This window comes from Agelaius phoeniceus, chromosome Z (genome assembly GCF_051311805.1).
Source record: "Agelaius phoeniceus isolate bAgePho1 chromosome Z, bAgePho1.hap1, whole genome shotgun sequence".
Classification (NCBI taxonomy): domain Eukaryota; kingdom Metazoa; phylum Chordata; class Aves; order Passeriformes; family Icteridae; genus Agelaius; species Agelaius phoeniceus.
This window is the reverse complement of record NC_135303.1, coordinates 63,159,106-63,303,284: the sequence shown is the minus strand read 5'-3', so window position 1 is coordinate 63,303,284 and position 144,179 is coordinate 63,159,106. Positions and strand designations below refer to the sequence as shown.

Here is a 144,179-nt window from a genome sequence, read left to right as displayed (position 1 = left end):
ACCTCAGTACCAGGTAAGATAATGGAGGAATTTGTATTAAGTGCCATCACACAGCACTTACAGGGTGGCCAGAATATCAGACCCAGCCAGCAGGGCTTTAGGAGGGGTAGGTCGTGTTTGACCAACCTGGTCCCTTTTTATGACCAAGTGGCCCACCTGGTGGATGCAGGAAAGGCTGTGGATATTGTCTGTTTGGACTTCAGCAAGGCCTTTGACACTGTCTCCCACAGTACACTCCTGTACAAGCTGGCAGCCCACGGCTTGGACAGGAGAACTCTGTGCTGGGTTAGGAACTGGCTGGATGGCCGGGCCCAGAGGGTGGAGGTGAACGGTGCCACATCCAGCTGGGGCCAGTCAGCAGTGGTGTCCCTCAGGGGTCTGTGCTGGGGCCAGCTCTGTTCAATACCTTTATTGATGACATGGATGAGGGGATTGAGTCTTTCATTAGTAAGTTTGTAGATAACCCCAAGTTGGGGACATGTGTTGATCTGTGGGAAGGTAGGAGAGCTCTGCAAAGAGTGGAAGGGATAGGCAGAGTCTAACAGGATGAAGTTTAATAAATCCAAGTGCTGAGTCCTGCATTTTGGCCACAATAACCCCCTGCAGTGTTACAGGCTGGGGACGGTGTGGCTGGAAAGGGACCTGGGGGTACTGGTGACAACTGAGTGGACATGAGCCAGCAGTGTGCCCTGGTGGCCAAGAAGGCCAAAGGCATCCTGGCCTGTGTCAGGAACAGTGTGGCCAGCAGGAGCAGGGAGGTCATTCTCCCCTGTACTCAGCTCTGGTGAGGCCACACCTCGAGTGCTGTGTCCAGTTCTGGGCCCTCAGTTTGGGAAGGACCTTGAGACGCTGGAATGCATCCAGAGGAGGCAACAAGGCTGGTGAGGGGCTTGGAACACAAGCCCTGTGAGGAACAACTGAGGGAGCTGAGGGTGTTTAGCCTGGAGAAAAGGAGACTCAGAGGTGCCCTTATCACTCTCTGCAACTCCTTGAAGGGTGGCTGTAGTCAGGTGGGGTTGGTCTCTTTTCTCCAGGCAAAAAAATGTCAGAACGAGAGACACAGTCTCAAGATGCATCAGAGGAAACATAGGTTGGATATTAGGAAGATGTTTTTCATAGAAAATGTGATAAAATATTGGAATGGCCTGCCTGGGAGGTGGTGGAGTCACCATCCCTGGATGTGTTTACAAAAAGACTGGATGTGGCACTCGGTACCAGGGTTTAGGGGAGGTGTTAGGGCACAGTTTGGACATGATGATCTTGAAGGTCTCTTCCAACCTAGTGATTCTGTGGTTCTGAGAATGGCATTGGCCCTGCTATTGACTGTCATGGAACGGAAACAGTCACTGAGACGGAGAGAGAAAGCCACCATTTGTTAAACCCCACCTACCCAAAATTGATCTTACCCTCTCCAATCCAGTCTGGCTGTCTGCCATGGAAGCTGGTGGAATGTTGGAAGACCAAAGGGCTTTTTCTGTGACAGAAATCTCTCTCTCTCCATCATTGGCAGGAGCAGCAAGTCTAGAGGGTGGTGCAGGTCTTCTACAGCTTGATGACCCTGCCTGAGCTTGTTTTCTTTTTCTGAAAATCCTGTCAGAATAATTTCTGCCTGAAAATTTCTACCAATCCTATCCTGTTCAGACAGCTCCTGTCAGCAGGAGTGGCCTCCCATTGAGGTTGAAGGAACCTTGGAGGCATTTGATGGACTGAGCAGAGCCCCCATTCCCGGTCCTCTTGCTCCGCTCAGAAGGAGTTAGAGAATTCAGGAGTAAAACCTGGCAAGAAAGGAGATGTAGGGGGAAAGGAGTTTTAAGATTTAGTTTTTATTTCTCATTATCCTGCTCTGATTTGATTGGTAATTAATTCAACTAATTTCCCCCAATCAAGCCTGTTTTGCCTGTGAGAGTAAGTGGAAGTGATGTCTCCGTGATGTCCTTATCTTGACCCATAAACCTTTTGTAGTACTTTCTCTCCCCTGCTCATCTGCTAGAGTGACTTTGATGGTCACGTGGCATCTAGTCAGGGTCAACCCACCACACATCTGTTTTCCTGTCCCAGGAGAGCATGACACACAAAATTATCAGTGACAATCTTCCCAATCCTCAGCACGATGTAGCTACATGTTCCCCCACATCCCATTTTTCCCCCCTAACTTTCTCCTCCATTTTCCAGGAGCACACTAACTTGCTATGTTTGAAGAATATGTACTGATGTGATATTGGCAGGTTCCAAATACACATTTTGATGTGAAAATTCCTTTGCAATTTAGAAATACACAAACCAACTTTAAATGGAGTTTATTGTAGTATTACTGATGGTTTTGTGACTACTGACAGGGTAAAGCTCTTTTTGGGTAAACCTAGTTCTGCTATGTAAAACTATACTCCAGACAAAGCATAACTTTTCTCAGACAGAAATTGTAACGTTCCATTCCCTTTTGCAGTAACTCTGGTGGCTGATCAATTCCTGCCTCAAAGGGAAAAATTCCTCCAAAGCAATGTTATAGTAACACAGTGCTGATGAAAGAGCAAAAGAATATATCTCCATTGCTAACAAAACACTTTCTTTACTCATGTCAGGATGTTCTAATGTCTGGAAGAACAGAAAATGAAAAAAATTCTCATGCATGGGCTAATGGCAGAAGCATCTGAGAAGGGAACCCTTATTTCAGACCCTGCACTGAATTCAAGATTCTTCTTAATGTTCTGCTGGTGCTGCCAGTAATGGGTGCTTGCATGTCCACCAGTCACACAGACATCATAGCCAAAAGTTTAAAAAGTTTTTTTCATCTTTACTGAAAACCATCCTCATCTGATAGGATCCCACACCATCAATAGCGAAACAGCTACATTTAGAAATTGCACAGCATCCTTGAAGACTAAATATACGGTCTAACCACTGACAGAGAAATAAGGTTACTCCTCTTAAAGCAACAGAAGGAGAAAGAATTCCTGTCTTTTGTCATGACTTGGATGTGAATGAAAGCTGGGAAGAGAAGAGGTTACTGGAGCATATTTTACCACAGTCTGTTGCTGCTGTATTGCTGGTAACAGTCCTGCTCTAGTCACAGAAGAAGGGAGGCTTCTGTCAAGCTGATTTGGGTATGTGCAGTGTACAGGTGTTTATCTTGCCTTGTACTCAGTGGGGAGTGAATGATTCACTTTGACTCAATGTTTTTTCAGTCATTGAAGAGAGGTGCTGTGTATTTCCCTTCTTTACCAAACACGAATGTTAAGAGTTGTTGTAGAACAGTTTGTACCTTGCTTGGAGATTGTGAGATATTAAAGTAGAGAGAGGATGTAACCTAGTACTTCACAATGTAGATATACAGTGTAGAAATGCTGTCACTACACTGGCTGCCAGCCCAAAGCAATAAGATGGAAATTTGAAAAATTAAGATCAAAGTCCTAAAGTTCCTATTTCATTATACCAAAAAGCTGAAGGTACTTCATAACCCCCCATTCTGCAGTTCATCACACAGAAAACAGGACACAGAGAGTCTGCCTCCAGTTGTAACATGATAATCCACCCATTTATCCTGAGTATAACTCCTAGATCCAGCTGACAGTGGCAGAAAATAGATAGAATTTTATATTACATTATGTTTTTACTATTCAGGGAGAATTTAATCATGTCTTTGGGCCTATCAAAATTTTCTACTCCCTTCTGCAGCCTGTGCTGCATACCAGCCTCAATTCTTCTCAAACACACCTCTTCATTCAAAGGTTATGCCACATGGCTGTGGAAGATCATTATTTTCAAACTTCATTTCTATTATATTTTAAAAGCAGTCCCTGATGCTCTCAGAAAGGGAGATAAAGGTTATAAAGAATAAATATTTGAAAAAAATGAAAAGATTTTACTTCACCACACAGAGTAAACAGCCTGGAAAATACATTGTATTTTTACTAAATACCAGATTTCACTCAGGGGAAATCTATGGGAAAAACAAAGGAAAAGATTCTCTTCTGCCATTCTGTTTCTCCCAGTAAATCAACATCAGCATTTATAAAGAGAGAAGAGACCACATGCTAATAATTCCACCTTCATTTGACATGAAAATTAACCCCATTCATAGGAAGATTCTTACCCATTTTCATACAGATTGCCAGTGCTCACAAGTGTAAACTAAGCCCTAAACCAAACTTTCCCTGGAGAAATGTCTTTAATCTGAAAGAGCAGCAGCCACTGTGGGTTCAGTCTGTTTTACCACAGCATTATTACATTGTCCCCTTGCAGAGCACATGATTGCCTTGTGTGTACAGCATTAACCCACTCCAAATTGCGGAGCTGCTTTTGTACTCTTCAGCTGGGCAGGATGGGCAGATGCTCTCATGGGGTTGTTATGATGTGGTGTTTACGGTGTCAGTGCTCTGAGCAAAAAGGCTCAGCAGATGTTGTGCTGCTCTTCCACACGTGTCAAGAGGTTTGCTGGAAAGGACAACTGTAGTCTACAGCCTACTCTGTAGACCTCTTGCTAACTACCTCAAAACCCCTGATTTATTTTAAAGAGTGGTTTATGAAGCCACAATGTCCTTGAAGGGATTATGTCTAAATTTCCATAAAATGTGTAACACCATACATTATGACATCGAACAAAATATTCAACCTTAGTCTAGTTGTCTATTTGTGGAACAGCTGCTACAATGAAGTGTGAAATACAGAGCTAACTATAGCTCTATATTTAACCATTACACGTTGGCAGTAAAACTGTAGTTATCCTGTTTAAAAAACTTGAATTACATATGTGTTAACTTAAATCACCAAAATCAAGTCTTCCCTGACAGCAACACTGCATCAGCAACAGATACTGGTCACTTGAATAGTTTTTTTTCAATTTGCAAGGCCAGCAATATGTTTTTATTAACATGGCAGTGTTACAGGAATTAAATTATAGAACAAATTATTGAATCCATGACATGCAATACTCTGTTCAACAGGAGTGAAATTGTTTATAATACAAAAGCCAAGCCTTCCACAAGCAGGGGTTATTAACTATGCCTTGTTTATTTGTATCATTTTCATATGAAATTACAGATGTGTTTTAGTGCTGCTGTGTTGAAACACTCAAAAGTGATACTAAATACCCTGATTATATCCCACTCAATACCACAGAATTTGCATGCCTCTGAAAAGGAAGAAAATAAGGGGCTACTGTTGTCAATTACAAAAATCAGCGTGCAGATACTCGGAGGAAACCTGATTCACACTGTGGTGGCAATATTTGAGGTTGCCACCATGTTTCCCCATGCAAAGCAGTACTGCGCTTCGCACAATAGTGCAACTGAAGCTCCAGACTGAACGGCCTTGCCCTTTGTGCAGCCCCCTCACTTCCAGATGGAGCACATGGTCTTTTCCTTCATAGCTCTGCACCCACACAGCAGAGGATTGTCAGGGAAGGCCAGAAGAAATGAGCCGCCCCCATGGCGCTTTCACCCTTGCAGTATGATTTTTGTATTGATTTCAATTGTTTATTTCATGGGCAAAGCTTCTGACTGCAGCCCTCAGGAAGCTTTGATGCTGTTAATTTAGCTTAGTTTATCTACCAATTCTCCTTTTTCTTTGATTTGACAGTCTGTAACCTGGCATTTAAATGTTCATTTTTCTGTCAGTGTATTTTAGTTGCATGTTTGTAAATAAATATTCTCGCTACAGTAACTGAACAGAATTGTTTTCCATTATTGAGGCCTTCACGCAGAGCAGGGCCTCTAGCAAAACAGGGTTCTAATTTCCATAGATTTGGAGTTACAGAGTTTTTATAAATCAGTGAGGGAAATACCACAACAACAACCCCCAATGCAATGACACACGTTACACTGGCTAGTGAGGAACTTCTATACTTGTTAACAGTAAAATATCATTTCTGGAAAAACAACCTGCTAACCTTGGAAAAGGGATGGCTTGAAGACTAGTTATTTGCTCTGCCTAAAAATGTTTAAAAAACTGATTATTTTTTTATTCCTGGCAAGAGATGGAATCTCCTGCCAGGAATAAAAAATCTCTAAGAATGTTGCATCTGAGATAAAGTCAGCAGATCTGAGATTCAAATCCAAACATATTTCTCCTTTTCTCTCCCACACCAGGCTTTTTTTTGTTTTGTTTTTTTTTCCTTAGCCCACGTAAAATTATTGGGTTTTAATACTAGGAGAATTCAGAATTATTTTTAATGAAACAGGGAGTTGTGCCCATTAAACCAGCTTGTAATCAAAAATTTACAAGTTAAAGGTCATTAGCAGGAAAAGGAATTATATATAATAGAACCATAAAAATACAACTCCTTGTTGCTGTAGTGACAAGACAAACAAAAACGAGGCATGGAGAAACACTTCCCGACTAAGATTTTTTCTGTCCAAAGTACACAGGAGATTATTTGGCAGCTGTCTTATCACTGGGGTGCTCTAAGTGGGATGGGAGCCTGAGCAGCCTCTACTCACTGTGGTCACACAACAAACAAATTTCTGCAGCCAGCAGCCTCAGATTCTTACAGCCACAATCAACAGCTGCAGGTAGCTGAGGGATGGAATCTGTGCACAGTAGAGAATTAGTTTGCATTTTGGCATGTACGAACAAGGAAAAAGGAAGCCAAGATGGAGTCCTGCACCAGATTGCCTTGCAATCAAAATGGTTCATCTGCTCTAAATATCTCTGGGAAATGAGATCTCCCTGTTGTCTCTATTTGTTTGATTATTTTTTAAATCCTTTTTAAACAATGTAATTATCAGAGATGACATTTTGCCTAGTTTGAAACAAATGCACCTTATGACAAAGACAGTGTGCAAGTCAAATTTTCATTGTATGCTTATCTACATGACTAATTGCCAGAGACTACAGTCAGTAAGCTGACCTTCATAACTCTATAAAAATGCTATTCATGTGATCTGTTATCATTTTTCCAGTAAATCATACTAAAATTAAATGTTGTAATTTTACTGCATGCAAACTATTCTAAAATCAGTTTATTTTTATTTATTTATATTTGATTTTTTACTTTCAGAAGAATTGTCATGGTATGCTTGCCTTAGTCTGGGACAGATGTAAAAATCTTTTAAGAATAACTTAAAATCTTTTAGGAATAACTAGGCTTCAGTTACATCTGATATTATTTTAAAGAAACTTTGATCTAAACAGAAAAAAACATGTAAATCACCATGGCTCAAAAATCAAAACTGAAAGAAACTAAAAAATTTATGATAGTAAGAATATGTCTAACAAGTAGGATTTGTTTGTTAAACCTTTTTCTCTGATTTAACAAACATAAAAAGTTTAAGACTCATGCATGCTAGCAAGGTTCTTCCATTTAGCAAAAAACCCTAATTAAGATATTTCAGATATTCACAAATCTTCATATTTCTACATATGCTATTCATTTTTCCAAAGTACAAGGGACTCCTTCTTTTATCAGAGCCTGAGAAGAAAAATGCACAGTATGGTGCACAATTAATGGGAAAAAATGCACATAAAATACACATAAAATGTAAAGGTATTGAGGAAGCAGGTGTATATGTAAACTTTTCCAAAAATTGCATTGTAAAAACCTTAAAGGTGCTCATTCTTCTTTTCTTTCATCTCAATAATATTGCTGTTCTAATGTTTTGTTGTCAATTGCTATTTAAAAAAAAAACCAAGGCAACAGATCTTCTCAGTAATGCAGGCATTGAATTGTCTGTTTCTAAGCAGTAATGTGAAAGAGGACTACTAAGAGATGGCATTTTGAAAATTTAAATCCTCATAAATTTAAATGTAATTTTTAGCATGTTCTATATTATAGAGACATTTAGTGTCCTGTAATCCTTTCTAAATATTTTTAGAATTCAGGCCAGGCAAACTTAAAAGCATACTTTATCTATCAGACATCTTAAAAAAATTATGGAGAGATAGAAATGAGCTATAAAAACAAATAGGAAAAATTCAAGCATTCTACTCCCTCAGCTCATGGCAGATTATGGTGCCAAACAGACTGAACAAAATCAGTGAGGTGAGAAGTCTAAAGCATTCATACAGCTGCAGAAAAAACCCCAAATGAAAACAAATGAAAAAATGGAGAGGGTCAATGCCATTGACCTGGTGGTAGAACATGTAGCATGGAGAAAAAATATCCACCTGCACCCTGTCAGTGCGTGCAGCTGGTCAGGGGCTGGCAGAATGCATATCAACAGCCAGCAGGTAAACAGCAGCCTCTCTGCTTGACATTTTGAGGAGACCTTGCCCCCTTACTTGCTTTCCTTTTCCTTCACTTGTGGGCAGATGCAGTGCTTTTCAACTTCTTCAACCTTTTGACACATGCATGTGTCTTCTTCTCCAGAGCATCACTTCCCACACTTCCCACATGATCAAAACACATTAAAAGAGGTCTTTTGTCCCATGAAGCCCAAAGTCTGTTCATTGTATTTATATTATCTCCTCAATACTGCTCTATTGAAAAGAGCAGTATTGAGGATATAATATAAATAAAAATAATTGTCCTAAAGTCCTGTCTATGCAACAGACCACTTTTGAAGTTGCTCATTGGAGCAGGGAAGTCAGAGATGGGATGCCAAGTAGCACTACAAAAGCATGTATTCTGTGACCTAAGTCAGAGTATATACAAACACAGAAAGCCAAATGAGCAAAGCCTGTCATAAAAGCACAGTATTAAGCACTTGGCTTTCCACAGAAGTTTTCCTTGTCAATGTTTACAAGTGAAGTTTTCCACCTGGTTAACAGCAAATCATTTTTCCAATATGTATCAGCTTGATGCAGTAAATTGGAAAAAGTTGTTGGACTCTAAAGAGAAACACAATATAAAAAGAAAAACAAAACAAACAAACTCATGTCAGAAATTCAAATCAAATATTTATCTCTATCTTATTCATTCACCAAACCCACGTACCACTGTTCCTATATCATTATTATTTTTCCAGTCCAACCTATATGTCTGCTTTCCTATATATCAACAGTGATTTTTCCTGAGTGCAACTTATTCAAAAAAAGCTTCCTTCTTTTCACCAAGCCATATTTATACTAACAAGAGCTGGTAAATCTTTCTGCAGAGCCTCTCACCAATTTTCATAGGGTTTTTTAACTTTCTTATAAAATTATCAAGTCAGAATTAGTCAAAAGTTTCATAGCTATCAAATAAATTTACAAGGGACTGCTATTGCAATATTTTATACAGGAAAAGCTCTTGAATTTGATTAATCCCAGCAGAAATCTAGATTCCTCTGCATCAATTTCAATGGAATAACTTTCAGATATGATCCCAAATCACAAACATGTTTTATTGTATTTCAATTACACACCAGACTCCATTGTCTGATGCAGATGATCCATCTACAGATATCTAGACATAAATATGTATGTATATTTATATAAAATAGATCTCTCCTTAAGTATAGTTTCAGATGATTATCCAAAAGATTTTTTTAATATAATGATGCTTAAGTAGACTAAGATCCAAATACTTTCATGAATTTATACTCCATGTGAATAAGAAGGAGAGAAAGATTAAGTGGAGCAAAATAGCTCAGACCAGCAAAATCCAGACAAAATTAAAACACAGTTAAGAAATTGTGACTGTTTTCAGAAATACCTGTAGTGAAAAAAAGAAAAAAAAAAGAAAAAAAAAATAAAGATTTCTACTCAAAACTTCCATCTGCCCTAGTATTAAGGCAGTCTTGACAGTCCTACTTGACTTTTTCACACATAAACATTCCCAACATCTGCTTTTAGGATAAAAATCTATGGCCTGTTTCCCTTTTTCTTTCTTCAAATTAAGAACTTTGATTTTCTCATGTTTATGCTATCAGATATTGAAACAAAAAGGTCTGGCAAGCTGTGTTAGAGATATATTGTGTACGTCTTCCAGTGCATTTTTCTACTGAAGTCCCTTGCTGCCACTAGCATCTCCTGGCAAGCATCAAAAGTCAGCACGTGCTCCATCTCTGTGTTCTGGGCAGAGCATTGAGAGTGGGGGAGTCTGTTCTTCCCCTCTCCACATGGATATTAAACCCCCTCCACAGACTTTACTGTGAGACACCCTGTACTTCTGAAAGGGGCAATCAAAATGACAGATTTCTCCCTCACGCAGCACATTCAGTGAGTTTTTGAAAGGTGTATACATGAATCATGCAGAGAGGAGATAAAACTACCCAAGCAGAGGACATGGAGAGTTGCACCTTGGCAGGTGAAGGTGTTAGGAGATGTCCTGATTTAGGAAAGCAAGCATAACCTCTTCAACCCGTTTTGGAAGAAGACTAAGACAGACCATGACTATGCAGACTTCCACAATGACAAGGCACTTACAGGATTATTTCAGATCATCTCTGAGATCACAGTATCTGATCCACAAAGACTTTTTGCAAGGCTTATCTCAATCTTCTCTGTGATTAGAAATGTCTTTACTGTAACAGCACCTAACTTTGTCACTTGCAAGGACAAGGGGGTCATGTCACAAAGAGCAGAAGAGGAACACAAGAGGCACCAAGATGAACACATATTCTCATACGTATAGTGCTGAAAAGTAGAAGTGGTACACATCTTTAAGTTTGACATGGAAACTAAAATTGGCATGAAATTCAACAGCAGTGTATCCAAAAAACAAAAGTATGAAAGGCATGGCATCAAATGTACCAGATGTCTTTGAGTGTTGTCCCTGTCTTAAGCATAAGTGTTCAGCCATTCGATCACAGGTAGCAAGAAACAGATTTTTCACCTCATGCAGATACTTCTATGTTGACAATCAATCTTTTTCCCCACTGAAATTATTTCTTCCTCTCTAAGAAATAATTTTGCAAAACATAACAAAGAATAAAAATCTTAACTTGGAAGTTTGTTCATATTTCACTTCCACATCTAAAGAAGATTATCTTGTGAATAATGAGCTGAAGGAAAAGCATATTTGTTTACCTGCTTCCCTTTTTTTCCCTTATATATTCACTGCGGTACATCATGTCATGACTTGATTTTTTTTAATATTCTTTTGCACCCACAAAACAAAGGTTTTTTTTGTTCTCCAAAGCAAATTACCAGAACCTTCAATGGTAGTCTAAATTAAAGAAAAACCTGTTAATACATATAAGCACAGAATCATCAGTGTTGAAAGAGACCTTTAAGATCATCAAGTCCAACTATGAATGCAACACCACCATAATCACCCCTAAACCAAGTGTACAGAGGACTCTAACCACCAAATACCCCCAAGTGCCACGTACAGAGGACTCTAACTCTTGACTCAACCATATCCTGGGTAACTTATTTAAATGCCTAACCACTCTTTCAGGGGAAAAAAAAATCTAATATCTAACCTTAACTTTCCTTGGCACAACTTCCCGATATTTCCTTTCACCGCTTCACTTGAGACATGACTCAAGTGAAGAGCCCAACCCCCTCCTTGCTACAACCTTCTTTCAGGCAGTTGTAGAGATCAATAAGGTCCTGCCTGAGCTTCCTTTTCTCCAGGCTAAACACCTCCGTCTCCCTCAGCTACTCCTCAAGAACTTGTGCTCCAGAGCCTTCACCAGCTCCACTGTGCTTCTCTGGACACACTCCAGCACCTCCAAGTCTCTCTTCTAGTGAGGAGCCCAAAACTGAATGCACAGTTCGAGGCGCAGCCGCACCAGTGCTGGATATAGGGTATAGTCAGTGCTGGGGACAATCCCTGCCCTGCTCCTGCTGGCCACACTATGGTGATCCAGGCCAGGATGCCACTGGCCTTCTTGGCCCCCTGGGCACAGCTGGCTCATCTCCAGCTGGCTGTTAATCAGTACCCTCCAGTCTCTTTCCGCCCAGCAGTTCTCAAGTCACTCTGACCCAAGCCTGCAGCTCTGCCTGGGGCTGTTGCAATGCACATGCAGGACCCAGCAGGGATTAATTAATTGAAGCTAGTGTGGGAGACTGAAATGTTATGGTCTACGGCTATTTTCATGAAGGACTTTTGTTCACTATAGAAAAATTGTGTAAAAAAAGCTGCACAGAAGACCATTGCACCCTGAATAGGCCTCTTGACTGAGGCCCTGAACTGCAAGGTGATAGAGATAAGAAAAGTGACACTATTATTCAAAGCATCTGGGAAGTGATGGATAAGACAGGAAGAGCACCCACGGCAGGGCTCAGACCTGCAGCTTAGGGTGGCAGCTATAGTCCCATGTTTATTATTGCCAGGCTTGCACACTCCCCTAACCCAGGGGCATGGAGAAACGTGTTGGATTCATGGCCACAAAAGGCCTCTGGTCAGCCCTCCCTCCCTCCCTCTTCCTCCCTCTCTCCCTCTTCCTCCCTCTCTCTTCCTCCCTCTTTCCTTTTTTCCTTCTTCTTTCTTTCTCTGTGTCTCTTTTTCTCTTTCCTTTTTTCTTTCTTTTCTCCTTCTTTCTCTTTCCCTCTTTTACTATTATATAAAATATATTGTTTTATTTTTGGTGTCAACATCTAACCTCATTTGGTTTTAATAATATTTTTGGGAATATTTCAGGGTCCTTTCTGCTTTATTCACAGAGAATTGGTTCTCTTTGCTCTTCTGTGATTAGAGTGGATTGCAATGGGCCATTGCATAAAACTCTAGTAATAAAAGGAGTTTACAAATCTTGTTTTTACTAATGGCCAAGTCTAGAGCACAGTAGAAGTTCTGGCAAATACACTCTCTAAGTGGTGTGGTCTATCACCCACATGACTACTTTATTCCTCTGTGTGGATGTTACTAATTAGTAGCTGCCTAAAATCAGTCTTAATAAAGTAGTGTCCAAGCATCAAGACATTTAGCAGCCACTGCACATTTGCAGCCATAGGATGATTCCAACACTTATGCTGCTCAAGAGTATATTTAAGACACCATTGCCCCTAGAGATGGCAATTTTCTGTTGTTATTTTAAATGCACATCATGATCTCACGTCTTGGCTCAGAGATTTCTGCATTCTTCCATAAGCTCCCACACAAAGACTCCTGTGCTTCAGAGCAGATGCCAAAGGGACTGTGTCATTGTCTCGGGAGTCTGGTCTATAGAAAGGCAGATCCCTGCAGAGACTGAGATCCTGGTGCTAAGTGTGGAAGCTGTCCCCCCACTCTTCTGAGGGACTCTGGGGAGTGTCTTCCCAGAAGCCACTGACTGGCTGACTTCTCTGACAAGAGCAAGTCAAGTAGGTTCCTTGTCAAGGGCTTCTTTCACGCATGCCTGTTTGTAGCCAGCAATCCCATGTACCAGGAAATAGAGCAAATCTTCCAAATTACTAGCAATCTAAACAAGCTGGGTCTCCAGTCATCTAAAATTTAACAAAGGAGAAATTATTCATCTGCTTCAGATGAACACATCGCATCTATACCAGGTGGAAGGATGTTGGCTGAACAGAATTAAAAAAAAAAGACCAAATACTGCCAGGCTATGGATTAGAAAGTCTTTTGCCATAGCCAAAAGAGAGGAGAGGATTCAGTATAATATTACCTCACTTATAATGGAGGTGTCACTTGCATTTAGTGGCATGCTTTGAGCCTCTTCCAGTAAATGGTCTAAGGAAAATCACCATTTATCTTCAGGATAGCAGAGGAATGGTCATAACAAGTTTTGAGAAATACCAGATAGCAAAAGGGACTCATACAATTTCTTGCTCCTTCCTACCTCACAGTTTATATTAAGTGGCAAATATGGTATCCCAAAGAGTTTTTACCTACATTTCCAGTTTCACCAGACTGAGTCTAGATCTGATTTTTCAAGATTTATTCCTGTGAATAGCATCAGTGTTTCCAGCAGGATCATTAACACAGATGAGTATTACTCACACATATAAAATGTGCTGTATTAGGTTCTTACATGATGATATCATGGAAACTCCAGTCTGGATTTGCCCAGATAAACACACCAAGGAAAGAATAGCTAGACAGCTGGCACAAAGATAAGAAACAAAACATAAAATCCAAAATCATCACTCCATATTAGGAAGTGCAGGTAAGATGTTCCGTACCAGGTTTTTCATAACCTACCTTCTCCATCTTGCAAATATTCAGCATCTTTCTTAAACTGACTACATGCTGAATTCATGCTGAACAGTTAGAACACAAAAGCAAGCTGCTCATTGCAGACCAAATGCACTATGGTGCAGTTTTCACAAGTTCAAATAAAAAATGAGCATCATGGTCACCTCTGGTTAACTTTATGGCACATCTTGTCTCTCCCCTCACATCACAGAAAACTTTATTTTGTACTCCATTTGTGGGAACAGTGAGAACTTGGGGACTTTTTCCCCACAGAATGAAGTTGTCCAAAATTATTTTCTTTTTATTTTTAAATGCATTTTATAGAACCTAAGTTATTAAGCATGAAAATATAGTATGAACACAGTTATGTAGCATTCTATCAGGAATCTTCAAATTTTTGGAGGGTATTATTATCAGATAAAGGGCATACACAAAGTTCTTGTTATTTCTTACCATCTCCTACTTCCTTGTCAATTTTCCTTCTTGCCAAAAACAGCATCTGCCAACATCTCCTACACCCTGGAGGTGCTTGCACGGATTCTCCAGAAGGCAATCATTTTGCTGTCACTGCAGGCTAGTGATAAATCATGGAGCATCATGTAGTGTCACAGAAATGTCATCACTACACCCAATACAGGAGAAGAATATTTGTTTGGAATAGAATATAAAATGATCAGCTGTGCCATGATCTGTATCATGCTGCAGTCTGGTAATTCTTACACAATTCTATTAATTAATTGTGAGCTGATGAATGACAAATGATGAGTTCTAATGACTTAGAAACTGAGGAGAAAAATGGCTTAAAGTACATCTGATGAAATACAATTCCAGTTCAAGGCAAGGAGGTTCAATATTTTCCCAGTTTCCATGGAGTTTTCCCAGTTCCCAGAAGGATTCCCACAGCTGGAAAGGGAAACATTTGTAGCATTTGACTGATATCACTAAAATTTAAAGTGCAGAAGCATGTGCACTGTTTTCTGCAACCTGTTTTTCAGGCCTGCTGTAAGATCAGGAAGACAACACTGCCCTGTGTCATAGTTGGGCATTTTCCCAGGGAAAAAGGAAGGTCAAAAAACATACCTCTAAGTTCATGCCTAGCAAAGGGAATATAAATACATCCTTCAAGCACAAGATGAGCAGCAAGCCAAACAGCAAGGAAGGGCAAAGAAGCCGTATGCTCCATATCAGCATTGGGAAAAAAACAAACACACTTTCCTTAGAAGATCACTTCTCATCTGAATCCTAAATTCCAGAATCACATTTACTCAAATCATCTGTGTGAAATTAGACAGAGAATTACAAATAAGCTCTCATCAGCTGTTTTTCACATCATTTAATGGCCAAGCACTGATAATATACATCAACCAGATGTAGTGAAGGCAGGAGAGAAAGCAGTTTGAACTAAATTCCTCTTTTGGCTTGAGCTTTGAGTCTGGCTCCCAAATGCTGTGGGCAACACAGGCAGAGTGCAAATTGTGCTCAAAACACAGCATGTTAAGAGATGTTCCAAGCACCTGTGCCATATTTTTCCACAGCGCAAAGCCTCACAGAAATGTTGCATATTCTGGAAAGAGTCACTGCTGTATTTGACCTAATAGAAGAAATATCACCCTCAATCCATTGTCTTGAGTGTCATCTTATTGGCACAAACCAAACCATGGTTTAGGATAATGTGGTAAATCACAGATCTAGAGTGCCCACCCAAATATTTTCACTGCAATATCTTTTTGTTTTTTGGGGTGGAACGGATGATGAGTGGAGGGGAGGGGCTGCAGGGTTGGGGGAAGACTTACCTCAATATGCAGATATCTTACAACACCTCTTGGCCAATAGGGTACACAAGAGAAATGTCCAGCATAGAGGAAGGGTGAAAGAGGCACAGCTCAAATACATGCTCTCTGTAATTTGCAGTAACGTCTTTGTACTATGGATTTACAATAAATCTTTGTTGCTTCAAATTTACTAGTATATTTACAACTCCAGATTTTAACATTCCTCATAAGATCACAGATACATTTAAAAAAATAGTAATGTCCCTGGGACATGCTGAAGCAGATGGACTAGTCAATGCAGCTACAGTAATTTATATAGAGGAAAATTTATTTGTTTATGCCTATACTATAATACCACCTACCAGCTTTTTTGTCACTAATTTTGTATTTTGATTCAAACTTGGTCAACAGCCACTTCTATATTTTAGCAAACTTTTTAAAAATAGGTAGTTGAATGCACAGGATTCAGCTGAAAATCTTCCAAGTAAATAAAAAAATCAAGTGAACAGGAATACATTATGCGTTACAACTTCATCTAAAAAAACCAATCAATGGAGTTCTGTCTGTAACCTCATCATGAAAGGTAATTTATGTAGAAAAGCAAATCAATGGCACCTGAATTTTCTGTAAGTTTAACTGATGCTCTCAATGGGGACCATTGACATTGGTTTATTGGGAGAGATAACATGTTTGCCTCAATCAGTTGTAAGTGAAGATAGGGAAGAATAAGTAGTCTGCCTAGAATACCCTAAAAGAACTTTCAGAAGGCAATAACATGTTCAATTAAACAGAAGCTACACTGAAATTAGTATTGCATAACACTGACACAAACAGGTGTGCATAACCTTCCATGGGTAATTTTTTACATATAATGTATGTGGTGGCCTTAAGCTGAAGTACAACAGTCACCACTAACATGCTTGATTCTTTAAAAAGTTCTTATTTTATGTGAAATATTACTTTTCTTCTTTGTTGTCTTTGGCACCAGTACCTGCAGGAAGTAAATTCCATTCCTAGAACAATACTATCTTGTATTACATGTGCACATTCACATGCAAGTATGACCATGCTACGCAGCATGGTCAAATCATTTGGGAGTAAAATACGGAAAAAGGACTTTCATCGAGTTCTAATACCTATGAACTGGAAGATCCTAGCACTAACTTTATTTTGCCATTCACTTGAAGGAGTTTTCTTGCTCTCACCTGTGGTAGGTGACTGAGCCAAAAAAAGGAAGATGCAATTTCTTAATAGGTACAAGTTACCAGAAAATTTAAAGGCAAATGAGAAGCCTTTATTCTTGGGAAAAAAAACCCCAATCCTCAAGGAAAAAAAAAAAAATCCATGTCATGTCTCCCAGATGTCATCTGTTTCTTTAAGAATCAAACACAATGTAAATATTTAATTCAGAGTGAGGCAAAGTTAAAGGTATATATGGACATAGAAATTTTATGAAACATATATATATATATATGTTTATATATATATACATATGTGTATATATATATACATAGAAATTTTATGAAACAGGCCCAAACCAACATATTATGTACTTCTCATTACCCAAAAATATCTGGTGAAGATGAGCTTCAGTGTGATATTGCTAACTAGGGAGAATTTACTATTGATTCCCAAAATTATTTGCATTGATGGCAGGAAAGGAAGTACTTCATGCAGTAAAGTTTTGAAACAGATTGTGTAGAGAGCTCAATAATACAAATATAGAATGAAAACCATGTTGATTTCTTGAAAAATGTATGCAACCTCCACTAGAATGAATGAACACCATGGCAATTAACCTATGACAGCCACATGAACAAGCATTGCACAAAGCAGGCTGCTGGACAGTGCCATCAGCCTTGAAGAAAGGCAGTGTCACTGAAATGGTCATCCAGTAGAAATTCACTCTCGAGAATTAAAGCTTTAACAGTCAGTACCTTCCTGTTTCCTGAGAAAGAAAGGCTGTGTCTGTGTGGGAAAATGGAGTGGGGAGGGCAATGTCTGAGCAGTCCTGTCAGCAGAGGGTGAGTTACAGGGGTTGTGTGCAAGCCTGCCACTGAAGGCAGTGCACCCGAGTGACCGAACTGCGCCCAGTGACACCGGGCCGAGCAACAACGCGCACCCCAGAGCAGTGGCATACAGCTTCTCAGAACAGCCACGCCAGCCCAGTTAAAACTGAAATATCTGGAGCTGAGCATTTAAATGAACAGACCAAATTATGGGTCCAAATTAAAAGCCATCTCACTGAGCTGCTCTTTAACTCCCAGAATGCAAACCCAGGACCAAGACTTTGTTTTCTTCTTCCTCGACCTGTAAGAATGAAGAAGAGGTTAGACACAGCATTATGAATAGGCCACGCTGAATTCCAAGAAGCTATATCAGAATTAACCTATGACTTCCTACTCATTAAATCCAAGCATGAAACTTTTCTTAGTATAGCAGTTCAAACTCTCAAACCTGTGAATGTAGCATTTTTGTCTCAGATTACATAAAAGCACCATTAGACAACTGTTACAAATTAAGTGATGGAAAAAAACCCTAAAAGTTTTTATTTTTAGCTGTAAATCACCAGGTTTCAAAAACATAATGAAGGACTGCTAAAGTCACACCAGCTGTTTTAAATACATGAAGCTGGGGAGGGCTTAGTTAATAATTGATGAAGTACTAAGAAGAAGACAAATCTGAAGAACTAAACAACCAAAGAGCAAAAAACATTACAAGAATGGTGGGGGGGGGGGGGGGGTGGGCAGAAAGGGAGGCATCTATTTTCATAGGGCAGTTTCCAAGTAAAAAGGGCTGTTATTTTAATTTGACTGATTACAGAAATCTGCCTATTAACATAGTCAGAGATAATGATTCCTAATATATTTTTGCTAACCCAGTATGCCTGCTGGGCATTCTATGCTGTCATTTCCATCACAGAGGCATGTACAACCAGCTTGCTTCAAGCAATGTGTTTTCAGCAATCACTCAGTTCAGACATTCAGTGCATTCACATCCAGAAAATTTTGCAAATAAATAACAATCACTAAAAAAAGAGAACACACTCACAAACCCCCCCTTTATTCAATTTTAAATTCACCATCTTCTGGGTGAGTCCAGTTGGGGTCCCTTAGTCATATGGAAAAACACTGCACAGTGTGACAAGACAAGCACAAATAAAAAATGTGAAACAGATGTTTGTCAGATCACATATACACAAGAGAATTCAGATATTCTTGCCATCCTGATAAGGCACTTAGAGATTTTTTGCTGATGAGGAAACCCCAGCGAACTGGGGAAGAAGAGCCATTGCCTGGAGCTCTCCAGACCAGCTCCTTCCTGCTGCTCTGCCCTCTGCCACCAGCTCCAACTACATCCTTACACTGGTGGCTTGGTGGTATCAAATAGTCCTTAGATTATGATCTTGCTTTCTTTCTTTAGAGTTTGCAATTTTCATGTAGGTGTTTTCTCTCTTAGAAAATCCTCTTTGATCTTTATACACCTCATGGTGCTGTTCCAATCACCCTCCATCTGTTTGTTAAATTCTCATTTTTATTTCTCTGCAAAGTTTTTTTCTGCTCACTTTTACTCCCTGTTGGTGCTCGCACTTCTCTGAGATAGGATTGTGCAGCTGGGTGGGATCCAAGCTGAATCTTTATCTGCTAGGGCATCCAACCTAAACAGCATGGTTACTCTGAGACAGAGTTTCCTATTTGGAGAAGGCACTTCCCCATAGAATGCAGATCACTTTTCTAATGAGTGTCAGTAGAATCATATCTGGATACTGCTTACAGAAATCTTATCCACAATTCTCTTCACTATCTCAGGGGAAGTCAGAGAATTGGGAGAAACAGAAGAATCCCTCATTAAGAGAGTAAGATTGACAGAAACCAGGCTGAATTGCAAAATATTCTTACTGTGATAGGAGGATCTTCCAGTGCTTGAACTCAGGTTTTAGGAACAGCAAAATGAACACCCCAGATAAAAGTGCAAAAGTTTTTGCATAGTACATATAATGGTATTATTTATCTCATCTGGCAATGAAGACTGTCTTCAAAATTCAAATGAACTGTTTTAGAGAATTCAAATCTGTAGGGATAATACACAGTCAAAATTATGAGAGGTAGGAATGGCTATAATTTCTTCCTACTGACTCATTTTACCCTCTCAGCTTCCTGATTCCCGACATTTTTAATGCCTACACTACTCCTTTTCATGCATTTTGGGTCCTTTTCTATAACAAAATTAAAAAAAAAAAAACTTAAATAAGCCAAGGGAAGAAAAAAAAAATCAAACACCTGCTACAGTATCCATCACTTGTTACAGTCAAGATTTAAGAGGAATTAACACCAAAAGGCATGTTCATTTAAATGTAAATGTGTAAAGAGAGTTCAGTGAGGTTAAAAGCTGCCATGAATTGCAGACAAATTTCCAGAATCACAGGATTTTATTTAGACATCTTATCACTCTTGAACTTACTGGAAAATCAGACTGTAAAATTTCTTAAATAATTGTATACTGAGAAGGCAGCCTGGGTATAAACAACAACCTAAAATCAGTGTTACATAGACAATGTGCCCACCACTCAGTATGAGATGCCCACCACTCCCTGGCAGGAGTTGCTGCTTTTTGGCTAGTGGTGTGTATGCTGCTTTACTATGAACTAAGAAGATTTGCATAGACACAGGTGCAAATCCTGTGCACCAGAACGATTAGACCAAGTGCACATGCCTCTGAAATCAGAGGCATGATGGCTTTTTCTGCCAGAACTTCTGCTCTGAAATGCAGGTAGAAGCAGATAAATGCATTCACATAATTCAGGATAATTTCTGGCTTTAGGAATGAGTAGGAAGTATCAATAGTTTCCTTCTCACAGGAGTTTTTCTTTTTAAGTGGAAGGCACAACAAAACATTCTCGGACAAAGCAAGCCCTGAAAATTAACTGCATTTGGTTGAACTTACTCTTCCACTATAATGGAGATGTCTCAGATAAAGTATCTGAGACTGAACAGTTGTGTTTAATTAGCTTAGTTTTACCTGTATATTTTTATGACTGATTTGTCACAGGCAAGTGTATTTTTCCGTGATTCAGAGGAAAGCAACTTCTTTAGCTCAAAGGACTAAAAACTTCAGTTGAAATAAGGAGAACAGACTCAGGACAAAATGTTGTACACCATTTTATGACAGTAAGAGACAGAAAATATTTTTTGACCTCCTTTTCAAAAGCATAGTGCAGTAGCTAAGCATTAAATAACAGCTCAATAGGTTTTCATCAATGCAGAAAGATAATTATCTGGGAAAACATATAACCTCCAACAAACAAGGTCAAGATATTTTTACCCATGGTCTGTAAGCTTCCCTCTTGCATGAAGTAACTTCTTGGATAGAAAAAAAGGCTGAACACAAATGACTTATTATTTTAGCACCAATTAATTTTCCTTCATGTTGAGCCTATTAGGGAAATTCATTATGGAGTCCCACTGGTTATTCTACTTCTCTGCTCCAGGCCTATCCATGAATCCATACTGACCAACCAAACTGCATTTTTCTTTATTTCAGAAGTAAATCTAGAAGTGTTACTTTTTGTTCTTTACTAGAAACAAAATTTTATGGGCCTCTTCCAGCTTGTTTCATTGACTTGTCTTTTCTCTTTTTCCTGGAATGTGTAACTATTGCCCTTGTAGTAAAAGAGATCCCAGTGCACAGTTAATCTACACCAGTTAACAGCCAAAATTCTGATATGAATAAAGGGCTGAACCTCATGTCCTTGCAGTAAGAGCCAAGAGTTTCAATTATTAACCCATCACACTTACTGCATTAAATAGATCATTAATGTTCTCAGCAACCATAACTGAGTCAACATCACCCAGCAATTGTAAATGTGCCTTATGTGAGGACTGCTGCTTACCTGGCTCTATGTATGACATCTTCAGGGCTGGTATGGGAACAATTCTGGCACAACCTCCTATTTCTCTGCGGTGCCTCATTTAAAGAAGTTTTATTTTCCTCTTGCTGAGATTCTGCCATTTCTGACACTAAGCAATAGACCTCCCCAGTGAAATACTGCCTTCCCAAAAACCAGAGCGCTGAGATCGGTTTCCGTGTGGTCAGAGTTTATTCTGCTGAGTCCGGGACTTCCCATTTAAGCGTGTGCAACACGAGGTGCTGCAAATTGTGGAACCGAAGGACTGAGAACAAGGAGTATTTTTCAGTCTTTCATAAGGCACTTGCCAGGTTTGGGGGCAACTCTGCAGGTTATATAGGAAAACCCAGTTTAACCCAGTTAGCTATGAGCCAACATGAAGAAAAATTTCACTGACATATCTGGGATGATATCCTGGCAGTTGTTTCCTACAACCTCCCTCCAAACCACTGATTCTGACAAACTGGAGGTGGATCTTGCCTGACAGTTTGACCATACTAATGGAGTGACATATGATACATTTCCAGATAAATGGAGTTCTCCTCACCACTCCAATTAGTGTGTTTATATGAAGCATAATGCCACAGGATTCAAGCTTGAGAACAGCTACGATGGAATTTTCAGCCTATAAATGTGATCCATTTTCTATGCCATGTCCATCAAAACCAAATCCCATCTCAGTTTGTCAACAGCTAACCCAAAGTCTTTGACAATCTCAGAAATGACCATCAATTTTAAAACCATGCTTCAGGTTTCCTTGAACATTTTAACATTTCTCTTGTGTTAATAGTTTCAAGACCAAATACAAGTTTCCTGGTCAACTCTGTATCAGATTCAGTATCTTGCTACAAAAATCTACACTTTCCCACTTGAACACCTTTATTGAATAACATTGGTGCTGGCATTACTGCCTTTCCACTCCTAGTTATTATTAATTCTCTATTAATTTACTATTAAGAAGGGAAAGCTGCTTCCACTGAATATCTTACAATAGCTTAAATAATTTAAATCCATTAAAAAATTTATAGCTTTATAATTATCACTTATAAATTAAGGTATGCAATTAGTGAGCAATATAAGTAGTCTCACCCTCTACAGGTGCCAGCCCAAAGAAATTTCCAGTCCTTTGCATAGAGCAGAACATCATATGGTTTGTCATTAAGGCAGTTGTGAGCTGGTAACTCCCCTGCTAGGTGTTCCAGTGGTGCTGCAGGTAAACAGCTGGATGTCAGCCTTTTTCCCCACTGTGCTGGGAAGTAATGTCTTCCTGGATGACCTTTCCTACCCTGAGGAAAAGGTTCAAGATTTTGGACACTGGAAAGACATTTAACCGAATGAAGGCTGAGGTGATGTGTAAAACCTAAGAAAGCAATTCAGTTAACTAGTGTGGGTGGCAAATTAATCTGAGAACTGTTGGTACAGTCTACTTGTGGATATTTGACTTTTCCTTCATTCTGTAAAGAGGCATTTGGTAGTCCCAGTGGATGTTCAGACAATAAAATGCTTGGAATGCTGTGTACCAGAGCTCTTCTAAGTTAAGGAAGTGCTACTTCGAAAAAAATCCTTGCCTAGAAGACTATATATACATACACACACACACACACACACACATATCTGTATATATATATATATCTCCCAGATATCTCTCAGGGGAACAGTGGTATTGTGATCGTTTCTACAGCTAAACATTTTTCACCTTCTCTGTTCTCTTTGACTGAACTGATTTGATAATTTGTATTCTCTAGTAGTTACTGCCATGTGGAAAAGATCTGCTTCTACTGACATTTTTCTGCACATCAACCACGAGAAATGGCAAGTGCTACCTTGTCCATGACAAGCGTTTTGATTTTGCTCCAGTATTTGAGAGGACAAGAGGAATAGGGTCTGAGGACTAAGACCATCCAAGTTACTTGGACATCCATTTGGGTTACTTGGACATAACCAAGTTCAGCTTTCTTTTAGGCTTACAGTGAACTGGTCATTTCCAGAATTCCAAGCAGTTTGTATGGAGCTCTTCCAAGTCCAAAGCACCTGCACTGAAGTCCTTTTTTGAATGAGCTGTCCTGAGCTGTCATGTGACAACCTAAAGACAATGCATACTGCTTCTCATCTTTCCAGGTGCGCCAGATCCAGGACACAGATTCCAGCAAAGTGCTGGAATTTGACCTGCCTTTGCTCTGATGCACCATGCAATGTGGAGCACTATAGAGGGGGATCCCTGCTGATGAAAAAAGTGCACCAGCTTTTTGGGCCAGGCCTGTCCTGTTTCTCCAGTCCAGCTGTAATTCCCTCTGAACAGAAACAAGTGTCTCACACATCTTCCCTGGCACACAGAGGCTATTACCTTGTCCTTTTCATTCCCTAAAGCAAAAAGTATGTATATTACAGATTCTAGGGTTTAAACTGTAATTTTTGACATTTCACAGAGCATTAAAATGCCACATTTCTAAGCAGTAAGCAATAATTACATATTAAGGCAAGATAGAGAATAGATTTAATAATGTGCAAACATGTACCCATGGCAATGAATAGGAATTTTTACCTTTAATAGGTCAAATTGTGCAGCTGAAATCTCATCACAACTGCATTTTGGCTGAAAAAATATACATTTGGATGAAAAATGGGCATTTGCTCTGGCCCCTTGAGGGCCAGGGAGCTCTGATGACACCACTGGACTGATCATGCCTTAAAGCATTTGGACTGCTCAACAATTATTTTTCCATAACAGTAGTTTCTGGGTATATTTACAGAACAACTGCTGGAAAGTTTTATTGAACAGATGCTAAGGGGTGAGTTACTTTCAGTTGATTTGGCTATGAGGAAAATTTATACTTTGCAAATTTAATTCAGATCTGCCCTGCTTGACTAGTTCACTATCACAAAGACAGCTGTTTACTATAGTTGTCTTAATTCCGGTTGCATGTTTTGTCTGCTCAAGCAGTAGATCTTTGGAAAAGCAAAGAAGGAAACAATGATTACATGGATAGAGAGGGAAAACGTTCCAGCTGAAATTCAGATTTATTTTCCCACATCACCTAACTCAGGAGCTTATCAATAAAGCATACAAAACATGTAACTACTTCTCTCTTGAGCTGTGCTTAGCTTCAGACATTACCCATCTTTTTGACTCTATGTGGCTTACTTTCAGGTCACCACATCTCTCCTCTGAACACAACATAGTCCAAAGGCAGTTTTCTGGGGTCGCTACACTTTGAAAAAGACAAGTAGTTCTGTTTTATTTTGGTGGTATACCTGGTTAATCTTAACTGTCTTCAGGGATTAAAATACAGCAGTCTCAATCTCTGGTGTGTCTGTAAGACATGCAGAAGATGGTCTGCTGTTTAATGAAAACCAAATGGAGATGGTTTAGCAGATGTCATAGAGCATGATTTTCCCAAGCTACTTGTTATCAGCAGAAACACCTAGGCAGGAATGTTCTCACCCTTTCTTGAGCTGGGCCTTTTACTCAGATGTAATGAAAGCACTAGACCAGGGTCTACAGAGCACTAGAAAGGTAAAGCCTGCCTGCACCTCTCCTGAGACAGGATAGCATAGTGATATGTGGCTCCTAAAGTTTTCAGTCAGATACCTTTGCTAATGCTTGCTTTTCTGATTGTCAGCAACCACACACAGCACTGCTTATGTCTTGCACACACCATCTCTCTTGCCATCCCACACGTTCACTCTGCTTTTTTGGGAACCACATGTGTTGACACAAATTCTGTCTTTTCCAGCTTCCAAATCCCCCTGCCAAGCACATTTTTTTAAAATTAAATAATTCTTGGTGGTGTATACAAGCAAACAATTACCCACACAAATTTGGTGCAAGCAAGTGTAAGACCACAGCAACAGAGCAGAGGAAGTTTGGTTTAATCATTAAAATGTGTCAAGTGCAGGTTCAGCAATTGTTTTTGTTCAACAAACCATGCTATTTTATTGTGTGGTTAGCTTTTCTGGGCTATGGATTGAGCCTAAATCAAGTTTTAATAAAACATCCAGCTTCTGTGACAAAATGGAGGACCATCTCATTATCACAACTCTCCTCCCTGCTCTGACCTTTTCTCACAGATGAAGGCTGAATGACCTACCATTTTGAGACTTCAGTGCATTGCAGACACAGATAACACTGTATTAAGGACCAAATACAGTTATCAAGGAGGTTTTGTGTCTTCCCAAATACAGCAGCAAATAGGTTGAGGAAATTAGGTTTGGCCTTCCAGCTCTTGAGGTTGTTTTGTATTCTGTCACTTCAGATGCTTCTGCCTGTACCATTCTCACCTGGTCCTACTACTTCACCCAGCAGCTGGCCATTGCAATCCACTTGATTAACTTTTAGCTACAGCAGTGTTCCTGGGATTTTGATTATGACTTAATTCCCATGCAAAAAGTAAAACAAGGAAAAATTTACCCATGGTTATTTGAGAAGCAGTCCTGCATCTAAATGAAGTCATACCCAATGCTGATGAAAGAGCACTTGAAACCAAAGGGTAACCAAATGCCTCAGGCCATTTCATCATCTGAGCTACACAGGAGTAAATATGAAAGACCTCTGATGTAGATTAATAGGCATCACAGGTATGTAAATGATATCTCAATTTGGCATGCTGTAACTTACTTGCTCTTAGATCTTAAAATACCCTAAAGTGTAACTTTATAACACAAGAAAACTGTTCTTAATTCCCTACAAATACTCCATGTAATTTTAAAATTAAGTTAATTGGAAAAGAAACCTTTTATAAAGAAAATAAATACTTTAAACTATATATTAAAGATCAGAGATTACTTGGGAAAAAAAATCTTGCTTCAGGTTTCACTACAGATTAGAAATACTATCAGAAAAAAACCCCAAAAAACTAAAACATCAGTTTCTGTTCTCATTTATCCTACTCTGCACTAATGCCAGCCTACAGCTCCCAGGCATCATAGTCTGGTTTACAAAGCATGTGTGCCTTCACTTACTACTTCCTAGTGGTAACTCCAGTTCCTTCAAAAAGAATTGCAAACAAGGCTCCAAAAATAACTGGCTAGAATTGTATGTTGGCAATTCAACTAATTTTTACCGCCTCTAATATGCTGAATGCAGGTTGTCTTATGCTCAAGTGTTTCATCCCTTTGTCTTTACTAGGGAAATCTTCCCCACTCTGGCCACACACAAGCTTATGGGCACAGCCTTGACAGCCCTCTAAACTCACATGAAAAAGATTCTCAGTGTTTTGACAGCAGGTTTCCAAAACAAGGACTCTCCCCCTTAAAAGTGTTATTGAACTACACAACTCATAATCTGCAAGGCACTGTCCCCACAACCCACATGGGAAAAAAAACCCAAACTGCAATAAGCAGGATGCTGCAGATAGGTTTCTGAGATTGTACTTTACCATACCTAGAAGTTGCTTATACACACATGCACAGATGGATTCACACTGAGATTTTACACATCTCTTGGCCTTCTCACTGTCTGGCTGTAAGTTAATGGGTGTGAGAACAATGCCAGTATGTTCCACTTTAAGAACAGCCTTTTATGTAACCCAGATTAAAATTTAACTGGCCTGTTTCACTATTCAGTATGTGCAGCCTTTTCAATGGGATCTGATAAAGATCAGTTTTGCTGGAACTTGTTTTCATAGCACTTAAAAAAACAGCTTCCCTGCCACTGGCACTTGGAGCAAAACAAGCTGCATTTGAGAATGAAGTAACAAGCTTAGTATGGTTTTACATGTGCAATAACTATAAGGCCAAAAAGGGGTTGGAAGGATTTTTAGTACAGTGTCAGTTGCCAGTCTTGCTTTAGTTGCACTGTCACACTAGTTCACCTCCTAGTCCTGTAGGCTTTACTGGCCTGGCAACTGCAAATAGCTGTCAACTACTAAAGAATGCCCGAAGCAGCCTGAAAGTGTGACTGAAAACCTTACTCAGCTCCATCCTCACGTAATGGACTCTTATCACTAAGGAAGTTCAGCTCTCCAAGCTGAAGTTGAGGAACTGGCGTGGGAGGAAACAGGAGAGCTGCAAAATCTTCATTTAAATTGTGGAGAAACAGATGATCAACCTTCAGTTCCGTTAAATTTCTTATCTTGTTTAAACATGTGCCTCTCACATACTGTCAAGAAAAGGTGAATTTATAGAAACTGGTAGGTAATGATATTCTGGGTGTGCTGCAAGTGCAAGCAAGCCTCAAAGACAGCCCATGCATCTCCTGATAACAGGCTGTCATTTCTGCAAGAAACAGTTCACTGGCTGAATGAGTTCACATATGCATCAGCCCAGTCCACTGGGAACTCATGTGAGCCCCTATCGATGACAGCCAAGACTGAGGTGTTTGAAGTCCCCATACCTAAGATGAAGCATACCTATAGCAAACAAGCCCCAATACAGTTGCACAGTTTGATATCAGTCTGTTTAATGTACTTCAGAAACAAGCCACAAGCGCTAGATGCCCTGAGCTGATTATGAATCTCTCCTTCAAGACAAGCATTTAGGCCACATTACTCTAGGAGTTCAAGACCATCAAACTTCAGATTTTAGATCCTTGTGAAAAACTCTTAAGACATTATCAAGGGAGGATTTGGCATTCGGTATAAAACCCCTGTTAATAAATAACAGAAGAATTTGCGATTACTTTGAAGTTACTTTGAAACTGAATTGAGGAATGCAGTTTTCAGAGGAGACACAAAGTTCTTACCTCGAACAGCACCTACAGCACCATGCATACCTGTGGATATTCCTCAAGACTGCCACAAAAAACTTTATGAATGTGCAAAACAAAATTACCTGCGTGCATTAAGTACATGGTTTACAAAGAGGACTGCAAAACCTATGAAAATGCACTGTAGATGCAGGCAGAAACCCATGTATTTCTCCAAAAACCTTTATGCCTTTCCTAACCCAAGTTCATATGGAACTTCTTGAAAGGCTATCAGTAAGGAAGTCGAAGCAGTACCTTTATAGCTTTCATAGCAGAGATTAGAAAGATCAGTCCCTGCATTCTCATAGAGGTCATCAGTAAAGATTTCTTCAAGATCCTAAACTATACTTGAAAACCTAAAATGATGAATAATTTTGCAAGGGACAAACTTAGAGACAGTGACAGACTTTTTATTCTCTCTACAAATAAACTGAGGATTTTTTTGAGGCATGTTTTTGGAAAGCATATTATCCCTATGGATATTTTTAGAGGTGTTTTTATTTTAAAGCATTCATTTTGTGATGCCCAGTGTTAAAAATTTTGGATTTAATGCATATTTTGTTGAAGCTTGTGGTTTTCAATAAAGTTCAAAAGCATTAAAACCAGGGTCAGAATAGGGCAACTGTTCAAGCTACTACTATGTGGTTTTCTGCTTGGAAATATATCAGTGTAGACATTTTAAATACATCAGAAGGTAAAATAACATTCTCCTGACTGAATAATTTCCATTAGGCTGCTGATATGAGCTGAACACCAACAACAGGCTCCAGTGGTTTTTTGTTTTGGAGTGCTTGTGTTCGTTTAAATCTCTGCAACCCATGCAGTTTGAGATTTACCTTGATTCTCTAGTGCTATCTAGTGGCTATTACTGAAAATTATTAATGTGTATAAATGTAGCAAAATACAAGTCAGCTTTTATCAACCAATCTAGGTCCTCCTTACAGGGCTAGTCTGACTTCAAAGTACACTTATGGGGCTGTGCAGTAGAGCCAAATAGCCTCTCCCACAAAGCTTCAGCACCTGGAGCTCCCAGGCTAGGTGCACAAGCTGAAACCAGCCACTGACTGCATGAACACCTTGCTTATTGGTTTTGTAATACAAGAGGAACACTCATGGAGCCATCTCCATGCCTATTTGTCCTTAAATAAGTGAGCACTTCCCCTCTCCTGCTACCCCTTAATTTAACTTACCCCTCTCCTGTTAAGTCACTTTTGAATTGGATGTTTGTACTATGGCAGTTGCAGCCCTCTTTCAAAACAGAGAGACTACACAGGCTGCCAGATGTCAGTAAATACCTTTGTCTCCTCGCTGCTGGCTGCCCAGCATTTATGTTTGGTTCACCTCCTCCTTGACATTTAGAATGAAACCAACACAATTCAGGTTGCCACTTCTGGCTCGATCAGAGATTTGTTAGCTTGGCCAACAGATTCAAGGTTTACACTCAAGTGAGAGTCCATAATATATGTACATTGAGTTCAAGCTATCAGTAAAGTAAAACTTGAGTATAATTCCTGTATATAAAAGGAACAATCCTATGAATGTCAGGTCTTCAACATGGGCCTAAACAGAGGGCTTCTATGAGTGAGGAACTGTAAGTGTATTCGTACTTCATGAGGTGATTTTTGCCCCAGAAACACAGCATCCATATCCCAGACCCAAACATTTCTCAGCTTCAAATAGGACTTGATTGTCCTGAAAGCAGAACCTGGAATGTGTTCCATTGTTAAACTTACCAGACTAACAGAAAGATGTACATTCACATTAGAGAAAGGTTCACTGGGAATCACAAAGAAAAAACAGATAATGCCTCTGCTGCAGTTTCTTTCTGACATTAAAATAGATATTTATTCTCTTTCTAAAAATCCTTTGAGAATGTATATATATTAAATAGGATTAGAGTACCAATTTAAATTTCTTCTGTAGGAAAAAACCCCTAACATATCTGGCAGGAAGTATCTGCAGGCCAATAGTACTTACACAGTACTATTCCCAGATATACACATGCACACACGTGCACGAGCACACACAGAGCCTTTGACATCCTCCCCTCACACATAATTTCCTCCCCCCCTCACCCCAGCCCAATGCACACACTTCAATCAAAAGAAATGGGAGCAGGAGAAGTGCAGACAAGAATGGTTTGGCTGCTGGCATAATAGCATGCTTTGAAGAGACTCTGACTTAGAGTGGAAAGTAGAGAACATCTTGCAGCAAACAAACTGTTAATGAGCTATTTCTACTAAATGTTAATATTCCATAAATCTGCACTTAAAGCAAAGGTCCAATTGTATTCTTTTTCTTCCTGCTCTAGCAACTACAATAGAAAAAAAGCTTTTTTTCAGAGGGAGACTGTATACATAGAATTCTGATGGTCAGCTTCAATTTGAAACAAACAAAAGCCCAATTGTTCCTAGGAAGATAAGGCACAGATTAAAGAGAGCATGCTCAGTCACAGTTGGAAAATCAGCTCAGACCAGGAGGTTCCTACCTTGTCTTAAGCAATTCTCCTTCCTGCCCAGATTTGTCCTTATTGCAAAGGTTCTGTTAATTTTGCAAAAAGGCAATCACTGCTGTCATTCAGTGTTGTGAAAGAGGCTGTAAAAGTCTCACACATGAGAGTGTGTCCATAAACATTTTTGTGAAATAATCAACAAACATACTTAGAACAACCTCTAGGTCTACATTAACAATAAATTCAAGTGCAGTACTTTTCCTTTTGTATTTGCTTAAAAAGGGTACGAAGTAAATATATTATGAGGTAAATATGAATACTAGCATTTTTATGCTTCTTCTGGTGTTGGTGACAGTAACAAAGGTTAATGCTTTTCCCATATGACAATCTTTTACTATCACCTATCTTCAGTGGTCTGTCACAAACAGGAATTCCAGTGAACATCTGCTGTCTTAACAGTTATGACTGTATTGAGGGCTATCTATCTATCTATCTATCTATCTATCTATCTATCTATCTATCTATCTATCTATCTATCTATATCTCTTTCTCTCTCTCATTTGCAATACTGGTCTTTCTGCTTCCAACAGACATATTCACATTTAACAACAAGTAATGAATACATTTTTTTTTAGTCAAAACAAACCGCATATGTTTTTGACAGTTTTTGATAAATATTCCCCTAAAAAGAGAGTACAGCTTATTACCTATTAACTACCCAAGGTGCTGCTCCCAATGCTTTTGTAAAATTCCCAACAATGTGAAACCTTGAACTGTTGGACACAGTGGCTTTGGCATCCCTGTGATGACAAGGCATTTCGAAGTTACAGCCTGAAAAGACCTTTCATGTGCCTCAGTTTAAGTGCTTGTGTGAGGTGCCCAAACAAGAAACTTCTTTACCTCTAACTGGTGTACAGTAGTGGCAATCCGATAATGCATCATTTAAATGTATCCCATGCCCTCAGTTCTCTGAGTCCCGGCATCATTCTGTGGCTGTGGACAGTGAGGAGCATGAACAAAACGCTATGACAACACACCAAGCTGACACTCTGTTGTTGAACAGTGCTGCACAGAACTCAAAAAGTCAACCAACATCCCACAGAAATACTCGAGAAGAGCACTCACTCTCTTTTAGGTATAACATCTACCTTGGTCAGTCAAAGCATAGTTTTAATTAAACTGAATTCACTTAATGAAGTGCAATCGTAACTAATAAAATACCAAATGCTGAAATACCAGAAAATACTAACAACTGTTAACAAATTCAAAGCCTCCCCTCTTAAATAAAAAGCTTTCTCTTGTCTGCCTATGGACAAACCGGACATCTAATTGCAAGCACTTAAAAACCCACGTAGTACTGGCAATCACAAAAACAACTTACCTGTTTTTATATGTGATTCCAACATTCGTTTGATGTAATAAAAAAAATATTTATTAGGTAATTTATGCATTTAAGCCACCTATATGAAGATCAAAAACAATGGACCGAACAGAAAGTAGTCTGAAGTGAAATAGTAAGTGAAAACCTGCTTGGCTCACTTTCACAAACCAACTTGCTGCTGTAACTAAAGAAAAATATCTTCGGCTGCAAACTAATAATTTAGTTTGGAAAACTCTGTTGTTTTCAGCTCAGGCATATGCAGCTTTTAGAATTAATATCTTACCAGAATTTAATCTCCTTTCTACTGAGACATGAGAAGAAGTATCTACGTTTTTTCCACCCATTTCAAACAATCATTTTCACACAGAGTAGAAAGCTTAGGAAGATTTTATGTCAGGAGAATAAGAACACAGGAACCTCAATCTACTTGGGCATAATTTTCTACTAGGTGTATTCTTCTCAAGTGTTTGAATTGGATCTTCTTACCTGCCATGGTTGCCACTTCCATGAATACAGATGGCCAAACTTCCCAAGTAAATGCATTACCCTGCAACACCAGCTATGGACTAAAACACATTATATTAAAGATCTACATGTCTGTTGAGAAGCATGCATGATGACCAGTTACAAAAAATCCACACTGCAGGTATTGAATATCTTCCGTATTCAAAACAGGAAAATACTGTTTACTATTAAAAATGTTTACCATTTTAATAAAATTTGTAAAGAATGTGAAAACTTTATTCTAAGTAGCTTCAGTTGGAGCTTAAAAGAGAAGTGCCCTCTTCACAGGAATATTTTAGATGCTTCAAACTATTTGTTTTTAAAAAGCAAGAAAAAGTGTGTGTAGAAATCTAACAAATGCCCCTTTCCAGTGTCACTCCCATTCTGAGGTAAGGCTTTCTTTGCAAATCACTATTAAATGACCTAAGTACTTCCACATTACTTGCAAGTCTCTGTCACCAAAACAAAACATCCTGACGCTTAACAACAAGGATGACACTCTCTTCTTCTTCTAGGTCTATAGAATATACAGTGTCTTTTTTTTTCCTTATAAAAAAGACTGAATAGACTGAAGGAAAGGGGATCAGCAATAGCTATTAAATTCCAACCCTTCTCTCAGCTGAGAATTAACAATACTACTGCTACCATAAAGCTAACCCAGAAATAAAATCTAACAGAAGAATGAACAGAAAAGCAGCCATGCCAACAATACATGGTCACTGTCAAGAAATGAAATATGTGCATTCCTATGAATCAGCTGTCCTTTGTTCAGACTCATGCTTTCAAAAAGTGACAGTCCCTTTCATTAATACCACTCTAAAATTAAAGAGCTTTTCATTAATACCACTCTGATTACCCCTCAGCAATACATAGTTGAGAATTTAAAAAAAGGGCTGGGTATCTGCCCAGACAATGGGATGGGGCCTTTAAGGTGCCAGACCCTTCCAAACCTGTAACATGGTGACATGGAAAAAACGTAACCAAAACCATAAAACTTGGCAGAACTGGCCCACAGTATCTAGCACCTTAGAGGACTAACTCCTGTGACTGGAAAGTTGCATTGAATATGAAATGATAAAGAAAACCAAACATCCTAAGCTTGAAAAGTCTATTACTACATGGTCCGATGCATGGCAGCCACTAAGCAGTTGTCATGCAACAATTTCCTGGCAAGGGGCCTGGGGGAGAGCCCGTTCTCTGAGCCCCAAGCTCCATGGCCCACTATTTTTGTCCCTCATGGCACATCCCATGCCTGAAGGAATGGTTTTTTTAACAATGATTAACGGTCTGTTACAAAAAAGCAAGACAGCTTCACAGTTTCATGAATTTGCTGAGAGTTTGCAAGTGAAGATAACTTCTTTAAAAAAAAATCAATTTTTAGAAGATGCTTTAAGGTTTACATCAAGAGTAATGCCTTTTTTCAACTATTAAATTGATTTGAATTAATCTTTTGCAACAGAATGAATAATAAAAACATGCTATTGTAAAGCAACTAGTAAAAAAGCCAGAACTTCACTTCATCATGACAGTTTGAAATTTATTAATTTAAATCCCCCATTGTGACACAAGAGCAGTAACAAAATAGCTGTACACTACTTCTGTTACAAATATAGATACTATTTAAAGTGACTTTACATACTCTAATGTAGGCATTTCTCACTCTATGCAAGGAATAAGTACAAAAGCAATTCAATAACAGCAGCATCCAGCAATGGCACCATCTAGTTTATTGCATCTTAGCCTACCACAATATAACTTCTAGAATAGTTAAAAAGACAAAGAGCAGGGTTTTTTTGTTAATTCACTTACACATAGCTATCAATTTGTTAACACTATTTGACAGACACTCCTAATACTGCTTTTGTGACCCACTAAAATGAATGCTAGTCTTTTGTATTATCCCCTAATAATGGCCTGACCATTGCCTGCATTTTCAGTTCATATTTCTCGTAAGTGATAGTTGAAATAATGGCCTTCTTGCTAAAATTCCATTTTTGTTAATTAACACAAAGCATCCTCCAGCTAAATAGCATACTAGTTTGACTGGTATCTTCCTCTCTCAAAAGACTCAGCTAAATTTTTCTGCAGGAAAATAAATCATGGGAGAAGCATGCTTTATCTGCCAGCTTCCTAAGAGCATGGCAGGCAAGGGCAGGCAGGTTACAATCAGCTAAGTGTTTCATTGAGTGCAGTTTTTAGATAAAGTTTAAGTAATGAGAAAGTGATGCATTTATTGACCATGCTGCTGATCAAAGAAAGCTCCACAGTTGCACTATACTTACTAGATGCTTTTATCTGTGCCTCTAAAATTAATATCCCCAAAATAATAGTTGTAGCTGTCAAAGCTCCTCTTCTGCTTATTACTGATGCAAACCCTCACTACTGTCTTACAACTCACCTCCACTGTGAGGCATTTTCAGGTCTTTACCCAACCTCAACCCATCACTCCTGGCTGTATGCCTCCTCAGTTCAAGGAGGACTCTACCTTTGCTGCTAGTGATAATGGCAGCAACACCATTAATGTCAACTCCTTCCACACTGGCAATATCTAGACATCTGCTGGCAGCTAAGCAGAGCTGCTCTGAGAGGTTTGTTCAAGGCTCTGAAGCAAACAGCTTGCAGAAATGTCTGCACTGACCCTGTACGTGGTGTAGCATGTTGGAAGAGGACAACCTTTGCTTACAGACAAAAAACTTCATATTAGAAAATTTGTTTTCACCCATAAGGACTATAAAATATTCCTACTTTAAAAATATAGTTCTTCTAATACTGCAGTTGCTGGGCATTCTCAATCACCAGGAAGTTTCCACTAGTAATGGATTTTTCAGCCCTGAGCACAAGTCCCACAAAACCCACAAACAAAACAAAGAAACAAAAAACAAAACCATCACCACCACCACCACCACACCTCCCTGACACCAAAATAATGAAACCCTCAAACCTAAGCCAAGTGAAACACAGTGTTCTTTTTTTTTTTTTTCAGATACACCACGACTTAGAAAAATTTAAACACACAAAAAGGCAAGCAAAAAAATCCACCCAGGTCACCAAACTAGTTTCTCCTATTGAGCATTGTGAAATAATATGGTCATTGGACAGTCTGGGTTGAAAGGAATCTCAAAAATTGTCTAGTTCCAAAGAACCATCTAGTCTATTAACCATCTGTCTCCAGATTACATACATTTCCCCTTATCTCCCAAATCTCTGATTTAGTAATATTTTCTTTCTTCAATAACCTTGTTCCTGTTTTCTGGCTACTGCTACACCTGCAACCTCCATGCTGACTTGGTGAATTTATCATTTTTCCAACATTATTCAAATATACAGCCTCTGCTTTTCAACTTTCTTGTGTGGTTATTAATGGCAACATTTTTTTCGTGGTGAATTACTAATAGGAAAAATATCCATGTGTTTCCATTGTGAACATAATTTCATTCCAGTGGTTTGACAGGAAGAGAAGTACTTCTAATGTATACAAAAATATGGTTAAATGTTATTTTTCTTCAGTGTTGTAACACAGTCCTGTGAAGCTGAAAGAGTAAGAAGACTACTCAAACATTTCCATTCTCTTTACTATGTGGAAAGTAAACAATATTGTCTTATTGACCCTAGCCTGTCAGGCAGCCAGTTCATGACAACACAGTCAAAGTGACTGTTCCTTTTGTCCTTTTCAGAATAGCAACTGCTTCCTCATGGGTCACCCCTTCTAAACTCTGCCCATTCACAGCAATGATTTGATCCCCCCTCTTGAGGCGTCCATCTTCTGCTGCTGCACCCTGGAATGATAAAACAAGTAACTGCAGACTCACACATTTCTTTTTCTCCCTGACACACAGTCCTGAAAACAGTCCTCCAATATTTTTCATTTTCAGGGATACAGACAGAACCAATTGCTGAGAAGACTGACAATTTTGCAATACTCCCTTCCCAGTCTAAGTTCCACATCTAGAAATTGGAACTACATGATTGTTTGGTTCCCTCAACCCTGTTTTTCCAGCTAGTGTAAGATTTAAACCCTAGTATTATAAAAGTAACATTTTCAAGACCTGCAGAACTTTTCACCAAGTGCAGGTGAAAAAGACAGCTTTATAGTTTCATATACCTTAAAAATTTAGCATTCACGATTCCAATTTTCTCTGACTCTCTGTTGTTTCCTAGAGCCATCCAAATTATCAAATCCAGGTCAGCATCTGAACTTCTCTGAACGTCCAGTCTGAGTTCAATAAAACACTTTCGTCTACTACCTGAAGTAAACACACTCTAAATATAAGGCAAGGGAGCTTTTCTTCCTAAGTATTACACAATTCAAGTCTTGACAGGTGGACAAGACTCTGCTGATAGGGCTGAATCATGTCTATTTGGAAATCCTCAATCTTTTGAAGACTACAGCCATCAAATGCTTGCAAGCACATTTTCATCAGCCTTTGCACTAAAGAGGGAAAGCTGTGAGAAACTGTAACAATCTTTTGATTGCAAACCCAGGCCAAGATTTAGAACAATAACTGCAGTGAACTAATAAATGGATTGATTGGACAAATTTCCACCTACCTTTGCAAACACTGTCTTCACATAAATGGGTAAGTCTCCATGGGGACTGCCATAGCCACCCACAATACTGAAGCCAAGGCCATCTGGTCCTCTGTCCAGAGTAATGGTCTTGTACTGAGGAGGTCTAAGAAAAGGGAAAAGAGTATTTTGTCTGAACTTCAGATTTAACACATCTAATATTCAACAAAAAACATTACTCCTTTTAAGCTAACCAATATTTTTTTCTTTCCACTAAAACTACAAATACTTTTGTTATAAAGAACGGGCTATTGCAGTTAATGTAAAACTCTGTAAACTACCTAATGCCCATATTATTATAAGAAAGTAGCTATTTCAAATACACAGCTCAGGGCATAGTTATGGCTGCTATGTGCCACCAATAGTGGTTACTAGTGAACTAGAGAGTTATTACCAGTATCTCCAGATTCCCTAACATCTACTTTAAAAAGCCTGTAAAGCCTAAAATAAGCTCAAATAGTTTACGCTATTAAGGTTGAATTGCTTCTCTCCTAATAGACAACTGTGTATTTGTATATATGTGTTTATTATATAGATCATTTATAGGTGTATTTCCCCACATATATTTTGATAGTAAGAAATTTTGGAATTCTACTTTTCAAAGTAGGTATGTGTGGCTAAAGAATACTTCTTCTCTTTCCCCTTTCCTAAAAGAAAAAATGCCTCAGATTTATGACAGAGTTTGACACAAAACTTGTTTACATAATGCACCTTGCAGAATACAGGAGCAGTATACCTTGTATACCAGAAATATCTGAGACTCCTGATTGCCCAGCACTAGAGAGCACAATACAGAAACACAGATACAACAGTGGAAAGAGAATTTCTGGGCATATCAATTAATCCTAGCTACCCAGCCTCAGTGAAACAATAGAGGCTGTAGAAGAAATCAGATCACATAACAAGTCTACAGAGAGTCAAAAAATTTGCAGCACAGCAAATTGCATAATGAAAAACACAGAAGAGGACCTATGGCCCACAGGTCTTAGATATAACAAATGTGTTAATCATGATTAAGCCAAAAATGCCACCCACTATTAGGTAGAATTTGTAAGGTTTATAGGTTGATTATTATCTAAAGTAACAGGCTACAGAGGCTGTACATTCTATAGTTACTGACCCTAAATCATCCTGAAAAATGCCAGTTGAAGTTAGTCCTGAAAACGAAAGACCGGGAGTAGGTGGATCCTGCTGCTGACCAGTTATGACACTCACTTCTCCTCCAGCTACAACCTAGGAATAGAGGTTGGAAATCAGTGGCATAAGAATGCTGACACTAAAATAGTTCAATGTAGCAGCTGGCAAAACAGTACTCAGAAAATATTCAAAATGTCACTGAGGATTTTTTACCTGCAACTCAATAGTGCCTGAAGCATTTTTTAAGATATTAACAGCTTGGGAATGAGTCATGCCCTCAGTAGATGTTCCACAGATGCTAACAATCCTGTCCCCAACCTACAGAAGAAAATGTAGAAAATCTAACTTAGTTACATAGATTTGCCACTTTCAACAACAGCAGAGCTACGAATGGCCCAGTATGAAGACAGGTAATTCAACATTAGAATTAGCAAATTACACTGGTTTAGTGTAATCAGTGTAAAAAATACTGATGCTTTACAGAACTGATCCTAAAACTCTAGAAATAGATGTTAAAAAACAGAGATGCATTTTGCAAGTCACCTAAAGACAGGCAGACTGATGTAGCAAATTATCATCAGAGATTTGGTCTGACTTCATCTTGAAATAACATTTTCTAAGAAACTTGAGCCAAATTCAACCACTTTTGGTGCAGATTGGATACAGCATGCATTTAAATACAGCTTAAAAATCTCTCACTCTAAGTCAGAGCCTAAAATGTACTCTTTCTATCCTAAGCATAGGAAACACAAGAGATAAAGCAGACTGCACAGCTACATTTGCAGGAACGATCACTACACTCAGCAATGGCACTTGTTTATAGAATGCATCCTTCTGTACCACTTTCTATGCTTTTAATTTTCACAAGCTGACTAACTCTAAGATCCAAGACTGCTTTAGAACCTCCTTTCTTAAGTTAGCACATGTCAGCAATTACATTTTCCCATGCTACCAATCTGAGTTCCTTTTTCATCAATCCAAACAGCAAGAATTCTTTCCACAGCCAGAAGCACTTATGACTGTATCACTGAACTGCTAGTTTACTGCCTGTCTACAGTAATCACATTAACCATGCAATCTTTACAGCCTTCTTAATAATTAACTTACTCTTAATTTCTGAGTCTGAGCTGCAACTCCATTCGGGTGCATCATGGCAATAAATATGGGAACATCTCCAAGAGGACTTCCTACACCTCCAGCAATGCTCACGCCTAGTGAATCTGTAGGGTTCTGTTACAGTAGTGAAAAAAAGATTAGATTTTTCTGGAAAGAAAAACACAGAACGGCAGGCTTACCTCAGAAGATAGCTAAACTCCCTATTTTATGAAGACTAGAATTCCTGTGTCAAGCCAGTTTTAAAGCTTACACACTTTGCATTACCTCAAGAAAGCAGAGAGACCAGAATGGATGTTTCCTTCTCTCAGTGGTAGGAGGAAATTTGCTGATTTAGTTGTGTTTTTTATCATAACTAAACTAAATAATTACAGAATTCAGCACCTGACTCTTAATGTCAGCACAGAGGTCTGAGCAAGGAAAACCAACGAGATGGGATTGCTGTCCTTAGTACTGTCTATATGAATATCCTGTTATGAATCTCCTGAAGACTAGAATTAATCTTTATGCTCCCCCTAGTGCCCAAATGTTGAAGGGCGAAACCAGCTGTGAAACCCTGTACCACACCCAAATACTTCACTGGAGAAATTGCTATTGCAAACTGCTATTTGCAGATTCTACTATTAAAAGAATGACTGAATACAATCCGTGTAATCAAGTGAACTAGATGCCAAGCAAAAACATATAAATATTTTGGAAAATAAGATGCAGTTTGTGACTAAGCACACATGCATAATGAAGGTGACTGAAGTTCACACTTGAAAACCTGGCAGCTGTCATGCAAGAGCCTACTAATTAAAAATATGTGTGAAGAAAAATATCAAATATCAAAAAACAGCCTTCCAACTTTGGTACAATTCCTCTGACTTTACCACAACAGAATCTGCATTTAACTCAATCTGGTAACAATAAAACTAGGTCCCAGTATCTCTTCCTTCTTTTACTTTCAACACAACTCACAAAACATGATACCATAAGTCACACTACTTTACATAAAAATATAGGCAGTGCAGATTGTACAGTCCCAAACTGAAAAGACAGACAAATTAATGTCCTGTTCCTTTCCTAAAACAATGAATAGGCCTAGACTTACTTCATTCTGTAAAGACACCTACTGAAAACATCTACAACCTATTCCTGATACATGCCACTGCAAGCTACAACTTACCTTTTTTATTTCAACTGTTCTTAGTCCCTGTATTTCAGAAGCTGCTGTCAAATGAATTAAGATAGATTAAAAAAAAGTTAAACAAGCATTCCTAGAAAACTTTTTCAATAAAGTCATCCAAATCACTATGATGATTCTACCTTTCTGCTTGTTTGTTACATACATTTTAATCTGATTTTGATAGTGACCATCATTGCAATAATTGGATTGAAATACTTCTAGAGTAGGTGAAAGAATCAATCATTTTCTCCATTTAAATAATTTTTGGAATAAGACTGCTAAGCTCAAATGGAATAGAAAAAACCCACTATTTTCTAGCAATACTATGATCAGAAATAACTTTGTTCTAAATTTAAGCATCACATCACATAGTTATAGCATTTTAACAGAAAGATCTCGGCTACCAGTTCACATATATAAAATACTGAAAGCACCAAAAAACTCTACAACTTACTGGTATGCCTCTTTAGGCCACTTTCAAAGACCTCAGGTGCACCAGACCCAGACACTGGGAAACTGAATGATGAGAGACTTCCACTTCCTTCACTGACCTACACACAATGTTAGAGTGGGATTAGAGATGAGCTTCACTGACCCAGGTACTAAAAGTAAAACTCTAACTCACTGTATTAATTTTATTTTCTGCAGTATTTTATTTTTTCTGTGCCCAGTTAAAACTGAGTCAGAGAACAACACAAATTTTTTGGTCACTGTAGATAGCTCTTTTTTGAAGCATCATCAGACCAAGAGAGATTGTACTTCTACAACCCCGTGCAAATCTTTGAAAAGCTTCTTCTGAGGGCCAGCAAGGCCCTGGTATTTGCACCTTCTATCACCTTATAGAGATCTTCTACTGCAAGTTAGCTACAAGTACCACAGTAAGGACAGAATACAAAAGACAGATATCAGTACGTCCTCATGAGGGCTTTCAAATGTTCAGCTACTGCACCAGCTGCAACTAAGATTAGGCTCTCCACTCCACTTGACCTGCACAATTTCCAGGATGATTTTCACTACACTTGAAGGGCAAGTAAAGGAACAACATAGTTCCTAGTAAGAATAGTCCACTGACTGTGACACACTTTTCAAAACATTCAACATTGTGAACTTCATCTTAGAATAAGATCAGCCAGAGTCTGCATGTTTTCATACTACTTAACAATACTAATTCTGAAGATAGCCTAAAATGTCAGTCCTATCTAAACTGCTCACTTGAATTTTAATTATGTCTTAAAACTATTTATATTTAATACTTGATAATTTTCATCCCCAGTTCACAATCAAGGGAAGTTATTAAGGTAATTTGTGAGCTTTCAGAACCATAGCTCCTACTGGATAGAATCAGAGTGCAAGCTGTTATGCCATGGAAGATGCTGTCAAATACAGGAATTGATTTGAGATTGTAACAATTCACCATCAGACCAACAATAAAATAAGTAAGAGAAGTCTGATGGAAAGAGCACGTTTCCTGCTTCTGGCAGGCAAGATTACAGTAAGGACATGCAAGGAATGGAGAAATTCCCTATGCTTACTGAAGCAATACTCCACTGCATGCCAACTACTCAGACAGGTTTAAAGTTGATTCTAACTTCTTCTGGTACTGATTAGAACTGGAGTTCTCTATGCTTCCAAGCTGGAGTCTGGAGCAAAGTCATTTCTGGATTATATTTTTGGCTGGATCTTGTCTATAACAGATACAATTTGCTAAACTGAACATAAAATGGCTACTGAAGAGCTGCAAAATTTTTCCATCTCAGATCAGGCATGTAAAAAATAATTGTCATCATAAAACCGATCTTTCTATTTAACATTATTCTTTATTTTATTCTTTATTTTTTCATAATTTATTACCTTTATTCTTCCTTTATTTAACATTATTTCTCCTAAATTAACCAGTTTTATAGTTACATACCTGGCTGCTCTGGGATGTTCTCCTTTCAGAGTGAAATGGCCCAGCTTTTATTCTTCCAACCTCTAGTCTTACTGTACCTAAGGAACACTAAAGAAACAGTTACTTGTAACATATCTCTCCTCTCTACAAGAGTAAAAACTACAATATTTAAGTGACTTTCTAGAAAGTGGAGGAAGAAAAAAAAACACATGGACAGATGGAAAAAAACCCCCATGGACTAGCAATCCTGAAATGAGCGCTTTGCAGATAGAGTTCATGGCAGGACCAGTGACACACACAAAGAACAACAAGGTACTCAATACTAAGGGTACTTTTTTAATACTGGATTAATCAGTATTACAATGCAGACATGAAAATCACACAAGAGGAATAATTCTATAGCATTGCACTTAATCAGGAATAGCTTCTGAACTGAAATGTCAACTATAATTTTTACAATAGAAAGTAAAACCATTGCAACACACCAAAGTCTTAATCATTATTTATCTCTAATATGACTGAGAATATGGCAATTGAACTGGAAGTTACTCATCTCTCTCTAACTTTTGAAATTATTTGTTACTCTGGATAGACACCAATGTAACAAAGAAATTTTGGGCAGAAAATTTCCTAAACATATATAGTTTAAGTGAATTTTCTGCATCTGACTCCCAGCAATAAGCTGGGTGATATGGATTGACTATACATTGGAAAGTCCTTTCACTAGCCTTTAAGATTTTAACTACTCTATTGAGTATTCACACATCTACATAAAATGCATGTCTCAGAAGAAAATTCATCCTACAATTAAATATTTCAAAATAAAAACATTATTTTGAAAAAACAGAAAAGTTATTACCACAAGGGTAAGAAAATCAGACTTTCAACATAATACAAGTAGTGTCAAGAGAAGACATCAATCTGCAATGTATTAATATAGAAATTTCAGTTTTGCTGCTATTTTGATTTTTTTCTTTCACTGGCAAGTTGTAAGAGGAAACTTCTGCATTCAAATAATTTAATAATACATGAGGTTGCCTGTATTTGCCATGTTTTAACTTTATTATCCTAAAAGAGATTCATGCATTTGTCAGAAAAATCCATAGTACTAGCCCAATATATCAAAACCAACCAGACATATCCATTCAAACAAAGTTTCGATACCTCATATCCTGTTGCTATTCTCTTAGGAATGACACTAAAAAAAATTTATTACTAAATTGCTTTTTGTTTTATAAATAATGTTGATTTCTCAATGTCCTGGAAAAGACTTGATCAAAGCTCAGGCAAAACCATTCTTCTCTGCTTGTATGAATTTAGTCACATTAAACCATACAGACAACTCTTATTCAAAGTGGAAAATGGAGGAAATATGTACCTAAAATTACCACATCCTCACGAATACACAAACCCACAAATGAGATTTTAGAATTGTGTAAAAGTAGGAGGTAATACTTTCCAATGGGACTCTTGAATAAATCAATTTCCATTTAGTTTTACTACACCTTTCTCCCTCTTCCTAAATCCTCCCATTTGATAGATCCAGTAAGTTTAGTGAGGGGAAAAGCTGATAGTTTTTTTACATACTTTAGGGGATACTTCAAAAGAAACACTGCAAGAGAGACAGAATTCTCAGACTGATGACACATTCTATTTGTATCATTGTACTTAAAATACACAGGAATTTTCCAAAGATTATGAAATAATTTTTTAGCAAAATACATTTTAGGTAGTTCACAACAATTCACTCTAGATCCTGCTCTCACGAATGAGAACCTAATGGACACCTGAACAGGAAATAGTGACTACATGGGAGTGACCATGTTTTATTCCACTTACACTACGTGAACAAAACAATTACTAACAATAATATGCTTAAGGTATTTTAAAAGCCCATTCCTCAGGGCTATGACAATTAACTACAAGTACTACTACTGAGCAATGATGAAGTACTTAAAACTTGAATATATGAATGGTAAGTGGAATCAGTTAGATACTTCAAAATGCTTGTCAAAATGAAAAAAATTTCCCACATGTAAAGGCATTTTTATTCAGAGGAGAGGTACAGCATGTGAAGAAGAAATGCTGTGTTCTTAAATAAAAAACTATCATGTAAGAAGGGAAAGCACTATAACCAAATAAGAGTATACTAACAAGTTCAGTGTCACAACATAGATCCTGTTCCGGCATTCTCACTAATGGGCGCAGACTGAAAATACAGAAGTCCTCATATCTCCCTTTCTGACCACTGCTCTCCCCTAGGACCCCTGCTCCCCAATAAATCCAAAATCTCAAGGACCTGCTCAAGATCTGAAAAAATATACCTTTGAATCTGAGTGTTAAGAAGCATGACCATGTGCCTATGTATGCAAGAGACAGCTACAACTAACATCTGTTAATTTTTTTCCAGTGAAACAGTTTTCCATTGAAAATGCTGACTCAGTGGAATCCTTACCATGCAGCATGTCTCAAAACTCTGGACTGACAAACAGACAAGGTAGTTAACCAGCTGGATTTCTTGGCAGACTACAGGAAATATTGTGTATCTGACTTCATTCTGATTTGCAAATAGGGGAAGGACATCAGAAAAAAAAATATCAAGAATAGGTTGTCTCCAAGAGCTGCAGGTAGTTACCTCAGCAAACTCTGAGAAAGCAGTTTCTTATACCGAATATTTGGTAACTGAAAAATGCATTGTACAATTTAATGGATGTAAGGTGGTACAAAACATACCAGTAAAAAAAAAAAGATTAATGTCTCCTAGTAGACCAGGTTACTCAGAGCCCCATCCAACCTGGCCTTGTACACTTCCAGGGACAGGGCATCCACACTCCTCTGGACATTCTATTCCAGTGCTTCACCATCCTCATTGCATCTCCCTCCTCATTTCTTTCATTAAAGAATTTATGCCTAACAACTAATAAAACTTACTCTTCCGGTTTAAAACCATATCCTCTTGTCCTGTCACTACAGGGCCTTGTAAATAAACTATGAAAGTAGTCATTTCTAGCACAACTACTCTGCTGAATTCTCCATCATTCGAAGTCAGTTCTGCATATCTTTCTGAAAATGCAAAACAGTTAACCAGCTATCAGTGTGTTCGACAGAATACAGTGCTAAGTTTTCAGCTGTTCTAGGTAATGATATTCTATAAAGGTCATCTATCAGCCCCATGTTCATTAATATATGGCTTTCTGCACCACCACTACTTTCAGTTTTATCAGGCAAAGTTTCAAAATCTGAGTGCTCTAGATTTCAGGAAGCTTAAAGCTGGATCCCCAAGTCATCTCACTGACATCTCAGTAACACTCTCATCTCAGTCTGAATAAAGTTAAAGCTTTCAAAAAACCTGGATCTCAGTTTTTCACTATTATCCACCTTCTCTTTTCCCCAATACCTTTAGCAAAGCTGCAACAGCCTCCTGGTTAGCATTTCGGACATCTTCTCCATTCACTGTCAATATCTGGTCTCCTTGCATCAATCTCCCATCTGTATCTGCTATTCCTCCTTTGACGATGTCTGACACAAACACACCTGTGTCATTTCTGCAAATACACACATGAATTTTACATTAAAGTATTGTTTGATGGCAATGTTTATGGCTTTCTATTGGGAACACAGATAAACATTGTCTCATTTTTCTGTTGAATAACACTGGCTTAGTCCCTCCAGGGAAGACTGGTTAGCTTAAGCACAAAAGTAAGATGTATGGCCTTCAAGCCCACAGGATCTGAGCACCAAACCACAAAGAAACATGATAAGCAAGTTCCAGACACTGAATCTCCAGGTACATTACATACCTCTTCCCAACAATACTCAGCCCAAGGCCTTTACCAGGCTTCTTCTGGAGCTCTATATTCAGCACATCATACATGTCTTCCTCCTTGTACTGGGCTTCATCTCTGTACACAGTCAGGCGAACTTTTTGGGGTGTCTGACGGAGGACATTAATGGCCTCATCATGTGTGGCATTCCTGAGGTCAATTCCATTCACCTGCAATGAAAGTGTACAATGGCAAATTGTGCAGCATCTTCCAGCAGACAAATACAAAAGGCTTAGCCAGCAATGAAAACAAAAACAACCAAAGAAATCACCATGCCTCTAGTATCTGATCACCAGCCCACAGTCGTCCATCTTTAGATGCTGCTCCTTCTTCATATACCTCATGGATAATGATTGCTCCCTGACAACAAAAACAACATCAAAATTTCATGTTGAAAGAAAAGCCACCATTTTGAACCAAAAGTAACTGAAAATTGCTACTATAATTCATCAGTGAAAAGTCAGATGGAATGAAAGTCAGATGCATGATGAAAAATTACCAAAATATTTACGAAGCTCATTTTTACTTTTAATTTTAGAAAGGGTTTTTTTTCTTGTTTTTTGTTTCTTTTGTGTCTTTCTATAAATACTTTAAAACAAATGACAAAAAAATCTCTTCTATCAGACTCTATTTTCATTACTGTTATTTCACATGACTGACACATATTTTTCCAACGAACCAGCAAAGTGTCCGCTCCTCCAACAATGCTCAGCCCAAGACCAGTCCTTCCTTTGGAGATATCAATGGTTGTTTCACATCCAGGAATGATGGGACAAGTAGCTGGGTCAGAGATTAACATGGCTGGAGTTGAAGACCTGCTTGTGTCTAAAACAACAATGAAACATCCTGGTTACAGTAACAGCATTTTTCAGAGTTCACTGACAGCTGTATAGCAGTAACTGAACATCTGATCCACAGAGAATGATGCTCCCAATTCTCCCTCCTCCTCAGAGAAATACTATCCTGTAGTTTTATTTGCATGCCTCCTGTAGCTTTTATGCCATCAAGTACCTGGATTATAGTCCTGACAGCCAAAGCAGACATTCTACACAACATACTCTATTTAGGATAGAACTTAAGTTAAACATCTATATGATGTGTGCATTACTTGAATTATTATTAACTTTGAAGTGTCTTGCTTAACCAATGACTAGCATCCATCAGAAACATCTTGACACTCCACTCTTAAGGAGAAGAGCCAAATGTGGCTAGTCATAAATGGCAAGACATTCTCAACCATCGTTTTTTTCCACAAAAATTGACATGACTTTTCTCCCTCACCTAAAGGAATGCCTTTCACTTAGTTCTAGACAACCACAGCAGAGGCACCTGCTGCATATCTGCTGCTGTAATCTGGAAATACTAGAAAATGCAGAAGACAACTCAGTGCACACAAAAGGGGAAAATTTACAAGCTGGGTCTCTGTTTTTATGTTACAACCCCAGTTGTAATACAGACACACATAGGAATACAGACACACAAGGAAAACAATACTTTTGACTGCTTCTGGTTCCGGTGAGCTGGAAGTTGGGACAGCTGCTGGTGGTTGCATATTCCTCTTCTCTGCTGGGACAGTGCTGGGAAGGGCTGGTGCTGTAGTCAGGTTATCTGCCTCTGTTGGGTTGATTGTAAGCCTCACCACAGATTTGGATGTCTTCAGGAGACTAATAAACTGAATTATAAAGAGAAAAGCCTATGAAAACTGTAACTGGATCGTTCAAAAATAAAGTAGAGTAACAGTTCTGCAAACTGGAGCTACTTGTCACAATCTTGCAGGTTTTCTCATAATGAACAAACACAAATATTGATGTTTTTTCTAAGAAAATTTTTTCCATGAAACTCTGCCAAACCATAGTAGATGACAATATGGCAGTCTTTCAATGGTTTCTCTAGACAAAATACTATATTGTATAGCAATTATTGGAGAAACAGAAGTATTGCCTTTTAATGCTGGGTGGAGCCCAATTCTGATCTCGCAGAAGTCAATGCCAAAATATCTAGTGATCCAAAGAAATGTGCAACTGTCATTCTGGAATAAAAGCCTGAAAATACTACCTGAACTATGGAAAGGAGAGATAGACACCAAGGTGTAATGCAAAATCTAGTTCAAAGAGATACTGAAGACCCTCTAAAATCAATTGCCATCTTACAGAACAGACACCAAATCCTCTTGAGAGGATTTTTTACATTACTTTACATTTCAGTAGAGATATTTTCAGAAATTACTTACTCAATCTCTGTTCTTACAAAGCTTATCTACCCCTACCTCCTTACAGGCAACTTCACTATTTCTTACTTATTTACTGCCTCAGAGATAGCAGCACATCAAAGAATAAGACTGATGCTCTCCTAATTGCCCTTTAACAAACAGAAAGTAATCTACTCATGCCTAAAGAATCACTTTTCTTGGTAGCAAGGTAGGTGCTAGAAAAACAGCCTCCTTGATTTACTACAGAAACCAAATTGAGTTTGCAGAGCTAGAAGCTAGAAATAAATCTTGTTATTTAGGAATGGAGGTATTTTTCTCCAAAGGTTTGAAATACTAGGCTTGGAATATAATGAGACTGTTACTACAGACAGTTCCCATGGATAAGCACAGTTTATGACTTGATTTACCACTGAAACAACTCACTCATGCTAATTTACACTTATTAGTTTTACTGGTTCTAACACCTTTAAAGTGGACTAGCTATGCAGAGTCATTACTGAGCAATAGTTCATGGCTTTTATCACACTACTAAGTCTCTCAGTCATCAGGTCTGAACCACAGGGAAAATAAAACCACATTTGAAGCAGAGATAGGAGGATTCATGTAGTGCATTAATGTAAAATAACAGTTGAGCTATAAATTTATTAGGCTTTAGCTTATTTCGCAGTAGTTTTCTTTTCCAGACAGTGCCTGCAGATCTTTGATTTTTTTAGTCAGGTTTGAAAATTAAGTATAGTCATGAGAACTTCACTAGTTTAAGACACGATCACCTCCTACATTAAACAGTGTGCTTTCTGTAACATTCCTGACACTTCAGAAGCACCTTTTCTACAGGATATCCCACAACAATTTCATCATCAACTGCCAGAATCACATCTCCAACTTTGATACGTCCATCCTGGAAAAACATAAAATAAAAAATATAAACTATGGATGCTACTCCAAAAAACGTTCTTCATTCCCTTATTAGATTTTAAATGTTCTCACACCTTTGCAGCCGCACCGTGATCTGTTAAGCTTTTAATAACTACTCCATTAGTTGTGTCTTCTTCACTAATGGCAATTCCAAAGCCTCCTTGATCCTGGGGCAAACAGAAAACGCAAATGGTTAAATACTGTGACATCAAAATGTTAGAATACAATCACTAAAGACTAGTGAAGCCTGCTGATATATCAAGTCTGAGGTTTCACAATGCACCAATATTTTTGTTTTAAACTATTTCTGGAATAGATTCTGCCAAACAAACAGTATACTGACTACCAAGATAAATCTGAAACACTTTTAAATTCAAATCCCTTCCTTTGAAATCTACAAGGTAAATTGTTATTCACTTTTTACTTTGAACAATTAGGGCACTGATTTCACCTGAGGAACCATCAGTAGAGATGGTTATAAGAAGTTGGGCAAATAGAACAAGAGAATACTTCTTCCAGAGACACAAAGCAATTAGCAAATCAAAAACAGTCTTTCTGTGAGGAAAACTTTGAGATCCATTCCCAAACAGGAAGAGCAGATCTCTAGAAATCTCTTTTCCAACTTCTAGTAACTGAGGGTCTGTTTGCTGTAAGAGGGACAGCATTACAAAATTGAATGGCTATTGACTGATGTAAATTCAGTACACACCTTAGGAAGTTCCACGTACTGAATGTTTTTACATGAACTTAAGTCAGAAAATGCACTTGGATTTGCAACACTGATGTCAATCTAAGAGAAAAATAAAATGCAACTGTAAGTGACTATATCCAACATTTTGCACCAAAACAAAGAAGTGCGCAAATATTTAAAGCAAGTCTGCTCATTTTCTAGTTTTGCCTAAGCTTCTAAAACTTTACTGATGGGAATATTAGACTTACTTCATAGTATAGAAGAATATAAAACGAAACAAAATTGATGACAGCTGTACTAAATTTAGCAACTTTACTAAAATCTTACTTGTTTTTCTATGAGTTTCCTTTTCTTTTACTGTATTTACTAAGCAGACAGGATCCTCCTCTATCCAGAACAATGTTAGTATTTTGGTCAAATAAGGAAAACAAATATTTACTTTACCTCTTGATGTTGAAGTGTTCCTGAAGTACACTGTGAAGCCTCTACTGACTTTGCAGGGCAAACAGCCATCTGATTTACTGCATCCTTGTTTCTGCAATATATTCAGTTAAAAGATGTAATAAGAAGGCAATAGTACCGCCCCATATTTCTTAGGACAAGTTTAAGTCTGGTTCTTAATTTCTGGCACTCACAATACAAATATCAAAACAGAAAACTACAAGACATATTTAACAAGTAGTAAGATTGTCTTCAAAAGTACATCTATGTTACCAAAATTAAAAATAACAAACGCTATTTGAAACTTGAGCACATTAAAAATTAAACCTTTCCAGCCAAATCTTAAATCAGAACTTACCTGATAAAGATTACTTTAACTTTAGATGGTGCGCATTTGATTATTGAAGAAGCGTTCTGATGAGTCCTTCCATAAAGGATTTGGCCATTTATCTAGATAAGGAAAAGCAGCAATTATTTATCAAAATATTTTAATTCCTTACACTTAAACTAATTTTTTAGCCTTAAAACAATCCATATCACTAAACAGACTGACTAAACAGAAACTGCATAAAAATAAGTGTTATGTTATGTCTTACTTTCACTCCCTTTTTTCAGTAAAAATATTCTCCATGGTATGACTTCAGACTAACACTTTCACAGTGCTAAAAATGTCATTCTCTAAGTTATATTGGGTTGACTTGGCACATAATCTATTTTCACTTGCCATTGATCACTTCATGACTGATGAGGTGATTAAGCAGGGCCATGGGAAATTCTAACCATAACAAATAAATGAATTGCTTACATCCTGCAATGAGATTGCTATTCTTTATTGAATCTCAGGCACTTCAAATCCCTGAGCCAGGCTCTTTTTACATAGAAGTCTGAACATTGGTACATTTAGCAGAGTTTTAAACTAGATTTGATGAGGAAGACGGAAGGGGATGTACTAAGGAGGCTTCTTCTCAGAAGGTGAAGAGGTTGACAATCCAGCTTAAGTGCCTCTACGCCAGTATGGGCAGCATGGGTAACAAGCAAGAAAAACTGAAACCAGTTCCTCAATTGCACCAGAATCATGCGATTCAAAGTCTATAACCTAGCTAGACACAGAAACCTGGTGGGATGAATCACACAACTGGAACATTTCAATCAAGGGCTACAACCTTCTCAGAAGAAAGAGGCTGGCAAGAAGGGGCAGCTCAGGAGCTTGTGTGTAAAATTTAAGGACAGCATCAGTGAGGGACACTTTGTGGCTGGAGTCTACCACAGGGTGCCTGATATCTGCAAGTCTGTTGACTTCTTACTTGAGATACAGAAATCATCATGCTTGCATGCTTTCATCCTGATGGGGGATTTCAACCACCTGCATGTCTGCTGGGAAAGTGGTACAGCTGACTGCAAGCAATCCAGAAGACTCCTGGAGTGCACTGAGGACAACTTCCTGATCCTGGTATTGGACAAACCAACCAGAGAGGCAGTGTTACTGGACCTGGTGCTCACCAGTGCAGATAAGCTTGTTAGTAAGATTGAGATGGAGGCAGCCTTGGCTGTAGTGACCATGCCCTGCTTAAATTACTGATCTCAAGGAACATGGGCTTGGAAAAAAGGCAGAGTCAGAACTGACCCTTATCTTAAGAATAAGGGACTTCCATCTGTTAAAAGAATTAGTGGATGAGATTCCCTCAGAAACTGTCCTTAGGGACAGAGGACCTCACCAGCACTAGTTGCTTTTTCAGGATTCTCCATCCCTGTGTGTAAGAAATCAACTTAGGCAAGCTGGTAACCAACATGGCTGAACAAGGACCTGCTCCTCAAATTGAGGAGTAAGAAAGAAATGCATAGCCAGTGGAACTAGGGACAGATGATCTGGGAAGAGTACATAGATATGGTTTGGATGGGTGTAGAGATGGGTTTAGGAATATTAAGGCACAGAAGAAAGAGGCTTTGGCAAGGGATGAGAAATCAGAAGGGGTTCTATAAGTAGAAGTCAGAAAAGAAAGACCAAGGAGAGTGTACCTCCCTAACAATTAAGAATGGACAGTTGGTGACAATGGATATGGAGAAGGGTGAGGAACTCCTAAAGTTCTTCACCTCAGTCTTCAATGACAGTCTGGCCTCTCACATCTCTCAAGTTACTGAAACTCTAGGTGGAGGTTGGGAGAAGCAAAGTCTCTCCCACTGTAAGCAAAAAGCAAGTTTGAGACCACTTGATGAAACTGAATAGGCACAAGTCAATGGGGTATGATGATCTGCAATCCAAGTTCCTGAGGGAACAGGCTGATGGAGTTGCCAAGGCACTCTCCATCCTACTTAAGAAGTCAGAGAGGTCAGGTAAAGTCCCCAGTGACTAGAAAAAAGAAAATATCACTCATTTCTTGAAAGTGGAGAAAGGAACCTCCAGGAAACCACAGACCATTGAGCCCTATCTCTGTACCTGGAAACATCATGAAGCAGATCCTCATGGAAGCAATGTTAACGCACATAGAAGACAAGGAGATGATCTCAGCCAGCACAGCCAGCGACACCTACTAAATCCTCTAGAAGGCCTTTGACAAAGGTCCACACAATGTCCCTATCTTCAAACTAGATAGAGATATTTGAAGGGTGGACTATTTGGTGGATAATGAACTGGCTGGATGGAGGCAGCCATAGAGTTGTGATCAATGGCTGTGTGTCCAGGTGGAGGCTTGTGACAAGTCAGGGCTCTGTCCTGGGACGGGCTCTTTAATATCTTTATCAATGAAACAGATGAAGAGATAAGTACACCCTCATCAGATTTGCAGATGACATGAAGATGAGTGGTGTAGCTGACACAACATAAAGATGGGGTGCCATCTGAAAGACCTAGACTCACTTGTCAAATGGACCTGCAGGAATCTCATGAGGTGCAACAAGTCCAATTACAAGGTCCTGCACCTGGGTTGGGACAATCCAAGGTAAGAGTATGGACTGGGAAGGCTAATGTCATCCTGGGCTGCATCCAAAGAGTTGTGACTAGAAGGTCAAGGAAGCTGTACTCTGCCCACGTGAGACCCTACCTCAAGTACTGCATCCGGTTATGGAGTTCTTAGCACAAGAAAGATGTGAATCTGTCAGCGCAGCTCCACAGGAGGGCCAGGAATATGATCAGAGGGCTGGAGCACCTGTCCTGTCAAGATAGGCTGAGAGAGTTGAGGTTGTTTAGCCTGGAGAAGAGAAAACTCTGGAGATACATTACTGCAGCCTTTCAGAACTTAAAAGGAGCTTACAAAAAAGAGGAAGAGTAACTTTTTATGCGGGGTGATAGGGTTATGACAAAGGTTTTAATGGTTTGGTTTTGGCAATGGTTTTAAACTGAAAGAAGGAAGTTTTAGATTAGATGGCAGGGAAAAACTCTACCCAGACAATAGTGAGGTCCTGGAACAGGTTGCCCAGAGAAGCTGTGGATGCTCCACCCCTGGAAGTGTTCAAGGCCAGACTGAATGGGACCAGAGCAACTTGATCTCATGGTTGGCAACCCAGGCCATTGAGGAAGACTTGCAAGTAGACGACCCTTAAGGTCCCTTCCAACCCAAGCTATTCCAGACTCCACACTTATTATCTGAAGATGTGACCTGGCAATCTTTTTCCATTTGGTAGAGCAGACTAGTCACTGTAACACCTTGAAATGCCTACAATTCAGACAGGAGAGGAGCTATCAGTGTGAATTTGCAGATTAAGCCCATTATTTGTTTGCATTTTATTAGTTGCATTTTTTCTTGAAAAAATGAAAAAAAACTTCTCAGTGCTGAAGTTAACTGAAGAAAAGAGAAACGACTGAAAAAGGACAGTCTGGACCTACACAAGGGAAAGCAGTAAAATGCACATAGGTAGGACTAACAGAAGCAAAGACACAGCAAAGCAACAGATGCAAGACACTGTGCTGAGGGATGAGCATAACACCAACCACCTCCTATGCAGGGTGTGTGCATCAGGCATGGTTGCAGGGATTCCAAGCTCTGTCCTTTACACCGGAATTCACAACCCAAATGCAGCACTCCTTCCAGTGTTTGCCACAGCCTTATGAAAAATACATGGTCAGGCTGCCAAGTGGGGGGGATGGGACATGGCCCTCATTGTTGGCCCAGACATCTCCTCTCAGAAGAGGCTGAGGCAATTTCTTAGCAGTAGTCTGCAAGTTTATAGTGTGGACAGTAACCAAGAAATCACAAGACGATAGCTTCAGACAGACATGTGTCAACATGTTTTCAGAATATTCCACCTCTTCCACTTCGGGATTTTAAAAACGGATGCTTAAACTGAACTGTCTCACAATACTGGAATCTGCAACAAAGTTCCCTCCATTAGTCTTGGTCCACAGTGCCAAAAATCCCTTAATTTTTTTCCTAGTCTGCAAATTCCAGCCAATGTAATTTACTTTCTCAATGTCTCCCTCAAGTTTTATTTGGATTCACCATTCCCACTCTGTACCACTTTGCCAGTACATCCACAACACTTCCACATAGAGCTTTGAAGTTACACAAAGCAATTCTGTGAGGGTAATGTTACCTACTGCTATCAGAAAGAATGGGAAAAGCTCTAGTAGAGAATACATCTCCAAGTACCATCAACTGGGCTGTGGGAGTATAGAAACATAAATTATGCTCACACATGTACTTGAAATGTTAGTTGCATGTTTAGTGGTTCAGTCACTCCACTCCACTAGAAAACAGCACCCAAACATATCATGAGTTAGAAGTCTATAATAAAAATAGATCCATTCCTGTTTCCCCAATTTAATTTCCACATTCTGTGTTACACAATATAAAAATATTCTGCTATTATCACACTTCTAGTAAACAGGGAAGTAATTAGAAACTCTAGAATACTGCACAGATGGATGGATTGGAGGACTTCGATATTTTTCATGGCCTGCAATTCACTGCCATTCCACACATCTCAGTAACTCAGAAACAGCTGTCGTCCCATATTTCTATTCAACACACCTTCACTCATAATTGCAGAATCTTCTGAGTTGGAAGGGACCCACAAGGATCATTGAGTCCCACTCTTAAGTGAATGGTGCATACAGGGATCTAACCCATAACTTGGTGTAATTATAACCAGGAAAAAATCCACTACACCTATTTGGCATAGATCAAAAGGAAAATCTTATAGCATAGTGATATGAACTTGGATAAACTTGGGATTTCAAAGTCTACTGAAAAACATACACATTTTAGCAAGAATCTGGTATTGAAGTCAGTACATTTGGGCTTCAGTATAAATTGCAAAAACTCACCTCTAGCAACTCATCTGCAATCTGCAACCTCCCATCTTTTCCAGCTGCTCCATTTGGATCAATTCCCACTATAAAGACACTCATCCTGGATCGGTCTTTGTTACCAGCAAGACTAATTCCCAGACCTGTCTTTCCTTTTTCCAGCTCAATCATGTGTAGCTCCCCTGGTAGATTTCCATAGCGCTGCATGATCTTTTCTAAATGTAAAAGTATAGGTAGCAGAGGTTGGATTTACATTAGAAAGTTTCACAAGTCACCTAGAGTCAAGATCAGTGTGCAGTATCTGACAGAAGAAGCCCAAAAATGGATGATTAAATTTTCAGTGTAAACCACACCCTCTTTTAAACTAAGCCTTAGGTGATTTATAATAATATTTCTAGCTTCTTGTTTTCCTTATACCTTCAGAAAATATTATAAATTTTCTTTAAAAAAAATTCATACACAAAAGAAGTAATCTTCTCTCCAGTAACACTTTCAGGTAATAGATACTATCATATTGATCACTGCCAACAGTTACCTGGAGTATACTGAAATTCTTCAAGTTGTCCTACATTGAACTGGAACCATGGACAAAATCTTTTTTTTTTACTATGTGCATCTGAAAAAGCACAACTAAAATAGCAACCTTAGCACCCAAACCATGATGCACATGAGAAAGAAGCAGTACAAACTGGATGCCTCCACACCTGTGTCTTTTACAGTGCTATTTTAATACTAAGCATTTCAAATATTATCACAGGAAAAACTTACTCCAGCTGTAACCGTACTCATCCTCCTTCTCCACATCTTCTGGGACCCTGATAGAAGATGACTGTGCAACATCAGAGCTCATTCCTGAAAATGGTGAAGGAGGGGGCAGAGGCAAGTTACAAAGCGAAGTCTTTTCTGGCTCCATATCAGACTGACCAAATGCCTGTGGAGAATAAGAAAAATGAAGTGGCTAAGAAGATGCAGGCTCTCTGTAGGGCAAACTAGTACACAAAAATGTCAAAATGGCAATGACTATAGCTTTAAAGTTTCAATACCAAGCAGCTGAAACTCTAAATTAATAACAGCACACAGAAAGGCAGAGAGATCAAAGACAGAAACAAACACCAGGCAAGGTAAGAAAAAAACATCACTCCAAAATGTATCTGGAAGCAAACAACTCACAGTAAAAGCCCAATTCAGTAAAGTTTTATGTGCCACTTTATGTTTCAGAAAAAGCCTCTAACAAAGACTCAAGTGCTTTTGTTTTAATGCCAGATTTGTGAAAGATTTATAACCAATTTTAAGAGTCATCACATATAATTCCCTACAATCATATGCTTAGGAAGCCAAATATGAGGAAAGAGAAAGCAAAAAAAAAACAAACTGGGAACTTTCAAAAATACCTACAGGAAAAAAAAAAAAAGCAATTGGCATATTAACTGAAAGGAGAGTTAAAAACCAAAATTAAACAGAAGAAATCCATAGTGACTGGATCTTTTCAGTCTCATTTACTAGTTTCTTACCAGCTGCACAGAGAAGATCAAATAAATGAGGATACAGGTTAAATCACAAGAGACAGATACTTGATGTGTTCTATCCATATTCACACAAAGAGGTATAAACGCACTACTACTGCAATATAATGGTTAAATGCCCAAATCCACAGCCTTGAAAGCTTTCATTCAAGACAGCTTCCTTGAGGAATATGGAGTCTGATAAGGAATTTTGCTACGTGAAATTTGTATAATTTTTCCTTGCTTGAAGTAAACATGCAAGCAAGAAACCTCTCTGTGAATATCATCATTCTTTACTTATGTACGCCCAAGAGACCTTGATACTTGGCAGATTGGCTACTGAAGTAAACAAAATTTTAAATAAAAACCAAGTTTTTACAACACTCAAGTTTTCAGGTGTGTTGCCCTCACTTCATAACCCTATTCTCATCATTTCAGTTCTCACTACTTTCATCATAAAATTTGAACACAGTACCTCCGATCATGCCTTTAGGTGCCAAAATCACTTAGGTAATAATCTCTTCATTCACAGGCAACAGTGAAATGAATAACAACATACACCTTGGAAAAATTCATCAGTTTCAAACTGAAGGTGTTGAGAAACCTGGGAAGGTACCAGTTTAGTTCATTTTGAAATTTAAGAAAGGTCCCATGTCTAAACAAAAATTACTTATCTTCACTATTAACTCCAAAGATAAAGATATTGAAAATGCCCTATTTCAGTTTTCTCATTCTGCTTCTGCTCAAGGAAGAGGAAAGGAGCTCCTTTCATTTAGGAACTTCTTAGAGGAACTTAACTAAGAAGTCACTAAATCTCAAAAGTGTGGGAAGTGACACCAAAGCAAATAATTTATCTAAGAAAATGTCATCCTCCTAAGATGATACCTAACATTCCTAAGCTGAAGCAACAAAATTCTAGCACAGACATTGTCACCTACCAGAATCAGAGAACAGTAGAAACACTGCTTAGTAACATTAAACGTTATTTTTCACAATCAAAAATTCATGTGTGCACAAAAAGAAAAGTTGGTAATACCTCCACATTGAGAAAGGGCAAAAGGGAGAGACGTTCTAGAAAAACTTTTTTCAGAGGTCTTCCCAGAGTTTTACTAAAGCTAAATAATATCCTGGAAAAATGAGGAAATATGGCATCATGGTGGGTTGACCCTGTCTGAAGGCTAGGTGCCCACCAAAGGTGCTCTATCATTTCCTTCTTCGGCTGGACAAAGGAGAAAAAATATCACAAAAGTCACCCCCACAGCCTCCCCTACTACCATTATCTTGCAACACAAATCCAGTACAAGTGTGAGATCAAACCAGATCAGCGAACTTTAGATTTCATGTTTTAAAACCAAAATTAATATATTACTTTAGAGGTACTGTTTGTAAATGACAGTGTCCAAGAACAGCAAAACTTAATGAAACCAAAAAAAGGAACAATATATTGGTGTAAAGGATCTCTGGAAGATTTGCAAGGTGTGGATGTTGGGCTACATCCTGACAGATTAGCACTTATTAACTGCTGCCACCATAATAAGACTGACAAAAAAACCATCTTTTTGTACCATTGTGAATGCATAACAACATAACGTAATCTGAACATTTTTGAGGTTTAAGAAAATGCTGAAATGAAAGTAAAAGCAAGTGTCCTTTGTAGGAGGGTAAAAACTGTGCTACAATGCCATTTGTGGGGAGTGGAACATGTCCTGCCTGCAGAACTGAGCCTGACACATTTGAACAGCCAGAAGCAGAAGCCAGTCCCCACAGTTTACACACACATAAGACTTTTGCTCCCTGAATCGGGCAACACACAGAAACCTAAAAGGCTTTAACTCATGAAATACTTTCAGTGTGCCACACCACAGTATTTCATTTAAAATGCAAAGCATCCAACAGTTGCTGAACCCATTTAGCTACCAGGGTCACTCTGGTCACAGCCAAGCAAATACTGAAAATTGCAGCAAGTCTCGAACTTGAAAAGTTGAAGGAACAGGCAGAAAAGAAGCAGCACTCCAGAAGTTATCACAGTCCATGTACAAATGTACAGCACACATACAGTAGGACCAACTGACGGGAATTAAGACAAACCTTGAATGGTGTGGGAGCAAAAGGGTTAGTTGGGGAACAACGGAAGGTAACCCTAATTGGATTCGATACCTCCTACAGTAACAGAAAACAGCAATCCACATGTTATAGCATCTTTGGCAATACACAGTAATATTAACCAATATCTCATTTTCAATTACGGATTCATTTTGCTAACTGCAACAACTTTATTAACTTGATTTATAAACGGACAAAAGTATTTGAGGGGTTACTAAGGACCCTGATTCATCAAAGTTTCTCACTATACATGAACCTGAGTTCAGAAAAGGAGAGATGACAAAAGGCCATTCTTACATCAACACTAAGAAAGGAATTATGCATAAACTACAGGATCATCAGGTTTTCTCTTAAAATGCATGCAATGTTTTTTCAGAAATACTTTTAAAAAAATAGAAAACATAAGTCATCATTTATGTCAAATGTCTACTCCCTTTCCTCAGAACTGTAACAAACACAAAAAGAGATTTCAAAACACACATGCAATTACACACCACATATCATAAGTGTTTGTTGCACATTCAATATTTTCAACAACATGGGAAAATAGACAAAAGGCACAATCACTTGCAAGATGTAAAACCAGCTATAAATTATTTTATTAAATCAAAAATGCATGCATATTAGGATAAAGTATTTTTATTAGAGATTAGCGCTGTTTCTATTGTGAATAACATGCAGTAAGTATGCACTACCCACAAAAAAAAAGAGTCTAACTTTTTTTTTATTTCCAAAGACTTCAGCATCCTAATCATGGTGCATGAAAAGAATTTTCAAGAAGCAGAGGGAAAATATTTCCATGAAGCATCATAAAAAAAAAGCTGCAAGTTTGGGGTTTTTTTTAATGCAAAAATAAAACAAAAATATCAAAGCTGGAATGTCAGAACCACAAAAAACCAAAAAGAAGTACATAGCAGCAAAAGACCTTAGACTGATGAGAGAGTTACACTTAGGTATTTTAAAATATACATCAGGGACTGATCCTATAATTGAAAACCTATTCCTTTGGTAGCTCTGAATAGATCAGCTTTAGTGGTTATGATTAATGGAGCTGGCATTTTTTAACTTCTCCATAACTTTTCTATGTATATGCATGTCTGTGTCTTTAAATTCACTACATAGAGTTCTCAAGCTCATCAGCACAGCACATAACTCAAACTAGTATAAAAGAATTTAAATGCAGAGAGACACCAATGAAAAAAAAGCACACATAGGATGTTTGGTGAGTGAAAAGATAGTGTGTCATCATCCGACCTTAGCAGTGTTGAACTGAGAAGAATCAGCAAATGGGTTAGTGCTGCTGAAGACAGCTGGCCTACTGAAAACATTGTTCTGCAGAAAAGGCAGGGAAGGGTTCTAAAAGGAAAGCATAATAGAAACTAAGCAAAAAAAAAGTTTTAAACGAACCCTTTTTAACCATGAACCAAAACATACTCATTTTGTTGTCTGGGCTAACTGAACAAGGTCCAAGTTCTGCACTTGCCACAGATACGTGAAATTGGGCAAAAGTGTATTTGCCCTGCGTTTCTGATGCTCTGTCAGCAGAGAGGAAAAGCACCAATCCTCACACCTGTTCTAGACCACAAAGTACATCAAGTGCAGAATTACGCTGCATTTATGTGCTGTTGCTGTGATTTTTGAAAAATTTTTTCCCAACATATGGGACACTCTTAGACATTAATTAATTGTGGATTTCTGGGTTAGGATGAACACAAATATCTGTAATAATGCAATAGATTTAGTCTTATTTTGAAAACCACAGATTCTTATAATTTGATTTAACTTCTGTGGTAATACATTCACTGTTTATTTTGTAAAAGTGAGGGCATAGTAATATTAGGCATCGCTAAGCAGATTTCATATCTAATAATACATTTCCCAGAACACTTTGTAAATGCACATATGCATGTGTAACTGCCTGAATTTATAGTTTCTTGAAACAAAATACTCCGGTCTTCCCCTGAAGCAAGGTACTCTCTCATTACCATTTACCAGAAAAAGAGTTTACACATTTAGACCAGATAAAAGGATATCATTTGACCATTTATATTCCTTAAGCAGTATTTGTACTGTATTCTATTTTGAGATCAGAATCTGCTTAATAAGGAGGAAACAGCTTTGATTTCAAATAGTACGTTGGAAATATACTGTGTATACTTAGAAGTAATTTCTACACTGGTTGTATCCATCTGGCAATTACCTCTAAGTCTAAGGGCTGTAAATTTAACACTGCTGGAAAATAGTATGGACAGAAATGTGAAAACCTTCCAGGATCATTCGTACCAAGAGTAATTTAATCAAAAGTTACAGTGCTATTTAAAAAATTTCTTAACGCATTTGTTTTTTTAAATGCTCCTGAAAATAGTAAACACATCTTTAAACATTTATTTTCAAATACCATGTTGCAAAAAAGTAATTCTATTTGGTAAGACAGCAAATGTCTTGGCTCTACTGTATCTTCAGCAGTGACAAAATAATGCCATGAATGACAAAGGTTTCTTCACTGTCAAGTCATTCAAAGTCAACAGGCTGTTTCCCTAGGGTACAATATTTTCTGTATTTGTGATTCCCATTTGATTTTTAATATTATGAAGAAAGGTTTGTGAAAAGTAAATTGTTACTATAATCACCCTATTACACTTTAAAATTTACATGTTCTCTGCATAGAAATTTAAAATATATCTTGTTGAAATTTTAGGCAATTAAAATAAGTATCACAAACACTTCATAAATCAACAGTACAATCCTAGTAAAACAACAAAAGTTCAGCTACAGTCATTCAAAATTGTGCCTTTTTCATTTTGTCATGATGTCCTAAAGTACTAACCCTAATACTAATCCATGCAACAGCATTGTATTAATATGAACTGACTATTATGACAAAATATGGGGCATTTGAATTTGCCTGAACAGTTCAGTTTAGCATACTTTTTGTGTAGTCTAGGACAAGAGGAGTAAATGCTAAATAAAGGGAGTTCTCTCTTTATCTTATAAAATTCAAAACACAGCCTAAAGTAACAGGATTTTTTCTTTCTGTTATTTCCTTTTTTCAACTAACTTCCATTCAGAATTTTATCCATGTGTCCAAGATGCTAAGTTATCAGAAACTAGCTAGCATTTCATACAGTATAATGCTGTAACACTACTATGGGAGGGACCATAATCACAGTGATATATTGTTTCTTACTCAGAAATACACGGAGGGGTATAGGTATGAAACACAGACTTGATGGGTAACTCCTCATTAACAAAACTATCACTGTCTTTTCACAGGCCACTTGCATTATTCAGGCTGTTCTGGAGTACACACAGGCTCTCTCTTAACTGCTAAACCTTGCATGAAACAAAACAGAAGAAATGGACTCATTAGCTACATGTCATCTAAAACCGACTGCCTGGTTAAATACATAGTGGTACCATAATAATTATAGTTCATGTGTGCAGGTAGCTAGCTATGGGGGTGACTGGACACGAATGAAAGCAGGAAATTCTTATTATGTAGTAGGATCTTATTAAGTACAAATGCAAGCTTCAAAAGATGAAAATAAAAACATAATGCCATTTATGACGATCACAACATAATGTATGAGTACAGGAAGAGCATTTGCAATGTTTCTGCTTACAGAGAAACAAGAGTTTGTTAGTACAGTCAAGAAATAACCAACAAGCTTAATTTGAAAATAGAGAATAAAGAACTACAATCAAACAAAGGAGCATTCTCTAAATAAAAGTAGTGATATAGTAATGGCATCATTTCCATCCCAAATCGGCATAAACATTCAGTAGCAGCAATTCTGTTCACATGACAGCAAATACAAAAGCATTACTTTAGTAGTTTGAGTGTCAATAATCAACATTCAACAGAGCTTTTTCATGCAACTTTACCTTAGATGACTGACGATAAAATGGGTTAGTAGTTTTCTGCCCACAGGGAGCAGAAGCTGAAGAAGGGCTATAAAGAGACTCTGGCTGGGGAACAAGAGTTGTGAGACAACTAGTAAATAAACATGCAGCTTACACAGACTCTACAAAGAGGAAGTTTAGTTTCTAGTGATGCAAGGAATTTATATTAAAGCACTGTAGCTTTTGTCTGCAACGTCCATGCAGCTTAGTGACGGAAAACTTCCGTGTACTTCTAGGTCTGTTCATTAATGTCCACAGAATTTTTTAACAGGTGCTGTATTTCTGCATGCGCTCCTCAGACATGCTGTCAATCTCTAACAGATGGTTTTAGTTAGACTCCTACTCTGCCCCCCAATAAATTATCTTTCTTGAGGCTTTTCAAAATAGTTTGAGGACGGCGTGCTGGAGGGTATTTCCAAATCCAAATCGATTTCATTCTAAATGGAAATAATACTTAAATCAAATCTTTGTTCCTAAAATAGTTGAGATGGCACTTTCAGGATTAAATATTCCATTCCCAAATACCACCATCTTGAACATTTGCTTCATCTATTACTATGTATTACATCTCTTTTCACATTCTTTATGCTTACCCTTGGTCTGCTTATAATGCTCTGTACCATAAAGACTACAGGATTGCCTGCCTTCCGTATGGCTTCCACAGCTTGTTCATGGCTGGCATCTCTGAGGTCAATTCCATCCACCTGTAATTGGAAGGCCTCATCTTAACATTGCAAGAAGCTACAAGAGTCATGAGTCGGTTCTGAGTTTTGGTTAGGAAACTTTGACTAAAACCTAAGCCCAACCCTCTGTTTTTAGTGGACCTTTCTACAGATTTGGCCTGAGGTTCTTCAAACACAGGTTTAGGATTTCCAAGAGCACTAATAGAACATCAAATAAATATTCTCTTATTCCTCTGTTTTAAAAATGTTTTCCAACATTTTTAGTTCAGACTCCCTAAGTTTTCCCACAAGCAATGTAACAGAAGAGAGATGATAATCTGAAGAGAGTAGGAGTGTTTACCAAATACTGCATCCTGCAAATCCCACCTTAAGAAAAAACTATTACCCAGGACTTTATGAGACTTTAAAACTGAAACTTGTTAGGTGCTGGAAAGTCTTTCCTGATGGGGTATTAAGCCAGTACAGTGTACTTTTTTCTTTTATCTTGTTGTTTTGTTTTTTTTTTTTTCCTAAAGCAAAATAAGATTAATTTTAGCTATTAGACACTTCAGAAGTTAAATTTTTAGAGCTGAAAATCTTTTTGTCTTCTGGAAAAATGCATGTACACAGGATGGCTAAGGACAAATTTGCACCTGGTTGGTGTTATTTTTCATGTCTGTATATGTATGGGTGTGTAAAACATTTTGTCCTGTTATCCAGGTAAGAACAATGTTAAGGTGAGGTTAGCATCAGTAAAGTATTGTCACAATGACCACAATAAAAGCTAGAAGCTAACACAAAAAGGTTATTTGTTAGTGACAATTATAAGCACACAAACTTATATGATGAAGATTAGCCCTACAACTTTTTAATAGTCTAAGTCTACCTTAAACTTTATCACACAATGCAAATAAGATAGCACAAAAACAATGAGAAATTCTAAACCTACGAGCAACTGAACAAGAACAATAATACTCTCCAACTTCCCATGTCTGAAAAACTGTATGCACTGCAGAGATGGAAGTTTACATATGCCACAACTTGAGAAACTGAAACCGTTCATTCAGAAACAGTCACATTAACATAACATTTTGTTTTCACTCACCCATTCAAGTTTCCGCAAGCATCACTGTCAGAGACAATTGCACTCACAAAAATCCAGTTATTCAGGTGAAATGAATGTTTTTAACTTTGTGGCCTTCAAGCAAAATTCCACCTCCCAACTTCTTATACACTGCAAATTGTTCCATCCTGTTATAGAAAGTGCCACCTATACTAAGGTATTATTTCAAGATCCTCAATATCGGTATTGTAGCAAACAGCAAACTGCAGTTTTAGTACCACCATGTAAGTCAAGCCCAGTGTGAGCCAGAATTACCAACTCCATCACTCTGCTTGTTGGGCTTCTTACTGATGGACAGTCAGCTAAGGACATCCAGTAGGGTTACATGGAGGCAGTTTCTATTAGCCTGACACTGGAGATAGGGCAATGTCTGACAGGAAAGATCTATTCCCTTCAGTATGTTCATTCTGCAATATCTTTAAGTGACAAAAGCAGAAGTGGCTGCATGAGCACTGGACTAGCTATGTAGAAGAGAAATGAAGATAAATCCTACCCTGCAATACCACTGGGCAAAACGTTCTTCATGTCTCAAGTACCAAACACAGATTTCTTCATGTCAGGAGAAAAAAAAAATGTGCCTCCCTTTACTCCTGCACAAGACACATAAGAACTATTTGAATCAGTTAAGATTTCTGATGGAAATAACCTTGGCATTCATTTTACATGGTTTGCACTGGCTGTTTCTATTGCTACCCAGTGAAAAAGTACAAAAGGTGAAAAATCTTTTTGTTTCACCAAACTTAAGCTTTTTCCTACACATTCTGGTTTTCAAATAGGCAAGTCAAACTGCTGGCTTTGTAGACCCCTGCTCACACAGTCAGTCATATGTTTCACATTGAATATTCAACTTAACAGGCAGCTGTCTGCACACAAACATCAGCAGATGGTACTACAGTCTGTGTGGTTCAAGTGGTATCAGCTGTGGCAATTGCACAGCTGTCAGCCCACCATACATTCATCTCAGTGACTCCTGAGATGCTGGAGGAATTGCAGCAAAAGGCATTCAGATGGTACCTCTACAATCCGATCTCCAGTTTTCAGTGTTCCATTTTTGCCAGCTGGGCTGTCTTCCAGGATGTGTTTGATAAAAATCCCTCTCATCACTTCTCCATTGCTCAGGCGGCTTCCCATCCCTCGTCCTCCAACAATGCTGATGCCCAGTGACTTGCTAGGCTCTCTCCAGAGTTCAACCCTTTTGTGATAAGAAAAGGACCAAACTAAATTAAAATCTGTTGTGATTATGACAAAGACGCACACTGAAGACACCTGGATTTGCACAATTATTTTGAAAAATTCTTTTGAAAAACTGTTTGAAAATAACTCCTCCTTGCAAAGATTTGTCTTTCAGTGGAAGTTATTTACTGGATTGATCAGAAACTCTGAGTTTAGTATTGGTCAGCTTGTTTTGAGTTCTAATAGAAACTTTGAATCTTTCTCTTCTTCTTTTTTGACTTGATCCCTGCAAGTCAGCTTGGAATAAGCAGAGATAAATTACTATAACAATCAAGACACTTCTAGACTGCAGGGATTTAGCTCAATGGCAGTAAAAGTCAATCATTAATTACTGCAGCAATGCACAACATACATAAGTGCAAGAATTCTATTGTTTTTTCCTCTTCTAAAAATATGTTTTGGAATTTTTGAATTTCAGATGACATTTTATAATGTTCAAGATTTGCACTTACTTTCTGGGCTGGTTCCAGTTACTTAAAGCTGCATTTTGAAGTTCGCTTTCTTCTCCCTCCCCCTCTTCACGTTCTGGAAGCTCTGGAAGTTCCCTGATAATAAACACGAGCATGCAATTAATTCCTAAAGAATCCACATAATCACTAGATTTTTCTGAAAAATTTCATATATTGAGTAACCCTGACAGTTTCAGAATTTGTGCATCGGATTCAGGTAAGGAACTTCTTTTTCTCATGTCTTTTAGAATACATACGGTGTTCAGGGATTCCCTATCCACTTCTTATCTGCAATGAAGTTTCTATCCGCAACACAGAACAACAAAGTGCAATTTGGAACTACAACCAAATCAAAGCTAAAGGTAATTTACTGCTTTCAAAATGGAAGAAATTACAATAGCAGCACTCAACTAAATTTACTGCTTTTGGAGATAAATTGCAAAAATCCGAGTATTAATCACTTTGAAATTCTGGACAATAACTGCAATGAATTTTTGAAACTGAAGGAAAAGAATGACACAATTTATTCTTTCCAGCTATGTTCTGGAATAACCATTGATACCAAAGTCTTATGTTGGAAGCACTTCAGTATTTGTGTCAATCCATAAGTCCAATTGCATAGTATTTAAGAGAAATTTAGGATAAGAAAGAATTCAAACTTCTTTTTGGACAGATCAAAGAGACTTGTAAAAACGCTTAACAATTTGCTAGTCAAAGCAAAAACTCTATTTTTAACAGCTTTTTACTGTTTTTGCTGCCAGTCTGAAGAAAATCATCCATCTTTCACCTCTTCTAAAATAAAACTTTTATTTCCAAAATGTGCAAGGTGTATGGAAAGCAAGCTATTTGGGAGAAAGCTGTATGCCTTTCGACTCACCTCACAATATGTGAAGGAAAAAGTTCAAGTGGCACTGTTCCCTCTGTCTGTTGTCCCAGACTGGCCCTGTACTCGTCTAAATTTTCTGCTGGCACATATGTAATACTGCAATAAAATGGGACATGATTAAACTAGCATAGGGAATGCCAGTCCTCCCTTTAGTGGGGGTGAGTTATGGATATGAGGAAGCCACTCAAGACTACTTTGTTTGACTTCAAAGCAACAGCGCTGGTATGCTGGGAATAAGCACTCACACAAATCCTTTGCGACTTTGCAACAAGTATACATCTATAGTCAAATTAGGTAGCTGAAGAGCACATAATTTTTTGTAATTAAAGTAAATGGTGCTTGAACAGTGACAGTAACAAGAGACAATCCAGCTTCATTCAAAGCACAGATTCATCATGCAAAGAGAAACACTGAAGGATCTGTGAGGTTTGAGGCACCATTACCACACTTAATGACTGCTGAAAATGTTTCTGAAAGTTGGCCTGTAGGAGGTTTTGTGCTTTTGTGGGTGGTTTTGTATTTATTTTAGATTTCTATGCTTTTAGTGAAGAATACTTCATAGGTTTGGACATAAAAATGTGTTAAGGCACACCACCTATGCCACAGAGACCAATCCCCTGCTCAACTCCTTCCCCCAGATCTTCATGCACTTCTAACCAGTTTAGAACAGTCAGAGAGTCGTATTTCATCAGAAAAATGATGTACAGACTCCACTTGATGTTTGAATGCCAGAAACAGTCCAATAGACTGGGGAAGAGTGAAGCAAAGAGGGGAAAAACGATTAAGACGTGGAGAATATTTCTTGAAAAGCTTCCATCTGGGAGGCAAAAGGATACAACAGTATCTTCCATGATATAAGAAGGGCTACTTAGGTAGCCTTCCTCTGAGCTCTAAAAAACTACAGCTTAGCTATCATACTAAAGTATATCAAGAAGTAAGGCTGATGGAAAAATGGCAGGAAAAAGTCTCTTTTGCCATACATCACATTGTTCAAAGAAAAAAATAACATATTTGTCTCAGACATCTTTTATGAAAAATCCTTTCCTTAGGATTTTTCCTCCTGAGAAGCTGAGAGGCCTCAGGAACAAAATGTAAACATTGATTATTTGCTGCTGTGGAATGCAACAGGTGAATCTTTGATTGGCTCATGTTGGATGTTTGTAATTAATGGCCACAGCCCAGTTGGCTTGGACAGAGAGCCAAGCCACAAACTTTTGTTATCATTCCTTCCTATTCTATTCTTAGCTAGCTTTCAGATGAAATCCTTTCTTCTATTCTTTTAGTATAGTTTTAATGTAATATATATCATAAAATAATAAATCAAGCCTTCTGAAACATGGAGTCAGATCCTCGTCTCTTCCCTCATCCAAGAACCCCTGTGAACACTGTCACACATATTTCCCCATAGAAGAGACAGGGCTAAATCAAAAATAAAAGGCCTTGACCACTTCACAAGGATATGTAAGCTGCTGGGAAGAGACCCTTTCAAGTCTGAGGCTTTCACATGGAGCTGTCTCCTGTCCATCATTCCTGACTGATGCCATCTTTGTCATACCCTGATTACCACTGATTCCACTGTCTCAGTAGTTTTCTGCTGAATACATCAAGCATCAGAACAAACACAAATAAAATTTTATATGACTAATGCTATCAGTCTAAAACACTACCAAAAACTATTATAAGGGTCACCTTAATTTGTCCATCTGTGTATGTGTCCAAGCATGTTCCCTACCTTCTCTCACACCTACCATATCTAGAAAAGTGAAAAGAAGTGCCTAGGGTGCTGAACAGAAGGAACTTCCTAGTTCTTTTAATGGAAATTTCTAAAACCATATAATCCATATAAATCTCCCTGTTCTGAACTGGCCTTTTTTCAAACATGTAAGTCTTACTCCACTTGACACAACATATAATCATTTTGGAGTGCTGAGAAGTTAATATACACTTGGAAACAAACTCTCAGCACTATCTGCCTTTTCTGAGGGCATTCTAGCACTGCAAAATGCTAAAGACATGCAGCATCTATTCTGCAAAGACCCAGCAGTAAAATAGGAAGAAGTAAGAGAGAAAAGAATTTTGGAGAATAATGACTAATATTTCTCAGCCATCTCCAACTCCAAGTGTACTGAGCTACAGCGAAATACTAGTATTATGCTCACAAAACTCTCATGGGTCAAATGCTGATGCAGCAGCTTCGCCCAACAGGTACACAAGAATACCTTGCCTCTACAAAAACTGTTAAGATCTGTAAGTTACATTTCAATGTAAGAAAATGTAACATTCATTCAGTTATATTCATCACTTATAAAAATAAGTAGGAAATAATGTAGTTTTCCCTTGACAGAAAGATACAGTTAAGAAACCAGAACTTCTGGCTAGAAGGCCTGGACAATCTCCTTTATGCTAAACTGAAGCTGGAAGCTATACGTATGAAAAGGAGAATGGGACAGTCCTACCAAGGAAATAGGTTATCCCAGATTCAGCCTGAATATATATAGCAGAGCGTGACCTCTGATAGTACAGTGCCGTTATATATCAACTCTTGTCTAGTCCTGTTCTGAAAGGAGAACAAGGCAAGCAATTATGCAGAGTGCCAAGGTCCAATGACAGCAGTTGTCCTTACCCTATGCATGAGCACTTGAGATCAGCTGATCTCAAGGGGGAGGCAAACCATATGCACTCCAACTTCTGGGATACCCTATTGTGTTTTGTTATATGATTAAATAACTGACATTGTGCTGAATCACTAAAAAGGTATGACTCAAAGGATGCTCTCCAAGAGTTTTAAATGCTACTTAGAAATGTCTCTGAAAAGCTGCCCTAGCTTCCTTTTCTGTGTACAGCACTGGAATTATAAAGAAAATAGGTTTGTTTTGCCAGTTTTAAAAAATGGATCTAAAACTGAATATCTGAATTATCCTAATTGATTTCCACAGATGGAATAAAATTTAGATAATCTCACTGGCACCTGTTACATTTTAGTTCTTTGGAAAAAACACATTAATTGTATTCTAGTGCTTAACTACAGTTCTAATAGCCTAGTATAAAGCACTCAAATGAACATTCATTATGGTTTTAACAGCTCATTCTTATCTACATGTTCATTCTTACCTAGGTCTCTGTAACACTTCAGTTATTTTACAAACTTAAACCAGAACACTTGCATTTTGCACAAAAATAACATACAAAAGAAAAACAAATTACATGGATCAAATACATGAAAAGTTATATTCTGTGTGGAGTCCATCTTTGTATCTTGCTCATGATTTCTAAAGTCCAGTTAACAGCAAAGGTTTCACTAACTGCTCTTATTACTTGTATTACTGACGTGACTGTCCTCCTACTCTCTCTGTTCTGCCTGTTATTATTGAAATGAAAGAGTATTGCCCTGCTTAGTGCTCATGGGCAGACACCTCACAGTTATCAAATCCATCATTTGCTGGATTGCTGCTGGAGCTCACTTGGAGGTCAAAGTGAGGTCTGAAGACATTCAGCATCATCCTGAACAGCCCAGCCAGTAGCTGGGATGATGAGGGGCACAGAACAAGAAGTGTTTTTGGCTCCTCTGGCTAACTCTGTTGAACTTTGTGCTGTAAAGCAGAAATAAAACCCCACCAAGGCACCAGTTCATCTCCAAAACAGACTGGTAATTGTCTTAATACAGCTACAGGGAAGAACGTAAGAGAAACAAGGGCCAGAAAACAGACATGAAGGCAGAGAAAACAAAATAAATAAATGTATGCTCCACTTCTGTGTCATATTTCTTTGCTGCAAGAGAAATAAAAGTTCAACAATTTCAAAGGAAAGTATATGCATGGTTTAACCATCTCCTTCTCTTTTGTAGCTGTAAAGCTTGAAAGAAAAGTGTTCTGGTCTTCTTTCTTAAGAGCTATCACCATTTCTCCTACCCCCAGAAATATGCACTAGCAACTAAAGCAGTGACAATGGAAACACCAATGGTTTTACTTATGAAAGTATCTTGTAAACACAACACTGCATGCAGTACAGAGGAACATTTATCACATGCTTGACTGAACAGCCACACAAAACCTTGAAACATCAACAAATAAATTACAAGTATGGAAAATGCTTAGGACAAATTACTGTAATTAACATTTAAGGTTCAATTTGAACCTTTGCATATATGAAGGCAGGAAAATGTAAGTGCCACAGAAAATATGACACTGAGATTAATCCAGATATCAGTACATTGTAGTCATGGCAATTCTAGAAGTGAACCATGTACACATACACACGATATGCACAGCTGCTCTGAGCACATCTTGGGTGGCTGTCATAGATGAAATTTAAATATATTAGCAATATTTTTTTTTAGAATACAGGTATTTTCATTCCAGACTTAGAAAGTATGCTCCAGTCTTCAAATTTAAAGCCACATATAAATATATAATACAATTATACACACACAGTTGTATCTTTCTTAATTAAAAAATATATATACACATCCGCATGTGCAGCCACATGTGCATGCACAGACAAATATACATGAGAAGAAAGAGAATATGTACCTATATCTGGATATATCCCTGACATTACTATTGATATCATAAAGGCATGGAATGATTTTACAGACAACTTGCAACACAGAGCCATAATGAGTTTCTGAATTGCCAATACTCACACATAACACAGGGCCTGATCATCAGCAGGTGCTGGAGAAGATCTAGAACGTGAAGCATACGATGCAGCATCTTTTTACAATGGTGTTAATTAATATCAATGTCTCATGCTGAATGTGAGAGGCATACTTATGTACATAGAAGTGTGAGCTGTTGTTTTTTTTTTTCTTCCTTTCCTTTTTTTTTCTCCTGTTCCACCTCCACTTCATCTACATCTAACCCAGAAAACATCTGCTCTTTATTATTGTCTATAGCACTGATTATTAAGAGGCATGAAAAATTGAATTGCAATCTCTCGCATTTCTTGATCAGGAATTCATCCCCCCCATTCAGTCAGGTGAATTCTAATTCAGCTTTATAATTATCTGACAGATGTTTCAAGCCTCTGCTGCTGAGCATAAAACACTGACTTTATTACAGAAATACAAGAGGTTCTGGCAAGGTAAAGTGAGAAGTGAAACAGAAAGCATTCAGTAGGGCATTTTTCTATACACAGAGGGGAAAAAAATTAAATACACAACTCTAAAACTCAGGCTACTTGTTCTTGAACTATTGAAAATCAAATATCCTTTAACAGAATTAAAGAATGCCTTTACATGGCCTGTAAGAACAGCTTTGTGTTTTATCTGCAAATACTATTTGCTACTATTTGAAATACAGCTTTGGAAGCAAAATACTTCTGCTTAATCACTTTTCTGGGCCACCCAGCTACCCAAAAAATCAATCTACAAAGGCCAAATTTTGAAGTAAGGACTAAGAGGAATGATATCTAGATGGTCACGTCTGAATGCTAGCATACCCTTGTTTTCCAAGGAAGACAGCAGAGATTCAACTTAAATCTTTGAAATGATGACCCTTAAATCAAAAATGCTGCAAGGTGATGCACCACATCAGCTCTGAATTGACAAATATGGGAGGGGAATGGGGGAGGGGTGAAGCTTAACATGAAGCTCCTCATCTCCAAATTTCTGATTTGGGGTGTTAGCCTCATGTTTGTATCATAATATTTTTCTGGGATCCTGTACTGCTCGTTCAAGTTAAAAATAAAACAAAAGTTTGATTATGCTGAATAGTACTACAGCAAAATTATGTAGTCACAAAAATACTGTCATTTTTCTTGCAAGACTCCTTTAGAAACTACCAATGGATTTAGTCTTTCTGTTTCTAAAGCGGAGAAAAATACTTTCTAAAGTGGAGGGAAAAAACTCTTAAAACTTGTCACAGGAATGCAAAAAAGAACATAAATACAAAGCAAAAGACAAAAATATTGAGTAAGAATATGAATAGCAATCGCTCCTTTTCTGCAGTATCTTTCAGAAATGGGATGCATTTTTCTCTGGAAAATCTGAATATCCACACCTAAGGCAAGATTTTAGTATTTCCAACATAACTGCAAAAGAATAAGACTACAGAACAAAATTTGTAGTCACCCAGCATAAAATAGAGCAGCTATAAAAGCATAAGCACAAATAGTGAACATACTATGTAGTACTATGATTATGAACTATAGCATGAGGAAAGACTCCTCATAGAATAATAGTGCTGCAGCATTTGTGTCTGTAAGCAGATACACACACACATGCATGTGCACATACAACTGACTTCAATCATGACATAGGGAGTCATAGTTTGGAACCCTACAGTAATAATCAGACTTTATCAACGTCAGACTTTATCAACACTGACTCGCTTATATTCCTGAGAGCATTAACAATAATGTAATTCATTTTATGAGCATATCCCTTTATTTAAACAGGCTTACATTAAATCATAATCTTAAATGTATGACAGCTATGGGGCAGGCAAGTAACCCCAGTAGCCATTGTGAAGGTACTTTGCCCACCTGTTCCCAAAACACTAGATCTCTTCCAAGCTAGAATACTTCTGGGCGAGTATGGAATGCCCTGCTATCCATTCTGAACCCAGTTTTAACCTCAGTTACACCCATAACTACACTGGGACTGGACTGATCCTTTCAAGGACACCCTTACCAATAAGTAGAGGTGTCTATTATGAACAACTCCATTAATCCCTTTCCATATCTGACCCAATAAATGTTACCACAGGCTAAACAGAGAAAACGGTCATTAGGTTTTGAAGCTGTAAACTCAGCATCGGTGTTCCTACAGTTCCACCCACATCTTCAGGAACAGCCTCATTCCCAGATGCTTTTTGTAGGCAAAGTTAATTCCACAACCACAGCAATTAGAAAGAATTGTACTCTAAGGCAGTTAAAATTTTGCAATTTTGTGAACCTGAGGAAAAGAAACTTTCTCCTCAAAAGGGGTTCTCAAAACTTGTATTAACTATTGGAAATTTGAAACTACTACTACCAAGAGCAGACAGTTGTGCACAAGAGCAACAGCTCATTCATGTGTACTAATAAAAAATTGGAAGTGCCTACAGAAAACAGTGTTTCTAATGTTTGTCATAGACATACTGAAATGTTTTAAGCATTAATTTTCTGCACTGACATCATATTTCACACTTTCTGTCTGGCACCCAAAACCAAAAGCCATGAAAAAAACTAGATGAAATTACTTGTGCAACGGCTGGGAGAGTTCACCTTCAAGAACCACAAACATCTTGAGAAAATTGTAACTTTCCTCAGAAGAGTCATACTATGAATGCAAAATTCTGTCTAATCCTATTTTTCCCATAAAACTAGGCAGGACAGTAATAATGATGATACTCATGACAGTGATTTCTAAGAATATCTGAAGCCTCTCACTTAAGTGATTTCATCTTTGAAATCCATGGAAATGTAATCTGAAGGTGAATTATCCATCTGATGCTGCAACTTAAATTGATGTGTAATAACAAAATTTTCATTTAAAGACTTGCATAAATTTAAAAAAAACTGATTATCAGCTTTTTCCTACCATAACTCATCATCTAGTTTTACCTACTTTATGTCTGGTCCAATGAGTGAATGTCGTCTCAGCATAGCCCGGGCTTGTGCATTGGTTAAGTTAGTGGTTGACTCTTCATTAATGGACAGGATGCAGTCCCCAACACCAATCCGTCCATCACGACTTATTGAGCCTCCATGGATGATACTGCGAACTATCATTCCCAAACCATCTTTATTGGAACTTACTGTCATCCCTATAGTAAAAACACATGAAACAGTTATTGTCTTTGAGTCACAGCTCTGGGTGCCAAGATAAAGAAATGGGGCACAGGGAAAGGAAAAGTCAGCCAGCCAACCTGCCAGTATCACCAAGCCTATAAACATTGCTCTTACTCTCCTCCTTTGAGACAGCAACTACAAATCACAGTTACAGTAACTTTACCTTGTTATCAGTTTACATACTCAGTTCAATACAAGAAAAATTAAGACAGCAGAATATTTAAGCAAAAAATAAGAAAGATAATGAAATTACTTAAAAACCATTTAAAATCACCACTCTTTTAATGGTTCACTGAGTTTATACACATTTACTTTTGTTTATGACAACTCTATTTGGAAAGGTGGAATGATTAAACAGGTAATTATTAGCCGAAAACAAATACACACTTACTTTCACAGAAAGCATGAGTCAGATCCCACTGAGATGCTGGTTGTCTTCCCGCTCTCTTAGGTGGGCCGTAGCTTAGACCCAGAAGAGCATTCTGACTTCTGTGAAAGTCTGTACATTGCTAATGGATACAGCCCAATATTTTACTTTAAGCAGAAGGATACTGCTTCTCAATATTTATACCCTTTAATTCCACTTTCTTTCCAGTAATGGGAATAAGACGGATATCCTCTTGGCATCTCCTCTCCCATGGGGAACCTATAGGGACTGACTTATGATGGCCTTCATGCATCATTGTGACTGTTCTTACACACATGAGTTGTCACTGTTATCTTCAGGCAGGTCTGTTCATGAAACAGACCCTAATAACAGTTACAGGAAAAACTTAGTTCTTCACTAAGGCAGTGGGAAAGGCAGGGCTGGAACCCTGAAGTCCACTCAGTGGACTTCCACTATCTTAATACTGCTTAATAAAAACTTTTTATTTTTTCAACATGTGGTTTGAAATTCTGAACCTAACCTTGCTGTTTGGTTAAAATAGTAACAGACATTACTGAGGGTAGTATAACAGCACTTTAGGAAAACATCACACATACAACAGACACTCTTTCCCTTTTCCTATGCTGACACCATCATTACAGATCTGAAAGCCTGATGTCACACTTTGGAAACCTACAGTTTCAGATTAAAAATGCAAATTCCACTGTAAAGTTGCCAAACTTTTTGCAGGACAATGGCATTTCAGCCCTTCTGCATTTGGGTGCTTCTCATCTTTTAAAAAATCACAGTCAAAATGTTAGAGCTCCAGCAGCGGCTGGCATTAAAGAGCTGCTGCAAAATATGGGTGACACCATTTGAAAGGAAAACAGAAATGCCAGTTCCTAACCCTCAATTATTTAATCCATGCAGCTGCAGCTTGCAACATCATTCATAGCTCTTGACTTAGCTGCTTTTTTAAAAATGAAGGGTAAAAGCAGTGCAGCCATGTGCATAAACTGGTCATTGTGCTGAAGCTGCTTCCCAGGCCAGAGCACACTCAGACTGGAAGAAAAACGCTTCAGTCAAAAGCCAGAAGAAAGCAATATTCACATTCATATTTTGTACATATCAAGACCAGTCTTATTTTTTATGCATAAAATGTCTGCCAATATGGACCCTGCTGAAGTTTGTATTTTCATGCCATATCAAGCTTGAGATGAAATTTGCTTTGATGTTCACTGCACTTAAAATATTCATCCATAAATGAAAACCGACTCCACTGAATGAAGAGTTTATTGCAAAGGAAACGTTTTTTTTACAAAATCCAGATGCTTTGAAATGCATTGTGACGTACACTTCATACAGCCTGGCAATGAGGCCAGTAAAGGTAGTAGTTAACCAAGCCTCTCACACCAATGAAAGATAAACCTTATACCCATATCAGCCTTTCCTACATCTTTTTATTTTTCAGATCCTGATTTTAAACCAGATCCATTTTGAAGGATGGCTGTTTCATGAAGGTAGTATGTGGCAGACTGAGCATCCAGCCATCAGAAAGCAGTTTATTCTATGTCAAGATGCCCACTGAAATACAGCATCACAGCTGTAAAAAACTGACATCCACCTCTGCACAGCAAGGAAGTCCTGACTTGGGACTGTTTATAAACATCCAGTTCTGTGGACAGCCCATTTTAAAGCATTTGCAGAGTTATTAGCCAGCACCCACACAAAGTCCTGCTCTACCAATCCCAAAGAGTCTTCAAGATTATGCAGTTGGCTGGAAGAAACAGTACTAGGAACCTAAATGAAACCAAATAAACAAACAAGCCACAAACAGGAGGCATACATCACTGCCTTTCAACACAAAGCCTTCCCTGTCAACACAAAGCATGGGCTCTCAGAGGGTTCTATTCCTGTTCTCCTCCTCACACTGCCCAGGGCCACACCTGAGAGTAGGACAGGACAATTAAAAACATTATCATCTGTTGTGTGTGTTCACTCCAAAATATGTTTCTAGTCAGTATGCTCAGGAAGTTGCAGACTGCAGATATGGAAAAACTTAGAACTTCACTACAAAACAATAATATTATTAAGCCAAAAATACTGCCTATTAAATTTATCAATGACATGATTTTTAGAAATGTTGAGGCACTTTGGATTCAAACTTGAGGAATGTTTAGTCCCATCTGACCATCCTCAGGAAGCAAGATCATTTTGTGTTTACAAATATTTGAAAGTCTCATCTTCAGCTCTTTGACCACAGTGTTCCTCTACAGCATTCCTTGGCTATATCTTAGTTTTCCACTAAATTAGTACATTGAACAACAATGCATAAAAATTGTTCTGTAAACACTTAGGAAACACTAAACTCCTTTATGGGAGAACAGATTGTCAGTTGGACTGCACATTTCACTTTTGTGTTCACAACGACAGTGTGATCCAGTGCCATCACTGTCAAACAGGGAAAGAGCAGCAAAGAATGAATGTCCTGTTCCCACTAAATGGAAAATACTTATTTTTACTAATTAAACAGGGAACGTACAAGGGAAACCAATAGCCATATTCCTAAAGAGTTTACAAAAAAAGTTCACTAACTTACCTAGGCTTGAATTGCCTTTTGCAATAGTGATAGTCTTCTCATACATGTTTTTGACTGAATTTTGGGGTGTGGAATTTCCCTCCAAAGACACTGGGCATCTCTTTTCCATTAAAAGCAATTGATCCTAACATAAGGGAAAATAACACCAGCTCAGTTTACCAAGATAAAAATGATTGGTCACACTGATCTCAACTACTTTTGCCTTACACAAAACCCATTCACATAAATAAGTCAGATTCCTTATACAGACAGAAAAGTCAGTTCACCAAAGATCAATATTTTCATTAAATATCATAAATTGTGTTTTCATTCAGGCAATGTATCACATCTATCACAAAGCACGCTTTTAATTTAGAGATATCAAAATTAGCATAATGAATTCAAGAGCTTCACATTCATTCACCACAGATGTCTAACAATTTGCCAGTACAAAGTAACAAATCCTGTAAGAAATTGCAACTCTTTTAAGCATTTCTTAATAAATCACTGAATGGAATAAATAAGAAACACAGGTCACAGTGACTGTCATATAAAGGAAAATTATGTTTGCACACTGCACTATGACAGATCAGTTTGTGAGCTGAACTGCACAGGCTTACAAGAACAGCATGATGCAAGACATTCACACCACCCCCCCCTCGGCTTCCTAGGCCCAATTCCAGCTGTGCAGCTCCTACGTGCACTCATGTCCCTGTGAAGGTTAACAGGGGCTAAGCAAACTCCCATCCCTCCCAGGAGGTGCCTAGCAGTGTCAATGTGGCAAGGTCTGAGAAGACTTGTATATACCCCTGTACCGCCAGCCTCTGAGAAAATACTGTCTTGATGACAGTAAAATAAATTCTGTCTTGTTTTGGAAAGGTCTATGTCCCAAAGTTTTGATGTGAGCTAACATATTCAAAGGAAATTAATAATCCAAGAAATATACATGGCTATTGGCTTGTGACAATTCCTGCAGGAAATTCTTTGGTCTAATTACAGCCTTTCTGTATGTTTTTTAAATGATTGTAAAAAAAAAAAAAAAAAGGCAAAAAAATTTACTTTTTCATTGGGATCAAGCTGTGTGGTAGTAGCAAGGCTTGTATTTAGCACAACTTCTGATGCTGTCTGAGATGTTGCCCATGTTGCTGTATTTTCACTTTCATTCTCGTTGATATCTGAAACTTCCAGAGTCAGAAGATCTATTTTAGTAAAATCACTTGCAGTTTCCAGGCTACTGTCCACTACAGATTTTTCATCTCTCAGTCTCTGATTCAGATTCATGTTGTACAGATTCTTCTCAGATACATGGAAATCACCTGCAGCATTTGGGCATTCCTCTCCAACAGACTGTTCAACACAGGAGACAATGAACAATCACCATTCATTTGCAGTATTATTCAAAACCACATTTCATGCTAAAACCTTAAACAAAAACTAATCTCATAGAATTTAAACATATTGCTGTGAGACCAGCAAGACCAACGTCATCTGCAGTTCCCTACAGGCATTCATTCTACTATAAAGAGAACTTGATTTCTCAGACCATTTCTTCTGCTTTATAACACCAGAAATCAGTACAAGTTACTAACTCTAACTTGAATAACTCCATTAAGTTTTTAAAATTCAAGCATACAGTTGTTTTTCTCAGGTGAAAGAATTCTGCAATACTTTCAGCACACTTAGCAAGTAAAGAGGAATTTCAAGCAGCTCAGACAATAAGAATGTAATGCTATCTTCCATTTAACTGAGCAGAAACTTTCAGACTTCTCTTCCTTAGAGAGTGACAAGTAAAAACTAGGTCAAACCTCAGCAAAAGGTGAATATGGGGGATTTGAAATGTGACAACAATGAAATACAATAATGCAATTGCAGAAGCTTACTAGTTAATAATTATTGCAAATCTACCAATTATGGCTGCACTACTAGGACTAAGTTCCCTACACAAAATTCTGAGGCCATGACTTTGAAATGTTTCAAGGGATTTCAACAATCACAACATTCTGGAAAAAAAAAACCACTTCAAATATTCTCTAGCTGACCTTTTAAAGTAAGTTATTTTAAAAATAGTTAGGCCATTAGATTTTAAAAAGGTATCTCAAGGACTCAGAAGTTAGACTTAGAGGCTCTGTATCAATATTAGAGATTTTTTTCTGAAATGCAATAAGAGAGCTCAAAATCAACTACCTCTATCTGTCTTGTTATCCACTGGTCCTATTAATTCTTCTACTGCTTCTCCAAAAAGCTGGGGAGATGTGCTTCCCAGGATTTGGGGATATTTTGCAACATTTTGTCTCAAGAGCCCTAGAATTCATTTTTGTCAACTTTCATGAAGTACATACAGGCTTGCTCTGTCCCCAGACAAGAATCAAAAAAGGCTTACCAGTAAATAAGTGGTTTAAGTAATAGCCGAGAAGATAATTGAGTAGAGCCTAAATACAACTAATCTGCATGATACAATCAATGACATAATTTCCTACCTTTCTGAGAACAGAACACAATACTACAATCTATTTAAATTATTTTACAAGGTTTCAAATGCAGATGGGACATGTACTCTTAAGCTTGTTTCATATCCATTTCCAAATCAGTGAAAACAAGCATCAAATCATACTCAACATTTATTTTGTATGCCATATATTAAGAGTTGCATGATATGCTCATTTTTATTTTTGTTTCACTTAAAGAAAAGCCAATGATGCAATTTTTTAGGACAAACACAATTCCAGGAATTCGTAACTACAGTAACATATGGCCTCACTAGAGCATCTGCATTATTTAAAATAGGTTTTTCAACACCTATTTTAATGTGACACCAAAGTGACCTGGCAGAATCTACCAACTGCCCTGTAGCCAGAAATAACTGAAAAAATAACTGAAATATCTTTGAAATCCTCACAGCATCAAACAGTGCTGTTTTAATTTTTACTGCATTTTCCTTGCTTCAAAAGTCTTCATCAGACAGATCTTCCCACTATGTTTGTTTTTTCAATCATGAATAGGCTACTTGATGAGAACTTCATACTAGTGTACAGAGACGGTGTACATACTAGTGTACAGTACTCACTTCATACTAGTGTACAGAGACAGATGCTGAAAAGTCAGGACCATGGTATTTTAATAGAGTATGTAAACCAAAGCTATCTTTAAGTCAATGGTGAAAATAACTAAAGATTTTCTAGAGCCTCAATGCGATATATAATGTAAATCCAGTCTCTATCTCACAAAATGCTCCTAAGCATGTAAAATGCATAATCCATTTAGGTAACAATTACGGAGTTAAACAATACAAGCTGTCCCACTGGCACAGCAGAAATGTGCTCTTCTGTGGATTAGGAGAAACCATTAGAAGATTAATCTTGCTTTCTAACCAGCACCTCATAAGAGCTAAACATATTCCAGAATGGTTAATGGGAGTTACTGCAGCTCAGGTGTGGCAGAAAAAGCAGCAGCTACTCTATTCAAGACCACAGACTGCAAACCCAGTGGTTTTCAATGAAGACTGCTAGGAGAATGGAAATTGGAAAGCTCTAGGTTAGTGATATTAAAATCTAAAGATTAAAAAAAACCATGAAAAACCATGGAAAGAAAGATAACACAATCAGGTCATTACGGGTATGTGACTAAGAACCAAAAAAGCTATTATCTTCTTAATACTCTGAAATAAATCTTCATTTATTGTTTTACATAAAAACTATTAGCAGAGTTTTGACGTACAAGGATTTGCTTTTCATGATAGCATCATTATGAAAATTTCATTCAAAACCACAGAAACAAACAAATTATGAAGCATAAAAGTAAAAATAAGGATGAAAATTTACCCTTGCTTTTCATACTAAAATATGAGCAACAGAGTAATTTTGTGTTACCACTCTTTACTATACTTTGAATGACAATTATATTTTTCTAGCAGACTGCTCACCACACCTTTAATACTACAAACAGTTCACCATACTCTGGCTAAATCATGCTTTTTCTAGCAAAAATCATGCTTTATCTATCAAAAATCCAAGCTTTGTGCCTTCTGTGTGCTTCTCTCTTCAAAAAAAGACATCTGCAAGATATCAGCACTACTCTAAACAAAATTTTACCCTGCTAGCAAATAGAGCATTTTGAACCAGCATGACACAAAACATTTCTATCTGATAATACAGCCTGCTCACACTTAAAATCAAAGTTTGCCATCAATAAAACCATCCTCAATTTTACCTTGGGAATTGATAATGGAAGAGAGAAGCTGTCGTTCACCTCACCGCTACAGGCACTGTCATGCAGAGCTGCCACTGAGTCCTGGAAGACGTCTCTCTCCAGAGAATACTGTGATTCTAAGGTGGACTCATCCGCTAGATCTGCCTCGCCAGAGTCCACCTAACAACAAAAGCAATTCAATCAGCCAGGCTGTTGCCATCACATCACATAAGCCTCAAACACATGCACACCAGCCACTACATACTGAGACTTTTCTTCTTTTTCTTTTTCATTCCATGTTTTAGATTGAAATTACATTTGCACAGTGCAGAAGAAAAACTTTCTGCTTCCAGTAAATCTGTGTTACTACTTCTTCAAAGGTTGCAAAGAATATCTGAAGTAATGCAAGAGTCTGAACCAGAGTAAGTTGCAGGGCTGAGGCACGCTCATGCCTATTAATAGAAGTACAAAGTGTTGGGAGAATTCCACTGTACTTTTTGGTGTCTATATTTTGATTTCTTTAGAGTTTTTTTCTTTTTTCTTTTATATTTTTTTTAGCATGGAAAAAATAGTGAACTTCACTTGGTGCCACATGTCAGGAATGTTCTCTTCACTCAACTTAGGATCAGTTATTTTTAAACTCTCTTAAAAACAATTTCGAAAACTACAGAGCTTTTAAGTGCATTTATACAAAAAAATCTTTATGTGATTTTTTTAACAGATTTTAAATTATTTTGCTTTTCACAACAAAATTACAATAAGGATTTGTACATTTCTATTACACTTACATGAGAAATAAAATTTTTAAAAGTTTCAGACATTGACATGGGTAGTATTTTTGCCTTTTTTAAAAAATGAAACATATTTTTTTCAAAGACTCATATTCTTTTAAATACGAGAATAAAATTAAGCCCTAAAACCCCTAATTTATGGTGCTTCGTACACTAGACTTTGATTATTATTTCATCTCCCTGGCAGAGCTCAAGAACATATTGTAGGCCAACAAAATGATCACTGGATTAAAAGCCATCCTCATATGATAAACATGTATGAAGCAGATGAGTGCACCCATCTACTGAGATGGGATCTAACTTGTTTTTCAGCCCCTGTGGTTAATCATATTATGAATCCATTATAGCAGTAGCAACAATCTGCAGTAATTCAACACACTGATTCCTTTTCAGGGTAAAAAGAATTATTTTTTTTTATTATTTCAAGCCCACAGACTTAACTGCTAATCCAAACTGCTTCTTTGCTGTAACTTACTCTCAGTTCATCTTCTTGAAAATGCATATTCGTTTTACCAAAGCTATGGCCTAAAAAATATTGTGAAAATTCAGAACATATCTGTAAAATCTGAGTACCGATTTGTCTATGAAAAACAGTATCTTATATGTGCACTCTCAAAACATATCTTCAGCTGGGTGACTGCAAATTTAATTTCCCATTTTGCACATTTAATTAAGACAACTGACAAACATGACTGACAATTTTATTAAGCCATGTATTTTCATTGCTTTTTTCACAAGTTTTTTTTTTATTCGAAGCACAGATAGAAGTCAAATTTTTTAGACAGTTTGAATTTGATCATTTCAACATATCTTCAATTAAAGGCTATTTAGAATACAAAACTCGTGCTTCTTCTAAATGAATGGAGCAAGAAAAATACTGTTACCTAACTGCTAAAGGTAACAAACTGAAGAATTAAAAACAGGCAGTCTTGTTTAAAAGCAAGCTATTAATCAGCTTGTCATATACAAATGTGAAAAAACAGCAAAACTGCTGGAAGCAGTAATGCAGAGATTTTCTCCTTGACAGGATACATTTCAGGTTCTTGTTCAATTTTGACTTTTTCTCTAATGAACTAAGTTCTCATGTTTAGAAGCTGCTTCCCTGCTCAGGTGCCCAGAAAATTAGGGCCTAATAATTTCAACATTAGACCCAGAACAGAACAAACAACCATGAGAATACACACTTAGAATACATACATATACATGTGCATTCTGGGTTATTGCTTCATTGTTTTTTTTTTTTATTTTATTTTGTGGGAGGAGAGGTTGGGGGATTTTTTGCTGTGCCCTAGGTCCTGTGTCTTTTTAATCTGAGTTCTTATTGGCAACTTCTGGGCTATGTAAGGCACTGAATGCTCAGGTAAGCCGCATTGTTCGTACAAGTGAACACCTTTTGACCTCGCAAATCTCATAATCACTGATTGATGTTGAAGGCTGAAGAATATTATTAGGAGGAAGTATTTGCAGCTTTTGAAGACAGAGTATTCCTTGTGGATTACATGCAAAAAGGGAATATCAAAAACCTTCCACAGTAGAAAAGTGATGTATTACGATACATAGAAAAATAGGCACATGAAAAGGTGCACATCTGAAAAGGTGAGATTTCCAAAGGGATGTTCAGTGCATGCAAGGACAAGGGGATAGCCATGCACTTTTGAAAACATCAGCAAAATACTTTTTTTTTTCCCCAGCAGTGAACATATCAGAGGCCAGATTCATAGCTCATGCAAAAAGATGAAGTCTCTAGACACCAGTTTCTACAAAGTCAGAATCCATCCCTCCTATGGTGGATGAGTAATGTGGAGACAGTGCACACTAAAAATAAGCATGGACAGTGACAAGGCAACTCCTTTCACTACAAAATGCAAAGACTGAAGAAATCTGTGGTAAGTTGGGCCACTAACCAGAGCCAGCTCAGCATGGAAGAGGGCTGCATCAGCTGGCCCCTCTTCCTCAAGTGACTGGGCAGTGTAGAAAAAGCAATCTTCCTTAGCAGAGACATAGCCCTCCTCAGGTGAAAGCTGCAGAAAGAACGAAGCTCTGAGTCGGATGAGTGGCCTGGACACAGCAGGTGCAGTGTGCATTCTGTGAGAGGGGCAGGGGGCTGTTCAGAAAGGCAAATGGATTCCAAATGCAGCAAAGAGATCATTTTAATCACAGTCACAGTATCCAGTGGGTAAAGAGACTTTTTTTTTTTTTTTTTTTTAATTTACCTGAATTGATTCAGCTTCACACCTCATTCTAAAACCCCAAATAATGAAAAAGGTTTGTCCAGGTATACCACAGAGCCCACAAGTTAAGTCTAGGCTCATTTTCAATTTCTAGTCTTAATAAAGATAAACTAAAATTGCCATCACAGCTGCCAACAGAGAAAGAGCCTAACAGCAGAGGTTAGGCTCTTGCCTAACCACATAATCTTGCTAGCCACAGAGCAATCCTGCTTGCAGGCAGGAAGACTTCATCTACTCTCTGTGTTTCACAATTGTATCTGTCAGCCTCTAGAGGACAAAATGTAATCTGACTATAAACCAAGACCTTTTTCCAACATAATTTGATAGTAGGTGCATTTGTCCAGTACTGCAAAAGAAGCAGGGATTATTTGCAACATTTAATTACTTGGCAAATTTAATACATGAAATATTGAAGTGCAAATGCCGTATGTTTACAACTTTAGGGAAACAAAACCACATGCATTTTCTCTTTTAGAGTGGCATCTTCTAGAGTATGAAATTTCAATTGCAATTAATATGGAGTCTCCAATTAAAAAAAAATTAATTTAGCAGAGCAAGTTAAAATGTACTCTCTTACTACAAAAAGCAAGGTTTCTGGGAACTTAAACAATAGACATTCCCTCCCACTCTCTCCACAAAGATCTACTAAGAATGAAAATTTGGTATCTACATCCATAAGGGTTACAAGATTATAAATTTATGAAAGGCAAAAATGTACCCCTTGAACTGTATTGCACTTACTAATATAGAGAAAGGTATCTTCCTTGTATGTATGAACTAATGCCATTCTCCTGATTTGAACTTAACCAACCAGGGATGCTCGTTCACTAGCATTCTTACTGCGATACTATCTCAGTGACCATAGGTAACCTTTAACCCCCTTTTTCAAATTTTTCCAGACTACCTTATAAAACCAAATCTGAAATAACCAGTTAGATGTATACAAAGTGAAGACCACACAATATAACATAAACAAAGTGTGCTATTTAAATACAAAGATTGCATAGAAACTTGTGAGGGGCTGGAGTGTTAATCGTCAACGCATCAAACATTTGCAGAAGCAGCAGGCACTTTGCTGACCAAGCACAAAGTAACCACCCAGCTACAGAGGGGGTGCACACCCACCACCTAAGGCTACAAGCTGGGTTTTGAGCCGGATAAGGGAAGAGCCTGGTAAAAAGCAAATCCTGAAAGGTGCCATGGTGCTTTTTATCATATCCATGACATTACACAAGTGGCTCAGGTGTGAAACTCCCCTCTAGAGACCTACCAGGACACTCACATAAAGCCTGAAGGTATTCATGCCTTCTCATGGGCTGTAATTCGCTCCATTATGGTAACCTGAGAGGAAGCTGTAACACCTTAGGTGTCATTAACCATCAAAGGGAGAAATGCCCCGTGATCTATGGTGTTACATGAGCCAGTGTAAAACTCTCCACCTCATGGGATGTAGTTGGGCATTCTCACCTAGCCTGAGCATGTATTAACTCTTTGAACTTTGTGTTTCAAGGGTTTCCCCCATCCCCAGTGGATCAAGACTGTGACCAGCACTTTGAAGGGGCACTGAAATTGCAATAATCAAGTCTTGTCACTGGATCCATGGGTGGTGACTACATACCTTTCTATCCTTATCCCTTCTTTTTCTCTGTTTTCCCATATACATTTTCTGAAGTGTTATTTTTTTGCTTTTATATGGTTGCATTTCTAACTAAAATACCTACATTTTAAAATTTGCCAAGTATTATTCTACCTTAATGTTCTTAAGCTTGCAAGTAGAAATTTGTTATTGAACCTCTTGAATGTTTTCTTGTTTCTCCCACACAACACCCAGAATAAATAAAACAACCTCCCCAAGCAGAATAGCAGCTGTAACAATACTATACCTTGCAAAGCAAAGAATCAGTAAATTCCACACAAATCAAAACCAACTTTATGTCACCATCTCACACATTCAGAGAACCATGTAAAGTGTACAGTGTACAATATTATGGCAACTTTCAGCCCTGAAGGACTCCGCTGTTTGCAAGGTGTTTTGCTGTTTTTTCATCTGCAGGACATGTGTGCTAGGTCCTGCAATCACTACACCAGCAATATACTACCCAAGCTACTCCTACATGTGAGGTAATATTTGGGCCACCCAACTGTACCTCAAAACACACAAATGTATGGAGAAGTCAGGATCAGCGTGTACCAGCTTCAATTATATGAAAAATACACACTGAATTCCCAAATCCTTACAGGCAATGGTTTGGCAACTCCTATTTTAACTGTTCCTGTCGGGGCTCCTTTCAGTGCTTGCACCGCTTCCTCCAGGCTGCCATTTTCCAAGTTGATATCGTTGACAAACATAAGCCGATCTCCAGGAAGAAGTCTGCCATCTTGCTCAGCCACACCCCCGGGAACTAATGAGCGAATTACAATTACAGTGTTTGCTGGATCAACAGGATCCTAATTAAATAAAAGGGAAGAAAAATATTTAATTTTTTTTACTCTTTTATATCTTGAGAGGACAATTTTTATTCATGACCTTTTATTGACTAGAGTTGTGTTATTAAGAAATGTTGCTCTCCTCTAGATGAACCCTCAGTAGGAGCAAACCATGCTGTCTGTACTGTGCATACATTTAGACCTCCATTAATTTCAATTCTTAAATGTAAAAATTATTACTCCTGTCTAGGTGATGTTCCATCATGTATCTCCAATTTAAAATACTACTATATGTGCACAGTGTCATTCATGCACACCAGAAATTCATAGACTTCCTACTGTAACAACAGTGTTGCAAACTCCATCCTCCCTCGCACTCAGAGGACACAGGTGGGGAATGTAGATGGGGGAAAATGTAACACATACACTCTAGTGGAACAAATTACTTATTTTCAATAACTGACTTGTACTTCATGATATTGCTCAAATGAGAAAGTAGTTTTCAAGAAGCAAGGCCTTGTGCATGCCTAATTAAACACTTACATGAGAGAAGAACATACCAATATATAGGACTAATCAACAAGACAAAGTGATGTTTGCTTTTAAGAAAGAAAACTGCTTTTAAGTGATCATCCTCCAATATACTGATTTTTATTAAAAAAAAACTAGCATCAAATACTATTAAAAGGGATATATAATTCTTCTATAACAATTATCACATACGCAAAAAATTTCTGCAATTCTTACAGAACTACATTCACAAGGAACATCATGTTAATACTTCCAACATGCAGTTCACTTAAGAGCATGAACAGAAAAAAAACCCAAAAAATGTAACCCTGTAACAGTTTTACTGAAAGCAAAAGTAGAGAAAAGCAAACATCTACAGACCAGCATGCAGCTGTAACAAGTTTTTATGTCAAGATGTACATCTGAAAGGACAGACACCATCAAAGCAACATGAAAATGCCACAGGAATACGGAGACCGCTGAAAGCTGGTGTGAGAGAGAAGTATTGATGGAGGGAGGGAGGGAGGGAGAGAGAGAGGGATGGAGGGAGTGAAGGAAAGAAGGAAGGACATCAAGAAGACCCTTAGCACTTGATGACAGTAAAAAAAAAATGCCATGGAGCAATAAAACACTTCCCAAGTCAAAATGTAACTAGCAGTGCTGCTGAGCATTGACATTTTCCTTACTATTTTAACAGTAAATATTTACACTGTCACTTTAGATGGCACTGCATGACACATTTTTGGGGAAAAAAAAAAACAAGCCTCTCTGGTCTATGTGACAGTCCTGTTTAGGGTTAGAAATTATGCAGACCTTTCTACAGGCCTGCCATTGTATAAAAGATAAGGAATGCATTAGTACGAGCACAAATCTCCTTAAGTTTAGTTCACCCTTCACTGAAAATGAATAGAGAATTTGATGGAAACAGAAAAATAGAAATGTAAATCTCCCTGTAAATTTACTGTTCACAATCTTATAAGAAAGAAAAACTTCAGTGACAAAGTGGAATTTTTTTACTGCACATCAAAGGAGAGAACACATGACAGTACCCAAATATTGCAACATCAAAAAAAAGCTAAGTGTTAGAAAGCTGAGTAAAGCTGGAAGACTAACTTCTATTTGAAAAATGTAAGTTATACTACCTTATATTTGAAAAATACGTTAACCAGCTTAAGGCACTTCCCACAAGCCTATAGTACTATTATCCATAAACAAAATTCAGTCACTAACCACATACGCACCCACCATTTGTGTTAATGCTCAAAAGAGGCTGAAGCAAAAAGATCTTCTACTGAGTGCTGACATGGACTTAAACACTCAGTCTCCTCTGTGATGTCTCACTGCAGAGCATCATGAGCAACACTTTAAAGAGTAGTCAGTGCTCAGCATTCATAAAAGACACTTTACTATACCTTTATCTTTCACATTATTACACTACACTGCTCTTCATTTTATCACTGTGCAAATGCAAAATCTAAGCCATAGCTTAATTGTAAGGAGTGCCCTGGGGCCATAATTTCCCCCTGGAAGTTATGTCCAGATGCAAATGCATTTCTATGGACAAGATCAAGCAGAAACCTGGAAAGAGATGTGACCCCCACAGCACCACAGCACAGCTCAGCAAAAGCCTACATTGACCTCAGGGTGAAATTACTTGATATTCAATTAAAAATTATCCACTGGAAAACTGGGAACAGGCGGAATATTTGTTCTGACATCCTTACCAAGTGAAGGCAAGAGACAGGCAGTAAGCTGTTGACTGGGACACACCAAGAAACATATTTTAGATATCCAGGAATTCTGAAGTCAAACACAAAATGAATGGGGATGTTTAAGCATGTCCCCGACAGACAGCAGCTAAGCAAGGGATTTCAGAATTACAGTTCTGGATTTTAGTAAATCCTGCTTTAAGCATTTAAGTCCTTTATTGGATCTTGCCCTAAACACCTCACTGCAGGTGCAAAATACATGGCTAAATGCCTAAATATGCTGGCTACATAACTTCTTGTCCTTGGATCACTAGGAGACAGGTTTTTGAAAACCCTAGCATATAATGGATCATCTGTTTTTCTGAACCAGTATTACTATCATTCGAAACTGTAGTCTTAATACAATGAGACAAATATGGAATATAATTACTGGAATGCCTATCAGCTGTGATTAGTTCTACTCTATTGCTTGGTTTCAATTAATGTTGACCCTTAAAATGCATAGAACATACTGCAAGATCCAAACAATATGAAGTATTTTGTCCTCCATCCAAAGAAGTGCAGAAATTACCTGATAGTCCAATATGCTAAATCCAAGCCCCATACTCCCTTTCTCCAGCTCAATGTGCTGTATTTCTGTTTCCCACATTGCCAGAGACGAGCTTTGCACCTCTTCCATACTCTGACCGTTATCAGCTGTTTCCAAAGTTGTTCCCTCTGTGTTTGAGGAGCCGACAAATCCAAGCTCTATGTGACCCTGAGAAAAACAGTAAATGTTCATCAATAAAATGTAAACACTTGAGAATCTTTAGAGACAAAAACCTGCTTACAAAAAAAAGATAAAACCTAAGTGATATCTCTAAACACAGAAGAAGTGCAAGCACTCAGGAGATTTAACAAACACTGATAAACCTCACGCAAAATTCATATCCTTCATAGCCAAGCTGCAAGTATATTAAACTACTCACGACAAAAATATTTAGAAAATTCTGTCGAATGAAAATCTTCAAAAAACTTCTTTAGTATATGCATTCAAATATATGGGAAATATATGTTATTAAATATTATGTTTAAAATATGCCTTCATTAAATGTAATCATACTATAGTAGCCAGAATATTTAATAAAAGTAAAAACAAACAAATATGTACATACACAGACTTTTCTTCACTTGGTTTCATAGAGAAGTTTAGAAACTATAAGCCGAATTTGGTGCCTTGCTCAGAACTCAGAGTTAACTGTTTCTCTTTTCATACAAATGCTATTGCTTTATATACTACACCCTAGGCTATTCCTACATGTTTAGTTCACCAGGCTGCCCAGAGCTGTGCACTTACAAGTGACAGAAGCGTAAGTCAAGGAAAGCAAACACAGCTATGTGCAATGCAAACCCAGGTAGCAAAGTTCAAACCTAGATTAAATACATTCAGATTCTAAAGAACCCAAGTTCAATTTGCTATACTCCTATATCTTGCCTACAGGACAAGAAGTACAGTACTTAGAGAGAAAGCCCCACATCCTAGAATATTTTGCCTGTGACCAGCCAGGATTCATATCTTCTGGGGGCCTAAAAATAGCATATAAACATTATTTGCTGTTTCCTATTAGACTGGCTCCAATTCCAAAAAATATTAAAATATATTTCTAATCATATAGAAGAATTTAATCTTCTTTTTTTCTCAAGGAAACTGTCATTTTCAGTGATTGTTTAAAGACAAAATACCTTTTCTGTGAGCTGAACTTCAGACAGGCTTAGACTCTCTAGTATTTCTGGTTGAGTAACAGGTGGAGCTACTGGACGACAGCACACCATTGTCACCTTAATAGGCAGCTCTTTCAAGATACTGACCACATCCTTGTGGTTTTCTCCAAGCAGAGAGATGTCATTCACCTCAAAAAATAAAGAATACACACTGATTAGAACTACAGTGTTCATTTGAAGCACAATAACAAAAATGAGTAAAAAAAACCCAAGCCAACCCCAACTCACTAATCACCTCATTAAAAAAAAGTAAAATAAAAGCAACAAAAATCCCCATGCTAATAGACACTTCCAACCCTTAATTTCTACTCAATTTGGTTCTCAGTACCAAGATACGTATTGAACTAAATGTATGTATGGTCTTTTAAATTGCATGATACTGCCCTACAAACACCATATACAATGTACCTTCATGTTTCTTGCATTAATATAAACCAAATTCACATCTTAATTCTAAAAGAATAATTTAGAAAAGTAATTAGATGTTTAGTCCATTCACTGAGTTGGGATAATCCTATTAAATCTTAATACTTTTGCTACATATTCTTTTTTGGTGACTGTCTTGGTTTCAGCTGGGATAGGGTTAATTTATTCTCACTAGTTGTGCAGTGCTGTGTTTTGGATTCAGTTTTGGATTAGATAACACACCAGTGTTTTGGCTGCTGCTAAGCTGAATCAAGGAGTTTTTGATGTTTCATGCTCTGCCAGTGAGGAGGTACAAAAAAGGAAAAAAAAAAGCTATGAAGGAACACAGCAGGGATAAGTGATCTAAATTGGCCAAAGGGATATTCCACACCCAAGAGCGTCATGTCCCCAGTATGTAACTGGGGAATTAACTGGAAAGTGCACTGATCAGAGCTCAGGGACAGGTTCTGGCATTGATCAGCAGGTGGTGGACACTTCCATTGTGCATCACTTGAAGGTTTTTCTCCTTTCTACTAATATTTCTAATATTATTATTATACTTTACTTTGTTTCAATTATTAAACTGCGGTTATCTCAACTTACAAGGTCTTACTTTTGATTCTCCTCCTCATCCCAGCAGACTGGGGGTGAGTAGGGTAGGTAAGCAAGTGGCTGCATGGTGCTTACTGGCCAGCTGAGCTTAGACTATGCGAGAGACCTTGGACTATCGAAAAGTCAGCTAAGAAAGGTATGTATGTAAGCACATGTACTCACATAAATATATGTAAGTATATATGAAGTGACTACTCAACCACTAACTGGCATGCCGTTAGGCATACATCACTCCCATGGTCATAGCCTATGAGAAGAAACTTACTGCTCAAAAACCTTACTGAATGCAGACTAAGAAAAAGCAGTACTTATTCTTACTTCTAGCAGTTCATCTCCACTGAACAGCTTGCCACTTCGTCCGACTGGCCCTTCAGGTAAGATAGATCTGATAAAATGATGACCCACTGTAGCTTCAAGGCTTATCCCTAACCCACTGCTTTCACTAAATTTATTAACCACAGCCACCTAAAATAAGATGAAGAAATGGTTACATTTGTCATATTTACAGCCAGATCTGTTACTTTCCACTTCAATTAACATGCAATTAGGTCAAAATTCCAGAAGTGAGAAACCAGAAGTACTATCACGTAAAATGGGGAGTCAGGTAAAAACTGACTCGTCGACCACTTTGCAATACACGAGTGGGAACTGCTTATGACAACAATGTATCTAATAATACCTAGTTCTGCAGACACTACATCTGTGACATGTGATCTCCTAAAATCAGATACTACTTTTCTTCTGTATCTACAGTATATGTTCTATGCGTTATTTAGATCATTACGTGAAATCATTTACTCAGTATGCAGAATGAGAATGAAGGTTCAAGTCCTAGCTAATGAAGTGAGCTTTGAGGTTCACATTAAATATTTTTTCTCTAAATACATTTATTCTCCTGAAGCTAGAAAATAAGTGAAACAATAGTCATGGGCACAGTAATCATACAAGTCTGCTATGGTTTTGATAAAATACAGAAAAATACATATCTATATTCAAAGTCTATAATTAGAATAATCTCAAGATACTAAGGAGCATATGTGTAATTTTCATACATGAAGTTACAAATGCAATACAAGCATATTTCTCTCCATATGTTGTCAAGATAATAGATGCACAGATGAAAGAGATGCATATTTAACAAGAGTAAACAAAAATTTACCTACCACTATTTCATAATTCGAACCCATAATCCTCTGCCATTTTATCTTTGCAGCTGCTTCTTCTGTACTAGTTAGCTGGAAATCTAAAATTTATATTTAAGATTATTGTGACAAAAAATTAAAAAAAAAAAACCTAGTAAACTCCTACAACTGATAAAGTATATGGAACATGCACAATGACACAATCATTCCCACGATGTCAGAACTCTCCTAAATATGACTAAAAATTTGGCATGTTTAGTCTCACCAAGCTTGGGGTTACCACAGCAAAAACTTGCAAAGCAGTATAAAGATTCCAATCAAAAGATTCCAATCATTCCAATGAAAAACTAACTGTGTATTTTGAAAGACATGAACAGTCAAATAGTTTGGTGGCTGGGAAAAAAGATACATACTAGCCTCAGAGTTAAGTCAAGTATTTGCAATTTTTCAAGATGAAAATGAAAAGGTTGTATTCAAGCCCTATGTTAAATCAGACTACATGTGTGCTGGTCAGATTAATTCAGGGGGACGGCTAAAATAGGGCTTAAAAATGTACACTGATCCTTTTGGACAGACCCTGTATTTTACAGAGAATGTCCAAAAAACACAATCTGGAGATCTTTTTTTTTTATTTTTAAAACCATGAGAACAACTGTGAAAGACCTTTCTGAAACAGTAAGCCCTAAAGGTCAGTAACAGAATGCAAGAAGTCCAAGTTCTTTGCTTTTTTTAAAAAATTATTTTAATAGCTAAAGAACAGTAACAAATTTGGAAAGGAAGGAAGCGGGAGAAGTACAGTGATACAGTGACAGGCTAGGTAGCAAACTGTGGCAAATCTTAATTTGACTGAAAGTTTATTTGCAGGTTTTAAAACAGAGAAATGCTTTCTTTCTGCTCATTTCCCCTTCATTCACATTGTCGAGCCTCTATGGCAGAAACCAATAAAAAGCAGTATTTAGATACAGCTGCCAGCAAACACAGCAAGTTTAACAGGATCCTACATACTCGAGGTCCATGGTCTAGGCTGTGTCTACAGTAAGTATCAAAATAAACTCTTCAGATCTGAATGCTTATCACAAGCAAGGAGAAGAATCTTCATTACAAAGTTCTCAAAATCTCAAAGTGATTTTAGTAAGAATGACTAGGAGCCTCAGACAGTGTTTTAAGTCTAGTCATTGCCCAGAGACATTACTAAATATAAAGTCAGATGTTGCATTGTATTCAAGGAGGACAATACTTTCCCCAAAGCCAAGACACAGCAGTATCTGAAGGGAGGAAGTTAAAAAGAAAGTCCGTCAGCTATCCAAGAAGATCAGAAAGCATGAGTTATGAAAAGATATATATCGCAGAACTTTTCAGTTCCTCCTTTTACTTCAGAAGCACAAAAATGTTACACATCAAGTTGACACATCAAGTTATGTCTAAATCTGAAAAGCATATCATCACACAGGACTTCTGAAAATGCTGAACAGTGCTCTAGAAGATCAAGCAGGAAAAACATAGAAAATAGGAATTTTGACAAAAAGTATGGGAAAATTTGGAGAGTATCAGTAAACCAGAACTGACTGAATTTCAGACATTACCAGAGAATACTAAATGAAATGTAAGCTCAAGAATTTGGGAAAAGGAAATTCATCAGAAGATGCAGAAGTGCTGGAATGCAGCTGCACAGCTGCAGACAACTGTAAAGATAACAGGGAATGGGAAAGAAACATTTTTTTTTCCTAGGCTAGACTAAGAGATATGCAAAACTAGACTAGGAGAGGGTTAAGCAAGTAGCCAAAGCAGACTGCTTCATGTGATATCTTCAGCATATAATTATTTTCAGTCACATACAGTAGTCCTGTTCCAACAAAACTTACAATTGAGAGCCCATGATTAAATGTATGACTACTTTGACTTTCTAGTTCTACCTCAGCTACAGAGATTGCAGAAGATGGAAAGACACACAAAACACCTGATCTTTGTGTAAGCACACAGAAGGGCATTTTCACAGAATAAAATATTAAACCTTGAGAACCTGTTTCCTGTTGTTTCACGTCAGTTCCCATATTTACCACACTGGCACTGCATGGCAGTGATGGGGATCCCTGTTCTGTTTCATTGTTATCTGAAAAAAAGAAGAAATCTTTTCAGCTATTTAGCTATTTTATATGTCATAATACTTATCAAGCTCACAGGTATGCTCTGGGACACCAACTCTCTCCTTCACTGGACTTCAGAGTACTCATATTTTGCAAATGGAATCTGGCATGTGTGGCCCAGAAGAAACATCACATTTCAAAGACACTGTCTTCTGTTAATGCATTGCCTTCTCCAGCGAGTTCAACAAAAAAATCTGACAAAAGAACCCACCACAACCATCAGTACCTGCATTTCTATGACTAACTAAAAATACATCTAAATATAACATTCTTTAACATTCTTGTATTTGTTTCTTTTTTTTTTTCCTTTGTGCAATTCAGAAAGCTGACACTGGAAACAAAAATGCTTCAGCCTTGGAGAGCTGTATAGCTGGCACACTTTTCATATGTAGAAAACCTCTCCTTCCACCAAATTCTGTTATGTCTGTTGTGACCTGTCAGATGTCTTGAACACCTGTTGGCTGGAGAAACAGCATCCTGAACACTGGCCTATACCTCTTGTTAATGGTGGGAGTGGGAGGATGAAATACATGTAAGATGCTACTGGCTCTTTGAAAATCTTGTGCAAGATGGAGATTAAGCCTCTGTTGACTACCTGTGACATACTTTCACTGACATCAAACTATAACACAAGCAGCTATTTTGTGCTTCCAGCCCCTGTGCAGATACATAACTTTCATTCAAACAGTGACTTTCAAGACATGGCACATATACTTAAATATGTGCAGAGTATGTAAGATAAAGCTGCACTAGTCTCAAGTCATCAGCAGCAAAATTACTACTGGTCTCTGGCATCTGAACATTTTACACATCCATTGTCAATACCCTATCAGCCCTTAAATACAGGCTACTCCTCTCATTCCTCTACCTTGTAACAAGCAAAAGTAAAAGGGGATGAGATTGATTATGCTCATCAAGGAGGGTCTTTCTCTGATTGCTTTTGAATGCAGCTCTCACTCCTGAGTATGAATAAAACATTTGCTGCCTTCTTACCATTCAAAGATTTGCAGGATCAAAGGCTTGAAGCAATTCAGACAGAAGTGCAATGCAGGAAAGAACATTCAACACTCACTTTGAAAATGTAGCAAATAATACCACTGTATATAAAAGATTAATCAAACCATTGCAGACAAAACTCCACCCTCATGTACAGCAGCTACCATTACCATCTGTAATGGCTAACCAGAATTAATCTGGCCCATTTACTTACAGTTTGCAATTGAAAAGAAAAATGTTTCAAGCCAACTTAACAGCAAAGCCAGTTTTAATTACCTTTGGCTGTGGTACTATCCCTTGTTTGGAATAATAAGTCCTGCTCAACAGGAGCACTGAAGTCTTCCTGGGGTGGAATACGATTTTCCTGTTTAAGACCTCTTCTGATCAAAGTGAGCCGAACCGTTTGTCCCGTGTGCCGCAAAACATCAACTGCTTGCTGGTTAGTAAAACCCTGAAGATTTGTTCCATCCACCTGCAGGATCAAGCAGCTTTTCAGCTCACCCACAGAGAAAAAGTTCAGGGCAAAACAATGCAGTGAGCTCTAAGCATTTGTTAGCCTAAGCAAAAAGCAAGTGGAGGGGCAAGAACAAAACCTATACCGTTTTATGTAGTTGGATATGCTAAGCACACCCACTGGAGTAGCCCAGAGCTAGGTGACAACCAGCACCACAGCAAAGAGGAGAGGAGCACCCACCATGATGTAGCCAGGCAGATCTGCTCTGCAAGGTGGGAGAGGATATAGCATGTGCTGTGCAGGGCATATTGTACAGCCTGTCACTCAACCACTTCAGCCATCCCTACCTCTGAGGGATAATACTGGGTGAATAAACAACACAGCCATGGCTAGGAGTTCTGAAGAAACAAGGAGACACACATCGACCCACTAGGGCAGAAAGACCTACAGAGTGCAGTCATTCTGAGGTCAAGTAAACTTAGATACAGAGAAGTCTACCAATGAACACCATGAATTCCAATTTAGAAACAGAACACTGTTGCAAACAAGTAGACATTATCGCTGGTTCATCATTATAAGAGTTTAAAGAATAAAATTTTGCCTCCTTTGTTTCAAATTATTTTATTATCTCATTAACTTGGGGTTTTTTATGAAATTCAAAACTTTGATATTTCTTAATTCTATCCCATTACCCCTACCTAGCACCCACCATGTTTTATTCTTCTTCTCCCTGCAAACTCCATTATGTTCTATTATTCCTACATCTACCTCACAGTGCCTTAAATGTCTCAAATACTTCTTACAATACCATGCTCTCTGACTCCTGTATTTGTTTCTGCCTCTCTACACAAAACACATCCTTCATTATTTTAAGTCCTCTTAAATGAAGAATGAATCTCCTGGACCCTTAGTCATTTGTTGTCCTTCTCTGAAATTCTTCTAAAGTAACTAAAAATAAGGTGTGACTATTTAATTTTTCCTCCACACTAAAACCATATTTAAAAAACATTTTTTATTCTTCAGTGTCTGAGATCACTCAAATAGTTTTCTCCTTCTGCAGCTGGAGCAGAAAAAGAAAACAAACTTCGGAATAATCCATTTTAGCCATTTGTATTCAGCATGTAAATCATTACAAAAAATATATGTACTTCCACAAACAAACATGCAGGCACTTCTGGAGAGAGACCATAACCTGTTCTTAGAGCTGTTTTCACACAAATGCAAGGACAGATATATGAGAGACACAAAAATGCACTCCCTGCACTCAGGACCTGATTTCCACCACAAAACCAAGAGTTTATAAATGAAAATATGTTCTTATTTCTCTGAACACCTAAAACTTTTGAACATAACTTCTTAAAATAATTTTGAAAACAGTTGCTCAATTTGAATCAGATTTTGAAATTTCACACTTACCAACCTCCTACTGATAAGGAGGATATATAATGATATAGCCTCACATACAAGATTTTTTTTAAGAATTTTAAGTTACATGCAGGTAGCATAATCAGAAAACTTGTGGTGAGATACTCTGTCAGGAAAGGACTCAGAACTGCAACACTGATCCACTGAGTATTTTAAACAAGTACTTCATGAGCTTTTCTTTGCAACATCAAGAAGCAGAGTCTTGTAGACAAGCGATCTCAGTTCATCCCGCGTTTACTTACAGCTATAATTTGATCTCCAACATGGATTCTGCCATCATGTTCAACAGCACTACCTTTTGTAATGCTTTTCACAAAGATACCAGAAGGTTCTGGGATGAAAAAAACAGGGAAAATTAAATTAACTGATTTATTAAGAAACAATTTAAATAATGCAACTAAAGGCACCAATCAATAAAGGGGATAAAAAAGAAAAAACAATCCCAAAATAAGATAATAAAGGAATCATAAAGAAGGCAATGATTTAAGAAAAACATATATATTATTATCATCTTAAACAATGAGCCAGATTGTCTGTCTGCATTTTTTGGATCAGATTTAATTCAAAACCTTACAAGGCCAAATACACAATTCCTGATGCAAAACAAGAAATATTCTTGATGCAAAACAAGAAATATTCTAACTTCCTTTAATCTAAATGTTGAAACCAGCATAGACAAAAAACATATTTCTGACTTTTGCCAGATTTGGACAGAAAATTCAGCTTGAGTACACTAATCCAGCAATTTCTGAATTTTCTATGTACCTAATAACAGCTTAAAAAAATGCATGTTTGGATTGCCATATTGATAAAATTATAAATGAACAGGAACACAACTTTATGTTTGAACCAATTTTTAACTGCCGTTATCACTATTTAATAAAAAGGTCACAAAGTTTTAAAAACTCAAACAGAACAACAAAATTAAACAAAAAAACACCCATCAAAAACATTTTAGTTACTAACTAGTGACTACTTTTGAATCAAAAGGAAAATAATACATAGAAGACACCTACAGAAGGGACACTTTACTAAAAGAAAACATTTCAAGAAAAACACACTTACTTTGAAACAACTTCAACAGCTCAATAAAATACAAATATATGGAGTTCCTACATGAACATTTTGCACAGCTTACATTAAATCAGGAGAAATAACAGTGTAAACAGGCATGAAATCACTCTGATGGTCTCAGGCCTGTAACACTGGTATCAGAAATCTTAACAGCATCTACTTTTTCTCAATAAATGTTCTCACTCTATTAAATGAATATGCTTGATGTGAACATAATACACTAAAAAATATATTTTGAAAGCTGTCACACCCTTTGCAGACCTCAAGCTATCTTTTTAATGGCCCTCAATATGACAAAAGTTATAAGGAAGGAGGGTTAATGACTCAACTCAGCTTAGGAAAAATAAGATTACATATATATTCAAGTCATCTCATTGAGAAGTCTCTGTATTTCTGTCAGGTTTTGGGGTTTTTTTGGGGCGGGCAGGGGGTTGGGGTGGGTTTTTGTTTGCCCAGGCTTTGTGCATAATTACAAAGCTGGTCCTCCTAACTTCCAAGCATTCTTATATCCTGTAACAGCTGTAAGATAACATGACAACTCCTTCTCTGACAGCCAAGTTGTTCCGTAACTGTTATGCCACAAAATTGAGTTACCTAACTAGTTCCTGAGACACGGATATTCTCTAACATAGCTACATGCAACACAGTAATTTCAAACTGAAGACCAATGACACCCAAATACTAAATCAGTCAAAATGTGCTCTCAGATCTATACATGTTCTACATCTAAATTTGTCTTTTGAAATTCAACTGGAAGCTGCTAAAGAGTGGACTTTCATGAACTCTGTCTGGTCCCGTGGAAGTCCAGTTATCTCTGATCCAAAAAATTATAGCTAGAACTGCCAAAAATATGGAATGTACCATAATCCATACATTTTTCAAACAATATACAAATCAAAGCAACAGCTCTTTGAGAAGCTTTATGACACGTTCAAAAGACATCCCTTCCTAGCATTACTGAATTTGCCAATTTCCCCTAAAGAAGCCTAAGAGAGATCTGGATTATTTTTGTGAAAAATGTAGTGGAAATTATGAAGTAAAAATAAGCAACTGTCCATGAACATTTCTGCATTTATTTCTTTAAATAAACTTATTTATTGTCTGCCATAGCACACAGATGAAGAAACAGTTATTACATCCAGAAGTCAGTAAAGAATTTGTGATGTGCAAGTAGCATTATGGACATTGTTTAAAAATTAATAACAATCTCTAAAAACTACTCAGAATGCTACTGTGTTGCCCTGTAAGAAGGCTACTTCTAACAGAAAGGGCTCAAACTATTTTACCATTGCTTTTCAAAACCACACAACTATGAGTTTAGCCAAAAGTGAAGATAAAAAGACATTTAAAAATACTGAGGTGGGATTTTTTAATAATAACAATTGCTTTTATTCTGAACATCCTTTTTAAAAAATGAAAACCATTCTTTCTCCTTTTCAAATTTCAAATAGATTTTAAATGGTTAAGGGTTCTTTTAAGAGAAGTTATATCAAAATTAAGTCTTTGATGCACATATACCATAGTATGCAATAGAATGCATAATAAAGTGCAGGAATCAACAATTACCTGATGTCTTGTCCCCAATGTAACCAGCAATAGTTATTCCTAAACCCTGGTTGTTTTTAGTGAGTTCAACATTGAATTTCTCCCCATCCTCACAGCTATCAACAGAAGCATCATCCTAAAAAGAAAAAGGGGATTAGAAAGGAAGCTCTTTTTCTTTAAAGATTCACCACATTCTTTAATGTCAGTAACACATAAGATTAAGATAAAACCACAAAAAAGGAAGTATGAAATTTGTTTCTGTTCTTATTTGCTGTTCATCTGTCAAACAAGAAGTAGGTAACATTCCTCACAGTAAAGCAATGCAGGTCAGCCCATGTCCTCCTTCACCCCACTACTCTGGGATATTACCTTCAACCTATCAAATCATTATTTAATGGATAAAAGATTCGTAAAATTTGCACAAATTGAACAATTCATTTCTTGTACTGCAAGTTACATATATATGTATATGAATATGTAGCTTGCTGATTTTCTGGGATCTCCTCAGAACTAGCTTTAGACTGCTGTGTTATTAAAAAGAGGAAAAAAAAACCCCAAATTGTATTTTCTATTCTACTTGTATAAATTTCTGTTCATTAACTATAGGTGTCTTTTTAAAACTTGCAAATTTAAAATATGCTAAAAGCTATCACTAGTCAGGCAATTGTATTTTTTGCTTTTGAAAGGCTTAAAAATTTCATTTTAGCATATAACAATTATATTTCCAGCTAGCTAAATAATTACAATCTTCATTAATAGCTGCTATAACTCTCTGAATTTCAGTACCAATGGATTTTGTGTCTATTTAATTACTTGTTGTTAATGAAAGTGGAATACATATTAAAATCCTATTTTAACAGTGGGGATTTGTATTAGAAGTTTTTATTCTGCCCCTTCTGCATGCCAAATAGTAGCTAATTTTTTTTTAAGTGACAATATGGCAACCAGGCAGATATTAACTAAAGCCAGTTTGACTAGGTAAGTATGCACCAAAAAAGGTTTCAGGAGAGCTATGATGCTACTTCCCAACAGAATCTGACTTGAGCTCTTTATCCAAGCGACTCCACCAGAAACCAAATTGAACGCAAGAAAAAAAAAAATTTCTAATGTATTAATCATCCCTCTCATTGATGATTAATTATTTTGGCCACAAGTAGTGCCACTAAAAAAAGATCCAATTCTTATAGCCTCCTGAATTTATATAAGATAGACATCTGCAGGTAACATGACAAGAAGTGCCCATTTTGCAAAGCCATTCTGGTCCCAATAATAGTTTTAAGAGCATCATGAAGACTTCACCTACATCGCACCTGATAGGAAGAAACTAAAAATCAAGCTGTTTGAATCATCATCTTTACTCCAGACCCAAATCAATGAGTTTGCATGACTGCTAACAGGGGTGCTCATTCCAAGAACGTGACTTTGTGTAGGCAGGAACAGCTTAAAAATAGCCTGCCTCCTGCCAGGAAAGAAGTACCAGGAAAAAGGTTTTGAAAAGTATGGAAATTGGGAAGGTGGCAAAAACCTCAAATTGTGCCCCTTTGCTATTTTGTCAGTACTCGAAATTGCATATATTCTGCAGCTGCAGATACATCTTCAAACACTGCATCATGTAACCTCAAAAAGGCAAATACTGCAGAAATAATGCACAGATTAAATTATCAAATTCAGCTTTTATTTTGAGAGATGCATTTCAGACAAGTAATACTAGTGTTAAATACTAATCTCTATCTAAAATGCAGGAAGATTTTATATCTCTGAGCTGTAAAGACACAAAAGTACTAGTTTCTTTCTTATCTTTAAGGCTCAGAAATCTCCATGTTAAAATTAACTGTCTTTGCCTTATAGCCACAAAATAGGGGATGAATATATGTTAATTTTTCACAGATATCACTACAATGGACAGAGACAAAATGATGGTAACACCATCTAAATTGTTACATAATATCCATGCATAAATTGCAAGGACTTCTCTTCATATGTGACTTGACTCAAATCTACATTGGAACGGAAGAAAATGTCCAGAAAAACAACAGGAAAAAGTAAAACAAAAAATTCTATATAAGGATAGGCTCAAAAACAACAAACCTTTTCTTCTCTCATTAATTTACTTGATATATTTACATTTCAATGTATCTGGCCATAGCAGTATGTGGCAAAACAGTACTGTTTCTAAATCCCATGAAACCAGACTTTGTTACAAACATGCAAATTACCAGTTTTGTAGAGGTTTTGAGCTGACAAGTCATGATAATATTTACAGCATTTTTTAAGTGGCTGACACTTGTAGAGGAGTAAAGATACAAAGTACAATCATCAGCAGGGGAGTAAGGGGAGCAGCTGGCTTACTTTTTTTAGAAAATATCTAGCAAATGAGCAGTGACAGGTGATGTACGAAAGGATTAGCATCTGTGTGCTGCTTGGCACAGGGAGAAAAGTTCTGATGAACAGATGAAATTATACAGAAAAAAGGCAGACAGAGAAATGCTAAAGACTCAACTAGCTCAGTCCTGAAGAAAAGACTGCGTTGCTTCAGTTGTCCCAATGTAATAACATACCCTTACAAGCAACTCAGAACAAGTTGTTAATCAGATTATACTTATTGAAGTCCTAAACCTTAATCCCAGAAGTCTTCAAGAATACAGTTCCTTGCACTGTGGACTCATTACATTTAAATTCTCCCAGAATTGCACTACTGAGAAGAAAATCCTAGCTTCTGAGAACAGATACAAAATTAATACAAAAAACATTCAAAGAGCAGTTAAAAAGAAAGGAAGTTTGCAATGGGTTACATATGTTCACTGTTGCTTACCTGTTTCTCTGGTGTAGAGGTGGGTACTGGTGTTCCTGGAGGAACTGCGGGTAGAAGGGGTTCCTCAACAGGACCTCTTGCAATTACCAATTTCACTCTATTTCCACACTGCCTGAGAACTTGTGCCACCTGCTCACTGCTCATTCCAGCTAGGTCTGTATCACCAATTTTCAAGATGTGATCTCCACTACACAGTCTTCCATGCTGAAGGAAAAATATTGACGAAAAAATGCCATTTCTCCCATGTACTATTCAACTAGAAAAATAGCACATAGCTTTAGTCACTTATGACATATGAATCAGGTGACTTTTTTTGGATGCCAAGTCAATATCCTGATAACGTGGAGAAGAAAAGAAGGCTGCCTAATGGCACACAAGTTTTATTAGGAATTTCCCCAGAGATATCCAGGAGATCCTTTTTCAAGACATCACCCAAGCACAGAGAAAAAAATGTGCTTAGCTACAAAAAATGTGCTACAGTTACCAGCTCCTACTGGTATTTAACAACTGCATGTAGATTGCAGAACTTTGGGTTCCATTTTCAAGCACACATCCAAAAAACAGAATAGAAATGCATATTAAGGTTTGCACTGATACTAAAAAGCTACTACTAGTAGTAACAGGATTAACCATGACTTCAAAATAAAATTCATTTCTCTCTTCCTGTGATCCAGCTATCTAAACTGATTCACACTGGTTTAGTCTCTTACTGATTAACCTTTAATTAATAAAAAAGCTTCATATGAATTTAGGACATATGACGAGTGTTAAAAAGACAGGTTTGTAAAAGAAACCTATCTACCTGTTCAGGGGAAAGAGGACAGCAGTAAATGCTGTCCATGCCTCTCCAGGCCCTGTTATCAGGCCACTACTACTATTGTTGGAAGACTGACCAGTCTCTGTGCCTACCCAATCCTTGACCATCATAAATGCAGCCAAAGGTACCTGTCCAATGAACAAGCTTGAAATGAGGTGTGAAAACCAAATTCAATTCACATGACCCCTTCAGGCAAGAGCAGAGCCCGTGTCTTGAAGAAGACACATGAAGCCACATACCTGCTCCAAATTTCAGTAAGCTCAGCAGAGAAAAGCAGATGCTCTTAGGACACAGAAAGTCAATCTTTGGAATCCTTACCACCCCTGATTACAAACTCATACACTCGTGAAAGTACACTCGTGAAAGAATTAAGACTGTAAATCCACACAATGTGTATAATGTTACTAGATTTGAAAATGTAATTTAGAACCTAATTCATCTTTAACATTCAAATGCAGACTCCTGCATTAAAGACACCTTTACAGAGGAAAATTTTCCATAATTACTGTTTCTTTTTTTTCATTTATTTGGATAAAAGCTACTACTATTTGGTCTGATCATAAAAGCAATGAGTAATTTCACACCTTACTGAACAGTAACAGAGAGGTAGGTTGAACTTACCTGATCGGCCACCCCTCCTGGAAGGATGGTTTTAACAATCACGCCAGTTGACTTTCCTCCCACTATCCCAAATCCCAGACCTGAGCCATCATTGACCAGCTCTATGGTCTCCACATGCTGCCAGTGAACCTAAAAGGAATAAATAAAAGCTTGCAAATGATTAAAAACATAGCATCATAGAATTGTTCAGGTGTAAAAAGGCCTTTAAGATTATCAAGTCAAACTATTCATATGCATATAGGAATTTGCAGCATATTGTCTCGTATTTCTTGAGTATGTTTTTAATAATGGAAAGTTGGAAGAAGATTTACATATAATACCTTTTCAAAAATTACTATTAGGTGTGATATTACATAATATTTAATCAGTAAATTACTAATTCTATAACAGGTGGAACTTCTCTGATACAAACCAGAGTTGAATAATGAGTCAGAACTTCCAAGAACTCATTGAATGAATACAGGCAGCAGCCTAGCGCTGCCCACCTTCATGCCCCTTTGCAGTCAGTAAATATGCTTCTAGAAAACCACACAGGACTGGAAATTAAAATTTTCAGGTCTGTTCTTCAGGCATGTTCACATCAGCCATTACAACAAAGCAAAAGAAAAACCAAAATCCCAATTCAGTACTTCTAAGTCTGAAAGCAGAACCAAATATTGTGAGGCAGGTAGTAACAGAAATGCCCCATGTAGTATTCTTCTGGGTTGTCTGATGGCAACAGCATGAGAATGAAGTCATTCTGATGGCAGACTGTGTTCTGAAAGGGGCAAAACTGCTCTGAAAGAAAGGCAAATCCTATCTCACTCGCATGGGGCACTCCTTGAAGGGACAGCTGGAAGCTCATGGTACTCTTTCTTCTGAACAAGAACTTCCACAGTAAACTCGTCTGAAATTTAAAACCACAGCTGGTGCTACACCAGGTATAATCTTAAAATAAGCTTTTTTTTGAATAATCAAGGTATTGCAAACTCAAAGCCCCGTGGTACCTGTTTGGAAATCCAGTGTTAACATAAAGCCAGTACAATAAAGCAAAGCCAGAAGGAAAGAGAATGGCTCCTAGTATGTTGCATTTGAAAGCAAAGAGAACATGAAAACTGGGAAAGGTACACTAAACAAACCAGAAGCAGCTATGGAATGTTTGTAAGAAACATCTTTTCATTCAAGGGAAGCTGTTCAGCGAATACAGAGGCAATCACATGGATAACAATTTTGTCACAGCAATACTGGAAAAGAACAAGCTTCCCCTACGTGCTGGCAGGAAAAGTTAGGTCAGTCAGCTGCCCTCCTGTACACAGATATAAAGAACATTTCTGACATTCCTCCACTAAAGGAATAATATAATGATATATATATAATGATTATATAAATAATCATTAATAAATAAAAATAAAAATAATAAAAATAATAAAAATAAACTATAATAATAATAATAATAATAATAATAATAATAATAATAATAATAATAATAATAATAATAATAATAATAATAAATATAATTATTTTTTAATCGTTATACTAATGATTAAAAAAACAGTTCCTTTTTCCAGAATGATTGCTCTCTACACTTCTGGTAATTGACTCCCTTAAAGAAGGGCCACAGAAGACTGAACTTGAATATAAAAAAATTGAATATAGGCGGTTTCATCCCAGGACAATCCATTACATGAGTGAGGTAAGAGGAAGAGAAAGTACAGTTAATATCAGCCTGATATCACCATGTTTCTGAACTGTGCTGTCTACACGTAGATGTGCAAAAGCTCTCATAAGAAAGGAATTGTAGTAGAGCTGCTTTTTAGGGAGTCCTTAAGCACATCTTGTAATTTCACTGGAGCTCCCATGCTAACAGACAACAGAGAAACAAACACAAAAGCACCCATCCAGCTGGTGGTGCAGATCAGATTACAAAGCCTCGAAAAATTGTTTGCTTAAGCAGAATGCAAAGAAAAAAATATCCTGTTTAGTGCAACCTCAAAATAAAGCTTCATCAAGTAAGGTAAACATGCTGCATTTGCACTGGTGGATACAGATAATTTGGCAGATGGAAGCAGGGAATACATCCAAGATGAAGATTTTTCCCCCAGCAAGCCACAATATTTTCTAGTCTTTAAAGGGAAAAGGTACAATAAAGATAAACAGAAGAAAAACCTCAAGAATTGTGAAGAATGTACATTCAAGTTACAAAAAATTACTCAAAAGACTATATGCAGTAAGTACATGCACATCCAGAACTGAATACACAGATATTTGAGCTATACTCACCGGGTTGGAATGGGCTGAAACTGTGCTAGCAGCAGATGGAGACCGGGAAACTACAGGACTGATGATCTGAGGAAAAGTGCCTCTAGCCACAACTAGCTGGACATTATCTTTTGCCTTCTGCAAAATGCTGATAGCCTGTTGATGTGTAATTGTCTGATCAAGAGCTTGTCCGTTAATAGCAAGGATTTGATCTGCTTCCTTCAGCTTTCCATCTCTGTCACACAGGTGTAAACAGATGACAAAATAAACAAAAAAGAAAAATCAAGGAAGCATTGCCACAGAATTTTCAGTATTTTGACAACTTTACAGGATTTTTAATAACCTGGTCTCAATTCCCCTCACTTTTTTAATCCCCCCCTGCAGTGCTGCTGAAAGGAGCTGATGTGGCATCCTGGTGATGGCTCCCTTTGAAGCTAATCCCACTGCTACTTTCCCCTGGTGACTACCCCCTAGCCAGCTTTCTCTCCCTGAACTCCCATGCGAGACTAAGTATATTAATCTCAGTTGCTCCCAACCACAGCCTGGGAACTTATGTTTATCCTAGACTTTGAGCATCTTGCTTTACAGACCAAGTGCTCCACTTTGTTCAGTGCACCCATTCTAAATATTCATCAAACCATGGAGTGGAACACACTTTCATCCTTTCATCACTATGTTACAGAAACAAATTTTGTTTTGCTGAAAAACAAGGCGGGGGGGGGGGGGGGGGGGAGGAGAAGGGAAAAAAAAAAGGACAAAGAAAGAAACCAAACGAAAGCCCTGAAAAATTTAAAAAACCTCATCGCTTTCTGACAAAGAAAGCATCACTGTAAAATCACATACTGAGTCCTTCCTCACATCTACTCCAAAGGAAATGAATGAAGCCTACATTACCCTCTCTTTCTTCCACTACTTCTTTGCATCCCAAAGTGGCAATGCTTTGATTAAAAAAGGGCAGCAAGGAAAACAAGAATCTCTATTACAACACCCTTTGTGAGCACCCACACTCAAGAAACCCAGGTAGAGCACCAAGGTAGGGAAAAACTATTTAGCTTCAACTTGAAGAAACAAGCAAACAGAAAAAAAACCCAAAAAAACAAACAAAAAAAAGCCACCTCGCCTAAACCAAAAGAAAAGAAAACAAAAAGAGAAAGTGGAAATTGGGGAGACTAAAAAATATTGTAGGGTATAAAGCAAGCCACATTTTGTACCTGATTAACTACAATTAAGTCTGTATACCATGTTCTTGTCTCTCTTGCCCATGTTCTTTTTAGACTTACAGTGAATATTCAGATCACAAATAATCCAAAAATATCTCCCTAAAGCACAGTGAGAAACAGCACCAACATGACTCAGGCTCTCCACACAACAGAGTGGACACAGAGTACACCACAAAGCAGCTTGGACCAGTGACACACTTTACTAGTCTGCAGTGAACCAGTGCTGCTGCCATTTACCTTTGAGTTTGTGTGCTGCCTCGGCAGTTCTCTCAACATTAGCTGTGGAATCTGAGTTTAAGTCTGAAGCATAATTTCAGCAAGCCATTATTACTGAGCTTCCGTAATATCAGCTGAGTATCTCTGTGAATATCCCTGACTTTAGGGCAAGACTTGCCTGACCTCAAATCTGGGTTTCACACCTGCTCTATGGGACTCTACCTAACAAATAACACTGCCAGATACAGCTGACTTTTTTGCATCAAATTGTTCTTCAGTGCATTCAACGATGGCAAAATACGTATTTCTACTTTAAAAGGCATGACACAGAACAGTAGCTTCCTCTTTTTCCCTATTTAAAACCGCAGAGAAAGTCATCTGTAATTTCTGTAAATTAAGAACAGTTCATACGATGACTGTTTCAACATCACATCAATTGTGGCAAGTAATTTCACATGTGTGATGATGCTCAGAATATGAAGAGAGAAACATGTAAACATGTCCTTGTACCAGAAGGTAAAAAATAACAAAATAATAAAAATAACAGTAGTAACACAACTGAACTGCAGTGTCATATACACACTTGGTATAGTAAAATATTCAGTAGTAATATTACCTATGTGCCACACTTCCCTCCTGGATTTCTTGCACAAATATTCCTAGTTCTCCCCTGTTTTCACTCTTGAGTCCCACAACACTGAAGCCCAGACCACCACTTAGAGGTTTAATAAGGTCAATTATCTCAACAAGACGACCCTGTTTAGCAGAAGTTAAAAAAAGGGTACAAATGTTAAAAGGTTAAAAATGAACAAAGGTTAAAAATGTTGAAAAGCAGCAATAATAAACGTGGCAAACAACTTGGAAATTAATTTTTGAAACAAATAAGTTGTCACTAATTAATGACAACTACAGCTGGGCAAAACCATACAAGCTAATAACTGAAACACAGTTGTTCCTTTCCAATTTCTTGCTATCATACAGAAAATGTTTGAGAAATAAATATTATTACAGCCCAGAAGAGGAAATCAGGGAAAAAAGATAAATATACAAAGTTTTGGTTTAGTAGTGACTGAATAATATATATATATATATATGTATGTATATCTATTTTAGAGGATACAGGACAACTTTCAAGCAAAACCAGAAACAGATGAATTTCAGAAAGATGAAAAAAACTTGGACTATGCAAAAAGGCCCTCCTGAACACCACTAGACTTCTCCTATCCTGCTCTCTTACAGATTAAATAGAGAAATCCTAGAAAATATGCTTGGGCTTTCCCAGCTCCAGCCACTGAAGGGACTCGTGCACCATTTCTGCCTACTACAGGAAAGTAGTAAGATTAGAGAACAGCACACAGCAAGGTCAAAATTTTCCATTTTATTTCCAAGAAACAGATAGATTTCATTAATTATGCATACAAGAGCATGCTCTGACAAAGTACCTCCCTCATGCACAGAGCAGCAGCTCTATAATGAGCATGAAAAAATAATGGCATGCTGATCTGTAATACACACACTGCTCAGGTAAGGACAGCTTAGGAGTGACTATGTCAGGGCTAGTTTTTCAACTGCTTTCTCATTTACTAATTGTTTTTCAAACTAAAAGGTTACTTTTATTTATACATAAATGGTATTGTGGTTTGTACAGTAACTCAATTGCTTTTAAATAAATACACATGTATCTTAATCTTCATATAATCAGTAATCCATATTTTGTAGTTATTATATGATAGGGTTACCTGGGACATGTTTCTGATCAGCTGCTCGAAGTCATCACTAGAGAATTTGCCATTAATCTGAGGAGTAATGGATCTCATTGATGTTTCTAACACATTAGCTGGGTTGCCATTCTGCTGAGCCAACAAATATGACTCATTAAGTGGCAAGGACCCCATGTTTACACCATGATGGAGAAGCTGAGGGAATTCACCACTGGAATGTATGGAAGGAGTAATATTTACCTGTAAAAGATTGAAGGCAACACGGATTTATAGACACAGCATAAACCTCCTTAGGTAAGGACATTATCATAAGCCAACTGCCCATCAGAAGTACTTGAAATTCCAATTTGCAATTTTAAACAGACATTTTAAGGAGAAAAATTACCTTCAATATTTATACCCAATTGAGTATAACTGAGTTGCACACTACAAGTACAAAACAAATTGATTAGAGTAACTTAAAATTATTTTCCATACTCTGTCTAAAATTCATTTGTTCCCATCACCATAGCATCTTGAAGTACTCCATCACTATGCTAGAGGTAAACAAGAACAAAGGTTTTCTACAACATCAGTATTTAAGGAAAAAAACCCCAAAAAACAAAACAAAAAATGTTATCAGTTGTTTTACAATTTTAAAAAGAAGCATGCACAAATTGATGAAAAAATAAGTAAATCACACAGCTACATAGAGAACAAATTTCACTGGTCAGGGTCTCTGCATCACTATGTACTATACCTACCAATGTTACTATCTGCATGAGCTAGGATTAAATACAAGATTAGTGAACAAGTCTGAAACCACCAGGCTGATCTGTAAGTCACAATCATACACTTACACAGACTTTACAGCCACTTTTCTCAGAACAGAAAAGAAAAAAAACTGTTTTGCACAGCCATAGTAAATCACCTCTTCCCAGCAGATATGTGCCAACTAATCTAATAGCTGCTGGTGATATAAAGCTCAGGTAAAGCAGAAACCCTAATTTGTCTTTTGTCCCACATGCCTGTTGACTTTCAATTGGTACTGCTTTACTCCAGATAAATTTGGTTCCTACTGGCCTGGCATACTAACTATTATTGCAACTTCAAATACTTTTCATAGTTTGACAATGCACACTTTCTAGCATTCTGCATCACAGTACAGAAACCTAAGGTTCCCCTTCCTTAAAGTCATATTTTATACTTCAAGTACCAATAAAAATTTCAAAACAGTAAATATATTCTGAAATATCTACTGCACCAGTCTCAATTGTTCAAGCATGTTACATCCATTGGGTTTATCATATCAGTTCTCCAACAGTCCAGCTATTAAAAGGTCAATATTGTTCTCCATCATACAATTCCATCTCATCTGAGTGTTTTAGGAAAATGCAATAAAACAAACATAATTTGTTGAACAACTTATATGGCTGGGAAGGCCCTCAAGTTAAAGAAAAAATACCACAAGTCAGCATTAAAAAGAAAAGTTTTCATTAGCATTTCTAAGTCTGCTCTGACCTAAAAAAACTGTAAAGAAGAAAATTTGATGTTTGAACGCAGGGATTTTTATATCCCAACAATTATGTTCTTTATCCATACTTGTGAGGAATCATTTGGGTTATGTTTCAAACAAATTGTAACGCCTAAAATGTACACATATGCACTTTCTTTGACCGCATACATTTGTGTTGGAAAGCTTGTAATGCACAGATAGATAAGCCTTGTTTCACAGTTCATTACACATAACAAAACGCAGAGACATAATCAAATTCTACCCTTTTGAGAATACAAGACTTCCCCTTACATTATATGAATGGATTTGAAACTAGTGAAGTCTATGACATACTTGTGTTTCTTATCCGCATAAGGCCATATAATAGGTTAATTCACTTCCACCTTCACAATGTTGTCCATTTCAATGTATAAAGCTGTATAGCTGAACTTGGTCAATTATGTGCTTTATTTCTTATTCTCCTCCATCTTCAAATCTTCTTATAGAGGCTGTTGCTATGCTTCTTCCCACAAAAAATGGTAATTGGTGAAATCATTAACCTTAGGAGTATCTAAAATTATGGCAATTAACCATTCATACGAAACAGCCTAAGAGTATATGAGATACACACCTGAACTACCTTTCACGTGCACCTAAAGGCCATAGTATACAGGTCTGGTATCACAAATGTTAGTAAGTCTTAGATTCAAGTTCTCTTTCTAAATCGCAGTGGTCATTGCAGAAAACAATGTTACCCATTCTGATGTAAGTTACCATCCTCAGAGCACTCTTGGTCAAAGCAGTCCCTAGAGAACTAACCACCTGCTCTGGCAAAGCCAGCAAAGTTAGCCTAAACAAAGAACAGAACAGTACGAGTAAAAACTACCAACTTTATCCAATGTCCATTAGTGAGGGCTCACTAAACTATTTTGGTGCAGCTTTTGGAGTGGTAACTTCAAACTAAGTGAGCCAGGCTCAGCAGCTGAGCATGGTATTGACTTCAATCAGTATGATTACACCTAGAGAAAAATACATTAAATGTCTGCAATTTCATTTAGCACCATTCTAACTGCATTATTCTGTCCTGGGGACTCCTTCATCCAGGAGCTTCTGGATGTTTCACATTTCAGGGTGGCAAAAGTAGAAAGTCATTGGTATTACTGATAGCCTTATAAAACCCAACTGTGCGCGAATTCCCCACTTTGAGTAGAGTGTATAGTCAGTTTCTCAGACAAAAGAGGGAAAATTCTGTAATAATGCTAAAAGCAAAATTTGAAATGTACAGAAAGCTAGAGCACCTTCTACTTTACAAAACACAAGCCACACTGGCCAAAAAGGAGAGAAACAGAATTTTATGTCACAGAAATTGACTGTAGCTGAGAGCCCCCTGCTTTGAATTTATTCCACGACACCACACAATGTTTCAGACTGCTAATGCAGAGACAGTCCCAGTTTGCAAAACCTCTCTTGGCATAAAAAGCCTATGTTCCTCATGTATCTAAAGTACTTCTTTACACACAAATGTGTAGGGAGCAAGTTGCACTAGAAAAATCATGCATAAAAATCTACATCAAACCACAGTAAACAAAATTATGTCAGTTTTAAAATAGTATGGATGTTATAAATGGTGTTTGCATTATGATACTGTTTTTCTCTAGTATACCATAAAAGACTCTCTGTATCTATAATCACCAAAGAACAAATGGAACTACACATCAAAAATAAAAGGTTTTAGAGTATGACACATTGCTGTTATGACTAGTATTACATGCTTAATCTGAATCCAAAATACTACTTGTACCACTCAAACTTGTACTATGATTTAAGTATGTTCTCCTAGTACTACTGAACAGTGGATTGATTGCTTTAGGCAGCTCATTGCACTGTTTGCAGTGTTCTAAGAGCAGAGTAGTCATGATGGGCAATTCAACTTCCACCTGAACATCTGTCCACCGTGCTTTTCTCTATTCAAGTTTGAAGGACTTTTTCAAAAAAGGTAAGGCAAAGTCCTTAGGGAATTCTGGATTTCTCCCTGGTAGAGAATTTGCACATTCTCATGCTGAAACAGAAGTAGCTACAGGCCAATTAATTTTTTTAGTTTCTACATTTTATGTTTTCACTGACCAAGTCCTGTTCAAACTGGCAAATACAGTGGTTATTTCCTCCACTTGAAAGTTCATCCTTTCTCCATACTTTTCTGAGTATATAGACATACAGGAATAGACTGACTTTTCCCATTGTCTTTCGAAGCAAAAGATGGAAGCTGTTCTTGTTTTTCTAATACACATAATGAAGTAACAACTCCACTATTCTGAAAAAAACTGGATTATATTTATTTGCACAATGGTTAAAATACCACTGAAAGGAAGTCTTGCATACTATATATATTGCAGGAAAAGGAAAAAATAACCTTCCAGTTCAGACTAGGTTAACTAGAACTTTAAAACCTTCTCCTCAAAATTTCAGTACAACAGCACAGTTACAACACAGTATTGAACACAGTCACATCAATTATAACTGACAGCAACATCTCATTTTCATTACACCCTTTTCAAACAAACACAGCTCATATTTAATGGAGAATGTACTTAGTGCATGAAGCCAACCTCACATAAAATTTCATCTGACCTCAAAAACTCCAAGAAACAATTAAACTAAAAAAAAAGTTAAACTGTTAACAGAATAAAGTTTTCTGTATGTCTGTGCAAAAACCTCACATTTCACATCTCCTCTTCTGAAACAGACATGGTTACACCTTAAAAACTATAAAAACATTTATAGTGATATTTACGGTAGTTCTTAATGTAGAAGTTCAGAATTCCAAGACATATTTATAAGCAGAAATGTGATGACCACTCTCTTCCACATGCCCCACGAAATCCAGGCTTATAGCACAAAAAACTAGAGAGCAACTGCTATGTATTCTTGCTAACCACAGCAGTATAGGTCATTCCAGGGGGAGCAATAAACCTCAAGCGCAAATCTTAAAATGAAATATTTTTCTTAACTTACAAATTGCACTACTTTTGCAAAATACCATAATTCCATTAAAAAGTAGCTTTATAGCCCCTTGATTGTATAATTACGGAATGAGACATTACTCCTTTTTTTATAAGCTTGCTTATGCTGTTTTTCCTTGATTGGCTTTCTCTGCTGGTATAAACATTTCCATCATGGACAAAAATTGCATAAGATAAAAAGAAAAAATCATAAATACCACTTATTATGACAAAATATATGTTTTAGTCACACAGACAGAGAATACAATCAAGTAGTGCTTACAGGCAGTAGCTCAAAATACTTTAACAAAAAAGCAACACAAGCCATATCTGTACTGTATCAAAACTTAAAGCAATGTCCTCAACATCTCTAGGTCTCAACTTATTCAACAAAAAGAAATTTTCAGTATTTCTGCACTGCAGCCACTGAGCAGCAACCCTGGACACCCCAAGAAGCACGAGACTGATTTCAAGATTCCTGAGTAGCAAGAAGGCCAGCTGCAACTGCAATCACACTGGAAGGGAGGAAGCACAAGCCAGAGAACATGCACAACAGCAGGAAAGGGCCCTGAGCTGCCAGGAACAGGAATTGGCACCAGCACCACTCTGCTGGCTGCACCTTTATGGCTCCATCCGCAGAACAGATGAAGTAGATACCAAATTAGCATTTCTTGTTATCACTTCATTTAAAAGCACAAACAGTATTGTTGCCAAGAGGGGCTCAAAACATGAACTAAAAATCTCTAGTTGTCCAAAATACAGAGTTGAGTTAACAATGTTAAGTGTTCACCAGCAATAGGAAAAGGCAGTTTCCCACTTCTTCCCTAAATCCTCTCTTGTACAGACACCCAGCTGCTACCCAATACCTTTTTCTTCACTACATTGTGAAGAAAAAACTATGGTCAAATTCACAAGTAAAACCAAAAAAACAAAACCAAAAAACACAACAGAAAAACAAACAAACAAAAACAAAACCCAAAACAAACAAAAAACCAACCAAACTATCAAACAAAAACAACCCCAAAACTGAGAAATGCAGCCCTGCCATCTGAGCCAACCACTAGATATTCTGTTCTCACACAGCTATGTGGCTGCAGAGTGGAAAAGAGATAGGACAAGGTGTGGAGGAGGAGCTGAACAACTGAGAGACAAAAAGGAATAGAAAAGAAGCGGGACAGGGATGCTAACATAGTCCAATCATTTTCTTTAAAATATTTCATAAAGAAAATAAAATATTATTAAAATATTTTAAACACCACAATCTCTATTTTCTTCTCTGTCTCTGTCTTATCTTCAAACAACAAGACTGCTCTTCAACATCAGAAAACAAGCATTAACTGAAGAACAAGGACAGAAAGAGACAAGAAAAAAATGTTTTTTTCCTTCAGTGCTCCCCAGTTCAAGAGACTTCTGAAGTCAAAACAGTAACTCACAAAAAAACATCCCTTTGTTGTGCTTAGACTTTTTCACTTCAGTTAACTTCACAATGACAGTTTAGCAGTACAAACAAATCCTGCTTGCTCATTTCGGGAAAAAAAATGCTCCTCAACATTAAAGCCAACTAATAAGAATCAAGGCATCAGATTTGCTGACCTTAGACCATGCCTCAAGGTAAAGCAACATACCACCCAGTCCACACACTGCCCAAATAGAGGGTGGGACTTTCACTATCATCTCTGTGCTTTCAAGACACAATGCCTCAAGCCAGGAATACATTTTTACCTTGAAATTTATTGATGACCCTAGAGGTCCACAATGAAGTCTCACTGGTTGACCTACTTCTGCTGGGATACTTGCAAAGAATCTGTTTGACTTGTAAAGTAAACTGTCATTCTGTCTTCCCTGCTCCCATCCCCTCTTTTAAACTACACTGTCCTAAAAGATGACTTCCTCAAGAATTTTGCAGTAGTCTTGTAGCCCTTTAAAAACTCATTGAAAAGAGAAGGGCAGTTAAACAGATTGTCACACTTCACCTCGAAAAGAATCAAATGGCCATTAAACTGTCATTGCAGCTCATCATTATACATAAAAAAATTAGCCATCCTTATCTCCAGTGGGTAGAAGCTGCAACATCTTGTCACTGCACAAGCCAGCACCGTTAGTCATCCTGTCTCAAACATGGCTCTGACTGCAACTGTAGGGATACAACTTCTCTCCTTAGTCTGACACAGCTTGGCCAAAAAAAACCGGTCACTACTCACATGCCTTGCAGCTTTCATCAACCTGTTGCTTAAGAGCTTCAAGAGCACAGTACCCTGACAGTTGTAAAAAGGGTGTTCTTGAATGGTGTCCTCAAAAGTGCACCTATGAAAACACAGGTTTTCTTAACATAACTACCTATTTTATGCTTTTATTCTTTGTCCCGTTTCAGTATGCCTTGTAAATATTTACCACAAAATAAAAACAAATAATCTCATGTCATATTGTAGGGAAGAAATTCTACAGAAAAAATGTAAGATAAAGAACTGACACAAATCTAAGAATGCTGGAAACATATATTTACATGTGTAAGTGTTCATATAAGCACACATTAAAAAAAAAAGGAATTCACATCCAAATAGCTCCCCTGTCAAATAGACCAGGGTACATACCATGCAACATGCACAGATCACTAAAGTTACTTCACAGACAAACCTGCAGTCAGGACAGAAAGTGAAGTTATTCTTTGCTTTTTAAAAAATACATGACTTAAATTACCTATCCTAGTATCTTCTGCTTCATTTTCTAATTTAGGAAAGTGTATTTAAAAAGACAGCCATCCTTTAACTACACAGCAAATGTCCAAAAGTGAAAATTTAATTTGCCATTTAAAAAATATTTATTAATGTTTCAGGCATACTTTTACTTCTCACTACATCTTCCTAGGGTCTTCTCCATGTAATTCACACAATTTCTGGATGTCACTGTTAAATTCTCATTTCCAAATGGCAGTGCAAACAGACCCTCAGGACAGTTTTTTTTTCCTGAGATTTTTTAAATTACTCCAATGTCATTAAGTCTCTAAATACTAAACAGACAAAATTTGAAAACCATTGTGATGAATACAACATAGACACCATTCTAATTTATTTCTTGTCTGTGCAAAATAGCATCAAGATGTTCCACAAGAAGCAATAAAGGGCTACAGTGCATTCTTCTGCCGCACAGCTGAAGTAGTGTGAGGATTGTGAGGAATCCGTCTCATCATAGTCTGGTCATAGACCAGATGAGGCTCCACACTGATGATAAGGTCCATGTGCAGAGTCTGCTCCCTCCCACCAGCAATTCTGCATACCAGACAGAGCTGGCCATCTTGGAGGAGTCAACAGGAATGACAATTTGCAAAGCCAGATACATAGTTTAGTCCTAATTCAGTTACTGAACTACTTTCTATATTATTCAAATTCTTATTCTGCTGACAAGAAAATTATAGCCACAAATAAAGTCAATCTAGCCAAGCTGCTGACCCTTTTCTCAAGCTCATTGAAAACATGCAGAAAATTAATACTTAATACCCTGAGCAAGCAAAAAGGAGGCAAGAGCTCTGGCTTCTCTTTGATCTTTTATTCCTATACAAAGTACAAAATAGATCTTCGTTTCCTTCTGAAGTCAACCATTCTACAGCTTCCCTCTACATCCTTATTTTAGCAGGGTAAGACACAAAGGAGCCATAAAAGGCTCCTAGGAAACAAGTTCTAGACCTCATAGAAAGTATGCTCCTTTTGAAGGTCAGAGAAAAAAAGCTTTATGTTACCCCCCCACCCATATCACCATTTCCCTACACTGCACATTTTAAGTAATGAGCATACACATAAAAATCACATACACATAAAAATCACATGCACAAAATATAGCTTCAACAAAGCCCCAAAAAGTCCATGTGGTATGTCCCCAGACCTTTGGATCAGATGTTTAGTTTAAGCTATTTCACTGTTCAAAAAGCAGAAACACAAACATATTTGCATTACCTTAGCAAGTTTCCCCTTGCACTTGCAAGACTACTTTTCCTACCTGATCTCTCAGTTGTTGAACAGAAGTCTGAAGGCTCAGAATTTGATTAAAAAGGGGACTCTGCAGCACTGATTTTAATAGGCTCAGTTTCTCCTCATTTGCAATGTCACCTCGATCCCGAAGTTTTGTCTGTAAGCGCTCCATGGCCTGGAGGGCCCGATGAGTATCTGTGGCAATAATCATTCCTAGTCAGCAGCAGTTTCTAGACTGCATAAATCAGAAGCCAATGAAAATTGTATTTTTGTCCATCAAGAAGTGGGTTACAAAATGAAAGAGCCTTAATTGAAATTCAGTTACGGGAACTGTGGCTACAGTCCACTGCAAATAAATAGGGGCATAAATAGTCATAATAGAAAACATCTTTCTTTTCTATGCAAATTTTTAATTCAAGAAAAGAATAAAACAATGAAATCAAGACAACAGGCTCAAATTCAAATACACTAAACATATGGTTGTACAAATTTTGTTTTCAAATACAAAAACCCAAACACAACAGCACTTCTAAGCACAGTATATTATTTTTTTTCAAAACCTCTTTCAGCAGTATACACCCATATCCCAAATCTATCACACCCACTCAATGTGGCCACAAAAATATTGTGATACAAATGAAAAAAAATTACCAATTGTTTCCAACATGTTTTCTGCTTCTCAGCTTCTATTTCAACACTGGAAAGAGACTGTAAATATTTTCCTGAAAAGTAACAGAAGGAAAAAAAGGTCACATTTATAGAAATACTAAGCTCTGAAGGGAAAGAAAAGAGGTTGACTTTTGAAAGCAATAAACTGCAAAATAATGATCCACAAAAAAAAAACATCTTCACAGATAATTAAAATAACCTCAAAGTCAAAGTCTGACTCACTTTGGTGTTCAAAATCTTCCTGAAAATTGCTTTAGGAATATACTTTGTAATTTATTTGCATTTCCATATCAAAGTAGCTGTCTGCATACTGTTGCACAACATGTCCTGCACTGCTTTAATCAGACACTATGAATCATAGCTGCCACTGAAATTTTACAGTTTCATTGCTTTCCTTTTCAGTGATTCACAAAAAGACATTCCCTGCGGGATCAGCTTTCAAGCTCAATTGTCAATTGTGTTGACAATTTCAGGCACATGAGCCACAGCACACTTTTTACAGTCACCTTTGAAAGAAAAGTCATATAAACCACAAGGCTACAAGCTTGTAGGATTCTCACACTAGAGCCTCTACTATTAACATCTAATGGAATTGACACTCAGATGTGGATGATAGCTGAGTTTTTATCAGTGTGGGTTTCCAGGAAGGAAATTCCACACTGGGAGGAAGAAATTCTGAAATTGCTTTGCTTATTCTTTTTTCCTGCTGCTAATGGTTGTTTGGGGCTTTTTAAAAATGTACATCTGCAATTGCTCAGAAATTTGCAGTGACAGAACACGTTGGATGGAGATGGATAGGTGAGAAGTGAGGTGTTCAAATATCATTGCAGGTGTATGAACTGTTGATCTTATCTTTCATAGTTTGTTTTCTTTATAATAGGAAAAAACCAGTACAGCATCTCCACTTGAATCTGGAGAACCTAAAAACATGCAGAACTGTGACCTCAAAGCACTCAAGAAAAGTAATTCTTTCTTGAGACATTGGATAAAAAGAGGAAAAGGAATGATGTTGACAGATCACTAGATAAGACAGCCTAACAGGATCATTAGTTATAGAATCTGATCATTTTGTAAAGCCTATACTGTTTGCAGTTTGTGCAGAAAAAGCAAACCAAATGGATTTAAAATGGTTACAAGTTCCATCAATATGACTTCCCTAGTTTCAATATGCCTGAAGCTTCCTAGTTCCAAACTTGCCATGGGCAGAGAACTTTCCACTAGATCTGGTTACTCAAGAGCCCAGTCCAGCCCAGTAAAAGAATGGGGAGTACATAACCTCTCTGAAGACTGCATTTGAATTTGACAATACATTGATACAGAATCACTGATCATCCTTTTTAGGATTATTATTAAACCCCTTAAACCTGACTTTGTCAAAGTAATGTTACCCCATGGTCCAAATTATGCTTTTAAATAAAAATAAGCCTTTATAATTTTTTTTCTTACTTGGCAAGGAAAATCCCAACATGTGATTACCAGATCTGAAAAACTACTCAAATATATCTTGTTTTTTTCACCTTTATAAAACAGGACAAAACAAAGTCTATTTTACACGGGAAGGGCTGGATGAGATTATTTAAATGTTATGAAAGAAGCTGACTTCCCCAAACCTTTATCATCCATAGCTTTTCATTCTAGATTAAAAACTACTATCACTTCTATTCAGAGCCACTATTTAAAACCAGAGGTATTTATGCCATGCTTGTAGATGTTTTCCTCAGTACCAATTCAAATCAAAGCAGTTCTTTCCTGTGTCACTGTTCCAGTTCTTTCTCAATACCTACCCTTGGGGCTGTGTAGTGGATGGAACCAGAGAGCTGTGCAAAAAATAAGAAATTGAGTATTTTTTCAGTTATTTCATTTATCACAGCACTATATCCACAAGCACATAACATCTTATGTTCCACAGATGAAACTACTCAGGAAAAAATAGAGGGTTACTGTTCTGCTTTAGCTCTGCAAGAACCTCAAGAAGAGATGCAGCTCTAAAATGTCTCTACCTTTTGGGGTAGCTGGATATTGTTTTATTTTATGACTCAATTTGACTAAAATTTCATTCTTCTTGTGCCAAGAAATGTAAATTTTACAAGTGACAGTACCCACAATCATCTTTGTGTTCATGTAATTCTGAAGATATGAACTCTAACAGTTCCTCTACAGCAGAGGATTCTACAAGCAGACACAAGTCCTAAACTTATCTATAGGCTGAGATTATGCCATGTAATTCGCAATGAAAAGAAGTCCTTAGCTCTGCTAAGACAATCATTACTTACTTTCTATTCATCTCATGCTTTAGAGAGGAGTGAATACTGCTCTAGCACCATGCTAGTATCAGCAAATCCATTTTGAACTCTCCGTTTATTCGCTTTATTTGGGTTTACATTAGTAGGGAATCCCTTCCCAGCTGGTCAGCTTAATGCTTTTGTCGACATCACCAATAAGCATGAGAAAGACCAAAACTGTCATCAGAATGTTTTCCCTCAGACACCTCCTCTGAGGCAGATGCAATGCACTGAGGGACACCCATGTTTGCCTCTACAGTGCTGCAGGCCAAGATGACCCCTATTCGCTCTGCCTGCACTCTGAAAGGACAAATAGACACACGACTGCTCCTGCTGTGCCACATCCATGCTAACAAGTGGGATCTGCCAGCACCAGCTTAGTGGCACATTAACATAGTGAAGTACTTGGAGAAGCAACCACATATCTCTCCAAAATACATTGCAGAGACGTATCCAGAAACACCACCACCCACTACAGGACACACTGGCCTTTAAACCAGCTTGCTTCTAAGTATTTTAGCAACAATGTGCTAGTGAGAAGTAGAATGGAATGCATGATTACTTGTTGAATGGCCTAATTCTGTTATACTGGATATTTTTATAATGGCATTTCTAGATGCAGAGTGGGGAGTTTAGTTCTGATTTCCGCATTTTGCAATCTCCTAGCAGTCTGTATCACAGGAACCTGAAGCCAAAACCACCCCTTCTATACAGGATACAACAATCTTCACACCTCAAAGAGCTTAGGAGCTTAGCTCAAAGTAGATTTAACTATTTTTGTATTTCAGTGCTAAGTTAATTAATCTCTTCACAGTAATAAGAACACCAGCTGTCTGAGTCAAGACTTTATAAGCAAATCGAAGAAAGACAGTTAAGCAAACAGCAAGTTAAATCTATGTTCAAGTTCTAAACACACAGGTAAAAGCTGTGATGTAAGCAAAAAACAAACAGCCAAACAAACCAAAAAAGAAAAAAAAAAGGAAAAAAATCAAACCTCATCATCTTCTCTCGCTTTCCTGCTGTTTTAGAACATTAGAATAGAAAACACAAGGAATAAGCTATAAGGTGACAAACACACCACATTCACTCTAAGAACAAACCAAAGTTAAAGATGATCCCTTTCAAGCTTGCACTTTCAAAATTTGATTCTTCCAATGCTAATGAACAAAAATGGGGGGTTTTGCCACTCTTCATGCTACCCTTCTTTGATAACACTGGTTGCTGAAAAACAGGTGGCATGTTGCAACTCTGGTTTCTATCTGTCCACTTCTGAAACACTAAAATGCACAGGTGGCAGATTTTTTTTTAACTTCTGAAATTTATTTGATCACCTCCTTTCCACTACAATTGCAGAACGTATTTAGCTAAACAGACAAAAGATCTGTGAAAATGGTACCCATTTCCATTGATCATTCTTTCACATCTATCGCTTAGTTTCTACAAGGAAACCTACTCTGTTTCATTGACGGATACTCCATCTACTGTTTCACAAAGCCATTTTAGGTAATACCTTGGAAACTAATGCTCATAGCATGGATTAGGAAACATGCAATGCCAAAGATAGAAAACATGGTAATAGGCTTTGCCCCATAGCTCCTGCATTACTTGAAATACTCTGAGTATACAGAAGAAATGCCTATCTTAAGAGTGATCTCTAGGCCCAAACTCTGGCTTGGAGTTGCATGAGATTAAATCTATTTCAATTAAGCAGCAAAGTAACCACAACATGCATTTTACAACTGCTAAAGAGAGTATTTTGGAACTTCTAATCCAACACTTTGGCCTGTGTTTGTCTGGGCTGGAGACATCCTTTAGTACATGATTTTTATCCCATGTCATCTTCCTCCCCAGTTTTCTGGCTATCACTCAAATAGGCATATCATGTTTATCATGTTAGCACCCATGTGGTGCAGGAACAGAAACCAAACCACACAGGAAGTGAAAGATGCTCATTACTGCTTAACTTTCTGCCTTCCCTGCAGATTCTAAGAGCTCTTCCATTTTTCCCACTTACCTCCTTAAAGATGTCTACTAAACTCAGGAGGAAAACTAAGGTGGATCCCCAGATACTGAGCAGTCTTGTGAAAATTAAGGCAGTGAAAACTATTCACAGTAAATTCAAAGATCTCATGCTTTTCTATGTTTTTTTTTCCCTAGCTACTTTTCTACAAATGCCATTTTGCTGTTGCATACAGTACTTTTTTAAGCACACAAAGGGTGTGAAAATAAAGGCAAGACAGCAATGACCAACAGGGAAAAAGAGAACAAAAAGAAAAAACAAAATTAATGTGCACTGTTCCACAAGGAACAAAGCAGATTTCCATCAACTACCTGGAATGTAACAAGCAAACAAGAGACGCCTGACATCTACATTTGATAACAATGCTAATGAAAATTGCTCTGAAACATTCAAAGCAGAAATAAAAAGGCAGTATTGCACACCCTGTATTAAGACTCTAAGTACTTTGAAAAAACATTACTAGCCTCTTTGAATTTAGCAAAATGCTGAATGCATCAAAAATACATATAGAGGTAGTGGTTCATATGTTGAAGAAAAGTTCTGCGATAGAGCTGATGAACAGCACCATGTGCTTTGAATCAATTACGAAAACAGAATTTTGAACATTCAACTACTTTTAACCTTCTGTATGCATCACTCTAATGTATTAAAGAAACTTAAAATCCTTCTCCATGAACTGGCAATCTGTTCCTTGTGTATAATTAATAATTTTCTGTAACATGTAAGAAGCCCTACATCAGCATAAGATATAATATCCATGGTAACTGACATGCTAATAATTGCAACTGGGAAATGGGACTAAACTATCCATAATGATTGCACCTACTGACAAATGTGTGTGATATAGTGTATTTGAAATTGATTTGCAAAGAGCATTTCAAAAACAACAGCATAGAAGGTAGGGTGTTTCTGGTGGGGTTTGTTGGGGGTTTTTTTGTTAATGAAACAAACGGATCATCTTTAAAAAAAATTATTTTTTCAGTAAATATCTTAAATTAAGATCAATTGGCATCCTTTCACATTAGCTTCAGGAACTGAAAAGCAACTTTTAGCATATACAGAATATAGGGGATGCTACTGAATATACTGAATTGATGAAATACAGGCATGGTTAATATTGGCTCTTTATGTTTTCAAGCATAGGCAAATGATAACCATATTCATTAAATTCAATTAAACCTGATGAAGCACAGATTTTACAGCAGTTGCACCTCAATGTGTATTGGATTCTTCACAGAGGTGACAACTGCATACATAAATGAATAAATACAAAGCCTCTCCAAACTGCTGCTAGTAAGCATCAACAAAGAGTCATCATTTTCCCTACAAACTGAAAACAGAAATTTCTCTTTGTGTATTGTGACAATAACAAGTGACTTATACAGAAAATCATAACACTGTTTAACAAGACCACTGGGCAAGGGGTTTCAGATATAAGGACAGGGTCTGAAAAGCCTACAAAAGAAATATGTCATTATTGCCAAGGCAAAAATAGCAAAAATTTTCCTATCAACTTGTCAGGAACACCAGCAGTGAAACAAGACTGACCTTATCAATGATAATATAGTATCCTGCCAGCATGGCATTATATTAGCCAAAACTGCTTCACCAGGATGCTCAAATATAAAGCCAATTAGAAAATGTACTGGATGCACTTCACAAAATTTTATATTTTTTTTGTGTTTGAAACTAAAAAGGTCTTTACAATAGTTCTCAATATGCTGAATTAAGTGCTACTTGTTAAAACAAAACCATCTACAGCTATCTGCATGACTGAGAAGATGTAAGGCATTCTTGCCTGAAGAATTCACAGACCAGGGCCCCATCAGGGCCAGGTGGAATAAAAAGATCCATTAGTATCTACGTAGTGCAGCTCTCTTTCCCTAGTGCTGACAGCTATCTAACTTCTGTAGTGCACTTCCCGCACGAAGGGGGGAGAACGTACCCAGTTCCTAGTGAAAAGCCTCTTCAAAGCACTAAGGAAACCATTAGAAACACCACAGCTAATCAGTAAATGTTACATGCATGTTACTGTTAACAAGATACGACACATAAAAATATGCAACTAAAAACTGATTTTTTTTAAATTATGTTCTCTGTCTAATAATGCTGCTTGTTAAGGTGGGTATGTCCTTAGTTATTTTCCACTTGCATTCTTCTCTTTTAGTGCGACAATTACTTTCAATTTCCACAGAAGCATCAAGTAACACTCCTAAAAAGCATTTTACCACTTTCCCCTTTTCCAGTTTAGATTCCTCCCTACCAAGGAGTTGCTGTTTCCTACGGAAACGCACAAGTGATACGAAAACCACAGGGCATCACACAATAGAACTTCCGCAACTGCAGAATTCAGACCCTTCCTCTTTATCTCAGTAAATCTCTGCTCTCCTACTGCGACAGACTCCCAACACCCTTTCAGGGACCAAAGCCAGTAAGGACCTTTCCTATCCAACAGTTTGTAATTTAAAAAAAAATCTTCCACACGTATTAGGACAGAAAAATATAGTTGGACGATACAGTGTTTATAAAAGCAAAAGGCAAGGAAAAGGAAAAAAATTATAACCAACGTTTTTCAGCCAAACGGCAAATCAAACCTCTAAATGCTGTACCCGGAGTTCAAAAGGTCGGTTTGGTGAGTTTTTCTTTTTCTTTCCTTCCTCCTAATACTCTTTCCAGTAACACAGGGAGGTGCGGGCAGCAAGGGGGGACACGAGAAACGAACCATCCCTTTCCTTAGCGCACCCAGACTCATCCAAGAGCACATCTCCGTTTCCACCCAGCCAAAGCTGTTACCGGGGAGCTGCTGGCGGGGTCGGACCTGCGGGCAGCGCCGACACCAGCACGGCAACAGGTCCCGAAGAACCGCGGCCACCGGCCCGCCTGGAGCCCGAGGACACGGCCAGTGTCGCAGGGGCCTCCGGTCCGGCTGTGGCTCCGAGCGAGTCAACGCCGCCGCCCACAAGCGCCGGCCACGGGCCGCGGCCGCTAGCAAGGTCGGTGGCAGCGGGGGCAGATAAGCAGACCGCCTCCCGTCATGAAATGCCCGCGGGAGATATATAAGGAATGCGTGAACGGGCAGCGGGGCTCCCTGCAGATGGCAGGGGAGGTTTGGCTTTTGTTTACGTGAGGACGACGCCCCGCCAGGCCGCCCGAGCCCGCGAACCGCCCGCCCGCCGCAGGCCAGAGCCCCGGCCCAGCCCGGCCCCCACACCCGCTCCCGCCGCCCGCGGTCGGCTGAGGGGATGTGCCGGGACACAGCAACAGGCTCATCCCCCCGGCCCTCGGCTCCGCGGCCTCTCGCCTCTCTCCTCCTCCAGCCCCCCCGTCCCCCCTCCCCCGGCAAACCCTTCGGATCAAATGAACAATAATAAATAAAACTTCTAGAGGCAAACGCATTTTAAATGGTCGCTCAAACTCCAGCGACGCGGCGGACCCTCCCCGCCCTTCCCGGCCCGCATCCCCGCAGGACGACTCGGGCGGGCTCTCCCCGCTCCCCGCCGCCCGGCCCTACAGCACCCTGCTTACCCCAGCGGTTCGGCGGGCCCCGCCACCGGCCCGGCTTTCCGCCCTCCCCGCCCCCGAGTAGCGGCGCCGAGCGAGCCTCGCCGCGGGGGCAGCGCGCTCGGGCACGCCCCGGCGGCCTGAAACCTAATCCGGCACCCTCCGCCCGCGGGTCTCACCGGGGCGGGCTGGGCGGCCGCCCGCAGCGACGGTGGGCGGGGGGATCCGGGGGATAGCGGGGTACGCTCGGGGTGCCCGGTCCCGTCCCTGCTGGCCTGTAGCCTCGCGGCCCTTGCCGCCGAGTTTGTCTCCCCCCGGCTGCCGGAGCACACGCCGAGCCGGGATGACACCGAGGGGCCGGGCTGGTCCGGCTTAGCTCTCCGGTTCGCCTGCGAAGTGAAGGCGGCGGCAGGCTGGCCCCTGCCTCTCTCCAGCGGTGCGGTGCCGCCTGCCGCCGGGCCTGGCCCCGCTTGCTGCCAGCCCAGCCACCGCCGTACCCCTTCTGGTGCAACAAGATGAGCCTGGCCTGGAACGGGAGAAAATGGGAAATGTTTGGAAATGTTTAAAAAAAAAAAAAACAAAAAAAAAAAACAAGATCACCAAACAACACATCATGAAGTTAGACAAAATGATTTATAAAGTCTTAGAATTTATAAAGGGATGACTTTTCCCTCAATGCAGCAGCTGGTTGTTGTGTTAACTAGAAGTAAGGAAGATGCTGTGTGTTTCACATATATATGTCTAAGACTGAAGGACATAATGCAGAGATGTTTGCAGCAACCACAAAATACCCAAAAACATAAGTTCAGCTAAAGGTTATTTTGCTATTTGTTGACATTGCTTCTACTAATATTATCAGGGTCATGGTTTCCCCTATTGCTTTACATAAGATAATTTTTTGGTGTCAGTGCTCTCAGGCAGCTCAGCTGAGGTAAAGCCCCTGCAGATGGACCACGGCTGCTCCACTAGGCATATTGGCTGCTCCTCTGGCTCTGCAGAGACTCCATGAGCTTTTTATCTGCTTGCCTTCTGGCATGGCTTGGTTCTTTTTCCAAACAGAGGTTAACCTTAAGTGTCATCAAAAGTTCTGGTAGTTGTGGCTGAGGGGTGGTGGTGTTGTTTGGTTGATGAGCTTCTTTGAGTGTTTGGTGGTTTGGTGTTTTTTTTCTTTGCTCACACAAAAATTTTAAAGAAACCTAATGTTATGAAGCTAGAATGGAGTACTGCCCTATCTATTTTCAATAGTATCAATAAATGCAATCCCAGTACCAACACTTTCTTAAGCAGACCACTTTACATGTTAACTTTAAGAAACACAGGTCTTTGTACATTGCATGCTTTGGGTTTTGGTTTTTTTTTTTTTTTTTTTTTTTGTTGTTGTTGTTTTTTTTGTTTTTATTATTTTATTTGGAAAACTAAATCCTGAAAAAAGGTTGAATCACTCTGCTGAATATTCAAATATACACATTTAATTATACATATTCGTATTATATATATTTTTAACAATAATTCTTCCACTTTTTAACTAGGAAAAGTAACTTTCAAGATTTTATTCACAGGTTCCATTGTTCAGTCTGGCATGTGCTAAAAGCATATTGCTTTTTTAATCAAACACAGAGGCTCTGCTATAGTTAGGACATTGAATGCTCTATAACTGTCCCGCCAACTTTGTGTGTTACATGAGCCTTTATTAAATCCAGAATAAAATTTAAAAAATAAGTTACAGTTTGTTTCCATATATCATTGTTCAATGAATAAGCCACAGTTGATTAGATAAGTACAAGATGAGAATGTTATTGTTATTTTTCCTGTTGCTCAGGATTTAACTATGGGTTATGACTAAAACAAAATGCAGTGATTCTATTAAGTTTATTTGGACAAAAAAATGGTCAAAAGTGCAGCAGTACTCACGATGTACAACAGCATCACTTGTTGATAAGTGTAATAACTCTTCCCAGTGCAATTTGTCTTTGTATGGGATATACCTTTCAGAAAGTTTTTTAACATACAGACTGCTTTTCTAAAGTAGACATACATTTTATGTATGTCATTGTACATTTTGTCAAATCCTTGGAGTATATATTAAGTAGATGATAGTTAGTGAAGTTCAGAGCATTGTGCTCCGTTAGGCCTTGCCTGTATTAAAAATATTTGCATGAGTATATTTATGCCAACATAGCTGTATAGAGAAACTGAGCCCTTTCAGTAAACATACAACTGTACATACAATAAACATGAAACTGTAATCGGAATTGGCATCACAGTAATCTAATGCCCTCTTGCACACAGTAGCTGATGACACTGATGAAGAGCCATGCAAGCACAGTTCTAGCAAATAGCAAAGCAAATTCTTAGGGTTCAGAGTACACAACTGGTCTCATGGATATATTTGGTACTAGCTTTAGAAAATTAATTTGAAAGACATCCACCATTCATATTTAATTATTTCTTCCTTTTATTATAAAATAGGACCTCTCCAGCCCCTCCCTAGAAAAAGAGGGTCCCAATGTATCAATGATTTTGTTAGTGTGGGTTACATCATGTACAGTGACACACAATGTTTTAAGTTGTGTCACAGCTTTGTTAGTGTAAGGAGTGTGGCCATCGGTGTTTTATAACCTTGTGGGATCCTTCAAATATGAGAAAAGAGAATCTACTTTGTGTTTCAAGGCTAAATGTTTTAACAAGCTACAAATAGTTGATGTGTCTACACATGTTATTCAACTGATTGTAAATAAAAATTGCAATCAACTTTTTAAATCATAAGCCTTCCTCAAAAGACTACTATGACTACAAAAATATTCTGTCAGAAAGGACTCTTAAGAAGAAGATGAAGGGGATCTAGAGAGACCCTCATTTTATGTTCTCTAGTATTAACATTCTGATATATTTCATTTCTCAGGTCAATTTATAATATAGTCATGGTCAAAGTATCAATATTGGATGAGATGCCTGCCTTGCTGATTTACTTAAATACATAAAATATTAATATTAATGATTCACTGCTTAGATTTATTGAAAAACATGAAGGAGAAGTAAACTGAGGAAAAAAGTCTTTACAGATATAACAGGGTCACCAGAAACAAGGCTGTGTGTCCATTAAATCATTCATTAGGCTGCTGTTGGGGATGCAGCCTTTTAAAATAGTAATGGGAACAGGATCTAGCCAATGAAATAAGAGTCTGATTCTGCTCTGAGTCACAAGTACTAACTTCACTTTGAAAAGATTTTGCCTATGAAACACATTTGATTACATTTATGACACAGAACTATTTATTCCCTAAAAAAAAGTGTTCATAACAATAATTGTTTCGTTTCATCACTGTGTGTATCATATTTGGCATGGTCATTGTTATTGCATGCTCCACTGCAGAATGTGTAGAATATATATTTTAGGGACCTAGAAGTACCCTGTGAGGAAGGACTCAGGAATATTTATAAATTTTTTATTTATGCTTGAAGTATTCCATCCCTAAACTTAGAAAAGAACCTGAAAAGGGACCAATAAACACTTTTCATAAGTACCACCTTGATTAAAAATTGTATGTACTTCTCTTTTATAGCCTTACTCTTCAATATTACAGCATAATTTTCTTAATGTATATTCATATGTGTATATATACGTACATAGACACAATATTATACTTTTCATTACAGCATTTGCTTAAATTTCAAGTTAAAAACCACTAATTACCATTTTCTTTTTTAGAGAATGGTAATAATTTATTATAGATCAAATTTTAGTCCTGGCTCTATAAAGCAAGATTAATCCATTGCATTAAGTGGAATTAAGCTGTAGAAAACCAATCTGAGATCAAAGGTAACTATGATCCTAACTGTTATAGCTGCTAATCTAAATATATTAAGTATGTGGTTATGCATTTTGTCTTTATCCAAACAAGGATGGATCACCATTTTTTTTCATGGAGCTCTTAAGAGTAGAATAAGTTATACTAGCAGAAGCATTCAGTATTAAATAGAACACTCTTCCTCATTTCAACATAAAAGTTACACTTCAAAAGTCAGATGGTATAACTACACAGTTACTTCTGTTACTGGAGGTAGCACCATGTATGTTGTTATACAGAGCTAAAATTGGAAACTTTCTCATAACTTTTATGTTTGAAATTTACGGGTTTTGGATTATTATGCTGCAAGTAGTGAATATTAGTTTCACATACCGAAGCATACATGTTGGCAAGAATGGTGCATAGATTTACATTTTAAAGATTCTTTGGGAAATGGTCTTCCCTGCGGACATACTTCGTAACTGTTATTATTGCTATTGGAGGTTGCACATACAGAAAGAAGGGGAAGTATGCCCTGTAAGGTAAAAGAGAGTAAAAAAATCATAGAAGGTATATTAATTATTTATAACTACAACACAAAATACTTGCAATTATGACAAATTAAAAGGGCATTTATTTACACACAAACAGGATTGTTTAAAGCCACAGGCCTTGCCCATAGAAGAGAAGTGAAGCCAAATAAGTGACAAAGCATATTAACCTTATCATAATTCTTCAGACGCATAATACCTACAAGGAGTGTCTGGTTTTGTCAGATTATGGTGGTATTGGTTTTTCTAAAATGTTGTATTTTGCTAAAGATTTCCACATATTTGACAGACCCCACTCTCAGACAATCTAATTTTAAAAGCTTTCCTCAGAAGTCCTTCAAGGGATGTTGTCCAGAGCAACATGTGCTCTGGTATACTTGTCAATGCAACAGTTGTTCCAATATTTGAAAAGATAGGGCAATATCTTATTAGCAATTCTTGTGTTAGCAATATTGGGAGGTCCTGCATGACATATTCTTTAGAGTTAAAAAATTTAGAATGGAAGGAACGTGACCTGTCTAGTTCAGGAGTTTATGGACAGATGAATTGGTAAAACTAAAGTAAAGCACAGCAATATGTACAGAATGATTTGTTGTATGCCTCTGCAGTTTATCATTGTCCAAATAGTATTTACCTCTGTATGCACTATTTAACCAATCAAAGTATCTGGTATCTTGCCCTGTGCAGTGTACGATGCAGATTGCATTCAAGTCTCTGCTTCTGATCCAAATGTGAAATTGGAGAAATATTTTGCTTTCAGTGGTGTTCAGAGTTGAAATCTTAGGAAAAATTACATCTCTGAATTTGCAGTCTTAGGTCTTTTGTTCCCAGAAAGATTCATGATATTACCCATTTTGGATAAGTAGTTCTCTACATATTGGACCATGTCTTAGGTTGAAAGATTTAGCTGGGTTACGTATTTGCCATCTGTTAGAAGTGGGCCGGTTATCTTCTGTCATTAGGCAGTTTTCTTTATCTCTTCCACCAACAACCCTACCTCCAAGAAATATCTTCTGTTAATGGGCCATTGAGTCTCACTGCATGACTGATAAAATTGCATCATCCCACTGTGATACTCCACCCAGGGGGAGGAGCCAAGCATTCCGACCTGGATATAACCTGATATTTAGAACAGTCTTTTCCCACTAGATTTGCAGAAGAACAGCTGTCTTCTCCACTAGATTCCCAGAAGAAAACCAGACCCATCTACACCACCACCAGACCTTCAAAAGAAAACTACACCCTTCTACAAAATCAGTGCTTCAACAAAACCACATCTATCACTCCAAAAAGACTACAATCACCATTTAATCAAAACTACTACCAACACCCTGACCAACAGGGTGTCAGGCCATATTCAGACTCTGTCAGTAGTTTGTTTTATTTTTTTTTGTACTATTACATTTGTATTTTTAGTTTTCTTAGTAAAGAACTGTTATTCCTATTCCCATATCTTTTCCTAAGAGCCCCTTAATTTAAAAATAATAATAATTCAGAGGGAAGGGGTTTAAATTTTCCATTTCAAGGAATGCTCCTGCCTTCCTTAGCAGACACCTGTCTTTTCAAACCAAGACAGACCATCAAAGTGATATCAATGTGGTATCACTACACTGTCTCAGTCATGGACTAGTATTGGAGCTGTAGTCTGTTTGAGAAGGCAGTAAAGTTCTACAGTTAGCTTTGCCAAGTCATTGTGTGTAACAGAGAGACCAAGCAAACAATCCTGCTCCATTGCTTTTCTGAAGGAGTTGATTCCACATGGCTCTGCATGTTCTTAGTTTTAATTTACATGTAGAGAAGAGGCAGAAATGTACATCTGTGTCCTTTCATCTTGTTTATGGAACAGGTGAGCTTTGGGTCAGAAGCAAAGCTATTAGTATTTACAACTATTATTAACCACCATTCATACAATTACAGAGTTGCATTGAAAATGTAATTACTACAGTCTACGAATTACCAGCATTAAACAAACACCAGTGTTTTGGTGTTTTGGACTCTAAGTACAGAGAGTCCAAAATCCAAACATACAAAGAATATATCCATCTGACTGTGAACTTGAAAACTAAATATTGCTCATTCACATCAGCCAAGTCATTTATGGATGGCAGATGACATGTCCAAAGAAGGCCACTCTGCTTTTTTGAAGAACTTCCCAGGAAAAAGGCTTTATTAGCTATTATACCTGTCCTTCTATACCAAAGCTATTTTGTCTAGCAAGATTGGCACCTGTAAAAAGAAGAAGAGTGGGGAGAACATTTCTGTCATTGAGGATATCTCTATTTCGCCAGATGGATGTAAGGAGGAAACTTCTGATGCATTGTGCTACAGACTATGGGCCCAGATATGAGCATGTCTGTAACTGGCCAAAGCTTTTGGAGTCTCAATAATGTTCCCTGATATAAATTCCTTACAGTTTGCTTCGATACATGGAAGGTCTTTCCTTCCTCTGTGCATACTCAAGTGCTGCAATGGAGTTCACCATTCCTACAAGCCACCAAAAAGTACTAACACTATGAAAAAACACAGAGAGAAAAGAGCTTTCAGCAGACCAGAAGATGTAAAAATGGTAGGTGTTTCTGAAATAAGCTCATTTATCAAATATCTGACAAACGGAAGTTTCATTTTAGTTTGTTCTTAAATAGGAATTTAACACTAAGTGAAAATCATTTTAGCAAATGAAACAAATTTAGATTTAGTCCAACTGCAACATTTAAAAGCTCTGTTAGAGAAGGAAACTATTTCAGTAAATGCCTTTTTTCTATTAAAATACACTTTGGTTTAGGTCAGCTGCTTCTCTTACAGATAAATGTTCCTTCTCATAGTGATATTGTCATAAGGAGGTCTTAAAAACTTTGAAATTCAATGAGAAAATTTGCCCTCATCTGGTCATTAAGTGCCAGAAACTGGAAATATAAGTAAAAATAAGAATCAATACTCCATCCAAGCCACCCAATCCCTCATTTTCAGGAGTTAATCAGTTATCTATCAGTACTGAAAACCTTGTATGCAAAATATAGTTTGTTTTCTAGCTAGATGGTCTAGCTGTTCTTATTGGCTAAGTATCACTTTTTTTGTTGTTTTCTCTAGCCTTTGAAGTATTCATACAATGTGCAGAGCACAGGGTGAGATCTCAAGCTATAATAGACTTCCTTCAGTTTTATGACTTGAGACAACATTTGCCTACATCCAGTCAGAATCTCAAAATGCATTATGCAAAGACTGGCTCAGATGAGCTGCAATTTGTTTTTTTCATTATATGGTTGTCCTTTAATTTTTGTTGCCAAGGGGACAAGCCAAGAGGAAATGGATTAAACAACTGCAAAGTGATGAATTTTAAGTCTCCTCTTAATAATATTTGAACTCTGAATCTAATTTGTATGTAGGAGGAATGAATAATAATAATGTCATTTCCAAAAATAAAGAGCTAAGCAAAAAATCACTCTTTTCCTCTCATGCTTTTCTTTTTCATGCCCCTATTATTTGAGTACTAGAGCTTCAAAAAACAAACTATAAATGCCCAGGCAACTACAGAAACATACAAAGGTAAAGAAAACAGAAACATTAAACCTATTTTGACTCATAATCCAGTACTGCCTTAGCATACCTTCTTGAACATGAAGAATGCACAATGCATGATAAACACTGTAAATGCTACTCAAACAGCTGAAAGAAGCTGCTTCCGACAAGAGAAATGTTTCTACACCTCCCTATCCATCTTGTAAGCTGGATGTAAGGAGAAAACATCAGGAGAAAAATACTCATAGTTTTTAAGCCTGTTCTCTGCATAAAATAGCTGCACACAAACTTAGACCCACTAGTTTGTATATAACCCCCTGCCCTGCAACACAGAGGTCATCATTACACTCATTACACTCTGCCTTTCTCCTTCCCTCTTCCAGGTCATTGTATGTGTCCTCCTTTTCTAGAATCTTAATGCATGACAACTCAGGTTGTCTTCAGGTTGACTTCACTGCAAGAACATTTCTGGGGCTCTCAGACATCCATGCCTGCAAGGTCACCCTTACTGCAGATGACTTCTGCCAGTGCTTTTACTTATAATGTCACTCTCCATTCCACTGTAATGAAATAAATGATGGACTTGCATATTGAAACTATCCTCAGAAAAGTTAGAAAGAAAGAGTTCTTATAGAATTAATTCAAGCTGGAGAGATTCAAAAGTCTTTCTTCAGATCTGTGTGGGTACCTAGAGAAGCCTACCAGTATTGCTACACCCAATACCCAGCCCCATCCAAGTCTGGTGCCTGAGTTTTCACATATTAAGAGCCACTAGCGTTGTATTTGGGATATTGAATTTACCTAGATGAATCCATTTTTATTTCCTCATATATTTTTTGTCTACCCTCAGGTAAATCCTGCTAGAATTCATAAACTAGATGTTTTTCTATCTGATTTTGGAGACTGTACCCAGACTTCTCTGGGTAGAAGATATCTTCCTGTACAGGTACCACAAGGACCAAATGGAATCCTATGTGTTCCTTTTTGAGAAAGAATTTAGCACAGGCAAATTAATTGACATCCCTCTTTGAAGGGGCTAAAACTTAAATTTCTTGAAAAAATAACCTACATTATCCTATTGGTATGCTGAGTTGGGCGCATTTGATACCAAGACTGTTTGATATCATACTCCTCATACATGGCATTATGGACATCTAAATCAAAAAGTCTTTTACCAAACTCCTTCTAGGAACATCACAGTAGAGTCCTTGATCAACAGACCTTTCAGTCATAGCAAGAGGAGGAAATAAAATTGATCAAGTCTGCTACACTCCAGCTGGAGAGTCTGCCCATGAAGCTATTCTGTGTATATGTGGATGCCTTCTCCACACAAAAAGGAACAAGCCTTTATTTCAGGGGTTAAATAACCAGAGAATTTTGTAATATGTAAATCTGAAGTAATAGGAAATGCCTCGGTCCAGCAAGTGAGAAAGATCTGAGTAATCTTGTCTATGTTCTTCCTTGCTAAGGCTGCTTTAGGGCCCGCACTATTTTCTAAGAAAACAAATGACCTCTGCCTATACCTCAGTACTTCCGTGAAGACCTTGAAAGCCATAGCAAGGTCATAGACATCTAGCATATTTGCAAACTTATAAGAAACTGAATCAATTTTATTTGCTCTGGATGCAACTTTACAGTAATTACATTGTGTTTTTTTGGAAAATCCAAGTGGACTCTTATTTCATATTATGCTCGCAATTTTGGGAAAATGAGATTAGCTCAGTTGGTATGATGTTAATATGTATGATGGTAACAACACCAAGATCCTGGATTTGATCCCTGTATGGGCCATTCACTTTTGAGTTGGACTTGATGATCCTGGTCAGTCCCATCCAACTCAGAATATTCTGTTATTAGTTAGAAAATAGCATCTTTAACATGTTTGTTTGATTTTTTTTTGTGTGAATTATAAAGAAAATCCTTGAAATTATTTAACAGGAAAAGTAATCTTCTGAATAATGTAATAAGACTTATTTTGCCTCTCCAATTTTATTCAAAAACTGAATTTTTATATCTAGTTATAATCAGCTTTGAGAAAAAATGCCAGTTTTGTCTTTTGACTGTCAGCTGCCTCAGGCTTTCATTAAGCCATAAACATGAGCAGTCTGATTTTAGCTTGTGTACCAAGGGCAGCAGTGACAGGCATGCCTTGCTTGTAAGTGCACTTTTCTTACATGAGTGGCAAAACATAAGTGATTTTTCAGCCTTGATGAGAGATTTGAGAAATCCAATTTCCTGTGGGAACAAAAGTGCCTTGTAATCCAGAGGTACTGAAGACACTTGCTAAAACTGGGGCGTGGGGGGGAAATGCAAACTCTTAGGAATTTGAACACCTCTTAAAACTCAGTAAGCATTTCCCCAAGGAGTGAAATAATAAATCTGATAGACTTTTGGCATACAAACTTGAAAGAATTGTAAAAAATAGATTTATGCTACAAATTAATTTGACAGATGGCTTAAATAAGGGTTTCTTAATTTCTAGTCAAACTTTAAAAAAAATGAGATGGACACCCAAGAGAAACTAGGAGTCAAGGAATACATTTAACAGGTGTCAGATAAAGAGTGGCATTAAACGTTATCGTATCCATCACAGCAGCTTGGTGAGCCAATTAAAAGTCTGTAGAGCAGGAGGGAATTCAGGTCCCTAGTAGTTTCTCTGCAGAGCTTGACTCCATGGTGGCTCAAGCTGCTGCTGTGATCAGTCCTGACTCCTTGCTGCTACCTAGCACTTCAGATAGGCCCACATGCCATGATGCGCTGCCCTGCGGAGACAGAGATCCCATCTTGAGGTATTCAGAGATGGCTGAGATACCATGTGGAATTTGCAGGCAACCCCAACAAGGAAAGAGGTGAGAATCTTGACTCCATGTTTCAGAAGGCTGATTTATTATTTTATGGTATAGATTATATTAAAAGAAAATTATATACTAAAATTATACTAAAGAAAGAGAAAGGAGACATCAGAAGGCTAGCAAAGACAGGAATGAAAAAAAAAAAATCTTGTGATTGCTCACAGCCTCGACACTGCTGGCTGTCATTGGTCATCAAGTAAAAACAATTCACATGCTGGATAAACAATTCTCTAAATCACATTCCAAAGTAGCAAAACATGGAGAAAATGAAATTTCCCAGCTTCTCAGGAGAAAAGATCCTAGTGAAAGGATTTTTCAGAAAACATGTCTGTGACAATACCAGAGACATTAGTTGCACAGTAGTGCAGCATCAAGCATGCCAGCGTTCAAGAATCATCTGGACAACAGTTTCAGAGATATGTTTTGGCTCTTGGGGATGTCCTCTATAGGGCTAAAAGTTGGAGTTGATGATCCTTGTGGGGCCCTCCCAACCCAAGATATTCTATGATTCTATAATTCTATGACTCAGCTAGTTAGCTCTGGGCAATGGAGCATTTTAGCCCAGGTATACATTGTGCTAATGTAATTATCCTGCTCCTGATACCCATGTGGTTGCATAACGTAAACACACATAACTATGAAATATGCGCTGCAAGGAATGAAAAATTCATATCACTGTTTTACAATACTGTAAATTACATTGTCATGTTTGTAATGAAAATTCTTGAAATTGTAAATGTACAAATTAGTTGACTGGTGCAATGTTTTCTGCAATAGGTGCTGTAATAGTGGCTTCAGTTTTTGCATACAGGGAGTCAACACTGATTGAGGAACACTATAGAACAGAAGAGGATAAAAAGGGAAAGTGGAAAACAAAAGATCATGGCTCTTTGATTGCAAGTACTAGGACACATGAAATGAAACTGAAAGTCATGACTTCCCTAGACAGCTTGTTCTAGTGTCCTATTATCCTTATTAATAATTTATTTCTCATGCCCAAGCAAAACATAACCTCTTTCAGTTTTAAACTGTTGAACCTTGTCTTTTCACTACAGGCCCGATTAAAAAGTCCCTTTCTATCTTGCCAAGCAACTCTACTTTTAGTACTAGAAGGCTGCACTAAGAGCCCTTTCTTCTCCAGGATGAACAATCACAATTCACTCAGGCTTTCTTCAGAGAAAAGATGTTCCAGCCCTTTGATCAATTTTGTGGCCCTCCTCTGGACCCATTCTAAAAGATCTAGAATCTGACACCCCAGATTACAGAAAAAGTCAGGCTATCTTCCTAAGGATTACCTTCACAACATCAGTGATTTGACAAGGGTTCATGCTGGAACCCTTGTTTTGATTACTGAAAGTCCATCAAATCTGGTTATCAAGACTACTGTCATAAAGTCATGGTAGGCTTGGCCACAGGGGGCAAAGTTTTCCAATACATAAAGCATGTGATGGAAAAGTTATTAATTTAAATATTTGTATGGTGTATCTAATGGTATGAAGTTTCTAAAAGCATTTGTATCAACTTACCACTATTCTCACTTTAGTCTCTTTGTGAAAAGAGCATGCTCTGTCTCTGTACAATTACGGCTGGAAAATAAAAGATCTCTAGGTCTGTTTAGACTAGACTAAACTCTAAATATAAGTCTAAATTAATAAAGTCTCATTTTCAAATATTTAGGCTTTCTAGTTGTAGCAGCATTTCCATAATAGGTTGTGGAGGGATAGAATGTAGGAAAATAAAGATAGAGCAGAAAATAGACTCATACATGAGGAGTTGCAGCTGTACTAATCACCAAAGATTGGGCAGGCCTGCCCTTAATAGGCCACAGCTGTGTCCAATGGGAAGGCAAGTGTTACAAAAGAGTGGGTTAGCTGGTTGAGGTGAGAGATGGAGTTTGTTGGCTGTACTGTGAAGAAGAAGGATTCAGTGCTGCAAGGAGATGCCCATGAGAAATCACAAGAAGGTAGAGAGCTTTTGCAATAGGATGGCAACAGTTGGTAAGCCTGATGTGATCCCATGGTGATTTGGGTAGAGAACTGTAGAGAGAGCAGTAAGGACATGATTCTGACATGGTCCTGTGGTGGTTTGGGAAAAAGGACTTAAATATTAAGTGATGTGATCCTAAGGTGATTCAGTAAGATGACTGCAGACTTAAGAGAAATAAGATGGTAGAGACAGGCAGCCCAAGAGCCTGAGAGCCTAAAAATCCAAGCAGATTATAGCCAAGCAGACCTGAGCACCTAGAAGTCTAGACAATGTATGAGGCACCACCTCCAAGAAGAAGAGTGCTGGATATGAGGAGTGGACGCTACACACTTTGCTTATTTGGTGCATTGGAGCAAGCAAGCCCTGTGCCCCCTGCCAAAGTATGGCCGCAGTCCAGAGGGGACCCAGGACAGTGCCGGGTTCCCCCTGAGTGGCAGAGCGTGCAGCAGGACAAAAGCTGCGTGATAGAAGTGGCAAATGGCATGGCCACAGCAGCAGCCGGTGCCTCAGCAATAGCATGGCCCCTGAGGAGTACAGGAGGAGGTTTGCTAAGTTGCTGCTGCATGAGCGCTTGAACAAAAGCAACATGGAGCTCTGAGAGGCAGAGTCAGAGCTGCACAGGCAATATGTAACAGAAGCCCTCTAAAACTGTATAGTGGCCATCTCCACAGTAACCCAATGTGATTTGGGATTGGGCTCTAGCGCAAGGTGCAGCCAGAGATGGAGCCCAGCGAAGCATTGAGAGCAGCAGGAGATGCTGCCTGGTCTGGACCTGACAGATTTTGACACCTGGAGCATAGGTGAGCTGCTGGGGATACAATGGGAAATAACATATCAAGTGAAGAACAGATTGTTTCATCTACATGGAAAACAGAGCAGGGCAAGAGAGGCTTGCAGTGGCCAATTAATACAACAAAGAACTTTAAAAGGAAGAAGAGAATTATTAAGACAGCAGTTGGAGCTGGGGACAGAGTAGCTCTATCATTCAGTATGGTGTATTCGTCTGCTGATGAAACATGTGTGGGGTTTTTTGTGAATTGTAGCTATTAATCTTTGATTAGGCAAAAGTGTAAAAGTTTATATTCCATAGCATAAGTACACTCAACAGATACTGGATCGATGTTGTTCAAGTTGTATCGCTATTGATAAAATTATGTAACTGTTGATTTGTTAGTAGCCTAAAATATAGCCTTTAACTTATTCTTGTGAGTTGCCTTATAAAATTATACAGCTATTGATATTGTCAATATTTCAGAAGTATAAGGGATTCTGATGATATGTAATGTAAGTTTGGGTAATGAATCAAGGTCAGCCACATAAATGCATTCTGAAGTTAAATGGAAATTACGCAAAAGATGTTTGTACTGGGTTTACTGTCTTTTGCAAAGGGCCCTGCAGAGACAACATTAGTTTATGAAAAGCCTTAGGTTGATGTTCTAGACTGTGAAAAGCGAAACTAAATCAGAATTTAGAAACATATGTTTTTGCTGTGACCTATTGCCTGAACATTTGCATACTGTTAGTCCTAAGTGAGGTATGCGAATATGTCATAATATCAATTTACTCAAACATATCTTTCCAGAGATGTGGCAACTTTGTAATTAAAAGAAAAGAGGGAATTGGGGAGGGATAGAATGTAGGAAAATAAAGATAGTGCAGAAGGTAGTCTCACACCTGAGGAGTTGCAGCTGCACTAATCCCCAAAGATTAAGAACAGCCCTGCCCTTAATTGGCCACAGCTGTGTCCATTGGGAAGACGAGTGCTACATAAGAGTGGGTTAACTGGGTGAGGAGAGAGATGGAGTTTGTTGGCTGTGCTGTGAAGAAGAAGGAGTCAGTACTGCGAGGAGCTGCCCATGAGAAATCACCAAGAAGGTATGGGAGATTTACAATAAAATGACAACAATACCTTAAATAAATTCACTATTTGCACCCCTGAATATCAGTTTGTTTTTCTATTACCACAGCCTTTGGGATTATGGAATTGTATGTAAGGATTATTTTGCATTGAAAATTATAAAAGTAATGTAATTCTCACAAATTAACACTGCAAAAGATCTATATTTTTAATTAATATTTGTGAATTACTTAGCTGGATGGCTCCAACTAAAAGCCAGCTTTCATACTGTTACTTTCTATAAGAAGAACAAATTAGTGCTTTACACACTTTTCCAATTATTTTTAAATACTTTAAAAATAATAGCTATTTAGTATAAATTAATTTACACTCCTAATGCCTTGTTCTAATGCTGCAATGAGAGCATGTGATGTCAAGATGTTTAGATTCAGCCAGATTGCTTGTACATTTTTGTAGTTTTAGAAAGCTGCACATGATAGAGGGAAAACATTTAACATGGCTATTGGTCAGCAGTTTCTCTGGGCCAAGTCAGTGAGTTTTGTGTTCTTGTAATTACTGAAACATAAAAAATTTATTGAATCTGGTTATGATATTTAAATTAAAAGAATATGATATCTTCACACATTGAAAATAACCTCACATTTAAAGCTACTGATAATCAACTTTCCAGCTTAGGAAGGATGCTGGGACAGTCAAATGCATCTGAAGATGGGCAGAAAGGCTGATGAAGAGTGTAGAATATGGGTGCTATGAGGCATGGCTGAGGGCACTGGGGTTGTTTAACATGGAGAGGAGGAGGCTCAGGGGTGACCTTATTACTCTATGATTGCCTGAAAGGAGGCTGTAGCCAGGTGAGGGTCAGTCTCTTTTCCCCGGTAACCACTGGCTGAATGAGAGGACACAGTCTTAAGCTGCACCAGGGGAAGTCTAGACACGGCATTATGAAAAAAATTCTTCACAGAAATAGTGATTGGGCATTGGAATGGGCTGCCCAGGGAGGTGGTGGAGTCACTGTCCCTGGAGGTGCTTAAGAAAAGAATGGATGTGGCACTTAGTGCCGTGGTTTACTTGACAAGGTGGTGGTTGGTCATAGGTTGGACTTGATGATCTCAAAGTCTTTTTCAGTGTAGTTAATTCTATGATTCTGTGATATCTGTCAGCATTTTCACCTCCCAAAATAAGCATCTAATCACTTAGCAAGATTACTGCACCTTCATCACTGACTTCTTATGCTTTTGATAAAGTCCAAAACAC

At 37.8% G+C, this 144,179-nt stretch overlaps 2 protein-coding genes across 22 annotated transcripts; both read right to left on the bottom strand.

Annotated features, from left to right (window-relative positions):
• Positions 1-34,151: 34,151 nt before the first annotated feature.
• MPDZ (multiple PDZ domain crumbs cell polarity complex component) lies at positions 34,152-128,892 on the bottom strand. Of its 21 annotated transcripts, none has more exons than XM_077172346.1 (50): positions 128,554-128,892; positions 120,554-120,624; positions 119,931-120,097; positions 111,486-111,707; positions 110,363-110,502; positions 108,332-108,545; positions 106,073-106,201; positions 104,635-104,838; positions 101,844-101,958; positions 99,446-99,534; positions 97,601-97,796; positions 96,196-96,294; positions 94,206-94,285; positions 93,361-93,507; positions 91,987-92,154; positions 90,836-91,021; positions 87,857-88,066; positions 85,292-85,408; positions 82,618-82,776; positions 79,471-79,758; positions 78,433-78,556; positions 75,243-75,441; positions 72,336-72,377; positions 67,685-67,789; positions 66,811-66,903; positions 66,140-66,317; positions 63,934-64,044; positions 63,323-63,406; positions 60,692-60,793; positions 59,423-59,494; positions 56,601-56,763; positions 55,851-56,047; positions 50,949-51,040; positions 50,594-50,684; positions 50,168-50,248; positions 49,533-49,625; positions 49,367-49,441; positions 47,829-48,006; positions 47,014-47,159; positions 46,611-46,694; positions 46,311-46,504; positions 45,908-46,055; positions 42,532-42,618; positions 41,074-41,170; positions 40,620-40,663; positions 39,446-39,568; positions 38,552-38,656; positions 38,322-38,434; positions 37,184-37,307; positions 34,152-36,411 (listed from the first exon to the last, which is right to left on the bottom strand). In XM_077172346.1, the coding sequence occupies exons 2-50, from the start codon at positions 120,567-120,569 to the stop codon at positions 36,265-36,267; spliced, it is 6,438 nt and encodes a 2,145-aa protein (XP_077028461.1). In that variant the 5' UTR covers positions 120,570-120,624; positions 128,554-128,892; the 3' UTR covers positions 34,152-36,264. The 21 variants fall into 21 exon arrangements, with proteins under 21 accessions (XP_077028461.1, XP_077028462.1, XP_077028460.1 ...); XM_077172347.1 differs by having other exon boundaries at positions 128,671-128,892; XM_077172345.1 differs by lacking the exon at positions 128,554-128,892 and adding an exon at positions 128,399-128,547.
• LOC143692268 (uncharacterized) lies at positions 122,355-133,815 on the bottom strand. Its single transcript, XM_077172190.1, has 4 exons — positions 133,752-133,815; positions 128,399-128,900; positions 123,848-128,253; positions 122,355-122,388 (listed from the first exon to the last, which is right to left on the bottom strand). Exons 1-3 carry the CDS (start codon positions 133,813-133,815, stop codon positions 127,470-127,472), a joined length of 1,350 nt encoding a protein of 449 aa, XP_077028305.1. The 3' UTR covers positions 122,355-122,388; positions 123,848-127,469.
• Between the last annotated feature and the right edge of the window lie 10,364 nt (positions 133,816-144,179).

What these genes read in the sequence shown, in the direction of transcription:
- LOC143692268 (XM_077172190.1), bottom strand. Translation starts at nt 133,815, where the DNA reads ATGCTTGGCTCCTCCCCCTGGGTGGAGTATCACAGTGGGATGATGCAA. An exon ending in GCAATTTTATCAGTCATGCA is followed by an intron (nt 128,901 to 133,751) that starts GTGAGACTCAAT and finishes CTCCCGTTCCAG; the next exon opens with GCCAGGCTCATCTTGTTGCA. An exon ending in GGGCCCGCCGAACCGCTGGG is followed by an intron (nt 128,254 to 128,398) that starts GTAAGCAGGGTG and finishes GTTTGCCTCTAG; the next exon opens with AAGTTTTATTTATTATTGTT.
- MPDZ (XM_077172346.1), bottom strand. An exon ending in TTAGCATATTGGACTATCAG is followed by an intron (nt 88,067 to 90,835) that starts GTAATTTCTGCA and finishes TTATTTAATTAG; the next exon opens with GATCCTGTTGATCCAGCAAA. An exon ending in CTGAGTATTGTTGGGAAGAG is followed by an intron (nt 46,056 to 46,310) that starts GTATGTAATGTA and finishes GTGTATTTGCAG; the next exon opens with AAATGACACAGGTGTGTTTG.